Raw genomic sequence first — 133,264 nt, 5'->3', positions numbered from 1 at the left:
TGCATTCTAGGAGTTTCAGAAGCAGCAGAAGAGGAAGAGAGCAGAGCTTTATATCCTCTGATTTGGCCACTCAGCTCAGGACACCCCCTCTTCTTGGGAGGTTCAGCAGAGTGGCATTGCAGCAGTGATGGAAAGAAAGGCATATAAAACACTTTCTACATCATTCTGTTACTGTGCTGCCCTGTGTTCCTGCCCTTCTCCTGTTTTGGAGTTTACTTTTCCTACTCCTATGAATTTTAGCTTTTACATTGTGGCCATCCCAGTTTGCTCCAGGGGGTGAAGCCATATTTATTTATCAATATAAATTTATTCTGTTCTCATCTGCCCAGCATTGCTATCTGTGGAGTATTCCCTAATGCCTGGATAAACTATCTCCATACACTATCTCCTCTCTAGAGGAGAGTGGAACAGGTTATCAGGGATCAGACAGCAACCCTGTGGGAAAATCCTTTTGCTCTCTGCTTTTGTTTTGTGGTGGAAAGAAAAATGGTAAATATTAATCCAACCCATCCTAACCCCTAATTCCTGGGAGAGCTGGGCACATACAGCCCCTTCTGAGGAATAATTTGGGAGTGCAGAAGGCAGCAGAGATGACCTGCTGACTCTTGTTTACTGGTGCTGCAGAGCTTAAAATAGCTCCAGCTCTCATTTCAGGAGAGAAGTTGATGCAAGTCTTCGGGCCTCATTCTCTGGAGGTATGAGCCAGGCTTTTGGGGTTGTTTGGGAGAACCTCAGGCAAGGTTTCCGTGGAGCTGTTAAATCTCTGCATAGTTTTGGGGGTTTTTTTAATGTCACTTACTCATCTTAATGTTAATTTTCAGCTCCCGGCCATTATTACAGCGTCTGAAGCACAGGAGAGACTTTTATATGAAGCTACAAAACAGCCACCTCCTAGAATTTGTAGAGTTTATTTTTTGGAATCCCAGTTAAACAGAGTGTGGGATTTTGTTTCTCCTGGATGGCTAGAGGAAAAGCCCAGATTAATTACCATTTAGTGTCACACAGGATGAAAGACAAGGACTTCATGTAATAAGGTAAATTTTGCTTTATCTCTATGTGCTAAAGGCAAGAGGTCCAAGGCAGATGATATCACAGCTCCCTGGGATTATGTAATTCTTGAAAATTGTATCCATATTGGCAACAGCGATCATGAAGCACTCTGCCTTTCAGCAGACAGGGTTTATAGCAATTCCAAATACAACTCAAACATTCTTACTGTGCTCTTTGATGAAGATATGATCATCCAATTTAGATGAAATTGTAGCAGTTAGTTTTTAAAGAAGGTGTTTGGGGTCCTGTTCGACACACACTAATTTTTCCCAGGCACTCGGTGGGATTCTTGGGATGTTCTGTGCAGGACTGTTGGACTTGATGATCCTTGTGAGTCCCTTCCGTATCAGGATGTCCCATTATTCTGTAATTCAAAGATCATGCTGCCTCTGCTGTAAAATTTCTAGAGAAAAAGCAACGGTGGATAACACAGTTGATAGAGATTGAGAGCTGACCATGGCCAGTACTTGCCTTGTCCCCTTGATGTGTCCCAGGCAGCCACAGGCACAACAATCCACATGGATGACTAATGCACACTTGCTTTTCCTTACTGATAGTTTTTACATCCCTGTGCATTGTCTGCTCCCATCTGTCAGGTGCTGGGAACTGCGGCTTCTTCCAGCAATGTGGTCCCTGTGCTCTGGAAGAGGCTGGTGAGAGATTCCCGGAGGTTTCATCAGGGCTCCGCTGTCTGTGGACGTGCAGTGGGATTTTCTCTGCCCCTCTTGGATCTCCATCCCTTTTGTCATGGCAGGCTGAGGGCTGCTGGGCATCCAGTGCTTTTCATTACTGCTCTTTGGGTGTTCTCCCAGTTCAGCATTTGGAAGAGTCTCTTCCCAAGCAATGTTTGCCAAGGTTCGAAGTTTTGGGGAAGGTTGATGTTTTTTTACTACAGTAGTGTCCCAGGTTCTACCCTGCCCTAGGATTTGACATGATTTCTAGGCTCACATTTTACAAGTGGCTGTGCCAAGGAGACTCCAGAGAACCTTTCCTTCTATTCCCCGAGGGTGGAGTGTTCCTCCCCGTTCTAAAAGGGAGGAAGGAATAGGGGAAACGCAGCTGCTGTCTTCAGCTTTTCAAAGAGCAACCCCTGGTGTGGACCTTGCATGGAGGAGGAGAGAGAAATTGTACCAGTCCCACCCGGACTGGAGAGTTATTTAGGTGGAGTGAGGATGTGCAGCTGTTCCCAGCGCTAGCGGGAGTTGTGAATCACGGGATCATGAAATAGTTTGGGTTGGGAGGGAACAGAAAGCTCATCTCATTCCACCCGCTGCCACGGGCAGGAACACCCCCCACTAGAGAAGGTTCTTCGGGGGGTTGTTTGTCCTTTGGGATGGGGTTGGAGGCTGGAAGGGGAATAGGGAAGGGACCACATCGGCCACCGTAGGCAGCGCCACCGACCCGAGCCCTCAGGCTCCCAGAGGCCTCTGCCCGGCACCAGCAGCCAATCGGAGCCCGCGCTGCCGGGTTATAAAAGGCGGCCGCGAGGCGGGTTCGGCCTCTTTCGGCGATGGCGGCGAGTCGGGGGCGCCGCGCGAGGGCCATGGGGGACCATCCACCGCCATCCGTCTTCGCTGAGGCTCTCCCGCTGCTCGGCTCCGCCGCATCGGCGCCCCGTGGGCATCGCGCCCGGCGGCGGCGCTTCAGTGCGCTCCGAAGGTTGTGAAGGGCAGCGCGGCCTTGTCCCCGCCCTCCTCCTCAGGCCAGGCCCGGCTCTGGGTGAGTGAGGGACTCTCGAGGCCGAACTAATCCTCTGTCTCGGGACAGGCGGCCGCGGGCGGAATAGCCCCCCGGACCCGCCCGGCCCTATCGAAGCTGCGTCTGTCGGTGCTGTGGTAGATGCAGTCAAAAAGGAGCCGAGAGCAGAGGTCTTTTCCTTGACGGTCGCCGCTCAGTTGAAGCCTTCGTAACTGTCCGGCAACATTTCGGGAAAGTACACGGCCCGCAGTGGGCTGGGGGGATTACTGGTGCTGGAAGCAGGCACCTGCTGCAAATCCCTGCCCCTGGAGCCCAAATTATGCACTGGGGGGGAGGAGGGGTGTATCCTGTCTCTATAGTTTTGTTTTAACTTACTTCTCTTGTAATTTACTGAAGCTCAAGATACTCTTCTTCCCCAGCAGCATCCTGGCATAGAAGGTGATCCCAGGGTTTGGGATGGCTGGTGACAGTCTCAGCTTCAGGAAGGCAGGTGAGATGGGTGATCCAGGTTCTGGAGTCCTCAGTTGGACTGAGGATTTGGTTGCTTTTGTGGCCTCCCTGGGTCAAGAGTAGCGACCAGCAGCATTTCTTGCCTCTCTGATACTGGGCAGTGCCAGCATGTGCTGTTCCAAGGCTGTACATCCTCCACAGGGCTTGGCCTTAGGATTGGGCCCTGCAAACTCCCTTCGTTCTTTCTGCACCCAGATCATGTATGGGTGAGATAAGTGCAATTCCTCTCTCTGAGACTCGCTAGAGGCAGAACTGGGAATCAACCCTGATCCAGAGCCAGTCAATCGCTCTGTCACAGACTTTACCAGATAAATTCCATATTTACCTGCATGTTAATCCAAGAGCTGTGGCTCCACGAAGTAGCTGCAGGTCTCCAACAACATGCCAGAGCAATGGGAAGGTCTTTGACTGCTGGGCCTCTTGTGCCCGTGGCTGTCACTCACCCCTCCAATACATCTTTGGGAATTGGGCTGTTCCTTGCTTGTGGTTTCAGGGGGAACGAGTCAAAGGTGTGTCCACAAGAGTCTTCAGCTCGTTGCTGATATTGGGGGTATGTTGTGATGTCTTCCAGGGGTCCTGGGTGTTCCAGAGCTCACCCATCTGATGGATAAACCCAGGTGAGAAGGTAGTACCTTTGTTTGATCTACACAGTCCATCCCTCCGAATCCCTTTCCCATCAGATCTGAATACCGATCTTGTGGTCGAAAAAGGAGGAAGAGTAAAATTCATGCTGGTCTTGGGCTCTCTGCAGGTGTGTCCTGTGCTGAGAGGGGCCACTAGGAAGACAGGCTGCACTGGCCACACTGTTTTGGGAAGCCTGGTTGGGAAGGAAACTCCTGGTCAGGAGAAGGGATAAACGTTGGGCACAGGGGCAGAGGTGCCATGAAAGTTGGAGGGCTGGGATTTGTTGGGAGTGTCTGAGCTATGGATTTACAGAGACCCTTTGGCATCAGGCACTAAACTCTGGCTCTGTTTTTTCAGCATTTACTCTGTGGAAAAGGATGAGAACATGTAAGCCCCGTCCTGAGGGGCTTGCTACCCATAGGTCCTGAGTTGTGGGGAAGCTGCAGTGTGGAGAATGTGAGTGTCCCCTGGGAACTCCAGGTGTTGGGATGAGCAGTAAGTTTAAACTAGATACTGGGAGGAAATACTTGGCTGTGAGGGAGAGGAGGCCGTGGCTGCCCCATCCCTCAAGAGTCCAGGGCCAGGTTATTCAAACCTGGGGCTCAGGTCATCCTGGTCTGGTGGAAAGTGTTCCTGCCCATGCAGGGTGTGGAACCAGGTGAGCTTTTAAGGTGCCTTCTAAGCCAGACCATTCTGGTATTGCATTGTCTGGAGGACAGGGGACAGTTCGAGCTGACTGTGCCTGTGCTGGAGGTGGCCAGTTTTTTGCCTGGACTATGTTAGGTGGGAATGATCAGCCTTGTTTCAGAGGGTTTTCATTGGCCACGGTTGTGATCTGTGGTGTGCAGGTTGTGTGCAAGATCACTGGCAGTGCAGTCTGGTCCATGATGATTCCCAAGTCTGGAGACTGTTGGATGAGTCCTGCGGATATGGGGCTGAGGCCAGGCGTGAGCTACCCCAAACCGCAGGGTGAGGAGGGAGCATCCAGGAGTTCTGGAATGTGGATGGAATCTCTCACAGTGCTGAGCCCAACTCCTCATCGCTCAGCCGGATTCTTTTTTATCCCTTTTTTCAGGTCTAAGCAGAAGGCGAGCCATCCCTGAGGGACTTGCTGCTGCAGTGCCAGACTGTTCTTTCCCAGCTCTCTCCTCTAGAAGTCCGAGCTCTGCAGGACCAAATCCTGGCTCCTTCCAGAGCTGTGAGCTCCACCAAATGTGATCAGCCGCTTAAAGGCTCTACTCACCTGCAGTGGTGGGAGATTAAACTGGTTTGGCTCCAGGTGTTGCTCAAGCTCCCATTCAGGTGCTCCACATGGAAGAACAATCTGTTCCATGGAGTTTTCTCAGGAGGGGGTCTGGATATCAAATACTTGGTCAGAGCAGGGAGCCAATAATTGCCAAGGTGATGGGTTTGATCTCTGTACAGGCCATTCACTGAAGAGCTGGACGCAATGATCTCTGTGGGTCCCTTCCAACTTGAAATATTCTGTGTGTGATACAAGTTTGAGTAAATGCAATTACTTCAAATCCTTGTGGTGGATCTTGTTTATATTGCAATGGGATGGGGTGAAGCTGGGCTGCCTCTGAGCCAGGGAGCCTGAGCATCCCCTCCCAGTGGAGCTCACCAGTGCTCAGTCAAGTTCCTGTGCTTGCTGCAGCACCTGCCATTGGGGTGTCCCCCACAGCCCTCAGCAGGGATCCCTGGAATGCAGAAACCCACCTGGGCCTTCATGGAGGTGCTAGAGCAGCTCCTGCAATCTTGGGGTGTTCCAGCACCCTCAACTGGAGCCCTAGGTGCCTGTTTTCTCACCGTGGAGAAAAATGGGTTTTGGGGAGCCACTGCCTCTGAGTTGAAACCACTCCCTTTTGTCCTTGGACAGCTGGGTTGTGGCGAAGTCCCTGCAGCTGAGGTAACCTGGCTGCCAAGAGTTCTTTGTCCTGGAATATGAGCTGGCGCCTCTGACTCTGGTCTCCTACCTGCAGGTCTTGTCAGCCCCCTTCCCTGGGGAGCATCTCCCAGCTCTCCCAAAACCTTGGCTTGTGATAGCCATGAGTATGTGCACTCACTGGCTGGCTCTCCCTGTTGTCACCAAAGCCAGGCAGTGGAGACAGCTGGCATGTGGCAACACTAAACAACATCCTGGTGATAACAAATGAAGACTTAAATGCTGGTATGTTGCAAGGAAGTGATTAGAGCTGAACCGGTGTTGCTGCTAAAGTTTGAAATGTTGGGCTGTTTGCTGGGGTTTGTGTTTTGGAGTTTGGTGCTTGGGAAGCAGGCAAATGGAAAAAAATAGTTTGAAAAACAGGGGAATTAAAAAGGCAAGTAACTTAATTCACTGATTTTTCCTAAGTGGTTAAAGTAACTATGTAGCAGCTTCGAACCTTTTTTCATATGTACACCTGGGAAAAACACTTAGTCGTCTTACTTTCCTCAGTGTCACTGGGGAGGATGAGGACGGAGCTCCCTCCCCGGGCCAGTTTGTTTGTCTGCCCGAGTGACTGTGGGGCCAGAGCCGTCCCTGTCCCCAGGTGGGGTGGGGGCAAGGGTGGAGACACGGCCTGTTGCCGCTGGCACAGCAGGAACGTGGTGGGTCAGGATCCGGCCAGCTCAGCCGTGGAGACAGTGACAGATTCCCCCCAGGATCCTGACCCCGAGGGACATTTCCAGTTCCGTGTCATCGTGCTAGGGGACGTGGCTGTGGGCAAGTGGCTTTGCTGATGGGCCGGGTGGAAGTCCTGGTGGGGCAGCCGCCCCCAGCCCCACCATCGGCATTGAGTTCTACAGCCAGACTATCCTGATGCCCCACCAGCAAGGCCAAGCTGCAGCTCTGGGACAGCTGGCCAGGAGCAGTTCAGGTGAGCTGGAAATGTGGACCCCACGGAGTCATTCTCCCATTACAAACACCATGGGGTGTTTGTAAATCCCCATCCGGGCAGGTGGGGACAGGCAGTGATAGCTCACTGGGGTGGTGATGTTTTAGGGGCCAGTGACACTGGAGCTGTTTAGGGGAGCAGCCAAGGGAGCAGGGCTGGGTGCTGGTTGTGGTGTGCTGGGGCTGGATGGTTTCTTCCCCCATTGCATCAGGCTGGAGCCAGGAGCACCTGGGAGTGGGAGAGAGGCTCACATGGGGCACAAAGGGCTGAAGAGCAAAGTGCTGTGGCTGGAGCTGGGCTCTCAGGAACTCCTCCTCCCTGGGAACCTTGTGGACCCCAGGCTTGATCCTGGTGGTCCCGTTTCTGTCCAGTGCTGCCCCATACCCACTGCAACCAGGGCTGTTGGGGAGATAATGGTACCACAAAGTCCCTGAAAAACCACAGGTCTTCTCTGGAGCCCCCCAGTCTGGGGAGATGGATGCTGAACAGAAAACAGGAGTGTAAATGCCAAGACAGGTCTCCTTTTCCCACTCCTGAGGTCCAATCTGTCACCCAAAAATCTCCCAAGACCCATCTTAGGGTTGGTGTGAGAGCTTCCCAGTATCCTTTGAAACCCTGCTGGGTATGCCCAGATCCATCACTAGGTCCTTCTACTGGAGCGTGGCGGGGGTGCTGCTGGTGTTCGACCTCACCAACTGGGCATCTTTTGAGCACATCCCTGAAGTGGTATCACGAGGCTGCAGGGGGCTGACCGCCTGCCTTTGTCCTGGTGGGACACAAATGTGACCTGGTAGCCAAGGAAGCCATGTCAGCAGAGGAAGCCAGACACTTCGCCACCAACCTGAGCACGGCCTTTGTGGAGACCTCAGCCTGCAACAACTTCAACATGGAGTTGGCCTTCCAGACACTGGCTGAGGGTATCCAGCAGGCCCTGGGCCAGGGGATCCTTGCCCAACACCAGGGATGTGATGGCATCAGGCTCATCCCCAACCAGAGTCACCGGCAGCCCCTAGTTTCATTTTAAACCTAAATTTAGGGAGTCTGAAAAAATGATACTCTGCTGTAGGAGTGTTTTTAATAAACCTAAGACTTTTCCACACTAAGTAAAGGCTGTGCCAAGCACTGCATCCCAGGCAGGGGCACAGCCCTCAACTTAAGGCATGGGGGATCCTCTGCTTTGGGGGACATTGCTAGTGGAGCAACAGCTCCCCTTGTCTCGAACATTTTTCAGGGTGTCCTGTCCATGGGACAATGGGAGCAGGCACCCCTGAGTGCTTCCAGCTGGATGGAGCCAAAATAAAGAGGATATGCAGCACCGATGGTGCTGGGAACGCCTCCTGGGTGGAGGAACTCCCTGCCTGCCTGAACACGCTCCTGGTGCGGGGGTGGCAGTTCCTGGCAGCCAGCAGAGGCATCGATGGAGCCACAGTGGCAGTACCAGTTCCGGGTGATCATGCTGGGGGACTCGACAGTGGGGAAATCCTCACTGCTGCGGCGCTACACTGAGGGTGTCTTCCTGGACGCTGTCAACCAGACGGTGGGGGTGGACTTCTACGTCCAATTCGTGGAGCTGGAGCCAGGGCTTCAAGTGAAGCTGCAGTTCTGGGACACAGCCGGGCAGGAGAGGTTCAGGTGGGTCCATGGTGTGGTGGAGATGGGTGTCCCCCTCCAGATTAGGGGTGGAGTGTTGTGATTCCAAGCCCAGGGAGGAGGTCCTTGATGTGGCTGTGTTCCCACTTGTCCCTTTGGGTGAGGAACCACCATGCCAAAAGCCAAAGCCAAGGGAAAGAAGCCCTTGGGACTGCCTTGTAAGCCCTAGCTCAAGCTCTAAAGGAGGGGGTACCATACTGCCACAGGAACCCCCCTGCCACACCAGCTGCAGAGGGGCTGGGGAACAGCTGGGACCCCACTGGGTGCTGGGCAAAACATCTTCCGCAGCTCAACTGCTAGGAGCCTTCACACCTCACTGTGGAGCTGTCTCCACCACCAGCCAGCTTGGGAGATGTGGCTGCAGGGGATGGGAGAGTGGCAGATCTTGGTTTGCAGGAATAGGAGCGTTCCAAGACTGTTGCAGCAGAGGTGGGAAAGTACTGAGGACATGGAAGTAGGGACAGAAGAGTTCCAGGACCGTGACAGTAGGATGGTGGAGCTGCGGGGACATGGCCGCAGACACACAGGCACTTGGGGGCTGTGGCTGCAGGAGACAGATGAGCTTTAGTGGCTGAGCAGGGACAGAGCTGCCTCTGGAGCTCTTATTGACACAGCAAAAGGCTGATTCTCGTTACTCTCATGGTGCTTTGAACACGAGGTACTGCTTGCAGGAGTAGGTCCTAGTCAGGGCCACTGCAGGCAGGGAACATGCTGCCTGAGGTACCACAGGGAATCCCATGGGCCACTCACCCCCCTGCTCTTGGCACCCTAGGTCTGTGACTCGCTCCTACTACCGCAACTCGGCTGGGGGGATGCTGCTCTTTGACCTCACCAACCGCGCATCTTTTGAGAGCATCCGGCGCTGGCACCAGGAGGTGACTGACACGATCCAGCCCTTCCGCATGGTCTTCCTGCTGGTGGGGCACAAGAGTGACCTGGCTGGGCAGCGCCGGGTGGGCCAGAGGGAGGCAGAGAAGTTGGCAGCCTCACTGGGTGTCCAGTACGTGGAGACCTCAGCCAAAGACACTTCCAATGTGGTCCAGGCCTTCCAGATGCTGACGGTGGCCATTTACCAAGCGCTGCAGACGGGGCGGTTGGTGGCCACTGAGGCATGGGACGGGGTGAAGAGCAGCGTCCCACTGCAGGTGCTGCCCAAGGCTCAGGCACTGGAGGAGGAGAAGCAGAAGAGATGCTCGTGCTAGAATTGGGGACACTGGCAAGGCAGGGACATGCTGGGCTCAGGAGGGGACGTGGATATGGAGCAGCCGGGCACAGGCACGAGTGGCATGGCTGCATTAAATACCTCTGGTCACCCCCTGCCTGCGTTTTCCTGGGAAAGAGGAAGTGCATTGGAAGGGTGAGGTCCCCCGGTGGGACTTCACAGGCCCACAGAAGTCAGTGTCCCCCCTTCCCCAATTGTGTCTTGTACTGACTGAGATGCCAATCATAAAGCCCTAAATTCTTTAAGTTTTCCCAAATAGAAATAAAAGTGAAAAATTTATCATGGAACTCAGATGATGTATCTGCCTCTCTGGCTGAGTACATGCCTAATTGAGTCCAAAGCAAAAATATCCACACACTATTCTGAGGAAATGCCCACTTTCCCTTTTAGATTAATCTCCATAGGATATAATTTGAAAAAAAAATCCTCTGTACAAGGCTGCAGACAGGAGCTCCCCAGGCTCCTCATCCCACAGTGATGAGGAGTGAGCCTGGGATGGTCCTGGAATCACTTCACCCAAAAACTGACCTGGCCACCCTGACTGGCAGGTGAGGGACTGGCCAAATCCTTGTGGCCAGAAAGGTCTGGAGGGGAAACCTCTGAAAGAGCAGCTGAAGGCACTTGGTTTGCTCACCGTGGAGGGAACAGACTCATCAGTATCTGCAGCTCCTCCCAAGGATTTCTGCTCCCTGTGACCAGGGACCATGACCCGAGGGAACAGCTGCATATTAGGAAAAAGTTCTTACCCCAGATGGTGCTCAGGCACTGACCAGGCTCCCCAGGGAATAGGCATGGCCCAAAGGCTGCCAGAGCTTGGACAATGCTCTCAGGCATAGGGTGGGACTGATGGGGTGTCCTGGGCAGGCCAGGAATTGGACACAATAATCCTTGGGGATCTTTTCCAGTTCAGAATAGTCCACAATTCTGTTCCCTGTAAACTCACAGGAGATCTCCCACAGAACAGCACCACACACAGAGCTGAGGTGACAAGGACCCTGCCCCTGCCACCCCTTGTGCAATGCTGCCTGAAGAGCACAAGCCTGTGCCGGCAGCTTAGAATAATTTCTTTATTCATGAAAAACAAATGTAAGTATTTATATAAACACTGACATTACAAAGTACTGGAGCAGGTAGGGGCAGGAAGGAGGAAACAAAAACCTCTACAGATGCTTCTAATACTGTCCCACACGATCAAATGCTCTGTCCCTTGGATAATCACTTGTACGATAAACCACTTTCAAGTCACAAATAAGTCTCTGTTTGAGATATGTCACACTCTGAGGAGGAACGAGGAACAGGGCATAGAATGTATTTGGCAGGTCTCCTCATCAAGTCAAGATATTGCTGCACCATTAATAAAAAATAGATGCTTCTCTGTAAAGCATTAAAAAAATATCCCACAGGTGACATTGTGGAGGCTTCAGTGGAGAGGCAGGTATCCCAAACTGCACTGGTGATGTCAATGGCTCTGCCCAGGAGCTATTTCTTGGTAGTTTTGCGGATCAGTGCCATTCTCTGCAACAAGAGAGGGAAAACCATCAGAAGCTGAGCGGCTCAGAGCAGGTGACTGCACAACCACCCACAGCAGGAACAAGGCATCCCAGGTACTCCCAGGATGCTGCCTGACTTGCTTCCACACAGGTCTTTCAGGTCTGTTTGAATCTTAATAGGGTCCAAGGCTGAAGTGAGAGAAGGAAGTGTCTGTGCTGCTCCACTTGGCACCCTGGGGCAGTGGAATCAAAGGCCATCTCAAGACCCTCCTCTCTGCTCATTGGGGGCTGCAGTATCACCTATGAACCCACTGCAGGGCAGCTCCTTCTAGGCTCTGACCATGGCTTCTTACCTGTTTGTGAGCTTCTGTAGTGCAGGCTTTTTTGTAGGGCCTGATTTCTTCAGAACCAAAGCCCGGGATCCACATGTTCCACTGGCGTTCTGGAATTCACAGAATGGTTTCAGTTGGAAGAGACATTAAAGCTCATCCAGTTCCAACCCCTTGCCATAGACAGGGATTCATTATCTACTCACAGGTACCACAGCACTGTAACTGGGCCCTGACTCCAGGAGGACCTGGGAGCCGGGGGTAGAAGGGAAAAAAACATAAAAGTCACTCACCAAGGTGCAACTGAACATCTTTCACTTCCAGGGTGTTGGACTTGCGGTGCCGTGCAAGCTGGCAGGCAGCTGTCACCACGCTCTCAATGAAGTCATCGGCGATCTGTAGCAGCATCTGTGGTGGAACAAGGGCAACAACCAGTCTGGTCAGTACTAAGCAGCTGAAATGATGTGGGAAGATGAAAACAAGCCCTCAGAAGCTGGTATTTAGAATTACAGAATGTCCTGACTTGGGAGGGACCCACAAGGATCATCCAGGCCAACTCCTGGCCCTGTACACCCCAGCAATCCCCATCCTGTGCCTGAGAGCATTATTCAAATGCTCCTTGAGTCTGGCCACCTGGAGAGCTGGCCTTGCCTGGGGAGCCTGTTCAATGCCCAACCACCCTCTGGGGGAAGAACCTTTCCCTGATCTCGAGCCTGACCCTGCTCCAGCAATTCCTTGGGTCCTGTCCCTGGTCACAGAGAGCAAAGATCGGAGCTGCCACTCGGGAGGAGCTGCAGCCTCGACTGAGCTCTGCCCTCAATCTCCTCTGCTCCAGCTGAACACATCCTAAACCGCCCCTCTTGTGGCTCCTTCTGATTCTTCCCCATCTTCAGAGTCTCCTTTGGGTGCCCTTTAATACTTTTAGATCTTTCTTAAATTGTGATGTCCAAAATTCCACTCAAAGGAGTGGATTTCATAGGTGTTTGCTGCAATTCCAATTGCTGTTTTAAAAGCCTTTTTGGGACTGGGATGCACAAAAACAGGGATGGCTGAAGGCTGCATGGGAGGAAAACAAGTGTTAAATGAACCAGTGCTCCCTCCTTGGACAAAGGGTTACTGATCTGTGACAAATCCCAAATGAACTCTTTCTGCAGTCCCTTCCACGGGTTGGAACCTACTTCTTCCACATCTTCATCCAGCTGCTCATTCGGATCCACCTCACGCACCAGGTCCTGCAATTTCTTCTTGGTTAAAACCTGAGCATGTGGGAGGAGAGGAAGGATTTACTGCCCTGCTCCAGCAAAGAAGTTGCCCATAGAGCATAGCCACAACCACCGCCTTCCCCATGCCCCCAGGGCTGAGTCACGCTGTTGACACAGTCTATCAGCTCAAGAATGACAGAGATAAGAAATATCAGGTGTTAAGGAATGATTTTCAAGCACCAGTGGTTGCTCTGGACAGCAAGCGAAGTGCAGCAGCCAGGATAAATGTTTCCAGCACTAAAATGCTGCTGGCAAGGAGTGGAAAGGCAAAACTACAAGTGTTAAGATGCAGACAGCAAGTACAATCAGCATATCAGTGACTAAAGTTGTGCTCAGGGAAGTTGTGCTCAGGCAGAAGGGAAGCTTTTCCATGGCTCTAACACTTAGTAGCTTTAGTGTTTCACATGGAAAACGGAGTTGTAGGAGTGCTGGGTTATTCCAGGGCAGTCAGACGTGGCAGGAGCAGAAACCACACTGGGTTGAAGAACAGGATGCCGAGTCTTAAAAGACACAGATGGAAGTTGTCAGCCTGGTCAGGTCAACCAGACACAGATGGGAAATACCTGCCCTTCCTCATTCCTTCACTGCTGTGGCTGTTTTGTGCTGGGGTCTAGTGCACTTCCTAAGAGTCTGAGTGCCAGCAAAGCCATCAGGGAACAATGCTGGGGCATTCCCTGGGCAGCAGTTTGTTTTATGCACCTCAAAGGCTCCATGCCAGGTTTGGTTGTAAGGGACCTTAAAGCTCATTCCATTCTACCTCCTGCCATAGGCAGAGACACCTTCCACTATCCCAGGCTGCTCCAAGCCTGTCCAACCTGGCCTTGGACACTCTCAGGGATGGGACACTCACAGCTTCTCTGGCCAACCTGCACCTCACCACCCATTTCTCCCCATATTTCTCCCATCTAAACCCCATATAAAAATAACTTCCCCTGTCACACCCCAATATACACTTTCTAAGGCTGGAAAAACCTCTACACCTACAACATCCAATCCCCATCCAGCCAGGAAGCACCTGAAGAGAGGAACTCTGTGAGGAAGTCTTGCTCACTCAGTAACTGATACTTTAATAAACATTATATTTCTGCTGGTGATTTAAAGAAGACAAAAGAAGCCACAGGCAAGTCTGTGATGCTTGTGACGCCTGAGCATCGTCCCTGTTGTCAGGGATGGAATTACCTGGTTGCTTTCAGGACTGAGCCGCCCTCCTCCACTGGGCGTTCCGGGCATCTTTGCCACAGTGGTGCTGTTGGCCATGGAGCTCTGTGGGGGGGTGCTGGCTGGTTCCGGCTTGATTGAGGAGTAGTTGGAGAGGTTGATTAAGGTAGAAGGGCCAAACTGGTTCATAATCTGTTGGGCTTTAGCTTTTAGATCATAAAGTTTGTCTAGGTCCTGCTTCTTCTTGGGGTTGTGGGGATCTAAACCAATCAACTGGAAAGGGAGAGGAAAGCCACAGTTAGCAAACAGAAGGAATTCAGCAGGGTGAACAGGTTTTTGTCCAGAGAAAACTGCAGTGTTCTGACAGGGCCTGGAGTTTATAGATCAGGAATCTCTGCTCACAGCATGAAGGGAGAAGTGATGCTTAGTAGCAAAGAAAACCTTCCCTGGCATACGGAAAAAAGTTTTCCAGCAGCACAGTGGCTGCACACTGGTGACAGCAGCACTGGCCCACCCACTCGTTCATCCCTTGAGCTGAACCCCCCACATCTACCTCCACACAGTCATCCTGAATCCATTTTCCACAAAGAACAGATCACTCAGAGCAGGCTGAACTGCAGGACATGGCTTGTTCCTGCGGCAGCAACACGGAATCCCTCATCCCCACAATCCAGAGCCCTGGAGAGAAGGCCAGACCCAGCCTCCCTGGGGTCTCCACGGGGGGGAGGTCTTGTTTTTGGCAGCATCACGCTCACGCCTGGCCTGCAGTGACCCCTCCACCTGGAATTGACAACATTGGTTCATTTTGGGTTCTGAGAGCACAATCTGGTGCTCAGAGTGGGAGGAACACGTGTGTGCCCACACCTGCCCCTTGTTCCTCCCACACTGGGCAACTGACAGCCACAGGAAATGAAGTGGGATTTATAGAGCTCCCAATGGTGAACCACAAGTGGATTGTGTGGTTACGCAGATCCTCCAGGTGCTGAACTTACTCAGGTTGTTGATCATGGGGTGAACATTGACTGGCACCTCCTCTGCTTCTGCTCTAAGCCCTAGGCTCAGTGAAGTTTTGCTCTGTCTTCACTGCTTTGTGACAGAAAATTCATCCAAACCCTGCACCTTCCACTACCACAACCACCATGGGCAGCAATGATGGGTCTATCACAGGGAAAGAGAGTTTAAGGAATGGTTTGATGGCAAAGCCTCTCATGGTGGGGCCAGAGATGGCTGAGAAGCTGAAGCTGAACTCACAAAAAAAGAAGAGTTTGCTTAACTAACTTTACGAGACATTCACATGCAGTGTCTGCTCCCTGATCTAGAAATGGATACTTTCCCTCATCAAAGCCAGTCTGGTTAGTTTGAATTAATTAATACCAAAACCCGCACGAGAAAGCACATGAGAGAATTTAGAAGTTTTAGTGCGTCACTCCAGTGCACGCTCATGCACTTGTAGATGTGGAGCCCTTTGAGGGGAATTTATATCCCTGACACCCTTCTGCAATGCCCTCAGCAAGTTTCCAGCTCCATTTTAATTGAATTAACAATGGAAAATCATCATGTTCACATCCTAAACCCCTCAGCCGGCACTTCTGGCTGAGGAGTCCAGCACAAGATTGAGAGGGACCTTCAGTCTTGGTTTTACCTGGGGTTGATCTCAGGCTGTTCACTCCACGCCTTACTTCACAGATCCACAAAGCAGGAATTCTGACCCACTATGCAGGGAAGGAAGCACTGAAATCCTCAGATTTCAGACAAAGCCCCAAAATCCTTGGGCAGAAGCACTTTAGCAGTATAAAGTCATTCTGTTGGTTTATTTGCAGTACACCCTTCACATGCCACTAAGATCCCTAAACACAAAACTCATGGGAGGAACAGATTTACAGGGAAAATCCCACATGTCAGCTCCATTTACTTACAGCTATCTGAGTGTCTAGATCTTTAATTACATCAGCAACTGCTGTGAGCCCAGTGAGTGCAGAAGCCATAGCCCACACCCTTCCCAGAACATCACCAGTCAGCATTACCTACTCTGGCAACCTCCTCTTCCACATAACTCTCATTCCTACAAAAACACCAGATGCTTTTTGTATCACACATTCTACATAAGATGGTTAGAGTTTCAAAGGTTGTCCTCACTACAATGCCACAAATTTCTTTGTCAGAAAAGATCGCACAGTTGTTGCTGCAGAGGACAAGCATCCTGCAGGATTCTGAAGAAAAATATGGCCGAAGTCCCCTTTTCTGCTAGGAAACAGAGCATCCTGGTACCTGCTGATGTCCAGGTAAGCCCAGACCCTCATAGCAGCAGCTACCTCCAGGAAGAGGTTTGGGTGCTGTGATCAGCACCATGACTTGTTCAGCTCTGGGACAGCACAGCATTAGAGCCATAACTAAAATCCATGTTAAGGACAAACAGTACATTCCCTGGAGTGCTCAGGGGACTCCCACTTCCATTAACCATAGCGATTTTCACCAAATATCTAAATACAATCATAGAATCTCAGAATGGTTTGGATGGGAAGAAACCTTAAGCTCATTTCATTCCATCCCTTCCCATGGGAAGGGACACCCTCCACTGTCCCAGGTGGCTACAAGCGCCGTCCAACCTGGCCTTTTGCACTTCCAGGGATGAAGCAACCACAGCTTCTCCAAGCAAGCTGAGCCAGGGCCCCACCACCCTCACAGGGAGGAATTCCTTCTCAGTATCCCATTCATCCCTGCCCTCTGGCAGTGGGGAGCCACTCCCTGTGTCCTGACCCTCCATCCTTGTCCCCACTCCCTCTTCAGCTCCCCCGGAGCCCTTTTAGGCACTAGAAGGGGCTCTGAGTCTCCCCGGAGCCTTCTCTCCAGGCTGAAGATCCCCAGCTTATAGAGCTCACCAGCCCCACGGAGACCGCCGGGATGGGAATGACTCCCCCTCCCAGTGTAGAACATCCCCGCCGAGAGTCGCGGGGCAGAACGAAGGTCACCGACCGCCACCGGGAGCGACTCGGCGCCCACTCTTGTGCTCCCTCCCGGATCTACAACACTGGTGTGGAATCCCCAGGTGCTTCGCGCAGCCCTTTTGAGACCCCCGTACCTCCCCATAACCCGCGGGGACACCGAAGCCCCGCTGGCACAGCCGCGCTCCCTCCGCCGCCCGCCGACACCCGGCAGCGCTTCCGCTTCCGGCCGTCGCCGCGGCCAATAGGGAGCGAGACCCCTGCGCGCGCGTGCGTGCCATGGCGCTCCCGCCAAAGGCGTTCCTCCTCCCGCGCCTCCTCAGGGAAGAGGTGTACCCAGCATGCCCCGCGCGATTTGCATACCCCTGGTCGGCTAAAAAGCGGGGGAAAAGGTACTTTTTTGAGGGAAAACCAAAGAGAAACGGCGTTAAGAAATGACCAAACGGATGAGGGAAGATAAAAGGATAAGACATCATATCTTGTGTCCGCGGCATCCCTCTCCCTGACCTAGCCGGTACACCGGTGCTTTCCGACTGTGGGTGGGTGAGTACTGCAACTTTAAAAAGGGCTTCTGCCGTGTGTGGCACGGGGGGGCTACGCGCCACCCCTGCGGAATCGACATCAAGAGATTTCGGAAGCACAATTTTTGTGAGAGAGGGTTGCCGGTAACCGCCTGTTCCGGCGCCCCAGCATTTGTGAATGGCAGACAGAGACTGAGCATCGGGGGGGATGTATAATACTGCAAGGGCGGTTTTAGCGCTTCAGTGTTTTTTGTCGTGTCTGGGCAAGGGTTCCGATGTGGGTGGGGACAGAGGTGCAGACACTGGAGACCACGAACGGCGACCATCCGGGGCCAACAGGCGGTGCAGGGCACTGAGCTCCACATCTGTGTTTCTATATATAATACATATATTTACATAGGATTACTTTAGGAAAGCCCCCTGCTAGCACAGGGAAGTTCCTCCTTTACACACCTTCCTCCACCCAGTATCGTACTGCTGTGCTCCCCTCCTCACAAAGCTTCATGGTACACATGTGCAAGGGGACAGTGCCCAGCCTGCCCGCAGGACCCCTCAGAATACGGGCTGCCAGTCTGCTTCGCCCCAGCGGGCAGCTCCCCAGGCCGCAGGGCAGGGGTCTGGTACTGCACCGGGGAGCACCCAGCAGCCCCTGTGATGCCGCAGGTGCTGCGGCACATCCCAGCAGGCTCCAGCTCACTGAACGGCATGGCGTACTCAGGCTCTGGCGGCAGGGGCTCTGCGTACTCATGGTGCTTTCCTGGGACGTCATAGTGGCTCAGAACCAGTGGCAGAGTGTAGCCCTCTTCCAGGAGTGGCTTGAAGGTGGAGGGACCTGTCTGGCTGCTAGGGCTCACCTGCACCAGGTCTGGCTCAGCGTACTCTGAAACAGGGAGACTGCCATGTCAGGGGGGTCATGGTGCTGTGGCAGAGGTGGGTGGAGTGGGTTGAAGAACTGAGGATGTTTGGACTTTCAGGGATAAGAGAACTGCAAAACCCACCCAGGGCAGGGCACCCACCCATGGAGACCCCACATTCCTCTGCCACATCACAGAGAGGGCCTCCTGCTGTCCCCAGCCACCTTCCAGTGCCAACAGCTGTAATTGAAGTGGACTACTAGTACTACTAAATAATGTGTGGTGTTACAATAATTATAATAATTAATCATAATAATTAAATGGGCATGTCTAATTTATCAGGGCCTCCCTGTTACACAGGACCATGATGCAGGAGGGGTCAGACAAGAACAGGGAGGGATGTGCAATCGGGAAGATTTGGCTCCTGTTCTGGGCTGAGAGACCAGTTCATACCCTGATGTCCCTGTTACCTGGTGAATGGGTCTGGCTGAAGTCCCCTGGCGTGGGGGCCATGGGGAAGGAGCCCAGGCTGGGGGCTGGCAGCCTCTGGAGGGAGCAGACCTGGGTCAACTCCAGTTTGGGGTACCCTGGGGAGGGAGAGGAAACCCTCAGTTGTCACAGGCTGTCACCTGGACATGCAGGTACTCCTGGAGGGTGGGACAAGTCCAAACTTGGAAGCAGCACCAGTTAAACCAGCTGCACCCCACATTACACAGACCCCAGATTTTGGGGAGTTGTGGACCCTTTTACCTTTTGTGATTCCACAGTCCAGTTCCACTGCTGACTTCCTGCCAAGAAGAAAGGCAAGATGGGGCAAGAGGTCCCAGCTGCCCTGTGCCCACCACCACGCATCTCCTCACACCCACTGCATGAGGGGCTGCACCCCCTGGGACCTGGTGAGCAGCTGGATAAAGCTGCCACAATTTGGGGAGATGATGCTGAGTCCCCCAGGGCAAAGCAGGGGAAAAGACAGGACCAACCTCTTCTTATGACAGAGGAAAGCCAGGAGCAGGAGACAGGAGCAGAAGAGCACAAAGCCACCAATGAGCAGCATCACCAGTAGCATGGAACCTGGGGAGGGAGGGCAGTGTCAGCCCCCTGGGCCCTCATCTCACCCCTTTGCACCCATGAGAGCCAGGAGCCCACCTGGGGCCACTGGAGGAGGAAAATCAACGTGTTCCCACAGGGGGATGAAGCCCCAGTGGCACCTGGAACACCAAAAGACAATGCTGCACCCCAAGGAGAGCCCCCTTTGGCACCCACCTGCCTTCTCCGGGTCCAGGGCAATGCCAGGGATGGGGGTGTGGCTGGTGGGTTCCAGGACCTCCCTGGGGACACTGGGCACTACAGGACAGAGCAGGGACTGTGACTGTGGGACCACCACTGCGTGCACAGGGAGGTGAAGGCCCCAGGACGACACTTTGGACATGGGGGTTTGTGGTCCCGTGGAGGGTCTCACCATAGGGACGGGGTGCGCGGACCCGTGCCAGCTGGCAGCCCACCACAGCCACCTTCATGGCCACGTGCTGGTGCCAGCTCTGTGGTGTGACACGGATGTAACGGGCGACCATGGGGGGGATAAAGGCGTTGGAGACCTCCCCCTGGCTGTCAGCATTTCCTTCAAACACCTACCGGAGAGGGTGAAGAGACACCAATAGCCAAATATTCATGGGCAGGGGGTCTCATCCCTATGATGTTCTCCCCATGCCCACCTTGTCCTCCTGACCACTGCTGCCTCTGTAGGGTCTCCAATTCTTCCCATCACGGCTAGAGGAGACATGGTAGGATGTCACGTAGTAGTTGTGCTGCTCGGAGGAGCCCTTTGTGATGATGCCTGTGAATGCAGGAAGGGGGTCCCTGCTGTCAGTCAAGCGTTGCAGGGCTGGGGAAGGGCCGCCCTTTACCATACTGCCCTCTGCTCCCAGCTGGAATAACCCTCATCTCTGGGATACTCAAGACCCAGCTGGGAAAGGACTAGGAGGGCAGAACATGTCACCTGGCAGAGGGGAATCCTTCTGACCCTGGGAGGGGTTTTGGGTGGCAGATTCCAGTGTGGGATGCTCCGGTCTGCCCCCAGGAACTGATAACCTCCAGCCCTGGCTGCCAGCCCTGCATTCCTCCCTCCTCCAGCCTCTGGCTGGACAATGTCCCCATTTTCCTCGCTGCGGTCACCAGCTGCTGGCACACAAAGCCCCTGCTTTTGGCAGGCTTGGGCTGCACAAAAGAAGCTCACTGGCACCAGATGCAAGAGCATAATATTAACTTGTTCATCCCAGAAATGGCTACAGATGAGGGGTGCAAAGGGACAAAAGGAGGACAGGAGCAGCGGGGGGTGGGGGGGGAGCTGGTGCACTCTGCATCCCAGTTTGCACCAGTAAAACCATGGCACAATGAACTCCAGTACATCCTGGGACTTATGGGGGTGCAACTGCCCTGGGCAGTTTTATGGGGATCACCGTAGCTGGCACAGTGGGAGGACAGTGGTCAGGGTGGCATGGGGACACAGGCAGCTCTTGTCCCCCTCTGATGGCCAACTCTCACCTGTGACATTCCTTCGGGTGCCAAGGTCCAGCTCCAGCCAGGCAGCCTCGGTGCCAGGTTCGGCCGCCCAGGAGTGGCCAGTGGTGCTGAGTGCTGCCCGTTCGGCCACCCAGGCTCGGTCCTGGCCCAGCGCATTCACCTCGTGCCACCAGGATGAGGCATTGAAGGCAACCACCTCCAGCACATTATCACAGGCTGGGGACAGGAGACAGCACACTGGTAACCCCGAAACTCCAATGGGACACATGGGGATGGCACCAGGTCTGACAACTACAATCATACCTTAATTTCAGGGGAAATGGGAAAAAAAATACCTTTGTGGAATACGAGTCGCTTCTCAGAGAGAGATCCCCTGTGTGGAAGAAAGCATCAGGGAAGCATCAGATGGGGTGAACAAACCTTGGGGTCTCTGAAACTGAGGGGTGGCAGTTTCCAAGTGTCACCATGGGTGGGTGCCACAGCTCCATGTGGAGTGCAGCCCCAGCCACTCCTCACTCACCTTTTGGAGCGGAGCCCGTTGGCAATGGCTGACTCATAGAGTGTGATCCCCTTCTCCCGGGACAGGGTGACCTGCCCGCCCAGCTCATCCGCAATCACCCCAGCATGCACAGCTGCCTTGCATAGCACCGATGTCTGCAGGGAGGAGAGAGTAAGGGCTGACCTTCACAGCAGGCCCAAGCACCCCAAGGCCACACTCATCACCTCTGAGTTGCTGGGGGTGACAAGCAATGGCCACATATGCTGTGGGGACCATCCCTGGCGGGTGCACCATGGTCCCCACACTTACGTCCCGGTAACCCTGGCTCGGGTTGCCCCAGATGTCCCCATGGATGTCCTTGCAGCCCGCAGGGCAGTACACACTGAAACACATGGTAAGGGGTGGGTCAGGGCTCCCTGCCATCCCAACCCCCTCTGCATACCTGCTCTGCTTCCCATCCCGCTGGAGTTGTACCTCAGGAGAGGGATGGGGATGATACCAGCACTGATAGGGACCCCTGCAGCAAGGGACAACAAAATGGGACCATTCCCCACCCCCGACCACTCACCTGACGTGCTCCTGAGTGTAATGGGTGCCTCGAACCAGGCAGGAGACCAAGTCTGCAAGGCAGGGACACCCCAGGGTGAGGAACCCCCACCTGCCTCACAGCATACACTCACTTCTGCCCCAGGGCACCCCATTCCCCTTCCTGACTGAATCTTGCTCCTCATTTGGGTTCTGCCCTTCATGCTCCCATGTCTAGAGGGGCAGGGAGGGATGGCCCCTTGGTCCCACCAGTTATTGGGCCCATGGCACAATCTATGGTGCCTGAGGCTCTGCCTGATATTGGGCTGCTACCTGACTTGGGGGGTTCAGGGATCCCAGCTGGCTGTATGGTCTGCAGGTCTCCCATGTTTGCCCCTCACCAGGGAGAACATGGATGTTCAGGAAGCTCAGGGCAATGGGAGCTCATCCTGGGGTCAGCAAGGAGCTCCCTTCCTGCCCCTGCATGGGCCAGGACACTTCCCAGGGGTGTCTCTGCATCCCAGGGGATGCTGCCCCCATACCTGGGTGCTGCGAAGTGGCATAAGACAGGAGGAGGCCTCGTCCCGAGCGGTGGCTGCTGCTGTTGAACAGGACAGTCACAGTGCTGGAGTTTGTCACCAGGAGTGGGGCAGAAGGGACGGAGTTCCTGCAGTAGGGCCCTGCCAGCAGGGATGGCACCATGGAGAGGATCTGGCATCCTTGGGGACATGCTTGGGCACCTGGACCCAGGACCTCACCTTCCCCAGCTTGGCCCTTGCCAGGGCCAAGGGGGGCTCAGGCATTTGGGCTGTGCTCAGTGTGGTCCCAGAGTTGTTCCACATCCAGGTGGCCCATCCCCAAGGTAGTCCCAGCACCAGGGTGCTGAAGGGTGGTCCCGTGCGGCGTGGCTGCATACCGGGCTGGTCCCATCCTGAGGATGGTCCCACACCAGGGCAACTTCATGACAGGGTGGTCCCATGCCCAGGCTGGTCCCAGCCACAGGGTGCCCCCATTGCCCTTATCAGGCATCTGACACCACATTCTCCGCTACAGAGACTGGTACATGTAACATCACCCCATGGTACCCCAAAATGGGAGCTGTCCCCTTGTCTCCTCCCCATGTCCCCTTTCACAAGTGCTGCTGAAGCTGCCTCTTAAACTGCCCCCTCCTCCCATTTAATCCACATTAAATTGCAATTCCATCCTCCTGATTAAAACTTCAGCTCAGCAGGCAGGCGGATTCCTTAGGGACATCTCTGGTCCCAGCTGGGGACAGAAGGTGGCCCCAGGCCCTGGACTGCCATCACCCCATCCCCTACATTGCCCCTGTATCATGCCCATCACCAAGGCCTCTGGACACCCAGAGATGTTTTGAGCAAATGCCATCGTTGTCCTGGGGACAGGGAACTGTGTCCTTGTGTTCCTCTGGAGATGCTGGTGACACCTCCCCCTTTGCCTCAGTTTCCCTACCCTGACCCACATCCTCATCCTGGCTGGGTCATATTGAACTGGGAGGTTGATCCCAGGGGATGTGGGACACATGTGCAGGCAGAGATGCCACACATATGACAGAACTGAGGTCTGCACAATCTGCAGATGAGATGCAGATGATCCACATGCAGATTCTCCTTCCACCAGTTGCCAGCGCTGCCCTGGGTCAGTGGTGCCACGGCTGTATGGATCTCAGTGATAGTCTGGGAGCTGGGAATCCCTCGGCTGCCACTCCCATGGGGACCCTGCCACGTCCCAACAGAATCAGGCCAGGGGCCAGACACTGGCTGAGTCAGCGAGAAGGAGCCCACAGCCTCCGCCTGCTCCAGCCACTTCCTGAAAAACATCTGGAGCTTGTGAAGGGTCAGTGTCAGCCGCAGGAGAGGGAGTGGAACCAAAGCTCCGTGTCATGCTAGCATGGCCCTGGTGGCACCCAAAGGGGCTGTGGGTGCCTGGCCACCTCCCCCAGCCCCCCAAGAGCATCATCTGGGGGTCCCCCTCTTTCCCACATTGCTGTGTCTCTGCCTGGGGCCAGGATGTCTCTTAGCTTTGGGGATAATTATGTCCCTGAGGCCATAGCAGACGGGATGGGGACCAGGGACCTTGTGTGAAAGGGACCAGGGTGAAAGCCCTGAAGAACAGGCAAAACTCCAAGTCTCGTAAATCCAAGCTGGCTCCTTTCCATCTCATCGCATCTCCTGCCCAGACCCTGGCCCTCACCAGGGCTGCTCCTCCATCCCACCCCATCACTTGATCCTTTCCCCCATTGCCAAGATATTTTCCTCAGCACACGTCATGTTCTCCTTGCTGTCAAATCCCTCCAAGACCATTAAATCTGTCTGGGAAAATCCTGGAAGCATTAGGGCAGTGGCTGGGATGACAAATTAATTATTCAGGCTGCATCTGGTCCCATTTCCCCCCACCATGCTTGGCAAGAATCATCTCCTTGGGCACCTGCCTCCCCAGATACCCCCCTTCACAAATACTACTCTCCTTTGTTATCCTCCTCCTTAGATATCATCCTTTCTATTTGGGTACCCACTCCTCAGGTATCCCCATCCTTGGATATTTCTCTTCTTTGTATAACCCACTCATCAGATACCGGGTACCCTTCATCCTCCAATATTCCCCTCCTTGGATACACCCTCCTCGAATATCCCCTTCCTTGGATACTGCTCTACTTGGTTACCCCCCTCCTTAAATATTCTCCCTCCCCATGATGAAACCAGCTAAACCCCCAGATTTTCCTGATATTCTCCCTATCCACAACATTGTATCACCCCTGCCTCAGTTCTCCCAGGATCCCCCTTACCGTAGGCAGTGCCAGTCTGGGGGTCAGCAAGCAGCAAGGAGCTGTGGGCACAGTGCTCCGAGGGCTCCAGATCCACATCCCCAAATGCCAGGAGCAGGGAGGTGCCCAGGGGGGCTTGGAGCCGCCAGCAGCACATGGTGTGGTTGGGATACGTGCCCGGGTAGTTCTTGGAGCTCAGGGTGCCACTGTGGGGTGTCAGCAATGTGTGGCCACAGCCATTTCCTGCAGAGACATCAGGAAGAGGACTCAGAGAGGCAGTTCCCTGCCTCAGTTTGCCCGCTTGGTGAGACCCTCAGAACAACCCCTGGGCACCTGCAGCCTCTTCAAAAGTTTTCCTCAACCAAAGCATCATTTTCTGGTGGCTTTTCTGGATGCTCCTGGCACTGGGAACTGTCCACAGGGGGATCCAGGGATGAAGCTGCTATTATTTCCCCCACAGCCACGCAGCACACCCCTCAACCTCCAGCTAGTCTACATCCCCCAGTCCAGGAGAACTGCAATTTGGGGGGATATAAAAGGATTCAGGGAGAGAATATGCCCACTCCATGGGGCTGTACAGCACTGGGCAGCCCCCGGGACCTCCTGACAGCAGCCTTGACCTTGAGGATAACCTTGGGCAGCTGCATCTCCATTACCTCCTTCCCAGGATGATGCCAAATGCATCACAAAAGGGGCTTTTCTCTGGGCTCTCTGCCTCTGGCCATGAGGGAATATCCTAGAAATAAGCTCAAAGCATTGAGACCTGGCTGGAATTTCTGGGCAGGATTGGGGTACAGGGAAAGGGGGGAAGCACCACTCAGCCCCACTGTGTGGGCCGGGCATTTGTAGAGGTCCAGTGCTCAACATCTCCTCCCCACATCCTCCAAAAGCTGTTGCTCCTGCCAAGCATCATCCTGGCACAGCCAGAAAGAAAAGGGACGGTGGGTATAGATTTGCCCAGCCTTGGCTCCCCTCGCTGTCGCTGGGAGACAACACAAAGCGCCAGCAAGGGAAAAATCCTGCAGGGATAAAAAAGGGGGGGATGGACGTGAAAGATGCCAGTCCCCCCACAGAACCCCCTCCTCCCTAGCCTGTGGGAGGGGCTGGCATCCAAACTGGGGCGAGGTTTATCCTGTGGGACTGGGAGAAATCACCAACTTTACCCCTTTCTGGGCAGCGTCTGCTGACACAGGAGAGTGGGAAAGGATCAGGGCCTCCAAGAGTGGGGGCTGGGAGGGAAGTGGGAACCCCAGGACTGCCAGGGCAATAGCTCCCAGAAGGGTGCTCTGCTGGGGGAGAGAAATTTGAGGTATTTGGGGGGAGTTTCTATCACAGAAAGTCAAAGCCATTGGGATCTGCATGGAAAACCCCGCATGGCTAGAACAGCTGGACATGTGAGACCAAGTGGAGGGTCTTGGATGGATCCCCCCAGCTCCATATCCATACTGGTGGTGCAGAGGAGCCGTGGCAACCCATTCTGGGAAAAAAACAATCCAAGGAAAGGAAATCTTTGTTAAAAACATCCTGAGTGTGACCAACGCGTGCCGGGAGGGAATGCCAGAGATAAACTGAGAGCTGCAGGCATTCCTGGGAATTTGGCTCCAAAGATCCTACTGAGGGGCCAGAAATAGCCAAGACAGAGCCACGGGGACTTGCCCCCAGCTACGGAAACTTTACTCCCCTCCCAAAAAATGTGAAAACTGGATTTCCGGTGAGTGAGGGTGAACTCACGGCCGAGCCCTGCTGGGGTCACTCCTGCCAGGGATTTGTTTGTTTTCTCACAGGATGCAAGAAAGACACAACAGGGCAATGCTCCGATAAAAGCCCAGCACACTCCTGCCTCTGTCACGCTGCCGGCCACAGGAAAGCCCCCCGCGTACACCAGTGGGTTTGGAATGCGGTGGAAACCCGTTGCATGATGAGCCCCAAATCATACTCGGGGAACGTAGCGGGATTCTGCCTCCAGTGATCCCAGCCTGTCCCTGTGCCTCAGTTTCCCCTCGAAGAGAATAATGCCTTGGATCACCCGTCGTTGTTTCCTCTCTCTTGGATGAATTGGAGCCGAGTGACACCGGGAAACACGAACGCTGGGATCACGTTTGGGTGAACATTCCCTCGGGGTCGTCCTGGAACCCGCGGCTACAAATCCCCCCGGGCGCTGCCGGGTCCCGCGGCATTCCTGGGATGGAGCCCACTGCCCGGCTCTCCCTGCTCGGCATGTGAACTCCAGCGATCCTCTTAACCCGTGGATTGGGGGTTCCCTGGAAAGCCCTGCAGGCGGGATGGAGCCGGACGCGGGGCTCTCGGAACACCCGGGGCAGTCGCCACCGGAGGCAGCTATAGAGAGAGCTGGGGCGGGGGGGCTGCGGGGAAAATGGGTGGGTGCAGGACCGGCGTGATGCGAGGGTGGTGGGAGCAGGGACAGAGCTCGTCCCGTCCGGTACCAGAACAGAGGGACATTGGGGACCCCGTCCCGGACCAGCACCAGGACAGGGGGACGGCGGGAACCCCGTCCATTCCGGTACCGGGACAGAGGGATGGCAGAGATCCCGTTCCGGAAAGGAACCGGGGCAGGCGCACCACGACGACCTTGTCCCGGTCTGGTCCGGTCTGGACACAGCGGGAAACCGTTCCCGGGAGCCCATCCTGGATCGATCCCGGTCCTAACACAGCGAAGAGCCCGTCCTCGACCGTCCCGCTTCCCAGTCCCCATCCCGCACCAAGTCCGCTCCCATCCCGGCGAGCGAAGCGGAAGCTCCGGGGGTGCCGGTGGGAGTGGGGCTCCCCGTGCCGGTGTGGGATGTCCCGCCGTAGGTGCTCCGCAATCAGCACTCACCGTCCTGTGCGCTGGCCGAGCGCAGCCCCAGAGGGACGAGCAGGAGGCAGCGGCGGACCAGCGCCAGCGCCAGCGCCCCCGGGGCCGCCCCGCCGCCCGCCCGCATCCTCCTCCCGCCGCCGCCGCCGCCCCGGCCCCGCCGCGGCTCCACCGCGCTGCCGCCCCGGGCCCGCCCCCCTCCGTCCTGCCGCGCCCATTAGCCGCGGCTGCTCGACCCCGCGCCGCCATTGGTCTGCCTCGTTGTCAGTCGAGTGGCCCGCGCGGCGGGGGCAGTGGGGGATTCGGAGGGCCAGCCGTGGGAGGTCCCGGTGGTCTCTCCGGGGCTGACTTGGTGCAGGGCGGGAGATACTCGGTAGCGAGTTCCACGACTCGCTGATGGGGCCGGGGGGAGTGAACCTCGCCGTGACACCCCCGCCGGCAACTCGCGTCCTGGGCTGGCGGGCGGCGGTGCAAAGACGATACTGCCGGCGGCCACCAGGGAGCAGCACAGCGCCGCACGCTTCACCGTTCGGCCCCTTTAAAGCAGGCGGTGGCCGGAAGTGCTGGCGGCCGAGGCCGCGGCGGGCACTGCGCATGCGTTGCAGCTGCCCGGCCCGCCTCCCCCCCCCCCATCCCCCCGTTACCCCGTCCCACAGCCCCCGGTCTCGGCCGCTCGCCGACGGTAAGACCCAGTCGGCGCCGCGCTACAGGGGCCGGGAGGGGTCATGGGCCGCGAAGGGGCGGGGCGAGGCGGGAGGAGGCCTGGCCCCGCCGAGAGGGGAGGGAGGGGTCGCCGCCGTACGTGCCGCCGCCGCTGCCGCGAGGGCGGGCGTCGCGCGCGCGCCGCTCGGGGGGTGGGGGGGAGGGGGGCAGCGGGGGGGCAGCCACCGTCGTGGGGAGGGGGGGCGAGGCCACGCCCCTTCCCCGGGCAGGCCACGCCCCTTCGCTGCCGCGCGCGCCGCGGGGCGGCCCCGCGGGTCCTGTCACGTGACCTCCCGACCCCAGCGTGGGGGCGGCGGCGACCCCCGGACCCCCCCCCGGACCCCCCCCCGAGACACCGCGGGACCGGGGGGTTCCCCTGTGTGGCCCCCGCCCCTTCACTTGAGGCCTGGGCGCGATCGCCGCCGCGATTTGGCCGTGTCCTATTGACCACCCGCGCCAGATATCCTGGGGAAGCCCCGCCGTCTCGAGGGGTCGCGGGTGGGCCTGTCTGTCCCCCGGAGCGGGATGAGGTGTGGGGACCTACGGGAGTCCCACACCTGGAGCCGAGGGGCGCATGGCTCTTGTGCAGGCGGCTCCCCAGATTTGTCCTGGTGTATCCCAGCCGGGGGATACCGAGCCCCCCGTCACCCACCAGGAAATCCTGACCTGAAATCTCTGAGATTTAGATGGGATATTAAGAAGAAAATCTTCCCTGTGAGGGTGGGGAGACCCTGGCATCAGTTGCCCAGAGAAGCTGTGGCTGCCCCTGGATCCCTGCAAGTGTCCAAGGCCAGGCTCGGTGGGGCTTGGAGCAACTTAGTCGAGTGGAAGGTGTCCCTGCCCACGGCACGGGGTGGACAAGATGAGCTTTCAGGTTCCTTCCCACCCGAACCATTGACGATTCTCAGATTGGCTTTCCCAGCAGCTTGTAGACATCAGGCTTGCAGGGATGATCTCCAGCCCCACAGTGTAACAAAACCACCTCTGTGCCTCATGCACAACCATAGGCACATCCCCTGGGAATGCAGCTTCTCCGGGACCCCCTGTCAGGTCCTCCTGAGGTAGCACCACACCTTGACACCAGCTTCTGCTGGGAAGAATCATCCACATGCATGTTCCTGGTAGTGAGGGATCAGAACATGCCAGGGGTGGACCAGAGCATCCCAGTGGTGGCTGGAAGCACTGCTGGTCAGGGCCAGTGGGAGAAAGTTCTGTGTTAGAAATAAATTCTTGCCAAAACCTACCCAATGTGGGTTTGTTCCTTGGTGCCAGGTTGGGGGGTTCAGAGCTGGAGAGAGCTGCTGGCTTGGGAAGTTATGAGTGGGATGACACTGCGGGGATCTGCCTCTGGGATCTGTTCCCAGCTTTCGTGATCCACAGGGAGGAGAAAACCTCACTGGGTTCATGTGAGAGATGGCGAATGCCGAGGTGAGCGTCCCTGTGGGTGATGTGGTGGTTGTACCAAGTGACGGGAATGAAGGGGAGAACCCGGAGGATACCAAAACCCAAGTGATCTTGCAGCTCCAGCCAGTGCAGCAAGGGTGAGTATGATGGTACTCTTGTGACTGGGAGGTGTGAGGTGGGATGGGGATAAACCATCACTGTGTTTTCCAGGTCTGCATCCGTTTTGTGCCATGCAGAGGAGAGAGAAAATACAACAGATTAAATCTTTTATGTGTGTGGCTGTCATGGGGCCTCCAAGGGCTCAAATTGTCCTGTGAGGCTGTGTTGGTGCAATGCTCCTGGATCGTGGAAGCACTGCTGTCCCAATCTTTCTCTTCCTTCTCTGGTCCCAGGGTTGGCTTTTGCCACACTGCAGCTGCTGGATGTGGTGGTCTGTGTGTTGAGATCTTCATGTGCCTCTGTGCCAGCTCTCCGCTAAAATAATCCTCTTCTAAATAAAGTGGGCCTGGGATGCAGAGGGAATTTTGGAGCTCCCCGGCAGCTGTTGCAGAGAGCAGCTTCATCTTCACTCTGGATCAATCAGGATAGAAAAAAAACTGGCTCTAGTTTGATAATATTTGCATGGCAAGGTGGCCGTGGGCCTGACAGTGACTCCCCTTCATGGTCATCTGTGCTGCAGTGTCACATAGGGCTGGAAGGAAAATCCTGGGACACTGGGCTCTGCTTCCTGGTGTTGAGGGTGACAGAAAGCAGAGGAAAAGGCCCAGGGAAGCCTGCAGAGCTGTCTCAGTGGTGCTGGCAGAGTGGAGGGTGGGATGACAGCACTGGGAATGCTCTGTGTGTCAGCCCTTGGGGTTACTAGTGTTTTGTTTTATCAGTGTTTGCCAAAATATTCCTGGTGATTGAAACTGTCACACAAAATTTATGTCCCCTGAGGACTGGCAAAGAAGAAATTTACTTAATTTTTTAACCCTGTGCTGTGACTCCTAATATCCCATGGTGTATTGTTTATGGATGGCCACTTTCATAACAGGATTTACCAAGAGGGCTCTGAGGCCAGTGCTGCTGTGGTGGCCGTGGAAACTCACACCATCCACAAGCTGGAAGAAGGGATTGGTAAGTTCCCACTTGGCGTGGATGAATCCCCTCCTGTGCAGGGCTGGTATCCCCAGTTCGCTGGGTTTCCTTCTGGCTCTGCCCCTGCAGATGCTGATTCCCAAGCATGGATGTGGGTACAGGGGCTGGGCATACTCTGGAATAAGAGTCTGCTGTTACTGCTTGGTCTCAAAGTTGTGGAAGTGAGATCCTGGCTTTCCTGCAATGAATGGTAAGGGCTCCCATGGGGTCCAGGGGAGCCGGGATGTCACTCACCTTAGTCCTGGTGTGCAGACACTGGCAGCAGGAATGATAGTGATGAGGACATGGTGGCTGAAGCATCAGGCACTGGTTGTGAAGTCTTTGCTGAACCAACTGTCTGATGGTTTGGATTGGGAGCAGAAAGCTCCAAGTGCTTTCTGCCATGCTGAGCAATGTGTGGGAAAAGGCTCCTGTCACCAGGTGCTGTCACTAGATCTTGACTAGAATTCTTCCTGTGTAGAGTTCTTCCTTTTGATGGGATTAACAGAAACTCTGCACATGAAGAGAATATATTATCAGTAAACACCTGATATCGTTGCTTGAGATACCAGAGCTGCAAGAATCAGAGAGATATCTGTGCTTCAAATTTTAAACCATTTTGTTGTCACTAAGATTGTTCTCCTTGGCACATCCTCCCTTATAGATGTGTTGGATTTCTGAGTTCATGTTCCTTATAGATGAGCTTCATTTGGAGTGTTGTTATACCAAAAATCAGATGCCAGTTGCTGTTAATCTGAACTAACTCTGAGAAGATGAAGAGAGGACTGATCCTAAACTGGGATCTGCCCTTTTTTTTTTTGGTTTCCCAAGTGCAGGTCTCACAACCTATGTGCTCCCAGCTCCCACCTTGTGGGATTGGAGCCTCTTGGGTGGAAAGTTTGATTTTGAACCATTCCTCCCTCAGACCCCAGCACCCTTGAAACGAGTGAGGAAATTGAGATTGCCTATCCCATCACCTGTGGGGAGAGCAAAGCCATCCTTCTCTGGAAAAAGTTTGTCTGTCCAGGAATTAATGTCAAGTGTGTGAAGGTAAGGGAGAAACTCCCAGTGGATTTATTCTCTGCTCTTTCGGTGTGCTGGTTGGTATTCACAGGCCAAGTTTCTGTGTTTCATCCTAACTGAGTCCTTGGATTGTTGATGCTAAAGTTGATTTTGATGGGGAGAAGCATGGAAAGAAGGGATTAAGGAGAAAAGGGTATCACCCACTTCATATTTCAATTGTATTGGCCCTTGAGGAAGGACTGAAGGCAGGCAGGAGATGTGTGTTTAGATTTGGCAGAGCTTTGCCCCCCTCCCTTTTCCTCGGTGTCCTGGTACTCCACTCCTGTCACTTCCTTGGTGAGCAGGTTGCATTGAGAAGGGAAATCTTGGTGTTATCTTTTCCCACCTGAGAGCATGGCAGTGTGACAGCCAAGCCCCTTGTGCTCCTGCCCCTCAGCAGGAACTACTCAGGTTACTGGAGCAGGGCAGAACAGATGCCCAAGGGAATACCCGTGTCAGCTGGATGCTGCTGGGCCATTGGATGTAACAGAAACCTCCTGTAATGATCTCCAAATTGACCATACATATTCATAGGAGATGATTTGGTTCATATAAAGCCTTCAGCGCTGTTCTTGGTTAGGGGTGTGAATACCTGTGGTTGGCAGGTCATCCCTACAGACATGCTTCCTGGAGCTGTGAGCATTGCTGTGCCCAGGGGATTAAAGCTGGGAGTGATCTGAGAAGCAGTTCCTCTCTCTGGGTGGAAGTGGGGGCTCAGATGAGCTGTGTTGGATGTCCCAGTCCTCCCAAGTGATATTACCCTATTTGCTGAGCTTTTGCTTGTCTCATTGCCAGTTCAATGACCAACTGATTAGCCCAAAACACTTTGTTCACCTTGCTGGGAAGTCTACCCTGAAGGATTGGAAGAGAGCCATTCGCCTTGGAGGAATCATGCTAAGGTATTTGACCCTGTCCAGCTGCAGGGCTCCACCCCTGCAGCTGCAGGTCCCCCAGCAGGCATTTTGTCTGCTTTGTAGTCCCCAGAAGGCCTCTTGGAGGCCCACAGTACCCAGCCAGCAGCCTGCAGAGAACCTGACCCCATGATGTGAGGGTCAGGATTCCTCACCCTGGACAGAAGTGGCATCACCTCGGGTGGAACAGGACTGAAACCCTGTGTGTGAAGCTGGGAGTCTCTTCTGTTTTCCATTTGAAAACCTTGCAGGAGGTTTTTTGGGTGCAGAGTGGCCCTGGGATCTCCCTTTCTCTTTCCTTCCCATGGCCGTAGCATTCCCAGGTGGAATACTCCCTTTGTCTCTAGGCTGAGATTTGAGCTGAACCTGATTTTATCCCCACTCCCTGCACAGGAAGATGATGGATTCGGGGCAGATTGATTTCTACCAACACGACAAAGTTTGCACCAACACCTGTCGAAGCACCAAGTTTGATCTCCTGATCAGCAGTGCCAGAGCACCGGTGCCAGGGCAGCAGAGCATAGTGCAGACTCCGACCTCAGCTGATGGTAGGAAACCAGTTACCAATGCCATGGGAACACTTCCCTCTGATGCTCCTCTCCCTCCTACACATGCTTTACACCTTCTCCCCGGGCACATCAGGGCAGTCCCACCAGGAGATTGTTCTGGTTTCTGGGAAGGAAAATGCTTCTCGTGTCTGTTTGGAGAAGTCTTGGCAGCATCTGTCAGGGAGCTCTGCTCTGCAGGATTGGGTAGGCTGGAAAACAGCTGGCATCAAGCAGCTGCTTTCCAGAGAGGCAGCCTTCATAGCCAGCAGGAGGATTAAGAGCTTTGCAGGGGTCTTTGTTCTGAGATCATCACATAAGCAAACACCTGTGAGAGCTCGCACGGCATTTTCCAATGTATTTCCCATTTGGGAATCTGTTATAAAGGCATGAGTTGGTCCCAGGAGTGAATTTAGAAATGCTATCCTCCTTCATAACATCCATGAACAGGGTGGGGTGGCTGGACAAGATTTGATTGTTATTCCAACTGCAAGTTCTCAATGATCCTGTGCTCCAGAGCAGAAATTGATATCTTTGCTGAGGTTAAGGGAGAAAACTATTCCAAATTGTACCACATTGTTAAGCTGTGTGGATTACATTTCTTTGAGCCCCTTGGTGGGTGACATGCCAGAGTTGTCCATAGGCTAAGGAGAATCTCTTGGAAAGCACCATAGCACCATAGCCAGTTTGTGGTTGCACATTGGTTTAGTCCCAAATTTGATTAATAAACTTAGAATTGCATCAGATCCATTTCCCTTCTATAAACCAGCTGGGACCTCAGCTCCATTTCATGAAGGATTAGGGGTGCAGAGCTTCCTGTGGATGGTGCAAGGGGAGAAGGGTGGCTGGGCTGAGCCTTATTTGTTCTCTTCTTTATTCTGACCCCTTTCTGCTCCCTTGAGCTGGGACTCCAATGTGCAAGGTACATAGTTTTCCCTCCAGAGGCTCCAGAGCTTTTCACAATCACAGTTCCAATGAGAAGCAGCAATATTTGCTTTTTACTGGTTTGGTTGAAAGAAGCCAAGCACAAACCTGACCCAAAGAGTGAAAGAGAGCCTGGGGAGGGCTGAGGGGTTGCGAAGCAAAGCAGGGATTCAGGCTGTCAGAAGGAGCTGATGGGAGCTTCCTGGCAGGGAGCATCACCCAGATCGCGCTGTCAGAGGAGAGTATGGAGGAGGGGATCGAGTGGAACTCAGCTCTGACAGCTGCTGTCACCATGGCCACTGAGGAAGGCATGAAAAAGGACACGGATGAGATCTCAGGTAAGCTCAGGGTGCTTGTCGTGTGTTTTCTTCCCCTCTCCTCCCCTGTTACATTTTGGAAACCTAAATCTTGCAAATAAGTAAAGCGCGGGCAATGAAAAAGCTGTCCCCCAGCCTCTTGGATCTGCAGCATTATCCAGGCATCCAGGCTTTCTGTCACTGGAGCTCCTCACCACGGTAGAACTTTAGTCCTGGCCTCCTGGCTGATGGATGTTACTGGTTACAGTGAGGGGCTTTTCTGTTTTATTCCAAGGATGTGAAACACATCTGCCAGCCTGGAGCCAGGCTGGAACCAACCAAGAGGAGAGTCATGTTTGTTCCCTGTTGACTCTACGTTCTGTGTCTCTCTGCCTTACTTTCCATTGTTGTATCAGTATAGAAGCTTAGCTAGAATTTCCTCAAATGATGATTTTAAGCTCTGCACCTTGCAAAAATAGGAAATGTTGCCTTGGTAGTCATGGACTTGCTTAAAAACTTGTTCCTGATTTGCTGCCTGAGTCAGTTTTGCTTGGTTTGGGGTTGTTTTTTTTTTTTTTTTCACGTCCTGTCCACACCCAATAGCCAAACTACCTTGCAACGGTAGTCACCTTAAAAAGATACACTTGCCTGAGAGGTTTAAGGTGGTCCTGTGCAAAAAACGCCAAATGCTTGTACATGTTGACTTCTTTTCCTCCTCTTTTGCGCCAGAGGACACACTGATGTTCTGGAAAGGAATAGCTGATGTGGGGCTGATGGAAGAGGTGGTGTGCAACATCCAGAAGGAGATAGAAGAAGTCCTAAGAGGTGTGCAGCAGCGGTTGGGTCAGTCTCCCTTCCAGATGACAGGTAGGTTGTGAGGAAGAAGCCTCAAAAGGGCAATTCCAGGCAAAAACCCCCAGTGCTAAGGGTCCATTCCACCATGTGAAGCTGGTGAGTCAGGATGGGGAGTGAGTTCCCACTCATTGGCTGAGTTGTGGGAGCATGGCCTATGTTCTCACCCTGCCCAGCTGTGAAGTGCCTTTGCTTCAGAGCACAAGCACACACCATTCCATCCTGTTCCCTGAGCAAAGTGACCCTGGCAGCTTGCTGGGACCATCAGATGACTGTCCACAGCTCCCAGCCTTCATGGATGCTTTCCTAGAGTCACTTGGCCTGGAGTTACTCAAACACTTCTCTGTGACACTGCAGGCTTAAACAGGTCCTGCCCCCTCACTTCTCGTTTCACTGGTGCCAGAAAACCTGTTTTGAGGGCTCCCTAATCTGGTTCAGCACATTCCCCTGTGAACACCTCTTGTTCGTCCTCTTCCTGAGAGAACATCCTTGTAGCCACTTCATTCTACCCAGGAAATTTTTTTTCTAATTTTCCAATTTCACTTTGGGCTGGCGCATCTTTGTGTCTGGTACTGTCAGTTTTTGGGAACCGTGAGTGATTGAAGTCAGTGGATTATAATAGACATTTTGCACAGCTTTCAGTGGAGCTTGGCATGTTAATGGCACTGTCAGCAGCATGGGGTGATAATTTGTAGGTGGAGAGCTCCTTTGTATCTCTGTGATTGCAAATTACACTTTCATTTGCAGCAATTAGAAGCTGCTTGAGTGACATGGCTCTGTCCAATTTGCTGTATTGTGTGAATGGGATTATTTAATCCTGGGATGTCAGGAGGATGAGGGAGTTGGGTTTCCTTTTTTCAGCTGACCCTTGTGAAAGAACAGTAGAGAATTTTTGGTGTAACAGGAGCATCTTTTGAGGGCCCAAGTCTTAACATCCCTGTGCCCTTTCTTTGGAGATGCTGCAGTCCTGAACAACGTTGCCCATACATTTGGCTTAATGGACACAGTTAAGAAGGTACTGGACAACAGGAAAAACCAGACAGAGCAAGGAGAAGAGCAGTTTCTTTACACACTGGCAGGTAAAGTGCCTAATAAGGGTTCACATCCTGCTGCTATTCTTGGGAATGGACATGACTTTCCTTCCACACAACCCCAATAAATTCGGGCCAGTGTTCAGTACAGGCTGTCCCAAAACAATTGCATCCCAATCCCTTTCTGTCCTAGGGCTTGAGGGGAATTTCCTCTCTCCCCTGCCTCACAGAGAGCAGTTGCTTGGGACATTGGACAGCCCAAAGTCTGTGCCCTTTGCTGCAGAAGGGGTGCTGTGGGCATGAGTCCAATTCCCTAAGGATTAGGGATAGGACCTGCCAGTGCAGTGCTGTGCCACGGTCACCTGAGCTATGGACAGTGTTGTGCTATACCCAAGCTACTAAGCCTCTCTCTGAGTATGGGGTGCTGAGCTTCTGCTTATCTTGGCTGTCAGGGCTATCTGCTTGTCTTGTGGTGCTCTTGGGTATCTCCTGAGCTGAAGCCACTGATTGACTTGGGATCCCCAGAGCTGCTCACTGGATGTGAGCAGCTCCCTCCTCACCATGTCCTGTAGGATCTGCTGTTATCTGAGATGTCCTAGTCCCCTACTGCCCTGGATAAATGAGGTCACTGTGCTACTTCTGGCTCCCAGTGTTCTCACTGACAAGGGTTGAGGGGGATGTTTCATTGACTCAGGCATCCTGCTGGCTGTCCCCAGTGCAGGTGTTTGGCTCCTGAGGAGGTGACTCAGCCAAGCTCAGGGAGCAATTCCAGCTGCTGAGGGGGGGAAGGGGGGGGGCACTATCTACTCTTCCAGGTGGGTTTCGCTTGTGGGGAGCAGAAATGTCCATCTTCTTGTCAGTAGGAGTAGCCACAAGTATGGAATGTTACCTGTATCTTACCCAGGCACTGGCAGCCAGAACATTAACCAGCTGTTATGTGAGTGGCAGGAAAACCTACCCTTTTCCTTCAGTGCCATTTGATCTAGAGGGAGAAGCCAAGATCAGGCTCAGTGGGCAGTTGTGTGACCTCCTGTCACAAACCTGGTAGTGATGGCTGGTTCTGGAGCCCCAGGAGCTCCTACTTAGCCTGGCATGACGTGTTGCTCAACCATTCCCTTTGCAGACCTGGAGCGGCAGCTGGAAGAACAGAAGAAACTTGCCAGGGACCAGAAGACCAAGTCCCAAACCATTCAGAATGTGGTGCTGATGCCCATGAGCGCTCCAAAGCCCCCCAAGAGACCCCGTCTGCAGCGCCCAGCCTCCGCCACCATCCTCAGCCCCTCCACCCCCATCCAGCAGCCTCAGTTCACTGTCATCTCCCCCATCGCCATCGCGCCTGTTGGACAGCAGTTCTCTGTGGGCAACATCCCAGTGGCAACCCTCAGCCAAGGCTCCAGCCCGGTGACTGTTCATACCTTGCCATCTGGCTCCCAGCTCTTCCGATACGCCACTGTAGTTTCATCCTCCAAGACCAGCTCCTCGGACACCGTCACCCTGCACCCATCCTCCAGCCTGGCACTGCTGAGCTCAGCAGCCATGCAGGACAGCGGGGCCTTGGCCAACGTGGCGGCCATGGTCAACCCCGTGGAACTGGTGGCCATGGAGTCTGGCATCACTTCCACCATCCAAGCTGTGGAAGGCACCTCAGACGATGGGCAGACCATCATAGAGATCGACCCGGCACCCGATCCTGAGGCAGACACAGATGAATCAGAGGGCAAAGCTGTGATCCTGGAGACAGAGCTGAGGACTGAAGAGAAAGTGGTGGGAGATGTGGAAGACCATCAGCACCAGGTCCATAATGTGGAGATTGTGGTCTTGGAAGACTAGTGGGGAAGGCAAGCATCAGTTAGGGGAAGAGTTGGGAATTTTTTTTATTTCAGGCTTTTTTGTTAAGCATCTTTTCCAGCCAACCCATTTATTGCCATGGATATTTTCATTGTACTGTATATTTTATATATATATATATATATATATATGTAAAATTTTGGTTTTTAAAACAAAGCTGGAGAAATGTGAGACATGGATAAGGCTCCATGTCCGTGGAGCACTGAACAATACCACCTGTGGCAGGGTCAAGGAGAGACTGGATCTCTGCTGGACAGCCCAACCAGGAGGAACTAGCCATGCCTCGGTGCTTCTGCTTCAGGGCTGCCCTGGCCCGGAGACTTTATTTGAGAGACAATAACCCTTGAGTGTGGATGTGGTTGTGAGAAGGGGTGATGGATTTGGGGTGGAACAGGTACCTCATTTGTATTTTTTATTTTCCTGAGGGAAGGGAATTCTGTCGGCTTCTTCACTGTCACCTCAAATGGAATTTTTTAAATTTTTCTTGCTTTGGGGAGGCCAACAGTACAATTAATTTACTGTCCATGTTCTCTTCCTCCACACATGTTGTTTTTATAGCTCTATTTTTTTGTATTTGTTTGCTCTCTCCCTTGTCCAGATTTCCCAGCTGCAAAGCCCTGAGACCATCTCTCAGGGTCTCTGGATCCCAATCTCTCCTCTTCCCATGGCACTTTTCCCCCATCCCTTTCCCTGCCTGGCAAGGCTCGGTGCTGCAAATGCCGCTTGAAGACTCCGAGATCACTTCAGCCTTATGTATAAGGCAAAAAATATCAATCCAAGCTCAAACCCAGATCCTCCCCCTTGGCTGCTCAGCACCACAGGGACCTTTCAGGGTGTACAAAGCATGTTGTGCTGTTGCTTTCCAGGAGAGCCGGATTTCGGATTGGGTTTCTGTTTACACTGTGTGCTGAGGCTGCTCCGTGCTTGTCACTACTTGTTTGGTGATTTTATTTTTGTATTATTTTTTCTTCTTTCTTCCTATAATCTCTTGGCAGGGTTAGAACTGGCACATTGCTGAAATACTGTGCACCCTGCTGTTTTCTCTCTTACCCTCTTTTTTTTCAATGGCTGGAGATCCATTTGGGCTTTGCCATACTGGAAAAATGGAAGGGGGAAAGCACCGGGTGGCTTTAGAGCTACAGAGGTTTGGGAGGGCTGGGAGGGTGGGAGCTGCTTGGCTGGAAATATTAAGCAAAACAATAGCAAAGGAAACACACCTGGGGAGGGTGGGGGGAGGGCAGGAAGATGTGTTTGGCTATTTTTTTGCATTAAAAGGAAAAATGGAATTAAGCTCCAATAGATTTTTTCATTGGAGAGGTGAAAGGCAGTACCTCCATTGCCTTGGGGACAGCAGGGGATGGGCAGGGATTCCTGAACCTAAATTTGTGAGGGGTGGTCGCTGCTGCTCTGATCTTGGCCTCTGAGAAGTGTGTCCTGGCTTGGGGTGGAGGTGGGAACAGCTGTGGGAGTTAGATACCATGCTCAGCCTGGAGAAGAGGAGGCTCCAGGGAGAGCCTCAGATGCCTTTCCAATGCCTAAAGGGGGGGTCCAAGAGAGCTGGACAGGAACTTTGGACGAGGGCCTGGAGGGACATGACAAGGAGGAATGGCTTCCCACTACCAGAAGGCAGGGCTAGATGGAGTTATGGGAAAGAATTCTTCCCTGTGAGGATGGGGAGGTCCTGGCATAGGTTTCCCAGGGAAGCTGTGTCTACCCCATCCCTGGAAGCGTCCAAAGCCGGGTTGGACAGGATTCGGAGCAACCTGGGATAGTGAATGGGGTCCCTGCCTATGGCAGGGAGTAGAACAAGACGAGCTTTTAGGTCTCTTCCAACCCAAACCAGTCTGGGATTTTGTAGTTTTGGATCAGGGATTCACCTCCTTCCATATTCAGCCACCTTCCCTCCATTCTTTGGCTTGCTCCGTGCAGGTAGCACCCTGATTGAAGGGGAATGGGGACCTTTTCGGGATCCCCTTCGCCAATCCAGGCACGCAGTAGATCCTGTCAGGTCCCTGCTGGAGCTGTTCTCGTCTCTTGGCCGGGAAGCGGGGGGTGAATCTGGGCTCTCTGTACGCCCGCCCAACACCCAGGCAGCCCCCTTGACCTGGGTGGGGGTCCTGTAGGACTTTGATGTCCCCTGGGTCCTCCGCACCCTGGATTGCTAGACTGGGGACGGGGGGAGCTAAAATGTCGCGAAGCGACCAGATGAGGTTGGGCTGAGCCCACAGCCAGGCCCCTAATTTGCCATTTTTTGCCTTAGAACCTCAGCGGGACCGCTTGGCCTTTTAAGAGGTTTCCCACTTCCAGCCGAATGGGGGCGCTGCTACTCCCAGCTCCGGTCCTCCGCCGTCCCGGCATGCACTGCACCCCCACCATTTCCCGCCATTGTGCCTGGGCGCGCGCGGTGCCGCGTGACCGGGCGGGGGGAGCGCGAGGCGGCGGGCCCGGGCCATAGAGACGCGCGGCCGGGGGGGGGGGGGCGGGGGTGGGGATGGTGGGATAGAGCGCGCCCCCGCCCCGCTCCGCCGGGGGCCGCCCCGAGTCCGCCAGGGCCACCCCGAGCCCGCCGGGCCCGGACAAAGCGCCGCCGCCTCCCGCCCGGCCCCGCCCCGCCTGCAGCCCCGCCGCGGAGCCATGTCGGCTAGCAGCCTCCTGGAGCAGGTAGGAGTCTCCCGGCCGATACTGCGACGGCCCTGCCGGGCGAGGCCGCAGCTCTGGGCCTAACGGGGGTTGCGCCCCGGACCGGGCCGGCGGCCGACTGCGGCCTCACTCCTCTCCCGTTGCAGGGCCGCGCTCCATTGTGATGCGGCCGGGCCGGGCCTGTCCCCGCAAGGCTCGACCCCGCCGGTCCGGATCTCTCCCCTCCCGGGGCCGGGTCTGCCCCTGCCGGGCCTTGGCTTTCCCCGCCGCGACGGGTCTGTTTTACCCACGCCGGCTCTCTATCCTCCCCTCACACCGGGCCGGGTCTGTCCCTCTGACTCACCGCTCTCCTTCTTTCTCTCCCCATGTCGCCGCTGTCGTGCCAGAGACCCAAGGGCCAAGGCAACAAAGGTGAGATCGCGGGGGGCCGGGCGGGAGGATCCCGCCGCCGGGAGAGGGAGGGTCTCCCTAAAACTTACCAGGAGGGAAATAAACCCTGCGACCGGGCCTGGCATCTGGACTGGGGATCGTTTGCAGGGGATGTCTGCGGTGGGGAAGTGTCTGTGTGCCGCGGGCTGAGTGTGGTGTGTTAGAATTGGCAGACGTTCATTATATTCCAGGGTTTGGCTCGAAATACTTTAAGCTGATAATAATGTCATTGCATAGGTTTTTCTAACGCTACACATCTCTTCTCAGTGCAAAACGGCTCTGTGCACCAGAAGGATGGGTTGAATGATGATGACTTTGAGCCCTACCTGAGTCCCCAGGCCCGTCCGGTGAGTGCCTGCTGCAGGCAGGAGCAACAAGGTTTCCTGCTGCTCCAAGGGAGGGGAGTTTGACCTCCTTGTCTGTTCCCCATCTCCACTGATTTAATTTTGATGTTTGCCAGCTGCCTTAACTTATATCTTCTCCTACACCTGCATTTCTGCTGGTAGAAAGGATCAACTGCCCTTAGATTGTGGTGGGTGAGGTAAGAAGGTTTTTAGCAACTTTTTGAGGCTGTGAGAACTTCCTAGAGTTGGTCCAGCTCTCTCTTTTTTTTTTTTTTTTTTTTAGTATGTGACTGTCTCAAAGTCACCGTTTCTGCTCTTTTAGTTTTAGTGTTGTGCCTGTGTTGGTCTCTGGTTCTTTACACCATAGAGGTGTGCTGAGTTTGGTTGTGAAGTTCCTTCACATGAGGCTGCTGCACTTTTGGAGGATCAAGTCAACCTTCTTACCTCTACACCAAGTCAACTGATGATGCCTGTCAGGGGGATTTCTCTGTTGTTTTAAAAAAACAACAAACAAAACCGAAAACCAACCAAACCAACCCCCCCCGCCCCCAAACCCGGAGCCCACATGTGATACAAGTGTTGAGACTTTCTGAGAACTTTGGTTACAAGTTGAGCCAGAGAGTTTTGCAGTTTTGTAACCAGATCCTGGAAATCAAACTTGCAGTTACTTTTCCTCTTCACTTTCTCTTAGAATAACACCACTGTTAACTGGTGTTTGTTTTCCTTAATGAGCTGCAGGGGAGTGACACAGGACAGATGGAGTTCAGCTGATTAGATGTACAAGTGAGTACCATAGATAAACATCTGTAATAGCACTGGAGCAGTCAGTTTATTGTCTTGGCTTCTCTTTCCAGTTGTGATCAGTAAAAATAAGCTTTTCTGGTTTCCCCTTGCTGTATTTTTGCATATTTTTACTAGTCAGTACATTATGTTTTTTTCATGTAAACGTGATGCGTGTTTTATTGGAGCACAGGAACAGGTTTCTGTCTCAGTTGAGTTTTCAACAAGTATTTTCCTAGTTTGTGCTAAAGATCTGAGGATAAGTATTCTTTGTCTGTCAGCTGTTCATAATCTTTAGAATTCAGCCTCTCCTTCCAGACAACTCACTACATTCAGCCCCCTGAAAGGTTACAAGCCTAAATTCAGCCTTCATAGAGTGAGAGAACACTATTGTTTTCTCAAGTCTTGAATAAAAGCACTACTTTTCTTAGTAATTGTCATTTAGTGCTGTTTTTTTCTGTCTCAACTATCCTAATTCCCAGCTTTCTGAATATGGATATATTTTCTACAAATGCAGTTTTATTTAAGTTTCTTAAAGACAATGAGGGTTACTATAATTTTGCAGCAACATGATATTTTATTCTATTTTGCGTGTTTTGGTGAAGTATTTCTGGATCTTTAATTTCTTTTGGTGTGTCTCAGGCTAGTAAAAATTTATTTTAAAAATAAGGAAATGATTTGATACGCCCCAGGAGGCAGAAACCGAGCTGGGGCAAGGTGAAACTATCAAGTTAACTTGGAGTGGAACCTTTGAGTAACTCTTAGTTCCTTGTGCTGTGTTGCGGATCTATATTCTATAAAATAGAGTCCAAAATCTCTAGAGCTGGGTCTGAAGGGAGGCAAAAATACTCAGATATCCAAAGGTGCACCACTTTGCTGCAGAGGGGAAAGGGAGTTAGAAAAACTGCTCTGAATAATTGAATTAAATGAGTTTTAGAGTTGCTTCCTGAGATCTCCACAGCTTCTAAGGTAACCATGTTGTAAAGTTTCACTGCTCCTTGTTCCCCACCTGCTCTTTCAGGTATGATTGTTACTTGTTAGATCCCACAAGGTTACTGTGTATTTTAAAGCCCAGATACACAGTAAATGATTTTTCAACCCTTTAAAAACCAAAAGCTTAACAGCAAGGCTCACTCAGAACCCTGGTTCTGGTCTGAGGTGAAGAGGAAGAGTGATTTTTGGGAAATAACTGTGTGAAGAGTCTTAGTCATGGAGAGAATGAGAAGCTGGTGAAGTTTTATTTGCATGGTAATCAGCAAGTGTGTCAGTCTTGCCAGGGCGGGGGAGCAGGGTGAGGTGCTGTGTTTGATAACAAAGCAGTGTTGGAGATGTTCAGATGGAGAACAGCAGTGACTGTGTCCCAGATCTGCTCTGAGTTGCCTGTGCTCAACACTTGTTCTGCTCCCTCCTTACTACCTGTATGTGGCTGCTTAGTACTCCACAGGTCATAGCTTAATGCACCCTGTGTTAGTTATCTCAAAGTTGAACATAATTGACAAGTGAAAAGATAATGTGAGGAGACAAGAAGAAAGATTTTTATCTGATAGTGATGTGTTTCGAGTGGGCCTGTGGAGAGAAAATGTCTCTGCCTTGGGTTTAGGGACGAGCCAGCATGTTCCTATGTCTTTAAAACTGAGTTCAGGAGAAAAAAATGTTACTCTTATTGAGGCAATTAACTTAGGAAGTGACTTTGCTGGCTCAAAATAGTAATAGGAAGTTTTAAGTTTCATCTGTCTTACAAGTTAGTGTCAGTGTTGATGCATTTGGACATATTGAGTTCTGGGCAGGATTGAGTTCCTCAGTTAGTAAAACCCTGGATGAGAGTGGGGTTTTTTACTGATTTGCTTTTGGGAGACGTTTGTGAAAACAAAGGTTGAAGAGAGCATCTCTTGAGTTTTCAAGCAGTGCCCCAGAAATCTTCTCTGAACACATGGTGTTAAATAATCCTATTAATTTCTGTAAAGCTGGGGCTTGGTTAGCCCTAAACCTGTTGCTCTGCTGTAAGTAGAAGGTAAAGTGGCAAACCAGCTATTTCTGGAGGGTGCTAGACACTCCGAGACTCCCTGGATTTCATTGTGGCATAAAGTCCTCTGGGAGCTGTGCTTGGCACGTGAATACGTGATTCAGTGGAAAATGGACCAGGTCCTGCTGCAGGCCAAGCTTTTAGCTGGGAACTGAACATGCCTTTGATCTTGTCTTCTCCGGGCTGGTGTGTTAGGGGCTGGGCAGCATGAGGCTGCTGCTCAGAGGTTCAAATTACTCAGGATAATGTCCATTAGCAGGACTGAAACCACTCCCTGGAGGGGACCAGTGTTTGAATGGGAAATGACGGATATTTTTCATGTAAGCAAATGTTGGGGATGCCTGAGACTTCTCTAATTGTCAAATTAGGCATTTGTTTTTCGTAACCTAAAGGCTGCTTGGATGTTAAAAGGGAGATCAAGGCATGGAGCTGGGTTTTTTTTCCCCTCTCTGGATTTGAAACCTGCTTGTGCTGATGCTGTCACTGTGCTGGAAAAGGCTTCTATTGATTACTTCCCCCTTTCAGGTAATTTTCAGTGTGTGCCCACAGCACTGGAGAAGTTTGTGTTTTGAGGAAGAGGCCTTAAATCCCTGTTTGTTTGCAATTTCTTGGAATATTGTGAAGTAGGGAACTTTAAATTGTAGGAATAAAGCTGTTTTCATGGCTAGTAAGTTTAAGAAAAGCAATCAGGGACACCTGTGATTTTTCACAGTGTGTTTCCACTGGATCCTTTTCTTTCTTATTCCCCTTCTCTCTGCATTCTTTCCCCAAATCCTCCCTGGAACACCCTAATAAGGGTTAATTATGTTATATAGGCAGGAAAAACCCTTGTTGGACATAGCTACTAGCAGAAGATAATACTTGGATGCAAGATACTGGATTTTAAAGCCTGAGCAGGAGCTCTGAGGCTTCCCAGTGTCCAGTCCCACACCGTATGTCAGAAACACCAAACACTCCTCTCTTGGCATGGGAAGCTTTGTCTTTAACCCTTCTTAGCCTTTGTCTTTAACCTTTCTGGCAAAGGAAAAGATTTTAGAGCACTCGTAACAAAGGAAGTGTTCTAGGCTGGGCCTATTTATCTGCCCAGCCCTAAGGCAGGGAGGAGTGGGGCATGGGAAGTCTAAGCTGCCTTTATTCCTGGTCCCTTAAAATTGGTTCAACTCCTTCTAACAATTCAGTGCTTATGTTTTTGTGGTTTTCTTTCAGAATAATGCATACACTGCAATGTCTGATTCCTACTTACCAAGCTACTTCAGTCCCTCCATTGGATTCTCCTACTCCTTAGGCGAAGCTGCCTGGTCCACAGGGGGAGACCCCCCCATGCCCTACCTGACCTCGTATGGACAGCTGAGCAACGGGGAGCCTCACTTCCTCCCTGACGCCATGTTCGGGCAGCCAGGGGCCCTTGGCAGCACTCCATTCCTCGGGCAGCATGGCTTTAACTTCTTTCCAAGCGGGATTGACTTTTCAGCTTGGGGGAATAACAGTTCTCAGGGACAATCCACTCAAAGCTCTGGCTACAGCAGCAACTACGCTTATGCTCCCAGCTCACTGGGAGGGGCCATGATCGATGGACAGTCGGCCTTTGCCAGTGAGACTCTGAACAAGGCTCCTGGCATGAACACCATCGACCAGGGCATGGCAGCCCTCAAGCTGGGCAGCACGGACATGGCGAGCAGTGTCCCAAAAGTCGTCGGCTCTGCCGTGGGAAGTGGGTCTATCACCAGTAATATTGTGACATCGAACAGTTTGCCTCCGCCAACGCTTGCACCACCAAAGCCGACCTCGTGGGCTGACATTGCCAGTAAACCCGCCAAGCAGCAGCCCAAGCTGAAGACCAAGAATGGCATTGCAGGGTCAAGTCTTCCACCACCTCCCATAAAACATAACATGGACATTGGAACTTGGGATAACAAAGGGCCAGTGGCAAAAGCCTCATCACAGGCCTTGGTCCAGAATCTTGCTCAGCAGCCAGCGCAGGTGTCTCCACAGCCCATGGGCCAGCAGATCAGTAGTAGCCCACCGGTGACCCAGGCTCTGGGTGGGCAGCAACCACAGGCGCTGCCACCGCCAGCCCCGCTGCCTGTGCCACCAGCCCAGCCCACCCGCTGGGTCCCCCCTCGGAATCGTGGCAACGGCTTCAGCCAGAATGGAGTGGACGGTAATGGAGTGGGACAGGCTCAGGCCGGTTCTGGTTCTCCTTCAGAGCCACACCCAGTCTTGGAGAAGTTGAGATCTGTCAACAACTACAACCCCAAGGATTTTGACTGGAACCCAAAGCATGGGCGGGTTTTCATCATTAAGAGTTACTCTGAGGACGATATCCACCGTTCCATTAAATACAACATCTGGTGCAGTACGGAGCATGGCAACAAGAGACTGGATGCAGCCTACCGCTCCCTGAATGGGAAGGGCCCCGTATACTTACTGTTCAGTGTCAACGGTAGTGGTCACTTCTGCGGTGTAGCAGAAATGAAATCTGCTGTGGACTATAACACCTGTGCAGGTGTGTGGTCCCAGGACAAATGGAAGGGACGTTTTGATGTCAGGTGGATTTTTGTGAAGGACGTTCCCAACAGCCAGCTGCGACACATCCGCCTAGAGAACAATGAGAATAAACCAGTCACCAACTCCAGGGACACTCAGGAGGTGCCTCTGGAAAAGGCTAAGCAGGTGTTGAAAATCATTGCCACCTACAAGCACACCACTTCCATCTTTGATGACTTCTCACACTATGAGAAACGCCAAGAGGAGGAGGAAAATGTTAAAAAGGTAGCATGTTTGTGTGTATTGTCTGAGTTCTGCAGGGCAGGAGGTGGTGAGGGCTGCCTTGCACCGGACAAACTCTGGGGTGCAAAGGGGTGGACTTGCGGGCATTAGCCTGCTTTTTGGCAATCTGCCTCCTCGTACCTGGAACCCACACCAAAATAGTAGCCTCTCTTTGTGGGAGAATATGTCCAGAGAAGCCACCAAGGTGATTAGAGGGATAGAGCACCTCTCCTGTGTGGAAAGGCTGAGAGAATTGGGATTGTTCAGCCAGGAGAAGAGAAGGCTTTGGGGTGACCTGATTGTGGCCTTCTAGTGCCTGACGAGAGCCAACAAAAAGATGGAGAGAGACTATTTACAAGGGCCTGGAGAGGCAGGACAAGACGGAATGGCTTTAAATTGAGAGAATAGGTTTTGATTGGATATTAGGAGAAAAATGTTCCCTGTGAGGGTGGTGAGGCCCTGGCACAGGTTGCCTAGAAGAGCTGTGGCTGCCCCATCCCTGAATGTGTCCAAGGCCAGGTTGGATGGGGCTTGGAGCTGCCAGGTCTAGCAGAAGGTGTCCCTGCCCATGGCAGGGAGTTAGAATTAGAGGATCTTTTAACATCCTTTCCAACCCAAACCATTCCATGATTCTATGAAATGGGTGCCAGCACTTGGCAGAGCAGGGTGAGGAGCTTTGCCCAGGCTCTGCCCGTGATTGACTGTGTGTTGGTTATGCTGAATCTCAGCCTTTGCCAAGTGCTGTGATGTAAACCAAATGTATTTCTGTGCCCTTATCAGCTCCCAGATCACAGCAGTTTGAAGTTGGAGACCATCAGGGCATTTCAGAAGTTGTTAGAAACCAGAGCTGGGTCTTAGAACGGCTGCTAATCCACCCCCTGGCCACAGTGGGGTCAGCATGACAGATGTCTCCCTCCACTTGTAAAACCTCCAGGAGCAGCAGTTCCTGTCCCTCTCCAGGCAATCTGTCCCTCTCCTTAATTATCCTTCCTGTAAGGAGGCTTTGTCTAATTCCCAACCTAAATCTCCCTCACTGCGATTGAAGTCTGTGACTGCTTGTCCTATGGACACAGTTTTTGTGTTCCTCGTTGCTCTGGGGCCATGGTGGGCTGTCACCTGCACGGCACTGCCAGTAGTGTGGCATGTGAGCTGAGCTCACAACTTGCCTTACAGCTGCTCTCAAATCCTCCTGTCATCATCTACTCTTTAATGATGCATTCATTGAAAATCCTGCCCCAAATTCAGGAACCAGTGGGCTTTGAATCTTACTTGGGTTCAGCTGTAGTAAAGTCACCTGGGGCTGCTCTTCCCCTCAATATGGGTCTGGCTTACGTTTGATCAAAATGATAATTAAAAAATTAGCATTAGCACAGATGGCTGGGAGTTTGCCAAGTTTCCTGATGATCTCTTTAGTTTGAGCAATGGGGAATTTTTCACCCAAGACTTGAAGAACAGAACCAGGAGCTGCAGCTGCTCACTGTGACAGTGAATGCAGTTTTTAATTTTTTATATCTATTTTACATGGAGCATCATATAAATAAAAACTCTTAAGCGCAAAGGTGGTCACTTGTAGTAATTGGAGAAAGTCTATAAGGGAGGAATAATAAATGGCAAGGTGTGAAGTTATAAACTGGTATTTTGTGAGGACCTGATTGTTTCATGTAATTTCACCTCCTAGAACTGTTTCGCTTGTTACCTGGCTTTTATCTTCCCTGTGGGTGTGGTGAGACTCTGGCCCAGGTTGGCCCAGGGAGGCTGTTGCTGCCCCATCTGTGGAAGTGTTCAAGGCCAGACTGGATCGAGCTTGGAGCACCCTTGTCTAGTGGAAGGTGTGCTTGCCCATGGCAGGGGGTGGAGCAGGATGATCTGTAAAGTTCTTTCTAGCCTAAATCATTATGGGATTCTGCGATCCTCTCCAGACCTGACTTCAGGGAACAACAGTTAGCATTGTTAGGGAGCCAGACCTTGGCATAGTGGGAGAATGCAGGCAAAGGGGGAGAATGCTTCTTAAGGACAGGGGGATGGATGGATGAATGGATGGATCAAAAGAGTTAATACTAAGTACAGGTAAGTAGGAGGAGGAGAAGAGAGGAGAAGGCTTTGGGAAAACCACACAGAATAATGGGCTCTTCTTCAGGGAAGTTGCTGTGTTTGCTGTGTAAAGTCTGAAAATCAGGAATATACTAGAAATGAGACTTAATAGTTTTCTTAAAACTGTAAACCATCTTTATTCATCTTCCCAGTTGCATTTTGAAGTCTCCTCCCCTTGCTTGCTTCTTGAGACATGCTGGTGTGGAGAGTTGAAAGCAGCAGCAATAGTCTGAGCACCAGCACTGCCTTTCTGAAGCATATTCTAGTGGATGCAGCAGCAATTGATTAGGAAAGCACTCTCTCTCTGCGAAGGAACTTAGTCATAGGTCTTTGGAATTCACAGAGGAGAAGGGACTTGTGTAAACACAATTGGTGTTTTGCTATTTACTCACCCGGGCCCCTGTAACATCCAGCACGGAGGATGTGACTCTCTGAGCCTTGGTCATTCTTACAGCAACAGTTTGACCTCCTCAGTCACTCACTGACTCAGCCTGGAATGTGGTTAAGATTTCTGTAGCTTCTCTTTCACGGCTTCATTGAGGATCAGTTATTTTTGCTGACGGAGGTAATTGCTGGAGTGATTCCTGCCATGGGACTAGAGGTGCCAAAAAGCCCAAACCATGCTCTGTCTGCTTGAAGCATCTCAAGTGATCACCTGAATTAGAAAATATGTATGAGGAACCAGAGTTGAAGCAGTGGAAAGTTAAAACACTGCTCTGGCAGCAGCTCCCTTGCCTACTTTTTATGCTGCTTTGTGCTGGGGAAGTCCCATTGTTCCCAGCTCTTTTGTCTCTCCCACGGTGTGAGATGTTGATGTTCTGCAGTTATGTTCCTTGAAGCTTAATGTTTGAAGATTTGGCTTGTTTTGAACTTCTCCCAAGCTGAAATTGTTTCACTCAGCTTCAACTTGCCCAAATCTTAGTTTCATTTGCAGTTTGATTCCTGCTTGCTGCCTGAGCAGGTGGATGATCTCTTGTGAAAGTCTGGGAACTCTTGAATATTCTTTTATACTTCTCAATGGTAGTAATTTCTTCATAATCCCCTAAAGCAGGTCCAAGAAATTATATGAAAAATGGACAGTGTTTATGCTGTTTCCATTGTCCAGTGAAGGAGAGGAGTGGGTAGTTAGTTCAATCTTGAAAACACTGAAATAATCCTCTTTTTTTTCCTTTCCTGTTGCCTGTACCCATCCTGTTCCTCATGAGCTAATTCCCATTCCTTTTGTGTTGCTTTGCTCTACTGATTCAGTTTTTAAAAAGATTTGAATATTCTCCTGACCCAAAATGGTGGAGCTGACTTGTAATGCAATCCTGCCCAGAGCAGTCTTGAAACCCAGAACAGCTGTTTTTATTGGAGAGCTTGTCATTGACTTCTTCCATGTAAGAATTATTTTTTCTTTGCTTTAAACAACCAAAACAACAACACAAATCTCTGCCCCATGGTCACACACCTGGATTTCTAGGAATGCTGCAGTGGCCTTGGTGTAAAGATCTCCCATAATGATCTGCTTGGTGTGAAAGGTTGACAGCTTGTGTTTTGTGAAAACACCGTCAGTGGAAACTCTAAGGAAGTTTATTTTGGTTCTTTCTGCCTGCCCAGGCTTGAGATATTTGGCTACTCACACTTTCCAGGAATTTTAGGAAGGCTATCTCATGAAAACCAGTCCCATATAGAGTGCTTAGTGGTCAGGTTTGTGGCTGAGAACAGACATTTTTTTGCTGGGACTTTAAGTGTTGAGTCAGGCTGAGCTGTGCAGGATAGGGAGGGCTTTGGTGGGGTTTGCCATGCTGAGGATCAGCCTCAAAACACAAAGGTGGGATTGGCCAGATTGGATCTGTTATTTCTGGAATTGTGCTGCTTTGTGCCTCATCTGATGCTGTCTGCTGGTTGAAGGAGTATTAATAGTGTGCTGCAAGTGTCACTGCCTCCTTGGAACATGTGATTTAAGGGAAAACTGAGGGGTGTTGTATGAGCCTATTTGAAATGGACAGGCTATTTCACAGTCAGTGGAATACATTAATGCTTTCTGATGGATTTTACAAAGCTCTCTTTTTCTTCCCAATTTGTAATCTCAGAGAGGAGGAGAGAGAATATTCCCTATAGGGTGGACCAGCACTCTTTCCTCCTGCTGATAAGAGTTGTCCTGGAGAGGGCTGCATTTGCTTTGGCTTTACCATATTCCACAGGACAGTATTTCTGACTAGAAGATGCAATTCCTGGATATTCAATATCCAGACAAAGCCAACTGTTCTCTGTGGCAGCAAAGGAACACTCCTTCCACTCACACAGTTCCTTTCATTCAGTGATCCCAGGGCTATTTGCTGTTTTCTGCTCCAAATCCTGGCCATAGTGAAATTAATTGATTGATGCACCAGGACAGAATTTCCGCTGTGCTGTTCAGCAATGCACATGGTTTCAGTTTATTTCCAGGCTGTTTAAATCCTGTAGGTCCGTGTCCATGCTTGTATATTGGCCCAGGAATGGAGGAAACAAACCATCCTGCTTATATCAGTGGCTTGGCACTGGCTGTTTGTAAGGAGTACTTTGTGCTTATGATATTTTTAAGCCAGCCCTTAACGCTCACAGATTTTTGCTTGAGTTCTAGCTGTGTCTAAAGACAGGAGAAAACTGGAGGGAAGACTTAGATCTGTCTGATGCTCTAATCCGCATTTTCTGCTGTGAGACGGGGACTGTGTTTCCTCATCCCTAAAACAGGAGCAGCTGGGAGCCTTTTCACTGCAACTGAAGTGGAATCAGAGCAGCGGAAGAGCAAACCACTTGCACTTGCCTTGTAGTCCTGTCTCTCACTATTAGTATTGTGTTAGAAGTCTTTAAAATAATATTTTAATGTAATGTTTGTTAATATTAGAGAATAATATTTAAAGTTGACTTGTTGATGTTGGTTTAAGGGCCTGTTGAGGTGCACTGTTTAAATTTTTTAAATTGTTTTATCCCTGGCAATGGCAGAGGGTTGGAACTAGAAGATTTATAAGGTTCTTTCCAACTCAGACCATTCTAGGATTCAAGGACAGGGATTGGTGTTGGGCCAGCCAGAGAGTGCAGGCCATCTGCAATGGGGTTTCTCACGTCTTAGAGGTATGGCCTCGAGCAGAGGGAGTTTATTCCTTCTCGTGAACTTGTTCCTAATGTACTTCTTGCTCTCGCAGTGTGGACAAAGCTTTGTATCCCCTCGCTCCAGGTTATCTCAGTTGGATGATTTCAGCTCTGAGCTGCAGAACACCCTGAACCAATTGTTCTTATAAATATGTTAATTGAATTGATTATGAACATATTAATGACTTCAAACGAATGTCTTAAAATTAAAAATACAGATTTTTTTTTCCCTTTAGCAGATGAATTAAAATGGGAGAATGACCCTAAACTGAAGCAGGATAGATTTAGATTAGATATTAGGGAGAAATTATTTTCTGTAAGGGTGTTGAGGTCCTGGCAGGGGTTGCCCAGAGAAGCTGTGGCTGCCCCTGGATCCCTGCAAGTGTCCCAAGGCCAGGCTGGATGGGGCTTGGAGCTGCCTGGTCTAGTGGAAGGTGTCTCTGTCCATGGCAAGGAGTGGAATGGGGTGGGCTTTCACGTCCCTTCCAACCCAAACCAGTCTGTGGTTCTGTGATAAAATGTATGTTTATGGCTGGCAAATTCCCTAGAAACACTGTGGAGGGCTTGGAATGCAGAAGGGAGTGCCTGAGGTGTAAGAAGCAGTGATTGCTTTGGTTTTTTTCCTCTTATTTTTTCCTCCAAGAGTTCTGGATAACTTGCTGCCACCAAGGTTAAGAGCTGCTGACACAGGTATGTGTTTTGGGTTATTTTATTAACATCTGCTTCCCCAGAAAATGTACTTGTCTTTCAAGCAAATCTCTTTGCCGGCTGTTTCATTCAGTGAAACTCCCAGGGCATGGTCTAGTTCAGTTCCCTGGATTTTTCCCTAGTGCAGAAGTACAGTGGGTCATAAGACATTGCTGAAAACCAATTAGGATCCCAGAAAAACATTTGAAGCTCATTGATCTGTGGGCAGTCCATCAAGAACAGCTCCATGCACAGTGTTCTTTCCTTGTTCTTACTGAAACTGTAATTCTGCACCAGCTTTTTGCCTGAAGGAAGCTGCTTTCTTCTTTAATGTCTCAGGTTCATGAAGCTCCTTGTTTTGTGCTGTGTAGTCATTCTCACTGCAATTAGTCCTCTCATTTTCCTGCATGTTCTGGTTTGTACCTGGTAATAATTGTGCTGTCTTATGGCTTTGTGAGTTAATAACTAATTCCTTAGTGGTGCAAACCGCTGGAGGCTTGGCAGCCAGAACAGTGCCAGTGCCCTGCTTTACCACAGCACTTCCGAGGGAAGTCCCTGTTTAAACAAGGATGGTCATTAGCCAAACTGATGGCCAGGGTAGAGAGTTGTTTGTAGCTCATTCCAGTGACTAGTGCCCAGTATGAGCCTTTTTAATAGTCATATAAGTCATATAACAATGTGTTTGAGCAGTTAATAATGAACCATTTGGGGTTTGTGCAAAAACTTGGAAATTTATGGTTCTTTATAATTAGCTTTTTTTTTTTTTTTTTTTTTTTTTTTTTTTTTTTTTTCTCAAAAGCAGACTGCAGAGCTGCTTTTTTGTGCGGTTAACTACAGAGCTATTGTAATGTAATCCCAGTTTGGAAGACTTAGATAGAATCAACCTAAAACTCTTGCCTTTTGTTTCTAATCTTGGATCTTGGGGGGGAAAGGAAACCACACTCTTTAGTTTCTTTCTCTGTATCTGTGCACAGTGGGGGAAAGCTCTGCTCTCTCCATCTGAGCTCTGTTATTTATGGTACCATCTGTAAAATACCTTCAGAGAATTTCCCATCATCATCTCAAAATTAAGAAAATCAAGAAGCCCTGATCATCAGCCTTTTGGCTGCTGTAGCCTGATTTGGAGTTCAGCTGATTCCAGAGCCATGTTCTTGGTACACTTAGAGGAAAAAAGATGAAATACAAAACTCTGTTCCAGTGAATGTGGCTTTGTGTTCCCTTTCAAGTGGCTGTAAAATGATGGGACTCCCATGCTATAGGGAATGTTGGCTCTTTTACTTGAGCTTGTGAATTCAGCTCTTCATGGCTGTCAGAAACAGGCAAATAGATCTCTTGTCCTCTCATAATGCAGAATATTGTAGTGTGTTTTTCTTGTAGCATGAAGTGTCTTTTCTGTCTTATTTGGAGGTGGTGTTTAAACCTCAAATACCGGGACAGCTGCAGTGGGTCAGATCAAAGTCTGTGATCAGTGTGTCTCATGTGGCTGCAGGAGCTGCACATCAGCTGGCCAGAGAGAGAGACATTGCTTGGGTATCCCTGCTCTCCGTTTCCAGTTAGAAAATCCTATGTGCAGCTGGCAATAACACGGTTGAGGGCAAACACCTGTGAGGACAGTACAGGCTCGTATCCATCTCTGAAGTTTTCCTTCCCTTGAACAATATGTGGCTTTGGAATTTACATAACCCTGAGGATGTATCTTTGCCTTTATCAGTTCATTATTTTTCTGTCCAAGATCTCAGTGCACTCCTTGAGCATCCACAGAATCTCCAGTTCTTCAGCTAAATTATGTATTGTGTGGGGAAATGTGTCCTTTTGGTTTGCTTTGAGTCTTCCTCATGATTCCCTCTTGTTCTTGTATGAGAAAATTATTTCACTGTCTCTCTGTGCTTACTCTTCCTTTCCGGTCATCTGTCTTCCAGGTAGAGAGTTAGAACACAGTGGCTGTGCAGATAGAAATGCTTCTGTCCCTTGCTCATCCCTGTTTTTATTTGACCCTTTTCCAGTTCTGCTCCATGCCTGTGGAGGTGGAGAGGAGCCTGCCCCTGGCAAGATGAGATTTCAGCTCTCTTCCAACCCAAACTAGTTGATTCTGTGGTTTCGGATCAGGGATCCACCTCATTCCATATCCAGCCACCTTCCCTCCATTCTTCTCTGGCTTGCTCCTTGCAGGTAGCCCCTTTCTTGAAGGGGAATGTGGACCTTTTGGGGACCCCCTTCTCCAGTCCCAGTTTACAGCACGTTTGGAGTGAAGATACTTGCTTTGCTGCCCTCCCTAGCTTGACGACATGGGGGACACCTGCTCTAGCCTCTGTTGCGACACACTGGTATTTAAGGGGAGATTTTTCCTGGGGTTGGCTCCTTATTAGCTACATGCCAGCCTTGGGAGCAGCATTACCTTCTCCACAGGAAGAGGTGCTTGATTGGGGTCCAGCTGCTCAGCTAACTGGGTGATCTGTGCAGCAGGTCCCTTGGCCACTGGCCCAGAACAGGACACTGGCCCTGGAGATGCATAGGAGATGATTGAACATGGCAGCCAGCTTATCCCATGTCTGCATTTGAGAAGTGGTGGCATTAGCTCAGGCAGTTGCAGCGGCTTCCCAAAGGGATGCGCAATGCTGCCATCTGTCCCTGTGTAAAGTAACATGCTGGCTGCTGAGCCAGGAATAGGGCTTGGCACCTTTCTTTGGATTTGTGGCTCTCCCTGCAGTGCTTGTTGTGCTTCACATTCAGACCTGGCTCTGATTCCCACCTGGGCATTTGGATTTTGCTGTGGTGCAGTGGGTTTTTTTGGCGATGAAAGCACCTGCAACAGACTTGGGCAGAGTTACAGGAAAAGAGGGGAATTAAATTTACTTATATTGGGTAACTATTCTTGTTGAGAATGTATGCCTTGGTCTGATCCTGTCCCCAGAAGGCAGCAGAGGATCATGCTGGCCTTGCCTCACATCCTGCAGAGGAATTGGAGGTGAAGCCTCCTTGGATGTGTGTCTGAGGCCAAAGCCAGTGGTGTTGTTCTGAGCTAGAGGCCAGGCCTCCCTTTTTGGGAAGGTTTCTGAGGATAGATGGCTGCACCTGTTGTCCCAGGATTGAAGCTGTTTGGGGATGGGCTCTCTCTGGATTTAGCAGTGGCAAAGGATGGTGTTTCCTGTAGCAGCCTGTGTGCTTGTGGCAGAGGTTGTGTGAGATGCCAAGATGGGAAGGTGCCTCTCATCACCAGGTTAGCATGGGGGACTCTGTTGCTGTCCTTATTTCAGGGAATACAACTCCAGGTACAGCAGCTGACATGCAGGGAAACATCCTGAGCTGAACCAAAGCAGCAGGTTCAGAGCCCTGACAGCATCTCCTCTCTGAGTGGAGAGGGAAAACCTGCTGTACCTGTGGGTACCTGCTGCAGTTATGGCTTTGCTGTGGGATGGACTTGGCACCTCTCGGACTGGCTGGGTGGTGATGGACTCACTCCACAGGAGCCAGGGCCCCACAGTGCATGTCATGCCCAGACTGCAGGGACCTGCCTGTCATCATGGAAGAGGCAAAGCCAGGAAGGAGCATCAGCTCAGGGCCCTCTGGCTGCTGACAGGTTTCATTTCTGAGGTTGTGTCTTACAGTCTGGGAATGACACTTTGAACACCTCATAACACCTTCGAACCTTTGAACACCTTTAGGGAAGTCTGGACCTGCTTCTGTGATAGCTTCTCTATTGAACCCAAACAGAACCCGGAAGAGATGGGCACAGGGTGCTGAGAACACCAGCCTTTGGTATCTGGGGGTATTTGATGCTGCACTGCCTTTTAGTTCTGGTGCAAGGGTTTGGACAGAGTGTTTCTGCAGAGCTGGGGGAACACCCAGGGCGATAGCAGCAGTTAGTGGGAAATTCCTATGAGGTTCTTGTTTTTCAAGTGAGATGCCATCAGGTAGTGTCAGGAGTATCAAGGGTGGTTTTCTGCTGGGTGCTGGGAGTGTTCCAGTCCTTGCAGACCCAGGCTGATGCCAGTGCTCCCTGTCAGTTGAGCTCCATCCAGCCTGCTTTGGTGCATACATGGGACTTCAGGTGGAGTTTTTTCATACACTCATGGAATGATTTGGGTTGGAAGGGACCTTAAAGACCATCTCATTCCAATGCAGACACACCATTCACTAGACCAGGTCCAGCCTGAACCTGGACACTTACAAGGATAAGGCAGCCACAGCTTCTCTGGGCAACTTGTGCCAGAGCCTCCTCACCCTCACAGGGAAGAATTTCTTCTCAAGATCCCACCTAGCCCTGCCCTCTGGCAGTGGGAAAGCCGTTCCCTTGTCCTGTCCCTCCAGGCCCTTGTCCAAAGTCCCTCTCCAGTTCTCTTGGAGCCCCTTTAGGTGCCAGAATGGGCCTCAGAGGTCTTCCCGGATGAACAACCCCAGCTCTTCCAGCCTGTCTCCAGAGCAGCAGGGCTCCAACCCTCAGAGCATTTCCGTGGCCCCCTCTGGACTTGCTCCAATATCTCCACATCCTTCTGATGTTGGAATCCCTGGAGCTGGATGAAGCTCTGCAAGTGATCAATCACCTGAAATGAGGAAAAAAAGGAGAACGAGGAGCCGTTTGACCTCAGCAATGTCGCATCTCTGCAATGACTAGATGCAGTAGCAGCACTTCTTTTGACAAGAACAGTGCTCTTTTCCTGGCTATGGGACAGGCTCAGTGGGAGAGCCATGTCTTGGATTGCTGATGTATAACAGTGGTGAGTAAAACTGCTCTCAGCTAATAGGATCTCTGTTATTTCTTTTGCAGGAACGTCAAGGCCGTGTCAAGTAAAGGGCCATTCCTCCACCACAGATTGCAGCAGAGATTGCATCCCAGCTGTCCTTCAGAAAGAGAAAGGAGCAAGAGTATCCCAGAGAGAATTAGGACTTTTTTTTTCTTAATTCCTTTGACTTCAAAAAGACTTTTGCAAACTTGCAGTTAAAAAAAAAAAATTGGAATATCAAAAGACATAGGACTAAAAAAACAAAAACTACAAAAAAAAATCCCTTCTAGGTAGAGTAGAGGTAAAACCTGTCCCCTTTCTTTTGGCTTTGGTTGTGATTTCAGAGCATACATTTTGTTTTTTGTCTTTTTACTATGGTTTTTGGATTTCAAGTCCATAAGTGGCGTATGCCTTTTATTTTTTCTCTAATTTTTAAATCCCACCATTTCCCCTCCTTCCACCCTGTTGCGCCTCCTTCCCTGGTTTTGACATTTGCACTTGGAACACTGAATTGTAACATCCACCATGCAAAGTGGAGTAACTTTATTTTTTTTCTTTCCCTGGGCTAGAAGAGAAGCTCTATGAGGAAGTCAGGGTTTTGGCCTAAGAAGAATTGAACAGAAAATTGTCCATAACTAAGAAGTTATGTCTTTAAAGTGGTTCATTTTTCTCTGACTCTTTGTTACACAAAAGTCAAATACTAGGAGTCCTAAGAAATGTTCTGTTCTTGTGCATTATATGGATTTAAAGATTAGGTCTGGATGAATTTGATTTTTTGAAAGCTGAGAACAGTGGTAAAAAAACTTTCTTGTTTACAGGAAAATTAATTTTGGACAATAAAAAGTCCAAACCAAACAAACCAAGGAAGAAATACTGTAAAATGTGTAGTGACTATGTTTCAGTTTCTTGTTAAGCCAATGAGGAATGGGCGTTGCCTTTTTTTTTTTCACCATTAATCACTTCTCAATAATAAATGTGAGATCCTGTTGAGCATCACTGTTGTCTCCTGCTCCCTTCCCCATGCTGTCAGCTCCTTGGATTCCAACTATTGGAAAAATACCTGAAAATAAGGAATGGAGATGTGACTTCTCCTTGGGTTTGAAGTAGATTGCTCTTACCTTGGCATCCCCAGCTCCCTCCTGGGGCTTGGCTTTTCCAAGCCCTTTGGGATTGTTGTGGCTCACTAGTGTGGCCTCATTCCAGGTGAGAGGCAGTGCCCACTTGGCCTTGCTCCCAGGGTTCCTTCCCATGTCATGGCTAAGTTAGGGATGATCCAGCTCCTTCCAGATGTGAGAAATGCAGACACATCATAGCCCGAATAACCTTCCCTGGGAAAACCACTCATTGTCAAGAAAATAATAAAAACCCCTCCCCCTTTCTCTCATCATGGACCCTGCTGCTCATTTTTGGTGCCCTCCACTTCTGTCCAGCAGTCCATTGCTCCAAGAGCTGACCAACTGCCCAGTGTGACAAGCGCTGCTCCGGAAATGTCGGGTGTCCTGGGGGCATGGCCAGGGTCAGGGCCCCCAAGTGCCCATGGACTAGCTGAAGGAACTTGTGTGTGATGGAATAAACCCTTATTGGCCATCTTTCCCCTCCTTTTGCAGTGGGGAAGGGGCTATGAGAGAGCTCTGAGTGCTGCAGAGATGGTGTAATTTAGGGCAGCCCAATGTCACTGGGAGAGTGAAGATGCAGTGAAGGGGAAGGTTAGTAGGTTATAAGAGGGGTTAGGTGGGGTCCTCCCAAAAAAGGGAGGATACAGCCCAAAAATACAAATAATTCTTGGATAGGAGTAACCAGACCTGTTGAATTCCCACTTGCCTTTAAAATCAGCACAGGCAGCAGATATGAAATCATTCCATGAACTTCCACCAATTTCATGACTGTTCCAAAAGTTTTCAATGTTAGAAATACCTGAGCTTGTTTTCCAGGCAAGCTGGGATTTAATGCTTTTCCTTTGTTTTATTTGATGCTTTTCCTCTCTCTGATTTTAGTAAGGAAATATTTTTCCAATTTTCCATCCTAATTGGAAATTTAGTATATTGTACAAACCGGGAATTGTCTAGAAAACCTTATTTTCTGGGAGGTATTGGGTTTGTTTTCCCTATCACTGCATAATCGAGGAAACTTCTGGGGCTGTGTTAGGCAGTGGCATGAGGGGAGAGCTGTGTTTATTTAATTTCATATTTTATTTTGTATTCCTTAAAAGATTTTATATTTTTTCTTCTATTTTCAAATTTTTTATTTTTAAATTTTTATTTTAAATTACTTTTAGATTTTTATTTTAATTTTTAATATTATTATTTAATGTTTTTATTTAGTATTTTTAATCTGTATTTATTTAATTTTTTATTATTTTTTATTCAATTTTATTTATCTTTATTTTATTTTTTCATGTTTTCTTTGTTCCTTTTTTTTCATACTCTTTCTTACCCAGAGTATGTGGAAGTTTGGATCTAGGGAAGAAAGAAGTTGAAAAATTACCTCAATGTCTGCTGGACGTCTGGATATAATTGAGAGCACAGTTAGCAAAAACCCTCTGTATTTTCTGCTAAATTAAAAAACCTGAACAGAGAAAGCTGTGAACACCGTGGTGCCATTTTTTTCCTTTTGGGTCTCATTCTACCCGTGTACATTATAACCAGCAGTAACTTGATGTCGAGATGTTTTTCAGAGGTAGCAGTAAAACTAAGTAGACATTTTATTTTGTTACTCTCTGAACCTCCTTTTTTATTAGCCAAGAAATCCAAAATTAAGCAAACAAACAAACAAACAAACAAAAAAACCCAAAAGAAACCCCCCCACAAACACCCTCCCCCCAAAAGCATGCAGAAAGAGAAAATATGCCCATATTATTTTAATAAAGATTAAATATTTACCTCTTAGAAAACCAGGGTCATTCAATTCTAATTGCCTGTGGTTCTGATGTGTTAGGTTAATAAGTTCATATAGTTTAAAATATCAAGAAGTAAATACGAATTTAAAAAAAATACAAATGCAAAAAAATAAGAAAAATATAAGTAACAAAAGGAGAACTATGAAATATGAAAAATAATATCAATCGATATACTATATATTATTACATGTTCCATATAATATGTAAAATATACCTAATATAATGTACGTGATATAATAGATAAATTGTAATGATTAATAGAAATATCAAAATAAGAAATAGAAGAAATATTGAAATATAGCCTAAAATGAAAGCTTTTTTGGTTTTGGCTTGGTTGGTGGCAGGGTTCTCGTAGTTGTTGTGGTTGGGGGTCTTTTGGGGCTTTTATTTTCGGGGATGTTTGGAAGGGGAATTTTGGCCACGTGCTTTTCTGCCTCCGCTCCCTGCCGCAGTGCTGCCACCGTGTGGACACAGACCGGTACTGCAGCCTCCCCCACCGAGGCGATCTGTAAGGCAATGCTGCCATCCTGTGGATAAAGATCGGTACTGCAGCCCCCCCCGAGCCGATCTGTAAGGCAATGCTGCCATCCTGTGGATAAAGATCGGTACTGCAGCTCCCCCCGAGCCGATCTGTAAGGCAATGCTGCCATCCTGTGGATAAGGATAGGTACTGCAGCTCTCCCCCCCCGTGCCCGTCCCGAGATCTGTGCGGCAGTGCTGCCATCGTGTGGACATACAGCGGTACTGCAATTCTCCGCCGTGCCGGTTCCCGAGGTGCGCAGCTGCCCCGGTCTCTAAGCTCACGGGCAGTGCTGGCGCCCGAGCGCCGAAAGATCACGGCCAAAAAGGCGGGACAAATGTGCAAGGACCCCGGACACGTGGCAGCTGGCTGCCTGCGCGCGACCTGGACCACTGAACCGCCCGGGAGCGATATTTTCCGCGGCGTACGCAAGTACGCGGACACGGGATGGGGGCTGAGCGGCCCCACGGCAGTGTTCGGGCAGTGGATGTAGTCAGGCGCCTGTGCGAGCAGCCGAGGGGGACATTTGGGGGGAGTGCCACAACCAAGATGGCGGCGCGGCACGCGGCGCGCGACCTTCTAAAAATGGCGGCGAAAAGGGCGGGTAATAGAGAGGACCCATATATGTCTATCTAACTGCCTGCACAAAACCCGGACCACGGCGCCTCCCGGAGACAATTTTTTGTAGCGTTTCGAGGTGTAGGAAAACGGGCTGTGGGTTGACCCGCGCTGCAGCTGGGTTCAGGTTAGTGGATTTAGTCAGGCGCCTGTGTTAGACAACGATGGGGGCCTTAAGTGTGCCACAAAAAAGATGGCGGCTCGACCGGAATTGGCTTCAGCCACAACTAAGATGGCGGCGGGGGAGGGGCGAAAGTGACGTAATGCTACTCGCATCCGAAAATAGCCGGGGGGTGACGTAAATGACCGAGAGTTGCCGAACAGCCGAGAATAGCCGACGGCTGACGGAAATCGCCGAGTGTTGCCGAATAGCCGAAAAGAGCCGACTGCTGACGGAAATCGCCGAGTGTTGCCGAACAGCCGAGAATAGCCGACGGCTGACGGAAATCGCCGAGTTTCCCCGAACAGCCGAGCCCAGCCGAGTTTCCCCGAACGTCGCCCCCCTCAGCCGAAGCGAACGAGCCGCGCCCGCCCGAGCCGGGCGCAGTTCCGGGCCGGCCCCGGCCGGTGTCCGCCGTCACTGCCGCTTCCTCGGCGGGCCATTCGAAGGCGGTGTCGGGGCCGCTGCCGATCCCCCGGCGGGCGGGCGGGACACGCTGGCGCTGTGCCCGGAGCTGGAGCACTCGCTGTCGGCGCTGGAGCCGAGCCGGGGGCTCCCGGGGAAGGCGTTGAGGATAAGCCGGTAAAGGGCCCGTGTGGCCCCGAGAGCCCCCGGAACATTGATCTGGGAGGGGTCTGTGCGAGCGCTTTTGGCCTAATGGAGAGGGATTTCTCACGAGGACACGCAGTGATGGACAAGGGGAACGGCTTCATCAGGATGAAGGGAGGCTGAAACGACGCGGAAAGAACTCCACAACTAATCCGAGTTGTTAGAGCGGTTTGTATTTATTGACGTGGGGAATAATTTTATCAAAGACACGCATACCCCCCAGGGGATTTGCCCCCTTTCTTATTTTCTGAGGTTTTACATATGCATGATATCTTACAGACTTTCTTCATACATATTTATTTTTTGATCTTGCTTATTTTCGTTTGATATGGTAATTATTTTATGCTTTTCTGGGCACGCTCAGTTTTTAGTGGTGGTGGTCTCCAGGCCGTGGTGGGGGTCGTTTTTTATTCATTTTTTCACCTTTATCGTTCTCATGTGTGCTTTGGCTTTTTTGGCACAATTTTAAGAGAACATATTATTTTAGAGTCTGTGTTCTTTTCTTTATTTGTGCTCTTAATGATGTTATTCTGTTGTTTGGGTTAGTTCTTCTAGTTCATTGTCTGATTATGCTGAAGGTTTCATATTTGTAATGTTTAAATATATGCAAAAAAGTAATAAGCACAGTGTTACTAAATGCTATCTTATATATTTTAAAATACTACTTGGAATATATTCCAATATACTGTAGATGCTCTTTAATTTACTATAAAGGATTAGTTGTGATTTTTCAATTTATGCCTCAGAGGCCGGTTTAGATTAAATATCAGGAAGGAATTGTTCCCTGGGAGGGCGGCGGGGCCCTGGCACAGGTTCCCCAGAGAAGCTGTGGCTGCCCCTGGATCCCTGGCATGCTTCCTTTTATTTTCTTCTGATTAAATTGTATTTCTCACAGCACTGTAGAAACCCTGTTCTGCTCTGGCTGCTGAAGGACACTGCAGCATCTCCAGGTGCACCTGAAAGGATCTCGACACCGAGAGAGATTTGTTCTGTTTCCACATTGACTCTGTTGAAAGGTGAACGCAGAATGTCCATGGGTCACCCTGCCAGCTCCACTTGGCTCAGCAGGCATCGCAGGGAGGGCGCTCCTGTCATCTCTCTGGTGAGTCTGGAGGTGGGTTTTTCTGCTGCTCTGGGGCTGTGCCGGGACCCCTCAAATTCCAGTCAGAGGTGCTGGGCACTGCTGGGCCTTGGGGACACCACTGAGGGGCGGCTGCTTTGGTTCTTAATACCTGGAAATCCATGGATTGCTGGGCGATTTCCATAAGTTCTCCTATTTTGTAGGAGCTGCAGGGTGAGGTCAGCATTCTGAGGGAGGCCCTGGCAAAGCTGCTGAGGGCAAGGAACACAGAGCATCCGGGGGCTTCTCCCACCTGAGTTTCTCCTGGAGCGTGCTGCGTGTCATGCTGGATGTTTAACCTGGCTTTGGGGTGTTCTCCTGCAGTCCCAGCTCCAACTGCTGCCCCTGAGCCGAGGCCTTGCTGTGTCCCAGCACTAAACCCGGCAGGTGGGTCCTGCTTTTCCAGCCCTTTAATCCCTCAGGCAATCCCAGATTCCCAGAGCTCCCCTGGGCACAGCCTGGACTTGCTCCCTGGGAGCTGCATTTCAGTCTGCCTGAATCAAGGACCTCCTGTTTGAAACTTTATTCCTGCTGTTTTTCCTCTTGCAGGTATTTGGCAAAAAAGGAGAGAGCCAGTGGGAAGTGGAGCCACTGGAAGGCCTTATCCCAGTCCAAGGTTCCCACTTTTCCCTCTGACTCCTGGAGAAATGTGTGACCATAACCAGAGACTGTCCATTTGATTTCCTGCCCTTTACAGTAGATCGTGGCTTTCAGCTGGTTTGTGTTCCTGGTGTCATCTTCCTCCTCCTCCATGGATTTGTCAATAGAATTGCTGTCTTTTGCTGAGTTGAATTTTGTTATTCCAGGAGTTGTGGCTCTTTGGTTCCATTGAAACTTCCCAAGTCTGCTGAGAGTTTCAGCTGTCAAATACAAGTAAGATTGGAGTTTCTTTGGGTTGTTACTCCCACAAACTAGAGATCATTCTGGAATAGGAGTAAATTGGCATGTTTAACTCCCTCTTCCCTTGACAATCAGAGCAGAGGAAGCAGATTTGAAATCATCATTCCATGGACTTCCACAGACTTCCTGGCTGTTCCAAAAGTTTTCCATGTTAGAAATTCTTGAGCTTGTTTTCCAGGCAAGCTGGGAGTTAGATATTATTCCTTCCTTTTTTTTTTGATGTTTTTCCTCTCTCTGAGTTTAGTAAGGCTATATATTTTTTTTCTATTTTCTATCCTAATTGGAATTTTGGTAATTCTTAGGGGACATTTCCAAGGAAATTTACCCAATTAAGGTTGGTAAATCAGGAGTTGGTCAGCACCATGTCCACAGAATTCTGGGAATTGCCAGGAAAACTTGCTAAGTTTTAATTGCCTTGATTCACCTCGTTTTCAAGTTCAATTGAGTGTGTTTTTAATTACATAAGTTCCAATAAAACTTAAATCCCGGCCTAGTTGCTGTTCCTTGGACACAATGAGGTGGTTCTTTCCTGCCTTGGCACATGTGGCTGTTCATCCCAAGTGAGCTTCCCCATAAAACAGAATTTGTTTTCAAGCAAAACTGGGAATTGTCTATAAAACCCTTTTTTCTGGGAGGCACTGGGTTTGTTTTCCCTATCGCTGCATAATCGAGGAAAATCCTGGGGCTGTGTTAGGCAGTGGCATCAGGGGAGAGCTGTGTTTATTTAATTTTGTATTTTATTTTACTTATTGTTTATTTTATTTTTTACTTTTTGATTTTTATTTTATGTTAAATATTGTATTGTGGTTAATGTTTTAATTTTTTTTTGTTGTTTTGTCTTTTTAAAATGCTTTTGGTTTATTTCTTTAATTTTTATAGTTTTAGTCTACTATTTAGTTTTAAAATTTTTTAATTTTTCTTTATTACTATTTAAAATCCTAATGACTTATTTTTTTTAAATTTATGGATATTATTTCGGTTTTTACATTCATGTTATTTATTTTGTATTTTTCAGTTTTTAAATTATATTTTAAATTTGTTTTAGGTTTTATTTCTTTAATTTCTTTTCTCTTTTTACTTTTTTATTAACTTTTGAGTTTTCTTTTAATTTTTATTTTGTTTTGTTTTGTTTTGTTTTATTTTATATTATTTTTTTTTTTTCATGTTTTCTTTGTTCCTTTTTTTTTTCCTTACTCTTTTTTCCCCCGAGTATGTGGAAGTTTGGCTGTTGGGAAGAAAGAAGTTGAGAAATGACCTCCCTGTCTACTGGACATCTGGATATAATTGAGAGTGCAGTTAGCAAAAATCTTCTGTATTTTCTGCTAAATTAAAAAACCTGAACGGAGAAAGCTGTGAACACTGTGGTGCCTTTTTTTCCTTTCAACCCCTAAACAGGTCTCATTCTCCCCATGTACAGTATTACCAGGAATAAATTGATGTCAAAATGTTTTTCAGAGGTAGCAATAAAACTAAGTAGACATTTTATTTTGTAACTCTCCGAAACTCTTTGTTTATTAGCCAAGAAATCTAAAACTAAGCAAACAAACAAAACAAAAAAAAAACCCAAAACAAAACCCCCCACAAACAACCCCTCCAAAAGCACACAGAAAGAGAAAACTATTTTATATTTTTATTATTATTTATTATTATTTTAATAAAGATTAAATATTTACCCCTTAGACAACCAGGATCATTCAATTCTAATTAAGTGTGGTTCTGATCTGTTAGGTTAATGAAGTCATATTGTTTAAAATATCAAGAAGTAAACGCTAACTGAAAATAAATAAATATACAAAAAAAATAAATATATAAGTAACAAAAAGAGAACTATAAAATACGAACAATAATATCAATAGACATACTGTATATTATTACATGTTCCATATATTATAATATGTAAAATATATCTACTATAATGTACATGATATAATAGATAAATTGTAATGATTAACAGAAATATCAAAATAAGAAATAGAAGAAATATTGAAATATAGCCTAAAATTACGGCTTTTTTTTTTTTTTTGTTTTGCCTTGGTTGATGGCAGGGTTCTCGTGGTTGGGGGTCTTTTGGGGCATTTACTTTAGGGGATGTTTGGAAGGGGATTTTTGGCCACGTTCTTTTTTGCCTCCGCTCCCTGTGGCAGTGCTGCCGCCGTGTGGACACAGAGCGGTACTGCAGCTCTCCCCCGTGCCGGCGTCCGAGAACTGTGCGGCAATGCTGCCATCGTGTGGATCTAGTGCGGTACTGCAGCTCTCCGCTGTGCCCTCCTGGAGCCGCGCAGCAGCCCCGGGCTGTGAGCTCACGGGCAGTGTTGCCACCCGAGCGCCAAAAGATCACGGCCAAAAAGGCGAGAAAAAATGCAAGCACCCAGAACACGTAGCAGCCGGCTGCCTGCGCGCGACCTGGACCACGGAGCCGCACGGGAGGGAATTTCCGCGGCGTGCGCGTACACGGGATGGGGGCTCCGCGGTGCCACGGAAGTGTTGGGACACGTCTCGGTGTATCCTGGAGTCCCTTGCGCCGCGGTTCGGTGTATACCAGTGGCCTTTGCGGTACGCATGCCTCGGTATATCCCGGCAGTCTTTGCGCTACGCATGCCCCGGTATATCCCGGCAGTCTTTGCCGTACGGCGCCTCGGTATATCCCGGCAGCCTTTGCGGCACAGCGCCTCGGAATATCCCAGCAGCCTTTGCGGCATGAATGCCTCGGTGTATCCCAGCATGCCCCGCGCGTCATTTCCCGGCCCACGCGGCGGGAAAGAGAGAAAAACCCGGGTTTGTCTCTCCGTGCACAAAACCCCGACCACGGCGCCGCCCGGGGGAATTTTCTGTGGCGTCTCCAGGTTTAGGGGGACACGGGCTAGTGGGTTCAGCCGCGCCGCAGCCGGGTTCAGGTTAGTGGATTTAGTCAGGCGCCTGTGTTAGAAGCCGAACCAAGCCGAGTTTCCCCGAACGAGCCGCGCCCGCCCGAGCCGGGCGCAGTTCCGGGCCGGCCCCGGGCCGGTGTCCGCCGTCACTGCCGCTTCCTCGGCGGGCCATTCGAAGGCAGTGTCGGGGCCGCTGCCGATCCCCCGGCGGGCGGGCGGGACTCGCTGCCGCTGTGCCCGGAGCTGGAGCACTCGCTGTCGGCGGTGGAGCCGTGCCGGGAGTTCCCGGGGAAGGCGGCAGGAGAAGCCGGTAAAACGCCCGGATTGCTCCTGTGGCCCCGAGAGCCCCCAGAACAATGATTGGGGGGGGTCTGTGCGAGCCGCTTATGCCCTAATGGAGAGGGATTTCTCACAAGGACACGCAGTGAGATGGACAAGGGGAACGGCTTCATCAGGATGAAGGGAGGCCGTTTTAGATTAAATATCAGGAAGGAATTGTTCCCTGTGAGGGCAGTGGGGCCCTGGCACAGGTTCCCCAGAGAAGCTGTGGCTGCCCCTGGATCTGGTGGAAGGTGTCCGTGCCCTGGCCGGGGCTGGAATGGGATGAGCTTTCCCTTCCACAATTCAGTGATTCTGGTGGTCTTGCTGAGCTCAGTCAGCCTGAGGGGCTGTTGCAAATTCAGGCTGGAAGTTGGGTGCTTGTAATTTACACAGTGTAAAGCAAGAATGAACGGTTAAAAAAATTCTGATGCATGACTTTTTAATATAAAAAGCATGGAGAGAGGTGCTTTCTTTTATTTTCTTCTGATTCAATTGCATTTCAGCACAGTAGAAACCCTGTTCTGCTCTGGCTGCTGAAGGACACTCCAGAGCATCTTCAGGTGCACCTGAAGGGATCTCAACACCGAGAGAGATTTGTTCTGTTTCCTCATTGACTCTGTTGAAAGGTGAACACAGAATGTCAATGGGTCACCCTGCCAGCTCCACTTGGCTCAGCAGGCACTGCACTGAGGGCCCTCCTGTCATCTCTCTGGTAAGTCTGGAGGTGGGTTTTTCTGCTGCTCTGTCCCAGAGGGGTTTTCTGTATTGCTGCTGTTGGCATCGTAGTGCTGAGTTGTGAGGAACATCACCTGTGTAAGGCAAATCCTAGGAAAAAAACCCCAAACAAAACAACCGTGTTTGCCTTTTGTATGAGAAATTGCATTTTGTCCAGGAAAATCTCACCGGGCCCCGGGCACAGGAGGGTTCCCTCCCATCTGATCAGGAGGGTGCACAAAGCCAGCTCTGAACGGGCCTGGCTGGAGCCTGTTGGGGTCAGCCTTAGCAGGGGGAAGGGTGGCCAGAGGGGCTCAGGCAGGACTTGGGGTGGGTCTGACCTGCACTGGCCACGTCTGCTCTGTCCTTGCTCAGGTGGGCAAAGGCAAATCTGACAACTGAGTGTGTGCTTGAGACTCTCACTCAGCTGTCTGAGAATCCGTCTAGAAAATAGAAGCGTGCTTGGGTTTAGTTTTGTGTACAGCACCTAAAAGTGGTCTTCAGATATTCTTCAGTAACTGTATCCTGAATTAAGGCTCCACACCAGAGTTCTTTTGTGCAAGCATTTTTCTAATAGACGGTGGCTTTTCAATTTTAATGTCTCTGTTTTTTTTCTGAAGTTTCCATTTATTTTGCTGTGTTGTTGTGGATGTTCACCCTCATACTCTGGACAGCGGTTTGGGGATTTTTTCCTTCATTCCCCAGCTATAATACTTTTATTTCCCCCCCCCGCCATGGCAGTAAAATTCTCTAGAGCACTAAACCGGCTGCAGAATGGCATTTTCTCAGACAGAGTAATGCTGCTTCTCCCAGCCAGCACTGCACTGTTCTTGGTGCAATTTTTCACTGTTTCCTGTAGCCCCAGAATCCGTGGCTGTCCCTTAGGGTTCTCAAGGAGTGCTGTATTTGGATTTTTGGCTTCAGGATCTAAACTGTGGCATCTGGGCTCTGTTCTAGGAACCCTGGAAAAGCAAGTTCTTATTCATGAGGAGCTGCTAACCCTTGAAAGTCGAGCTCTCTTGCAAGAGGTGCTGCGAAGGGTGAGATTTAACCTGATATCATTTTTTTTTAATCATCTCTGTGAAACCTTAATATGCATCAACAGTTTCTGTAGAACAGATGATTTCACCCAGAGCATTTCAGTGCATTGTAACACACACTGGACTGCTTCATGTAATTGGTATCTTGTGTTATGGAAGATCTTCAGCAACTTTTCCTTCAAATTTCATGGTAATGAGCATTTTGTGTTTATCCAGCACAGCATCAGATTCCTATTTGTCTCTCAGTAATTTGATGGGTTGTTCCTAGTTCTGATTCACTTCTCCAGATCTTAACTTTGAGTCTCTTCTGCCTTTTGTGCAAATGGGCTTCATGTTTTTGCTGTCACTTTGTATTGAAATATCGAGCAGCTTTTACTTCTGGGGTTTCCATAGTGTGCCCTTGGCAGGTGCAGCCTGTGCTTCAACCTGGAGCCCTCAGTCCACAGGGAAAGGGACCTTTGGGGAAATTCTTACAGCTCTTGATTTTCTGGAGGTAGGCTGTCCATTCTGACCCATTTTCTTCTCTCTCCTTGCAGACTGAACCTGCTGAAAGGATGAGGCGAGACCAGGATCTGCAAAATCTCTGAGTCTGTCTTGCTGAGGCTGAAGCCACGTTTGCTGTCAATGGTGACATTGTGGAAGATGCTAAAGACTGAAAACTTTGGGGTTTTTCCCCTGAATCACCAGACTCTGTCTGCAGCTGTGCCCTGTATATCTCTTCAAAGAGTTTCTGGGTTTAGAAAGGTTTTTACATTCTGCAATATTTATCTGTAACTCAATTATAAAGGATCATGCTGTATCAATGTGGTGCTAATTACTCCATTTGAGTTGGTTAATTAAAGCAAATTATTGGTTTGAGGGTTTTGAGCAACCCTTGGATGGCCCCTGGAGCTGGCAGCTCTTATTTAATTTCTCTTCATTCCTTTAATCTCTTTCAATTTCTTCTTAAGCAATTACTGCAATTAGGATATACAATAAGGACAGCAGCATTTCTGCCTTGTTGGATTGGGAAATTCAAGCCGAGGTCCTTGGAGAGACTGAGGGGATGGGGAGCTGAGCCTCAGGCTGAGTTTTGGCAGTGGGAGTTTGGTGAGGAAGAAAAGAGAGATCCCCCAAAAATTATTAAGGCCAGTTCTGCTGGCTTTGGGTTGTCCTACTCCCAAAACCTCATTCTGGTTAAACGGGACGTAAAGAAGCAGGGGGATGTGCCAGGGGGGCTGTGCTGGGAGCCCCAAACCCTGGTCAGGGCTGCTGGGAAGTGTCAGCTCCAGAGGGGGAACACTGCAGAGGGGCTGTGCTGGGACCCCTCAAATTGCAGTCAGAGATGCTGGGCACTGCTGGGCCTTTGGGACACCACTGAGGGGCTCCACTGCCTGATCCAGGGAGTTCTCCCATTATTTTCTGTTGTGCTCAGACTCTGGCAGGTCATTGCAGCCCCACAGGCTGAAAATCCCATCGGAGCAGTTGGAGTCACAGGCGATCACACAGAAGCCAATCTGGGAGAGGAAATGAGCTGTTCTATAGATTTATTTTTCCCAATACGTTTTGAAATTATACCAGAATCTCTTCTCTCCCCTCGGACCCGGCTCGGCTGAGCTGTGAGGGGCGGGGCCGGCCCAGGGAGAAGGGCGGGGGCCGCGGGCGATGGTCCCGCCCCCATTCCGGGCTGGGGCAGGGCCGGGGCGGAGCCGGGGGCGGGCCGGGGGCGGAGCCGGCAGTGACAGGGGCGGGGCCGTGCCGGGGGCGGGGCCAGGCAGCACCGGGGGCGGGGCGGGGCAGGGCAGGACCTGGGGCGGGGCCGGGCAGGGCCGGGGTTCTCGGTGTTTGGGTTTTGTCTGGGCTTGTCAGCTAAGTCATAAACAAGCCAACTCGGCTCCTGAGCTCTCCAATGAACGTTTGAAACGCTTCCACAGAAGGACAAGTTAGGAGTGATTCCAAAGGAAAAATTTCAAATGAAGAGTAACGATTGCTGGGGAATTTCCTTGGGAATTATGTACTTCACAGGTACAGAATTTCGGAGGTGGAATCCCAGTTCCAGCCTCGGGCACCTGCAGGAGAAGAGGGGTCCTTATCCACAGCAAGGGAAGCCCGGTGCCCCATCGTGTCAGGTGCAGACAATGAACCGTCCCGGGAATGAACAGCAAGTCCCCTCTGCCCTCACCCTCCGACTGGCAGCAGCTGCAGGTGAGAGATGCCACAGGATGGGGAGGGGAGAGAGCAGCCCCAGGTGTGAGCTGGGAACAGTGAGGGGGGACAGAGCAGCACAGGTGGAGCTGTGATGGATAATGATGGGGCGGTTCCAGCCGGGGGCGGTTCCAGTTTAAAAGAGGAGCCCCAGCTCATTTTGGTATCCAGCCGTGGTGAGTGAGGAGCTCACGCTGAGGTCCTGGCTGTGGTTCATGGGGAGCACGTGGGTTTGGAACATCTTCGGGAGGCGATGGGGATCAAACCTTTATACCCAGCAGCAGCAGCAGATAAACCAGTGTGGGTTTATAGGGGGGACTTTTTTTTCCTTTTCAGCTTTGTATTACCAATCCCTCCCCGGTGCTCCCAGAAGAAAAAGGAGTTCTGGAGACAAAAGGAGTTCAAATTGATTGAAGAAACTTCTCTTCTGTTGTTGTCTGTGTTTAAATTGGAGGGAACTTCTCTTCAGCTGGAATTTTAATGAATAGTGGTAGTTCTGTGTGGTTTTTATTCAATTATATGTTCTTAGGCAGTGTGTAGTGTTCTGTGTGACTTTTTTGGTATTATTTGTTATATATAATTTGGTTTTTGAGTGAAGATAATTTTATGGGTGGGTTTGTTTGTATTTGAGGGAGAACTAATTTAAGTAGCTTTTTTTGAGAGACTTCTGAAATGTGTTATTGGGGTTTTGTGTGTTGTGTGGAGGAATTCAGGTTGGGTCAAGCTGTTTTTTTCTGTTTGGTGGTTTTTAATGATGTGGTGTATTTATTTCATGTTAGATTTCACAGTTTACCTGTTGGTCACAGTAGTTTTGGACTGACTTTTGTTGTACAATTGTTTTTGGGGGATACTGTGTTTTTCCAGGGTTTGTTTTCTAAGGTTTACAGTGGTGTAATTGGCTGTGGTGTGAGTTATAGGGGAGGTTTTTATTTATTTAGTGGTGGCTTTTATCATGGCAAACGTGTTGTGTTTGTTTTACTGGGTTTGAGACGGTGTGATGTAGTTAATTTTTTAGGGTTTCTTAATATTTATAATTAGATAATTGTTTATTATATTATTGGGGGTTTTATTTAGCATGCTTGACTATGGTATATGTTTTATAGTTTTGGATAATTTAGGAGTTATTGTTTGTAGCCAAACGGATCTTTTGGTTTTGTGTGTATTTATAGGTGGTCAGTTTGTTTTGATGGTTTTGAGATATTAAGAGCTCATTGAGTTTGGAATAATTGTTTTTGGTGCTGTTAATTTGAGTATATTTGTGCTATTTTTATTTTTGTGGGTTGATTTGATTGTTGTTGTGGTTTAGGGTAAACCTGGGAGGAAACTTTTGAATGGAATTTTTTTACAGAGTAAACTAAAATTGGTCTCTCTTTTAAATTGGTTTGGGAAAGCACTTCTTTAGGGAAAAATGGGAAAAACTATTTATTTAACAAAGAAAGTGCTCCCAAGCATAAAGAATAAATAACATAAAATAATAAAACACTTTGGTTTTCTGAAGGGAGATGGTAAATTCAGAAAGTCCTGGCTGTGGGCTGTAGCTCAGCTCCTTTGGTCTCTTATCAGCTGTTCTGTGTTGATAAAATGCTGAGGTCCAGGCCCCGTGGGCTGCAGGTGCAGCTCTCGGTGCTTCTCTGGGTTTTTCAGTCTGCAGCAGGTTTAATGAGCCCGAAGAAAAAGGGAAAAAAATCAGTGCAGGGAACTTCTCTGCCCTAAAACTAACAACTAACAAAGAGCCATCAGATCTGTGTGCGGCAGTCTGTCTGTGCTTCAGCTGAATACAGTGGACAGGGAATACACAGGAGTAAACACTGTTTTCTTAAAACAAGCTGCTTTCTTTCTTTCCTTGCTTTGCTCTCCAAATCAGAGTGAAAGGTACAGAAGGCATTTTGGAAGTAGGTATTTTAAATGTTTGAGGGCTTTTGGCATTTAAAATATTTGTTTTGGAGGACATTGGTTTGGAGTGCTTGGGGTTTTGGGTTAGTTATAATTTGGGATTATTTTACTGCTAATTAGGTTCTTTTATTGCAGCTAAAAGTTGTGACTTTTTTGTTATCTTAGTAATAGAAAATAGGCTTTGATTTTGTATGTAGTGATGGGATTGGTGTGTGTGGTGTACTGGTGTGGACTAAGGATTTAAAATTCTGTGGTTTGATGTGTAAGGCTAATGAATTTATATAGGTCAAAAGACATGGGTTTTCTGGTTCTCCTTTGGTTAGAGGCAGGTCTTTAAGTTGGGAGTTCTGGGTGTATATTTTGGAGGTTGTTTGAGGAGAATGGAGATGGGGTTATTTTTATTATATTTGGAGTATGGACTAGGAGTAATAAGAGTTGGCTTTTTTTGCTGGACTTTTGTTTGTGTTTTGTTTTCTAAAATTGATATATTTGTATGGTCAGGGGAGTGGTGTTTCTGGTGCAGCTCTGACCATCCCTTATTGTTTGTGTGTTTCAGGTGGTCACTTGTCTCACACTGAGATCCTCTCACCCAACAGCCCTGCTGAGATCATCTGTGGATGTTTGGTTTTCTTTATGGCACCTGACTGAGACAGCAGGAATTTCCCAGAGGCAGAGACAGCCTTCCTTGGCACCTGATGTGGATTCTCATCCCTGGACATCCCAGAGATAAGTGAAGGGCTAAAAGCCACAGAGGGGGTGAAAGTGGGGTGTGGGTTGGGAGTCACCGGGAGGGATTTTTGGGTCAGGTTTGGAGATGGGGATGTCCAAGCTGTGACCCCTTTAGGGCACGTAAAGGGAAGGTCTCACAGTGCTGAGGTGTGCAGGACAGAGCAGTCCCAGGGCACGTTGTGTCACTTGTCTGTTGTGCACTCTGTGTCTTTTGTGTGTCCTGTGTGGTGTGTCTTTTTCCTCAACCCTTCAAGGGGTTATTTGGAGACCCCAGGCATCGTTCTTAACATCTCCCTGTTCCTTGAACAGGAACTGATACCATTGAACTTTGACTCAGGTGCTCAGACACACATCAGAATCCATCTCTCTTCACAAGCATCCAGGCTGGTGCCTTTCCAGGTCTTGTTCTGAGCTGTATCCACAGCTGTGCACTGCTGTGATCCATTTAGGCAGATTAGGTCTTCTAAAAGTGCACAGCCAAGTGGAGGATTCTTACCATAGGATTCTCAGGCATCCATCCCTGTGTTTCTTGGGATCAGTGATCCCGTTGGCATCTTCTTCCTGCACGGTTCTCTGAGCCTGGTCAGCTCCCCATGGGTCTTACCTCGGTCATCTCATTGCGAGTTCTCTCTGTCCTCAGGGTCATTCTTCTTGCTGAGATATTTCTGTCCCTGTTGTGTCCCCCCTTTTGTCCTGTCCTGTGTCACGGGTGTTGGTGTGTTTGGCTGGAGCTGCTCTGCCTTGTTGCTTAGTCTGGGTGTAGGGGTCATGGGACAAGTCCTGGAGAGTTGAAATGTGTCATGTGGGGTGTAGTTGGACTGTAGAGGGTATTCCTGGATTGACACAAAGTGTCTGGAGCTGTCGAGTTCTCCTGCAGCACTTTGACTTTTGTCCTGACTTTGTTTCAGGTGCAGATGGATTAAATCCCTGGCAGAGTGCCCCATCCTGGGTGAGGGGGCTCCCCTGAGAAGGTCAGTCACTGTTTGTGTTTGCAGGGGAGTGTAAATGGTGGCCATGTTACAGCACTGCTCTTTGTCTTTGTTTTTAGGAGGCAAAGCTGGGTCTCTGCAGTCAAGGTGAAGTGGACGAGGTGAGCAGTGATGGGTGGACAGAGGCTGTTGCTCAAGTCTCACTTGCTGGTTCTACTCTAAGCATTCACTGTTCTGTTTTATTTTATTTTAGGTGATCCCCTTGGCAGATGTGCTGGCCCAGGACGCCAGAGGAGGGTAGATGGGTGGAACATTAAGGTTCACTTGTGCTGTGCTTCAGTCAGAGCGGGGAGGTTGCTGTTTCACAGGAACTCAGCATGATTTTTCCTTTTTTGTTTCTTTGCAGGTGCTGCTGCTGCCCCAGGTGTGCCAAGGAATAGAGGAGGGGATGAGTTGGCCCTTGGGCAGGTGGCCCACAGGTGAGTGCTGTGCTCAGTGTGTCCCTTTTCCTTTTGCTGGGTTCACTCTGGGCAGCCTCTGGAGTGGGAGAAGATCTGAGGGGGAGCCGGGACAGGGGTGCAGAGGAGCCCTGGGGGTGACTCTTCTGGAGGGGAATAGTCACATTTTGTGTTCTGTGGTCCCAGGTAGTGTGAGGAGATGCACAGCTGGAGTTTGGATATGGCAGCACCGAGGTGGGAGCAGAGAACATCTCCAAATCCACGGAGCCAACACGATCATTTCTGTCCAGGATGGATTTTGTCTGCTCGTATTCCAAAAGCTGAGTGTTGGGGCTGGTGGTTGGGAGAAGGGGAAAAACCTTTTCAGTCCCAGGAGGCAATTTAAAGTTACCTTAGAGAGGAGAGGGCCCTTGTGGGATGGACTCCTCAGGAGTAAAAAGAGTGAGGGTGACACAAAGTGTCTGGAGCTGTCGAGTTCTCCTGCAGCACTTTGACTTTTGTCCTGACTTTGTTTCAGGTGCAGATGGATTAAATCCATGGCAGAGTGCCCCATTCTGGGTGAGGGGGCTCCCCTGAGAAGGTCAGTCACTGTTTGTGTTTGCAGGGGAGTGTAAATGGTGGCCATGTTACAGCACTGCTCTTTGTCTTTATTTTTAGGAGGTAAGGCTGGATATCAGCAGTCAGGGTGAAGTGGACGAGGTGAGCAGTGATGGGTGGACAGAGGCAGTTGCTTCTGCTGGAGTTTCACTTGCTGGTGCAACCCTAAACATCCTTTATTGTGTGTTTTAGGCAATCCACTTGCACTGCACTGAACTCCCCTCTCACCAACTGGACTACTGTCCCAGTCTGCCTCACTCATGAGCCCTTGGCAACATTACAGGACTCTGTGGTGAAGCCTTGATCTTCTCCATTTGAAGGGGCCATCCAGGTGGGCTTTGGTAACAGCCGAGGAGTTGAGGTGTGTCAGGGAGGAGGAGCGAGGGGCTGCTCAAGTTTCAGCAGTGCCACATCACCTTGTCTGCTCTTAACCCAGGCACACCCCGCAGTGTTGGTGTCTGAGCAGAGCTGGAGCACAGGGCCCGAGGACCTGGGTGTGCTCAGGAGGTGTTGAGTAGCAGAATTGCTGGTTTTTGGCCCATGTGCTGCTGAGATCACACGGTCACATTTGCTTTTCTTTATTGTAGCTGACTGAGAGACACCAGCCCAGTGGCAGCAGGAATTTCCCCAAGGGAGAGTCACCTTCTTTGGCTTTTGACATGGATAGGCATCCCCAGATGTCCCAGAGATAAGTGGAGTGCTGGGAGCCACAGAGGGGATGACAGTGGGGTGTGGGGTCAGGAGTCACCAGGAGGGGTTTTTGAGTCAGGTTTGGAGATGGGGATGTCCAAGATGTGACCCCTTTAGGGCACATAGAGGGAAAGTCTCACAGTGCTGAGGTGTGCAGGGCAGAGCAGTCCGAGGGCACGTCGTGTCACTTGTCTGTTGTTCACTCCGTGTCTGTTGTGTGTTTTGTTTTGTGTGTCTTTTGCCTTAATCCTTCAAGGGGTCTTTTGGAGACCCCAGGCATTGTTCTTAACATCTCCCTATTCCTGGTGCTGATACCAGGCCAGGCATCAAACCTTTGACTCGGGAGCTCAGAGGCTCCTCAGAATCCATCTCTCTTCACAACCATCCAGGCTGATGCCTTTCCAGGTCTTGTTCTGAGCTATATCCACAGCTGTGCACTGCCACCATCCATTCTGGCGGATTAGGTCTTGTCAGAATGCAGAGACAGGTACAGGATTCTGACCGTAGGATTCTCAGGCATCCATCTCTGCTTTTCTTGGGATCAGTGATCTCGTTGGCATCTTCTTCCTGCAGGGTTCTCTGAGCCTGGTCAGCTCCCCATGGGTCTTACCTCGGTCATCTCATTGCGAGTTCTCTCTGTCCTCAGGGTCATTCTTCTTGCTGAGATATTTCTGTCCCTGTTGTGTCCCCCCTTTTGTCCTGTCCTGTGTCACGGGTGTTGGTGTGTTTGGCCTGGAGCTGCTCTGCCTTGTTGCTCAGTCTGGGTGTGGGGGGAATGGGACAAGTCCTGGGGAGTTGAAATGTGTCATGTGGGGTGTAGTTGGGCTGTAGAGGGTATCCCTAGATGGACACAAAGTGTCTGGAGCTGTCGAGTTCTCCTGCAGCACTTTGACTCTTGTCCTGACTTTCTTTCAGATGCAGGGGGATAAAATCCACCCTCTTTTTTTCCCCCGAGTATGTGGGAGGTTGGCTCTCAGCAAGGAAGAAGTTGAGAAATGACCTCCCTGTCTGCTGGACGTCTGGATATAATTGAGAGTGCAGTTACTAAAAATCCTCTGTATTTTCTACTAAATTAATAAACCTGAACCGAGAAAGCTGTGAACACCGTGGTGCCTTTTTTTTTCCTTTCAGGTCTCATTCTACCCATGCACAGTGTTACCAGCAATAACTTGATGTCAACGTGTATTTCAGAGGCAGAGATAAAATAATATAGACATTTTATTTTGTCGCTCTTTGAACCTCCTTGTTTATTAGCCAAGAAATCCAAAACAAACCCCCTCTCCCCAAAAGCACACAGAAAGAGAAAATATGCCCATATTATTTTAATAAAGATTAAATATTTATCTCTTAGAAAACCAGGCTCATTCAATTCTACTTAACTGTGGTTCTGATGTGGTAGGTCAATGAGTTCCTATAGTTTAAAATATCGGTAAAAATGGAAAGAAGTGAATACAAATTGAAAAAAATTACAAATGCAAAAAAATAAGAATATAAGTAACAAAATGAGAACTATAAAATATGAAAGATAATAGGAATAGATACACTATTGCTACACTATATTATTACTTGTTCCATTTATTATAATATGTAAAATATACTTAATATAATGTACATGATATAATAGATAAATTTGTAATGGTTATTAGATATATCAAAGTAAGAAATAGAAGTAATTTTGAAATGCAGCCTAAACTGAAGGCTTTTTTAGATTCGGTTTGGTTGATGGCAGGCGATCTGTAAGGCAATGCTGCCATCCTGTGGATAAAGATCGGTACTGCAGCTCCCCCCGAGCCGATCTGTAAGGCAATGCTGCCATCCTGTGGATAAAGATCGGTACTGCAACTGTCCCCCGCGCCCGTCCCGAGAGCTGTGCGGCAGTGCTGCCATCGTGTGGACAGACCGCGGTACTGCAATTCTCCCCCGTGCCGGTACCCGAGGTGAGCAGCAGCCTCGGTCTCTGAGCTCACGGGCAGTGCTGCCGCCCGAGGACCGAAAGATCACGGCCAGAAAGGCGGGAAAAAAAAAGAGGGGACCCAGGGAACGTGGCAGCCGGCTGCCTGCGCGCGACCTGGACCAGGGAGCAGCCCGGGAGCGGTTTTTCCGCGGCATACGCAGGTGCGTGGACACGGGATGGGGGCTGAGCGGCGCCACGGCAGTGTTTGGGCAGGCGATGTTGTCAGGCGCTTGTGCGAGCAGCCGAGGGGGACATTTGGGGGGAGTGCCACAACCAAGATGGCGGCACGACTCGCGGCGCTTGACCTTCTAAAGATGGCGGCGAAAAGGGCGGGAAAAATGAGGACCCCCCCATGTATGTCTATCAGACTGCCTGCACAAAAATCCCGACCACGGCGCCGCCCAAGGGCAATTTTCTGTGGCGTCTCCAGGTGTAGGGACACGGGCTGTGGGTTCAGCCGCGCCGCAGGCGGGTTCGAGTTACTCATTTTAGTCAGGCTTCTGTGTTAGACACCTATAGGGGGCCTTAAGGGGCGCCACAACCAACATGGCGGCTCGGCTCACTGCTGTTGACCTTTTAAAGATGGCGGCGGGGAGGGGCGAAAGTGACGTAATGCTCTCTGCCACCAAAAAAGGCGAGGTGTGACGAAAATGACCGAGAGTTGCCGAACAGCCGAAAAGAGCCGACGGCTGACGGAAATCGCCGAGTATAGCCGAAGAGCCGAGAATAGCCGACTGCTGACGGAAATGACCGAGTTTCTCCGAACAGCCGAGAATTGCCGACTACTGACGGAAATCGCCGGGTTTCCCCGAACAGCCGAGACCAGCCGAGTTTCCCTGAACGAGCCGCGCCCGCCCGAGCCGGGGGTAGTTCCGGGCGGCCCCGGCCGGTGTTCGCCCTCACTGCCGCTTCCTCGGCGGGCCATTCAAGGCGGTGTCGGGGCCGCTGCCGATCCCCCGGCGGGCGGGCGGGACACGCTGGCGCTGTGCCCGGAGCTGGAGCCGAGCCGGGGCTCCCGGGGAAGGCGGCAGCAGAAGCCGGTAAAACGCCCGGAGTACTCGTGTGGCCCCGGGAGCCCCCGGAACATTGATTTGGGGGGTCTGTGCCAGCCGCTTATGCCCTAATGCAGAGGGATTTCTCACAAGGACACGCAGTGATGGACAAGGGGAACGGCTTCATCAGGATGAAGGGAGGCCGGTTTAGATTAAATATCAGGAAGGAATTGTTCCCTGGGAGGGCGGCGGGGCCCTGGCACAGGTTCCCCAGAGAAGCTGCGGCTGCCCCTGGATCTGGTGGAAAGTGTCCGTGCCCTGGGTGGGGCTGGAATGGGATGAGCTTTCCCTTCCACAATTCAGTGATTCTGGTGGTCTGGCTGAGCTCAGTCAGCCTGAGGAGCTGTTGCAAATTCAGGCTGGAAGTTGAGTGCTCGTAATTTACACAGTGTAAAGCAAGAATGAACGGTTAAAAAAATTCTGATGCATGACTTTTTTAATATAAAAAGCAAGGGGAGAGGTGCTTCCTTTTATTTTCTTCTGATTCAATTGTATTTCTCACTTACAGCACAGTAGAAACCCTGTTCTGCTCTGGCTGCTGAAGGACATTGCAGCATCTCCAGGTGCACCTGAAGGGATCTCGACACCGAGAGAGATTTGTTCTGTTTCTGCATTGACTCAGTTGAAAGGTGAACGCAGAATGTCCATGGGTCACCCTGCCAGCTCCACTTGGCTCAGCAGGCATCGCAGGGAGGGCCCTCCTGTCATCTCTCTGGGGAGTCTGGAGGTGGGTTTTTCTGCTGCTCTGGGGCTGTGCTGGGAGCCCTCAAATTCCAGTCAGAGGTGCTGGGCACTGCTGGGCCTTGGGGACACCACTGAGGGGCGGCTGCTTTGGTTCTTAATACCTGGAAATCCATGGATTGCTGGGCGATTTCCATAAGTTCTCCTATTTTGTAGGAGCTGCAGGGTGAGGTCAGCATTCTGAGGGAGGCCCTGGCAAAGCTGCTGAGGGCAAGGAACACGGAGCATCCAGGGGCTTCTCCCACCTGAGTTTCTCCTGGAGCGTGCTGCGTGTCATGCTGGATGTTTAACCCGGCTTTGGGGTGTTCTCCTGCAGTCCCAGCTCCAACTGCTGCCCCTGAGCCGAGGCCTTGCTGTGTCCCAGCACTAAACCCGGCAGGTGGGTCCTGCTTTTCCAGCCCTTGAATCCCACGGGCAATCCCAGATTCCCAGAGCTCCCCTGGGCCCAGCCTGGACTCGCTCCCTGGGAGCTGCACTTCAGTCTGCCTGAACCAAGGACCTCCTGTTTGAAACTTTATTCCTGCTGTTTTTCCTCTTGCAGGTGGTTGGCAAAAAAGGAGAGAGACAGTGGGAAGTGGAGGCACAGGAAGGCCTTATCCCAGTCCAAGGTTCCCACTTTTCCCTCTGACTCCTGGAGATATGCCTGACCATAACCAGAGACTGTCCGTTTGATTTCTTGCCCTTTCCAGTAAATCGTTGCTTTCCGCTGAATTGTGTTCCTGGTGTCATCCTCCTCCTGCTCCTCCATGGATTTGTCAATAGAATTGCTGTATTTTGCTGAGTGGAATTTTGTTATTCCAGCAATTGTGGCTCTTTGGTTCCATTGAAACTTCCCATCTCTGCTGGGAGTTTCATCTGTCAAATACAAGTAAGATTGGAGTTTATTTGGGTTGTTACTCCCACAAACTAGAGATCATTCTGGAATAGGAGTAAATTGGCATGTTTAACTCCCTCTTCCCTTGACAATCAGAGCAGAGGAAGCAGATTTGAAATCATCATTCCATGGACTTCCACAGACTTCCTGGCTCTTCCAAAAGTTTTCCATGTTAGAAATTCCTGAGCTTGTTTTCCAGGCAAGCTGGGAGTTGGATATTATTCCTTCCTTTTATTTGATGTTTTTCCTGTCTCTGATTTTAGTAAGGCTATATTTTTTTTTCCAATTTTTATCCTAATTTGAATTTTGCTAATTCTTAGGGGACATTTCCAAGGAAATTTCCCCAATTAAGGTTGGTAAATCAGGAATGTGTCAGCACCATATCCACAGAATTCTGGGAATTCCCAGGAAAACTTGTAAGGTGTTTAATTGCCTTGATTCATCTCGTTTTCAAGTTCAACTGAGTGTGTTTTTAATTACATAAGTTCCATTAAAACTTAAATCCCGGCCTAGTTGCTGTTCCTTGGACACAATGGGGTGGTTCTTTCCTGCCTTGGCACATGTGGGTGTTGATCCCAAGTGAGCTTCCTGCTAAAACAGAATTTGTTTCCAAGAATTTTCTAGAAAACCTTATTTTCTGGGAGGCACTGGGTTTGTTTTCCCTATCCCTGCCTAATCAAGAGAACTCCTGGGGCCTGTGTTAGGCAGTGGCATCAGGGGAGGGGTGTGTTTATTTAATTTCGTATTTTATTTTACTTATTGTTTATTTTTTTTTTAATTTTTGATTTTTGTATTTTATGTTAAATATTGTATTGTGGTTAATGTTTTAATATATTTTTTGTTTTGTCTTTTTAAAATGCTTTTGGTTTCTTTAGTTTTTATATTTTTAGTCTATTATTTATTTTTAAAATTTAAAAATTTTTCTTTATTACTATTTAAAATCTTAATGACTTTTTTTTTAAATTTATGGATATTATTTCAGTTTTTACATTCATGTTATTTATTTTGTATTTTAAATTTTTAAATTATATTTTAAATTTCTTTTAGATTTTATTTATATTTTTTTTCTTTTTTAATAACTTTTGAGGTTTTTTAAAAAATTTTATTTTGTTTTATTTTATTTTATAATATTTTTTTTCATCTTTTCATTGTTCCTTTTTTTTTTTTTCCTTACTCTTTTTTTTTCCCCCGAGTATGTGGAAGTTTGGTCCCGCCCCCATCTCGGGCCGGGCGGAGCGTGGGGCGGAGCGTGGGGCGGAGCGTGGGGCGGAGCGTGGGGCGGAGCGTGGGGCGGAGCGTGGGGCGGAGCGTGGGGCGGAGCGTGGGGCGGAGCGTGGGGCGGAGCGTGGGGCGGAGCCGGGGGCGGAGCGTGGGGCGGAGCCGGGGGCGGAGCGTGGGGCGGAGCCGGGGGCGGAGCCGGGGGCGGAGCCGGGGGCGGAGCCGGGGGCGGAGCCGGGGGCGGAGCCGGGGGCGGAGCCGGGGGCGGAGCCGGGGGCGGAGCCGGGGGCGGAGCCGGGGGCGGAGCCGGGGGCGGAGCCGGGGGCGGAGCCGGGGGCGGAGCCGGGGGCGGAGCCGGCGTTCTCGGTGTTTGGGTTTTGTCTGGGCTTGTCCAGCCAAGTCATAAACCAGCCAACTCGGCTCCTGAGCTCTCCAATGAATGTTTGAAACGCTTCCACAGAAGGACAAGTCAGGAGTGATTCCAAAGGAATTTTTGTAAATGAAGGGTAACGATTTCTGGGGAATTTCCTTAGGAATTATGAACCTCAGGCATATGGATTTTCGGGGGTGGAATCCCCGTTCCAGCCTCGGGCACCTGCAGGAGAAGAGGGGTCCTTATCCACAGCAAGGGAAGCCCGGTGCCCCATCGTGTCAGCTGCAGACCATGAACCGTCCCGGGAATGAACAGCAAGTCCCCTCTGCCCTCACCCTCGGATTGGCCGCAGCTGCAGGTGAGAGATGCCACAGGATGGGGAGGGGAGAGAGCAGCCCCAGGTGCAGCTGTGATGGATAATGATGGGGCGGTTCCAGGTTAAGAGGGCAGCCCCAGCTCATTTTGGTATGGAGCCGTGGGGAGTGAGGAGGTCACGCTGAGGTCCTGGCTGTGGGTCGTGGGGAGCACGTGGGTTTGGAGCGTTGCCTGGGAGGCGATGGGGATCAAACCTTTACATTGAGCAGCAGCAGAAGGTAAACCAGTGTGGGTTTATAGAGGGGACTTTTTTTTCCTTTTCAGCTTCATCTTAATAAACCCTCCCCGGTGCTCCCAGACGAAAAAGGAGTTATGGAGACAAAAGGAGTTCAAATTGATCGAAGAAACTCCTTTTTTCTGTTGTCGTCTGTGTTTAAAGTGGAGGGATTTTCTTTTCACCTGGAATTTTAATGAATAGTGGCACTTCTGTGTGGCTTTTATTCAATATGATGTTCTGAGGTGGTGCGTAGTGTTTTGTGTGACTTTTTTTGGTGTTATTTGTTATATATAATTTGGTTTTTGAGCAAAGGTAACTTTATGTGTGGGTTTGTTTGTATTTGAGGTAGAACTGATTTAAGTAGCTTTTTTGAGAGACTTCTGAAATGTGTTATTGGGGTTTTGTGTGTTGTATGGAGGGATCCAGGTTGGGTAGAGCTGTTTTTTTCTGTTTGGTGGTTTTTAGTGATTTATTGTGTAGCTTTATTCTGTTTGTAGGCGGTGTATGGTGAGGGATATGTGGTGTATTTAATTCATGTTTGGTTTCATAGTTCACATGGTCAGAGTATTTTTGAACTGAGTTTTGTTGTTGAATTATTTTTGGGGGATATTGTGTTTTTCCAGGGTTTATTGTCTAAGGTTTACAGTGGTGTAATTGGCTGTGGTGTGAGGTATAGGGGAGGGTTTTATTTATTTAGTGGTGGCTTTTATCATAGGGAGCATCTAGTGTTTGTTTTAGTGGGTTTGGGACAGTGTGATGTAGTTCATTTTTTAGGGTTTCTTAATATTTACAATTAAATGTTTTTTTTATTGTGTTATAGGGGTTTGTTTATTTAGCCTGCTTGACTACAGTATATATTTAATAGTTTTGGATAATTTAGGAGATATTGTTTGTAGTCTAATGGATCTTTTGGTTTTGTGTGTATTTATAGGTGGTTTGTTTGTTTTGATGGTTTTGAGGAATTAAGAGTTCATTGAGTTAGGAATAATTGTTTTTGGTGCAGTTAATTTATGTATATTTGTGCTACTTTTATTTCTATGGATTGAATTGTTTGTTGTTGTGGTTTAGGGTAAACCTGAGAGGAAACTTTTGGATGGGTTTTTTTTTTAGAGAGTAAACTAAAATGGTCTTTCTTTTAAATTGGTTTGGGAAAGAACTTCTTTGGAGAAAAATGGGAAAAACTATTTATTTAACAAAGTGCTGACAAGCATAAAGAGTGAATGACATAAAATAATAAAACTTTCTGTTATTTTGTGGCGAGATGGTAATTTCAGAATGTCCTTGCTGTGGGTTGTAGCTCCTTTGGTCTCTTGTCAGCTTTTCCAGCATTGATAAAATGCTGAGGTCCAGGCCCTGTGGCTGCAGGTGCAGCTCTTGGTGCTTCTCTGGGTTTCTCAGTCTGCAGCAGGTTTAATGAGCCCGAAGAAAAAAGGGGAAAAAAATCAGTGCAGGGAACTTCTCTGCCCTAAAACTAACAACTAACAAAGAGCCATCAGATCTGTGTGCTGCAGTCTGTCTGTGCTTCAGCTGAATACACTGGAGAGGGAATGCACAGGAGTGAACACTGTTTTCTTAAAACAAGCTGCTTTCTTTCTTTCCTTGCTTTGCTCTCCAAATCAGAGTGAAAGGTACTGAAGGCATTTTGGAAGTAGTTATTTTAAATGTTTGAGGGCTTTTGGCATTTAAAATATTTGTTTTGGAGGAAGTTGGTTTGGAGTGCTTGGGGTTTTGGGTTAGTTAAAATTTGGGATTATTTTACTGCTAATTAGGTTCTTTTATTGCAGCTAAAAGTTGTGACTTTTTTGTTATCTTAGTAATAGAAAATAGGCTTTGATTTTGTATACAGTGATGGGATTGGTGTGTATGGTGTGGACTAAGGATTTAAAATTCTGTGGTTTGATGTGTAAGGTTAATGAATTTATATAGGTCAAAGACATGGGTTTTCTGGTTCTCCTTTGGTTAGAGGCAGGTCTTTAAGTTGGGAGTTCTGGTTGTATATTTTGGAGGTTGTTTGAGGAGAATGGAGATGGGGTTATTTTTATTATATTTGGAGTATGGACTAGGAGTAATAAGAGTTGGCTTTTTTTGCTGGACTTTTGTTTGTGTTTTGTTTTCTAAAATTGATATATTTGTATGGTCAGGGGAGTGGTGTTTCTGGTGCAGCTCTGACCATCCCTTATTGTTTGTGTGTTTCAGGTGGTCACTTGTCTCACACTGAGATCCTCTCACCCAACAGCCCTGCTGAGATCATCTGTGGATGTTTGGTTTTCTTTATGGCACCTGACTGAGACAGCAGGAATTTCCCAGAGGCAGAGACAGCCTTCCTTGGCACCTGATGTGGATTCTCATCCCTGGACATCCCAGAGATAAGTGAAGGGCTAAAAGCCACAGAGGGGGTGAAAGTGGGGTGTGGGTTGGGAGTCACCGGGAGGGATTTTTGGGTCAGGTTTGGAGATGGGGATGTCCAAGCTGTGACCCCTTTAGGGCACGTAAAGGGAAGGTCTCACAGTGCTGAGGTGTGCAGGACAGAGCAGTCCCAGGGCACGTTGTGTCACTTGTCTGTTGTGCACTCTGTGTCTTTTGTGTGTCCTGTGTGGTGTGTCTTTTTCCTCAACCCTTCAAGGGGTTATTTGGAGACCCCAGGCATCGTTCTTAACATCTCCCTGTTCCTTGAACAGGAACTGATACCATTGAACTTTGACTCAGGTGCTCAGACACACATCAGAATCCATCTCTCTTCACAAGCATCCAGGCTGGTGCCTTTCCAGGTCTTGTTCTGAGCTGTATCCACAGCTGTGCACTGCTGTGATCCATTTAGGCAGATTAGGTCTTCTAAAAGTGCACAGCCAAGTGGAGGATTCTTACCATAGGATTCTCAGGCATCCATCCCTGTGTTTCTTGGGATCAGTGATCCCGTTGGCATCTTCTTCCTGCACGGTTCTCTGAGCCTGGTCAGCTCCCCATGGGTCTTACCTCGGTCATCTCATTGCGAGTTCTCTCTGTCCTCAGGGTCATTCTTCTTGCTGAGATATTTCTGTCCCTGTTGTGTCCCCCCTTTTGTCCTGTCCTGTGTCACGGGTGTTGGTGTGTTTGGCTGGAGCTGCTCTGCCTTGTTGCTTAGTCTGGGTGTAGGGGTCATGGGACAAGTCCTGGAGAGTTGAAATGTGTCATGTGGGGTGTAGTTGGACTGTAGAGGGTATTCCTGGATTGACACAAAGTGTCTGGAGCTGTCGAGTTCTCCTGCAGCACTTTGACTTTTGTCCTGACTTTGTTTCAGGTGCAGATGGATTAAATCCCTGGCAGAGTGCCCCATCCTGGGTGAGGGGGCTCCCCTGAGAAGGTCAGTCACTGTTTGTGTTTGCAGGGGAGTGTAAATGGTGGCCATGTTACAGCACTGCTCTTTGTCTTTGTTTTTAGGAGGCAAAGCTGGGTCTCTGCAGTCAAGGTGAAGTGGACGAGGTGAGCAGTGATGGGTGGACAGAGGCTGTTGCTCAAGTCTCACTTGCTGGTTCTACTCTAAGCATTCACTGTTCTGTTTTATTTTATTTTAGGTGATCCCCTTGGCAGATGTGCTGGCCCAGGACGCCAGAGGAGGGTAGATGGGTGGAACATTAAGGTTCACTTGTGCTGTGCTTCAGTCAGAGCGGGGAGGTTGCTGTTTCACAGGAACTCAGCATGATTTTTCCTTTTTTGTTTCTTTGCAGGTGCTGCTGCTGCCCCAGGTGTGCCAAGGAATAGAGGAGGGGATGAGTTGGCCCTTGGGCAGGTGGCCCACAGGTGAGTGCTGTGCTCAGTGTGTCCCTTTTCCTTTTGCTGGGTTCACTCTGGGCAGCCTCTGGAGTGGGAGAAGATCTGAGGGGGAGCCGGGACAGGGGTGCAGAGGAGCCCTGGGGGTGACTCTTCTGGAGGGGAATAGTCACATTTTGTGTTCTGTGGTCCCAGGTAGTGTGAGGAGATGCACAGCTGGAGTTTGGATATGGCAGCACCGAGGTGGGAGCAGAGAACATCTCCAAATCCACGGAGCCAACACGATCATTTCTGTCCAGGATGGATTTTGTCTGCTCGTATTCCAAAAGCTGAGTGTTGGGGCTGGTGGTTGGGAGAAGGGGAAAAACCTTTTCAGTCCCAGGAGGCAATTTAAAGTTACCTTAGAGAGGAGAGGGCCCTTGTGGGATGGACCCCTCAGGAGTAAAAAGAGTGAGGGTGACACAAAGTGTCTGGAGCTGTCGAGTTCTCCTGCAGCACTTTGACTTTTGTCCTGACTTTGTTTCAGGTGCAGATGGATTAAATCCATGGCAGAGTGCCCCATTCTGGGTGAGGGGGCTCCCCTGAGAAGGTCAGTCACTGTTTGTGTTTGCAGGGGAGTGTAAATGGTGGCCATGTTACAGCACTGCTCTTTGTCTTTATTTTTAGGAGGTAAGGCTGGATATCAGCAGTCAGGGTGAAGTGGACGAGGTGAGCAGTGATGGGTGGACAGAGGCAGTTGCTTCTGCTGGAGTTTCACTTGCTGGTGCAACCCTAAACATCCTTTATTGTGTGTTTTAGGCAATCCACTTGCACTGCACTGAACTCCCCTCTCACCAACTGGACTACTGTCCCAGTCTGCCTCACTCATGAGCCCTTGGCAACATTACAGGACTCTGTGGTGAAGCCTTGACCTTCTCCATTTGAAGGGGCCATCCAGGTGGGCTTTGGTAACAGCCGAGGAGTTGAGGTGTGTCAGGGAGGAGGAGCGAGGGGCTGCTCAAGTTTCAGCAGTGCCACATCACCTTGTCTGCTCTTAACCCAGGCACACCCCGCAGTGTTGGTGTCTGAGCAGAGCTGGAGCACAGGGCCCGAGGACCTGGGTGTGCTCAGGAGGTGTTGAGTAGCAGAATTGCTGGTTTTTGGCCCATGTGCTGCTGAGATCACACGGTCACATTTGCTTTTCTTTATTGTAGCTGACTGAGAGACACCAGCCCAGTGGCAGCAGGAATTTCCCCAAGGGAGAGTCACCTTCTTTGGCTTTTGACATGGATAGGCATCCCCAGATGTCCCAGAGATAAGTGGAGTGCTGGGAGCCACAGAGGGGATGACAGTGGGGTGTGGGGTCAGGAGTCACCAGGAGGGGTTTTTGAGTCAGGTTTGGAGATGGGGATGTCCAAGATGTGACCCCTTTAGGGCACATAGAGGGAAAGTCTCACAGTGCTGAGGTGTGCAGGGCAGAGCAGTCCGAGGGCACGTCGTGTCACTTGTCTGTTGTTCACTCCGTGTCTGTTGTGTGTTTTGTTTTGTGTGTCTTTTGCCTTAATCCTTCAAGGGGTCTTTTGGAGACCCCAGGCATTGTTCTTAACATCTCCCTATTCCTGGTGCTGATACCAGGCCAGGCATCAAACCTTTGACTCGGGAGCTCAGAGGCTCCTCAGAATCCATCTCTCTTCACAACCATCCAGGCTGATGCCTTTCCAGGTCTTGTTCTGAGCTATATCCACAGCTGTGCACTGCCACCATCCATTCTGGCGGATTAGGTCTTGTCAGAATGCAGAGACAGGTACAGGATTCTGACCGTAGGATTCTCAGGCATCCATCTCTGCTTTTCTTGGGATCAGTGATCTCGTTGGCATCTTCTTCCTGCAGGGTTCTCTGAGCCTGGTCAGCTCCCCATGGGTCTTACCTCGGTCATCTCATTGCGAGTTCTCTCTGTCCTCAGGGTCATTCTTCTTGCTGAGATATTTCTGTCCCTGTTGTGTCCCCCCTTTTGTCCTGTCCTGTGTCACGGGTGTTGGTGTGTTTGGCCTGGAGCTGCTCTGCCTTGTTGCTCAGTCTGGGTGTGGGGGGAATGGGACAAGTCCTGGGGAGTTGAAATGTGTCATGTGGGGTGTAGTTGGGCTGTAGAGGGTATCCCTAGATGGACACAAAGTGTCTGGAGCTGTCAAGTTCTCCTGCAGCACTTTGACTTTTGTCCTGACTTTCTTTCAGATGCAGGGGGATAAAATCCACCCTCTTTTTTTCCCCCGAGTATGTGGGAGGTTGGCTCTCAGCAAGGAAGAAGTTGAGAAATGACCTCCCTGTCTGCTGGACATCTGGATATAATTGAGAGTGCAGTTACTAAAAATCCTCTGTATTTTCTACTAAATTAATAAACCTGAACCGAGAAAGCTGTGAACACCGTGGTGCCTTTTTTTTTCCTTTCAGGTCTCATTCTCCCCAGGCACAGTATTACCAGCAGTAACTTGATGTCGAAGTGTATTTCAGAGGCAGAGATAAAATAATATAGACATTTTATTTTGTCGCTCTTTGAACCTCCTTGTTTATTAGCCAAGAAATCCAAAACAAACCCCCTCTCCCCAAAAGCACACAGAAAGAGAAAATATGCCCATATTATTTTAATAAAGATTAAATATTTATCTCTTAGAAAACCAGGCTCATTCAATTCTACTTAACTGTGGTTCTGATGTGGTAGGTCAATGAATTCCTATAGTTTAAAATATCGGTAAAAATGGAAAGAAGTGAATACAAATTGAAAAAAAATACAAATGCAAAAAAATAAAAATATGAGTAACAGAATGAGAACTATAAAATATGAAAGATAATAGGAATAGATACACTATTGCTACACTATATTATTACTTGTTCCATTTATTATAATATGTAAAATATACTTAATATAATGTACATGATATAATAGATAAATTTGTAATGGTTATTAGATATATCAAAGTAAGAAATAGAAGTTATTTTGAAATGCAGCCTAAACTGAAGGCTTTTTTGGATTAGGTTTGGTTGATGGCAGGCGATTTGTAAGGCACTGCTGCCATCCTGTGGATAAAGATCGGTACTGCAGCTCCCCCCGAGCCGATCTGTAAGGCAATGCTGCCATCCTGTGGATAAAGATCGGTACTGCAACTGTCCCCCGCGCCCGTCCCGAGAGCTGTGCGGCAGTGCTGCCATCCTGTGGCCATACAGCGGTACTGCAATTCTCCCCCGTGCCGGTACCCGAGGTGCGCAGCAGCCCCGGTCTCTGAGCTCACGGGCAGTGCTGCCGCCCGAGGACCGACAGATCACGGCCAAGAAGACGGGAAAAAAAAAGAGGGGATCCAGGGCACGTTGCAGCCGGCTGCCTGCGCGCGACCTGGACCAGGGAGCGGCCCGGGAGCGGTTTTTCCGCGGCATACGCAGGTGCGTGGACACGGGATGGGGGCTGAGCGGCGCCACGGCAGTGTTTGGGCAGGCGATGTTGTCAGGCGCTTGTGCAAACAGCCGGGGGGGACATTTGGGGGGAGTGCCACAACCAAGATGGTGGCACGGCTCGGGGCGCTTGACCTTCTAAAGATGGCGGCGAAAAGGGCGGGAAAAATGAGGACCCCCCCCATGTATGTCTATCAGACTGCCTGCACAAAAATCCCGACCACGGTGCAGCCCAAGGACTATTTTCTGCGGCGTTTCCCGGTGTAGGAACACGGGCTGTGGGTTCAGCCACGCCGCAGGCGGGTTCGGGTTACTCATTTTAGTCAGGCGCTTGTGTTAGACACCTATAGGGGGCCTTAAGGGGCGCCACAACCAACATGGCGGCTCGGTTCGCTGCTGTTGACCTTCTAAAGATGGCGGCAAAAAGGGCGGGAAAAATAAGGACCCCCCCCCATGTGTGTCTATCAGACTGCCTGCACAAAAATCCCGACCACGGCGCCGCTCGGGGATAATTTTCTGTGGCGTTTCCAGGTGTAGGGACACGGGCTGTGGGTTCAGCCGCGCCGCAGGCGGGTTCGAGTTACTCATTTTAGTCAGGCTTCTGTGTTAGACACCTATGGGGAGCCTTAAGGGGCGCCACAACCAACATGGCGGCTCGGCTCGCTGCTGTTGACCTTCTAAAGATGGCGTCAGGGAGGGGCGAAAGTGACGTAATGCTCTCTGCCACCAAAAAAGGCGAGGTGTGACGAAAATGACCGAGAGTTGCCGAACAGCCGAAAAGAGCCGACTGCTGACGGAAATAGCCGAGTTTCTCCGAACAGCCGAGAATAGCCGACTACTGACGGAAATCGCCGGGTTTCCCCGAACAGCCGAGACCAGCCGAGTTTCTCCGAACAGCCGAGCCCGCCCGAGCCGGGGGCAGTTCCGGGCGGCCCTGGCCGGTGTCCGCCGTCACTGCCGCTTCCTCGGCGGGCCATTCAAGGCGGTGTCGGGGCCGCTGCCGATCCCCCGGCGGGCGGGCGGGACACGCTGGCGCTGTGCCCGGAGCTGGAGCCGAGCCGGGGTTCCCGGGGAAGGCGGCAGGAGAAGCCGGTAAAACGCCGGGAGTACTCGTGTGGCCCCGGGAGACCCCGGAACATTATTTGGGGAGGTCTGTGCGAGCCGCTTATGCCCTAATGGAGAGGGATTTCTCACAAGGACACGCAGTGATGGACAAGGGGAACGGCTTCATCAGGATGAAGGGAGGCCGGTTTAGATTAAATATCAGGAAGGAATTGTTCCCTGGGAGGGCGGTGGGGCCCTGGCACAGGTTCCCCAGAGAAGCTGCGGCTGCCCCTGGATCTGGTGGAAGGTGTCCGTGCCCTGGGTGGGGCTGGAATGGGATGAGCTTTCCCTTCCACAATTCAGTGATTCTGGTGGTCTTGCTGAGCTCAGTCAGCCTGAGGGGCTGTTGCAAATTCAGGCTGGAAGTTGAGTGCTTGTAATTTACACAGTGTAAAGCAAGAATGAACGGTTAAAAAAATTCTGATGCATGATTTTTTTAATATAAAAAGCAAGGGGAGAGGTGCTTCCTTTTATTTTCTTCTGATTCAATTGTATTTCTCACTTACAGCACAGTAGAAACCCTGTTCTGCTCTGGCTGCTGAAGGACACTGCAGCATCTCCAGGTGCACCTGAAGGGATCTCGACACCAAGAGAGATTTGTTCTGTTTCCGCATTGACTCAGTTGAAAGGTGAACGCAGAATGTCCATGGGTCACCCTGCCAGCTCCACTTGGCTCAGCAGGCATCGCACGGAGGGCGCTCCTGTCATCTCTCTGGGGAGTCTGGAGGTGGGTTTTTCTGCTGCTCTGGGGCTGTGCTGGGAGCCCTCAAATTCCAGTCAGAGGTGCTGGGCACTGCTGGGCCTTGGGGACACCACTGAGAGGCGGCTGCTTTGGTTCTTAATACCTGGAAATCCATGGATTGCTGGGCGATTTCCATAAGTTCTCCTATTTTGTAGGAGCTGCAGGGTGAGGTCAGTATTCTGAGGGAGGCCCTGGCAAAGATGCTGAGGGCAAGGAACACGGAGCATCCGGGGGCTTCTCCCACCTGAGTTTCTCCTGGAGCGTGCTGCGTGTCATGCTGGATGTTTGACCCGGCTTTGGGGTGTTCTCCTGCAGTCCCAGCTCCAACTGCTGCCCCTGAGCCGAGGCCTTGCTGTGTCCCAGCACTAAACCCGGCAGGTGGGTCCTGCTTTTCCAGCCCTTGAATCCCACGGGCAATCCCAGATTCCCGGAGCTCCCCTGGGCCCAGCCTGGACTCGCTCCCTGGGAGCTGCACTTCAGTCTGCCTGAACCAAGGACCTCCTGTTTGAAACTTTATTCCTGCTGTTTTTCCTCTTGCAGGTATTTGGCAAAAAAGGAGAGAGCCAGTAGGAAGTGGAGGCACAGGAAGGCCTTATCCCAGTGCAGGGTTCCCACTTTTCTCTCTGACTCCTGGAGAAATGCCTGACCATAACCAGAGACTGTCCATTTGATTTCCTGCCCTTTCCAGTAAATCGTTGCTTTCAGCTGGTTTGTGTTCCTGGTGTCATCCTCCTCCTCCTCCTCCATGGATTTGTCAATAGAATTCCTGACTTTTGCTGAGTGGAATTTTGTTATTCCAGGAATTGTGGCTCTTTGGTTCCATTGAAACTTCCCATCTCTGCTGGGAGTTTCATCTGTCAAATCCAAGTAAGATTGGAGTTTCTTTGGATTGTTACTCCCACAAACTAGAGATCATTCTGGAATAGGAGTAAATTGGCATGTTTAACTCCCTCTTCCCTTGACAATCAGAGCAGAGGAAGCAGATTTGAAATCATCATTCCATGGACTTCCACAGACTTCCTGGCTCTTCCAAAAGTTTTCCATGTTAGAAATTCCTGAGCTTGTTTTCCAGGCAAGCTGGGAGTTGGATATTATTCCTTCCTTTTATTTGATGTTTTTCCTGTCTCTGATTTTAGTAAGGCTATATTTTTTTTTCCAATTTTTATCCTAATTTGAATTTTGCTAATTCTTAGGGGACATTTCCAAGGAAATTTCCCCAATTAAGGTTGGTAAATCAGGAATGTGTCAGCACCATATCCACAGAATTCTGGGAATTCCCAGGAAAACTTGTAAGGTGTTTAATTGCCTTGATTCATCTCGTTTTCAAGTTCAACTGAGTGTGTTTTTAATTACATAAGTTCCATTAAAACTTAAATCCCGGCCTAGTTGCTGTTCCTTGGACACAATGGGGTGGTTCTTTCCTGCCTTGGCACATGTGGGTGTTGATCCCAAGTGAGCTTCCTGCTAAAACAGAATTTGTTTCCAAGAATTTTCTAGAAAACCCTTTTTTCCTGGAGGCACTGGGTTTGTTTTGCCTATCCCTGCCTAATCAAGAAAACTCCAGGGGCCTGTGTTAGGCAGTGGCATCAGGGGAGGGGTGTGTTTATTTAATTTCGTATTTTATTTTACTTATTGTTTATTTTTTTTAAATTTTTGATTTTTGTATTTTATGTTAAATATTGTATTGTGGTTAATGTTTTAATATATTTTTTGTTTTGACTTTTTAAAATGCTTTTGGTTTCTTTAATTTTTATATTTTTAGTCTATTATTTATTTTTAAAATTTAAAAATTTTTCTTTATTACTATTTAAAATCTTAATGACTTTTATTTTTTTTAAATTTATGGATATTATTTCAGTTTTTACATTCATGTTATTTATTTTGTATTTTAAATTTTTAAATAATATTTTAAATTTCTTTTAGATTTTATTTATATTTTTTTCTTTTTTAATAACTTTTGAGGTTTTTTAAAAAATTTTATTTTGTTTTATTTTATTTTATAATTTTTTTTTCATCTTTTCATTGTTCCTTTTTTTTTTTCCTTACTCTTTTTTTTTCCCCCGAGTATGTGGACGTTTGCTCCCGCCCCCATCTCGGGGGGGGCGGAGCGTGGGGCGGAGCGTGGGGCGGAGCGTGGGGCGGAGCGTGGGGCGGAGCGTGGGGCGGAGCGTGGGGCGGAGCGTGGGGCGGAGCGTGGGGCGGAGCGTGGGGCGGAGCCAGGGGCGGAGCGTGGGGCGGAGCGTGGGGCGGAGCCAGGGGCGGAGCGTGGGGCGGAGCGTGGGGCGGAGCGTGGGGCGGAGCGTGGGGCGGAGCGTGGGGCGGAGCCAGGGGCGGAGCCAGGGGCGGAGCCGGGGGCGGAGCCGGGGGCGGAGCCGGGGGCGGAGCCGGGGGCGGAGCCAGGGGCGGAGCCAGGGGCGGAGCCAGGGGCGGAGCCAGGGGCGGAGCCAGGGGCGGAGCCAGGGGCGGAGCCAGGGGCGGAGCCAGGGGCGGAGCCAGGGGCGGAGCCAGGGGCGGAGCCAGGGGCGGAGCCAGGGGCGGAGCCAGGGGCGGAGCCAGGGGCGGAGCCAGGGGCGGAGCCAGGGGCGGAGCCAGGGGCGGAGCCAGGGGCGGAGCCAGGGGCGGAGCCAGGGGCGGAGCCAGGGGCGGAGCCAGGGGCGGAGCCAGGGGCGGAGCCAGGGGCGGAGCCAGGGGCGGAGCCAGGGGCGGAGCCAGGGGCGGAGCCAGGGGCGGAGCCAGGGGCGGAGCCAGGGGCGGAGCCGGCGTTCTCGGTGTTTGGGTTTTGTCTGGGCTTGTCAGCCAAGTCATAAACCAGCCAACTCGGCTCCTGAGCTCTCCAATGAATGTTTGAAACGCTTCCACAGAAGGACAAGTCAGGAGTGATTCCAAAGGAATATTTGTAAATGAAGGGTAACGATTTCTGGGGAATTTCCTTGGGAATTATGAACCTCAGGCATATGGACTTTCGGGGGTGGAATCCCAGTTCCAGCCTCGGGCACCTGCAGGAGAAGAGGGGTCCTTATCCACAGCAAGGGAAGCCCGGTGCCCCATCGTGTCAGCTGCAGACCATGAACCGTCCCGGGAATGAACAGCAAGTCCCCTCTGCCTCACCCTCGGAGTGGCAGCAGCTGCAGGTGAGAGATGCCACAGGATGGGGAGGGGAGAGAGCAGCCCCAGGTGCAGCTGTGATGGATAATGATGGGGCGGTTCCAGGTGAAGAGGGCAGCCCCAGCTCATTTTGGTATGGAGCCGTGGGGAGTGAGGAGCTCACGCTGAGGTTCCGGCTGTGGTTCATGGGGAGCACGTGGGTTTGGAGCGTTACTTGGGAGGTGATGGGGATCAAACCTTTACACTGAGCAGCAGCAGAAGGTAAACCAGTGTGGGTTTATAGAGGGGACTTTTTTTTCCTTTTCAGCTTCATCTTAATAAACCCTCCCCGGTGCTCCCAGACGAAAAAGGAGTTCTGGAGACAAAAGGAGTTCAAATTGATCGAAGAAACTCCTTTTTTCTGTTGCTGTCTGTGTTTAAAGTGGAGGGATTTTCTTTTCACCTGGAATTTTAATGAATAGTGGCACTTCTATGTGGCTTTTATTCAATATGATGTTCTGAGGTGGTGCGTAGTGTTTTGTGTGACTTTTTTTGGTGTTATTTGTTATATATAATTTGGTTTTTGAGCAAAGGTCACTTTATGTGTGGGTTTGTTTGTATTTGAGGTAGAACTGATTTAAGTAGCTTTTTTGAGAGACTTCTGAAATGTGTTGTTGGGGTTTTGTGTGTTGTATGGAGGGATCCAGGTTGGGTAGAGCTGGTTTTTTCTGTTTGGTGGTTTTTAGTGATTTATTGTGTAGCTTTGTTCTGTTTGTAGGCGGTGTATGGTGAGGGATATGTGGTGTATTTAATTCATGTTTGGTTTCATAGTTCACATTGGTCAGAGTGTTTTTGAACTGAGTTTTGTTGTTGAATTATTTTTGGGGGATATTGTGTTTTTCCGGGGTTTATTGTCTAAGGTTTACAGTGGTGTAATTGGCTGTGGTGTGAGGTATAGGGGAGGGTTTTATTTATTTAGTGGTGGCTTTTATCATAGGGAGCATCTAGTGTTTGTTTTAGTGGGTTTGGGACGGTGTGATGTAGTTCATTTTTTAGGGTTTCTTAATATTTACAATTAAATGATTTTTTTATTGTGTTATAGGGGTTTGTTTATTTAGCCTGCTTGACTACAGTATACATTTTATAGTTTTGGATAATTTAGGAGATATTGTTTGTAGTCTAATGGATCTTTTGGTTTTGTGTGTATTTATAGGTGGTTTGTTTGTTTTGATGGTTTTGAGGAATTAAGAGTTCATTGAGTTAGGAATAATTGGTTTTGGTGCTGTTAATTAAAGTATATTTGTGCTACTTTTATTTCTATGGATTGAATTGTTTGTTGTTGTGGTTTAGGGTAAACCTGAGAGGAAACTTTTGGATGGATTTTTTTTTTAGAGAGTAAACCAAAATGGTCTTTCTTTTAAATTGGTTTGGGAGAGAACTTCTTTGGAGAAAAATGGGAAAAACTATTTATTTAACAAAGTGCTCACAAGCATAAAGAGTGAATGACATAAAATAATAAAACTTTCTGTTATTCTGTGGTGAGATGGTAATTTCAGAATGTCCTCGCTGTGGGTTGTAGCTCCTTTGGTCTCTTGTCAGCTCTTCCAGCTTTGATAAAATGCTGAGGTCCAGGCCCTGTGGCTGCAGGTGCAGCTCTCGGTGCTTCTCTGGGATTTTCAGTCTGCAGCAGGTTTAATGAGCCCTGAGAAAAGGGGGGGAAAAAAAATCAGTGCAGGGAACTTCCCTGCCCTAAAACTAACAACTAACAAAGAGCCATCAGATCTGTGTGCTGCAGTCTGTCTGTGCTTCAGCTGAATACACTGGAGAGGGAATGCAGAGGAGTGACCACTGTTCTCTTAAAACAGGCTGTGTGCTTTTTCTTTCCTTGCTTTGCTCTCAAAATCAGTCTGAAAGGTACAGAAGGCATTTTTGAAGGAGTTATTTTAACTATTTGATGGTTTTTGGCACTTCAAGTACTTGTTTTGGAGTGTTTGGGGTTTTGAGTTAGTTATAATGGGATAATTTTACTTCTAATTAGGTGTTTTTAGGTTTTATTGCAGTTAAAAGTTGTGATTTTCTTGTTTTGTTAGTAGAAATAGAAAATAGGTTTTGATTTTGTATATAGTGATGGGATTGGTGTATTAGTGTGGACTAAGGATTTAAAAGTCTGTGGTTTTGATGTGTTACCTTAATGAATTTATAGTTTAAAAGACGTGGGGTTTATGCTTCTTATTTGGTTAGAGGCAGGTCTTTAAATTGGGGGGGTTCTGGGTGTGTATTTTGGAGGTTTTTTGAGGGGAATGGACATGGGGTTATTTTTATTATATTTGGAAAATGGACTACGAGTAATAAGAGTTGGCTTTTTTTTTTGCTGGACTTTTGTTTGCATTTCCTAAAATTGATATATTTGTGTGGTCAGGGGAGTGGTGTTTCTGGTGTAACTCTAAGCCTCCATTATTGTTTGTGTGTTTCAGGTGGTCCAGTTGTATCACACTGAGATGTCCTCACTGACCAGCCAACAGCCCTGCTGAGATCATCCCTGGATGTTTGGTTTTCTTTATGGTACCTGACTGAGAGACAACAGCCCGGTGACAGCAGGAATTTCCCAGAGGCAGAGACAGCCTTCTTTGGCACCTGATGTGGATTCTCATCCCTGGACATCCCAGACATAAGTAAAGGGCTAAAATCCACAGAGGGGATGAAAGTGGGGTGTGGGGTCAGGGGTCACCAGGAGGGGGTTTTAAATCAGGTTTGGAGATGGGGATGTCCAAGATGTGACCCCTTTAGGGCACATAGAGGGAAGGTCTCACAGTGCTGAGGTGTGCAGGGCAGAGCAGCCCCAGGGCACGTCGTGTCACTTGTCTGTTGTGCACTCTGTGTCTTTTGTGTGTCCTGTGTGGTGTGTCTTTTTCCTCAACCCTTCAAGGGGTCTTTTGGAGACCCCAGGCATTGTTCTTAACATCTTCCTATTCCTGGTGCTGATACCAGGCCGGGCATCAAACCCTTGACTCGGGAGCTCAGAGGCTCCTCAGAATCCATCTCTCTTCACAAGTGTCCAGGCTGGTGCCTTTCCAGGTCTTGTTCTGAGCTGTATCCACAGCTGTGCACTGCTGTGATCCATTCAGGTGGATTAGGTCTTGTCAGAATGCAGAGACAGGTACAGGATTCTGACCATAGGATTCTTGGGCATCCATCTCTGCTTTTCTTGGGATCAGTGATCCCGTTGGCATCTTCTTCCTGCAGGGTTCTCTGAGCCTGGTCAGCTCCCCATGGGTCTTACCTCGGTCATCTCATTGCGAGTTCTCTCTGTCCTCAGGGTCATTCTTCTTGCTGAGATATTTCTGTCCCTGTTGTGTCCCCCCTTTTGTCCTGTCCTGTGTCACGGGTGTTGGTGTGTTTGGCCTGGAGCTGCTCTGCCTTGTTGCTCAGTCTGGGTGTAGGGGGAATGGGACAAGTCCTGGGGAGTTGAAATGTGTCATGTGGGGTGTAGTTGGACTGTAGAGGGTATCCCTAGATGGACACAAAGTGTCTGGAGCTGTCGAGTTCTCCTGCAGCACTTTGACTTTTGTCCTGACTTTGTTTCAGGTGCAGATGGATTAAATCCATGGCAGAGTGCCCCATCCCAGGTGAGGGGGCTCCCCTGAGAAGGTCAGTCACTGTTTGTGTTTGCAGGGGAATGTAAATGGTGGCCATGTTACAGCACTGCTCTTTGTCTTTGTTTTTAGGAGGCAAAGCTGGGTCTCTGCAGTCAAGGTGAAGTGGACGAGGTGAGCAGTGATCAGTGGACAGAAGCTGTTGCTGTTGCTCAAGTCTCACTTGCTGGTTCTACTCTAAGCATTCACTAGTCTGTTTTATTTTATTTTAGGTGGTCCGCTTGGCAGATGTGCTGGCCCAGGATGCCAGAGGAGGGCAGATGGGTGCAACATTAAGGTTCACTTGTGCTGTGCTTCAGTCAGAGCGGGGAGGTTGCTGTTTCACAGGAACTCAGCATGATTTTTCCTTTTTTGTTTCTTTGCAGGTGCTGTTGCTGCCCCAGGTGTTCCAAGGAATAGAGGGAGGGGGTGAGTTGGCCCTTGGGCAGGTGGCCCACAGGTGAGTGCCGTGCTCAGTGTGTCCCTTTTCCTTTTGCTGGGTTCACTCTGGGCAGCCTCTGGAGTGGGGGGAGATCTGAGGGGGAGCCGGGACAGGGGTGCAGAGGAGCCCTGGGGGTGACTCTTCTGGAGGGGAATAGTCACATTTTGTGTTCTGTGGTCCCAGGTAGTGTGAGGAGGTGCACAGCTGGAGTTTGGATATGGCAGCACCGAGGTGAAAGCAGAGAACGTCTCCAAATCCACGGAGCCAACACGTTCATTTCTGTCGAGGATGGATTTTGTCTGCTCGTATTCCAAAAGCTGAGTGTTGGGGCTGGTGGTTGGGAGAAGGGGAAAAACTTTTCAGTCCCAGGAGGCAATTTAAAGTTACCTTAGGGAGGAGAGGGCCCTTGTGGGATGGACCCCTCAGGAGTAAAGGGAGAGGGTTTCTCCTTAGCATCACCGGAGCCTTGGCCAGGCAGGGCAGTCCCAACCCATCTCTGCATTCTAGCAAGATTTGCACCGTTGGTCTTCTTAGAGTCTTTGAGAGTCCACGGGGTTAGGGTGCAGTGGGGGGAGATTCTTGGCCTTGTCCGCCTGGGCATCCTGGGATCCGTGTCCCAGGAGCATCCTGGGTTGCAAGGTGTAGGGTAGTAGGGTTCAGCAGGAGGACGCAGAGCAGTTCAGCAGTGAGCTACAGAGGCTGAAAGCTGAGGGAGGGCTTGAGAGGTAAAGGACTCAAGGGCTAGAGAGTACACAGTGAAAATCAGGGGTACAGGCTGGGATACAAGTCAGAGTACAGGTGTACCAGCCCTCACAGCACTGCTACCAACACTGTGTTTCCCTGAGAGCAGGTGCAGGCAGGAACCCTAATGCAGGACAATGCCAGAAGCCCTGAGAGGTGCAGGCAGTAAGCCCAAGGCAAGGGCCAGGCAGGAAGTGATAGTGGGGGGCAGAGTCCACAGGGTTTGGGTTCACTGGGGATGTCCACTCTGCATTCCTTTCCTGCTCTAACTGGGGTTGCTCACACCCCTCATGGAGGCCGTATGGGTGGGCTCAGTGCCAATAATGTCTCTAAGACCTTGGCACTGCAGGAGTCAGCCTCTGAGCACAGCTGGAGTATGCTGCCTGATCACCCAGGCACACTTAGGAGAGGGGGAGCAGCAGAATTGCCAGGTTTTGGGGGATGTGCTGGTGAGATTATGCTTTGATATTTGGTTTTCTTTATTGTAGCTGACTGAGAGACACCAGCCCAGTGACAGCAGGAATTTCCCCGAGGGAGAGGCACCTTCTTTGGCTTTTGACATGGATTGGCATCCCCAGATGTCTGAGAGATAAGTGGAGGGCTGGGAGCCACAGAGGGGATGAAAGTGGGGTGTGGAGTCAGGGGTCACCAGGGAGGGTTTTTGAGTCAGGTTTGGAGATGGGGATGCTCAAGATGTGACCCCTTAGGCTGTGTAAAGGGAAAGTCTCATTTTTGATCCCAGTGCTGAGGTGTGCAGGGCAGAGCAGTCCCAGGGCATGTCGTGTCACTTGTCTGTTGTTCACTCCGTGTCTGTTGTGTGTTTTGTTTTGTGTGTCTTTTGCCTTAATCCTTCAAGGGGTCTTTTGGAGACCCCAGGCATTGTTCTTAACATCTCCCTATTCCTGGTGCTGATACCAGGCCAGGCATCAAACCTTTGACTCGGGAGCTCAGAGGCTCCTCAGAATCCATCTCTCTTCACAACCATCCAGGCTGATGCCTTTCCAGGTCTTGTTCTGAGCTATATCCACAGCTGTGCACTGCCACCATCCATTCTGGCGGATTAGGTCTTGTCAGAATGCAGAGACAGGTACAGGATTCTGACCGTAGGATTCTCAGGCATCCATCTCTGCTTTTCTTGGGATCAGTGATCTCGTTGGCATCTTCTTCCTGCAGGGTTCTCTGAGCCTGGTCAGCTCCCCATGGGTCTTACCTCGGTCATCTCATTGCGAGTTCTCTCGGTCCTCAGGGTCATTCTTCTTGCTGAGATATTTCTGTCCCTGTTGTGTCCCCCCTTTTGTCCTGTCCTGTGTCACGGGTGTTGGTGTGTTTGGCCTGGAGCTGCTCTGCCTTGTTGCTCAGTCTGGGTGTGGGGGGAATGGGACAAGTCCTGGGGAGTTGAAATGTGTCATGTGGGGTGTAGTTGGGCTGTAGAGGGTATTCCTGGATTGACACAAAGTGTCTGCAGCTGTCAAGTTCTCCTGCAGCACTTTGACTTTTGTCCTGACTTTCTTTCAGATGCAGGGGGATAAAATCCACCCTCTTTTTTCCCCCGAGTATGTGGGAGGTTGGCTCTCAGCAAGGAAGAAGTTGAGAAATGACCTCCCTGTCTGCTGGACGTCTGGATATAATTGAGAGTGCAGTTACTAAAAATCCTCTGTATTTTCTACTAAATTAATAAACCTGAACCGAGAAAGCTGTGGACACCGTGGTGTCTGTTTTTTCCTTTCAGGTCTCATTCTACCCATGCACAGTGTTACCAGCAATAACTTGATGTCAACGTGTATTTCACAGGCAGAGATAAAATAATATAGACATTTTATTTTGTCGCTCTTTGAACCTCCTTGTTTATTAGCCAAGACATCCAAAACAAACCCCCTCTCCCCAAAAGCACACAGAAAGAGAAAATATGCCCATATTATTTTAATTAAGATTAAATATTTATCTCTTAGAAAACCAGGCTCATTCAATTCTAATTAACTGTGGTTCTGATGTGTTAGGTCAATTAATTCCTATAGTTTAAAATATCGGTAAAAATGGAAAGAAGTGAATACAAATTGAAAAAAATTACAAATCCAAAAAAAATAAAAATATAAGTAACAGAATGAGAACTATAAAATATGAAAGATAATAGGAATAGATACACTATTGATACACTATATTATTACTTGTTCCATTTATTATAATATGTAAAATATACTTAATATAATGTACATGATATAATAGATAAATTTGTAATGGTTATTAGATATATCAAAGTAAGAAATAGAAGTTATTTTGAAATGCAGCCTAAACTGAAGGCTTTTTTGGATTAGGTTTGGTTGATGGCAGGCGATTTGTAAGGCAATGCTGCCATCCTGTGGATAAAGATCGGTACTGCAGCTCCCCCCGAGCCGATCTGTAAGGCAATGCTGCCATCCTGTGGATAAAGATCGGTACTGCAACTGTCCCCCGCGCCCGTCCCGAGAGCTGTGCGGCAGTGCTGCCATCGTGTGGACATACCGCGGTACTGCAATTCTCCCCCGTGCCGGTACCCGAGGTGAGCAGCAGCCCCGGTCTCTGAGCTCACGGGCAGTGCTGCCGCCCGAGGACCGACAGATCACGGCCAAGAAGACGGGGAAAAAAAAGAGGGGATCCAGGGGACGTGGCAGCCGGCTGCCTGCGCGCGACCTGGACCAGGGAGCGGCCCGGGAGCGGTTTTTCCGCGGCATACGCAGGTTCGTGGACACGGGATGGGGGCTGAGTGGCGCCACGGCAGTGTTTGGGCAGGCGATGTTGTCAGGCGCTTGTGCGAGCAGCCGAGGGGGACATTTGGGAGGAGTGCCACAACCAAGATGGCGGCGCGACTCGGGGCGCTTGACCTTCTAAAGATGGCGGCGAAAAGGGCGGGAAAAATAAGGACCCCCCATGTGTGTTTATCAGACTGCCTGCACAAAAATCCCGACCACGGCGCCGCCCAAGAACAATTTTCTGTGCCGTCTCCAGGTGTAGGGACACGGGCTGTGGGTTCAGCCGCGCCACAGGCGAGTTCGGGTTACTCATTTTAGTCAGGCTTCTGTGTTAGACACCTATAGGGGGCCTTAAGGGGCGCCACAACCAACATGGCGGCTCGGTTCGCTGCTGTTGACCTTCTAAAGATGGCGGCGGGGAGGGGCGAAAGTGACGTAATGCTCTCTGCCACCAAAAAAGGCGAGGTGTGACGAAAATGACCGAGAGTTGCCGAACAGCCGAAAAGAGCCGACTGCTGACGGAAATAGCCGAGTTTCTCCGAACAGCCGAGAATAGCCGACTACTGACGGAAATCGCCGGGTTTCCCCGAACAGCCGAGCCCAGCCGAGTTTCTCCGAACAGCCTAGCCCAGCCGAGTTTCCCCGAACGTCGCCCCCCCTCAGCCGAACCGAACGAGCCGGGGGCAGTTCCGGGGCGCTCCCGGCCGGTGTCCGCCGTCACTGCCGCTTCCTCGGCGGGCCATTCAAGGCGGTGTCGGGGCCGCTGCCGATCCCCCGGCGGGCGGGCGGGCGGGACACGCTGCCGCTGTGCCCGGAGCTGGAGCCGAGCCGGGCTCCCGGGGAAGGCGGCAGGAGAAGCCGGTAAAACGCCCGGAGTGCTCGTGTGGCCCCGAGATTGATTTGGGGGGGTCTGTGCCAGCCGCTTATGGCCTCATGGAGAGGGATTTCTCACAAGGACACGCAGTGATGGACAAGGGGAACGGCTTCATCAGGATGAAGGGAGGCCGGTTTGGATTAAATATCAGGAAGGAATTGTTCCCTGGGAGGGCGGCGGGGCCCTGGCACAGGTTCCCCAGAGAAGCTGTGGCTGCCCCTGGATCTGGTGGAAGGTGTCCGTGCCCTGGGTGGGGCTGGAATGGGATGAGCTTTCCCTTCCACAATTCAGTGATTCTGGTGGTCTGGCTGAGCTCAGTCAGCCTGAGGAGCTGTTGCAAATTCAGGCTGGAAGTTGAGTGCTTGTAATTTACACAGTGTAAAGCAAGAATGAACGGTTAAAAAAATTCTGATGCATGATTTTTTTAATATAAAAAGCATGGAGGGAGAGGTGCTTCCTTTTATTTTCTTCTGATTCAATTGTATTTCTCACTTACAGCACCGTAGAAACCCTGTTCTGCTCTGGCTGCTGAAGGACATTGCAGCATCTCCAGGTGCACCTGAAGGCATCTCGACACCAAGAGAGATTTGTTCTGTTTCCGCATTGACTCTGTTGAAAGGTGAACGCAGAATGTCCATGGGTCACCCTGCCAGCTCCACTTGGCTTAGCAGGCATCGCACGGAGGGCGCTCCTGTCATCTCTCTGGGGAGTCTGGAGGTGGGTTTTTCTGCTGCTCTGGGGCTGTGCTGGGAGCCCTCAAATTCCAGTCAGAGGTGCTGGGCACTGCTGGGCCTTGGGGACACCACTGAGAGGCGGCTGCTTTGGTTCTTAATACCTGGAAATCCATGGATTGCTGGGCGATTTCCATAAGTTCTCCTATTTTGTAGGAGCTGCAGGGTGAGGTCAGTATTCTGAGGGAGGCCCTGGCAAAGATGCTGAGGGCAAGGAACACGGAGCATCCAGGGGCTTCTCCCACCTGAGTTTCTCCTGGAGCGTGCTGCGTGTCATGCTGGATGTTTGACCCGGCTTTGGGGTGTTCTCCTGCAGTCCCAGCTCTAACTGCTGCCCCTGAGCCGAGGCCTTGCTGTGTCCCAGCACTAAACCCGGCAGGTGGGTCCTGCTTTTCCAGCCCTTTAATCCCACGGGCAATCCCAGATTCCCAGAGCTCCCCTGGGCCCAGCCTGGACTCGCTCCCTGGGAGCTGCACTTCAGTCTGCCTGAACCAAGGACCTCCTGTTTGAAACTTTATTCCTGCTGTTTTTCCTCTTGCAGGTGGTTGGCAAAAAAGGAGAGAGCCAGTAGGAAGTGGAGCCACTGGAAGGCCTTATCCCAGTGCAGGGTTCCCACTTTTCTCTCTGACTCCTGGAGAAATGCCTGAGCATAACCAGAAACTGTCCATTTGATTTCCTGCCCTTTCCAGTAAATCGTTGCTTTCAGCTGGTTTGTGTTCCTGGTGTCATCCTCCTCCTCCTCCTCCATGGATTTGTCAATAGAATTCCTGACTTTTGCTGAGTGGAATTTTGTTATTCCAGGAATTGTGGCTCTTTGGTTCCACTGAAACTTCCCATCTCTGCTGGGAGTTTCATCTGTCAAATCCAAGTAAGATTGGAGTTTCTTTGGATTGTTACTCCCACAAACTAGAGATCCTTCTGGAATAGGAGTAAATTGGCATGTTTAACTCCCTCTTCCCTTGACAATCAGAGCAGAGGAAGCAGATTTGAAATCATCATTCCATGGACTTCCACCGACTTCCTGGCTCTTCCAAAAGTTTTCCATGTTAGAAATTCCTGAGCTTGTTTTCCAGGCAAGCTGGGAGTTGGATATTATTCCTTCCTTTTATTTGATGTTTTTCCTGTCTCTGATTTTAGTAAGGCTATATTTATTTTTTCCTATTTTCTATCCTAATTTGAATTTTGCTAATTCTTAGGGGACATTTCCAAGGAAATTTCCCCAATTAAGGTTGGTAAATCAGGAATGTGTCAGCATCATATCCACAGAATTCTGGGAATTCCCAGGAAAACTTGTAAAGTGTTTAATTGCCTTGATTCATCTCGTTTTCAAGTTCAACTGAGTGTGTTTTTAATTACATAAGTCCCATTAAAACTTAAATCTTGGCCTAGTTGCTGTTCCTTGGACACAATGAGGTTGTTCTTTCCTGCCTTGGCACATGTGGGTGTTCATCCCAAGTGAGCTTCCTGCTAAAACAGAATTTGTTTCCAAGAATTGTCTATAAAACCTTATTTTCTGGGAGGCACTGGGTTTGTTTTGCCTATCCCTGCCTAATCAAGAAAACTCCAGGGGCCTGTGTTAGGCAGTGGCATGAGGGGAGGGCTGTGTTTATTTAATTTCGTATTTTATTTTACTTATTGTTTATTTTTTTTTTAATTTTTGATTTTTGTATTTTATGTTAAATATTGTATTGTGGTTAATGTTTTAATATATTTTTTGTTTTGTCTTTTTAAAATGCTTTTGGTTTATTTCTTTAATTTTTATATTTTAGTCTATTATTTATTTTTAAAATTTTCAAAATTTTCTTTATTACTATTTAAAATCTTAATGACTTTTATTTTTTAAAAAATTTATGGATAATATTTCAGTTTTTACATTCATGTTATTTATTTTGTATTTTAAATTTTTAAATTATATTTTAAATTTATTTTAGATTTTATTTTTTTTTTGTTTTTAATAACTTTTGAGGTTTTTTAAAGTTTTTATTTTGTTTTATTTTATTTTATAATATTTTTTTTCATTGTTCCTTTTTTTTTTTTTCTTATTCTTTTTTTTTCCCCGAGTATGTGGAAGTTTGGTCCCGCCCCCATCCCAGGCCGGGCACGGCGCTCGGCGGGGGAGTCGGGGGGCGGAGCCAGGGGGGCGGAGCCAGGGGGGCGGAGCCAGGGGGGCGGAGCCAGGGGGGCGGAGCCAGGGGGGCGGAGCCAGGGGGGCGGAGCCAGGGGGGCGGAGCCAGGGGGGCGGAGCCAGGGGGGCGGAGCCAGGGGGGCGGAGCCAGGGGGGCGGAGCCAGGGGGGCGGAGCCAGGGGGGCGGAGCCAGGGGGGCGGAGCCAGGGGGGCGGAGCCAGGGGGGCGGAGCCAGGGGGGCGGAGCCAGGGGGGCGGAGCCAGGGGGGCGGAGCCAGGGGGGCGGAGCCAGGGGGGCGGAGCCAGGGGGGCGGAGCCAGGGGGGCGGAGCCAGGGGGGCGGAGCCAGGGGGGCGGAGCCAGGGGGGCGGAGCCAGGGGGGCGGAGCCAGGGGGGCGGAGCCAGGGGGGCGGAGCCAGGGGGGCGGAGCCAGGGGGGCGGAGCCAGGGGGGCGGAGCCAGGGGGGCGGAGCCAGGGGGGCGGAGCCAGGGGGGCGGAGCCAGGGGGGCGGAGCCAGGGGGGCGGAGCCAGGGGGGCGGAGCCAGGGGGGCGGAGCCAGGGGGGCGGAGCCAGGGGGGCGGAGCCAGGGGGGCGGAGCCAGGGGGGCGGAGCCAGGGGGGCGGAGCCAGGGGGGCGGAGCCAGGGGGGCGGAGCCAGGGGGGCGGAGCCAGGGGGGCGGAGCCAGGGGGGCGGAGCCAGGGGGGCGGAGCCAGGGGGGCGGAGCCAGGGGGGCGGAGCCAGGGGGGCGGAGCCAGGGGGGCGGAGCCAGGGGGGCGGAGCCAGGGGCGGAGCCAGGGGCGGAGCCAGGGGCGGAGCCAGGGGCGGAGCCAGGGGCGGAGCCAGGGGCGGAGCCAGGGGCGGAGCCAGGGGCGGAGCCAGGGGCGGAGCCAGGGGCGGAGCCAGGGGCGGAGCCAGGGGCGGAGCCAGGGGCGGAGCCGGCGTTCTCGGTTTTTGGGTTTTGTCTGGGCTTGTCAGCCAAGTCATAAACAAGCCAACTCGGCTCCTGAGCTCTCCAATGAATGTTTAAAACGCTTCCACAGAAGGACAAGTCAGGAGTGATTCCAAAGGAATATTTGTAAATGAAGGGTAACGATTTCTGGGGAATTTCCTAAGGAATTATGAACCTCAGGCATATGGATTTTCGGGGGTGGAATCCCCGTTCCAGCCTCGGGCACCTGCAGGAGAAGAGGGGTCCTTATCCACAGCAAGGGAAGCCCGGTGCCCCATCGTGTCAGCTGCAGACCATGAACCGTCCCGGGAATGAACAGCAAGTCCCCTCTGCCTCACGCTCGGACTGGCCGCAGCTGCAGGTGAGAGATGCCACAGGATGGGGAGGGGAGAGAGCAGCCCCGGGTGTGAGCTGTGAACAGTGAGGGGGGACAGAGCAGGCACGGGTGGAGCTGTGATGGATAATGATGGGGCGGTTCCAGGTTAAGAGGGCAGCCCCAGCTCATTTTGGTATGGAGCCGTGGGGAGTGAGGAGCTCACGCTGAGGTTCCGGCTGTGGTTCATGGGGAGCACGTGGGTTTGGAGCGTTGCCTGGGAGGCGATGGGGATCAAACCTTTACACTGAGCAACAGCACAAGGTAAACCAGTGTGGGTTTATAGAGGGGACTTTTTTTTCCTTTTCAGTTTCATCTTAATAAACCCTCCCCGGTGCTCCCAGACGAAAAAGGAGTTATGGAGACAAAAGGAGTTTAAATTGATTGAAGAAACTTCTTTTTTTGCTGTTGCTGTCTGTGTTTGAAGTGGAGGGATTTTCTTTTCACCTGGAATTTTAATGAATAGTGGCACTTCTATGTGGCTTTTATTCAATATGATGTTCTGAGGTGGTGCGTAGTGTTTTGTGTGACTTTTTTTGGTGTTATTTGTTATATATAATTTGGTTTTTGAGCAAAGGTCACTTTATGTGTGGGTTTGTTTGTATTTGAGGTAGAACTGATTTAAGTAGCTTTTTTGAGAGACTTCTGAAATGTGTTGTTGGGGTTTTGTGTGTTGTATGGAGGGATCCAGGTTGGGTAGAGCTGGTTTTTCTGTTTGGTGGTTTTTAGTGATTTATTGTGTAGTTTTATTCTGTTTGTAGGTGGTGTGACGAGGGATATGTAGTGTATTTAATTCATGTTTGGTTTCATAGTTCACATTGGTCAGAGTATTTTTGAACTGATTTTTGTTGGTGAATTATTTTTGGGGGATATTGTGTTTTTCCAGGGTTTATTGTCTAAGGTTTACAGTGGTGTAATTGGCTGTGGTGTGAGGTATAGGGGAGGCTTTTATTTATTTAGTGGTGGCTTTTATCATAGGGAGCATCTAGTGTTTGTTTTAGTGGGTTTGGGACGGTGTGATGTAGTTCATTTTTTAGGGTTTCTTAATATTTACAATTAAATGATTTTTTTATTGTGTTATAGGGGTTTGTTTATTTAGCATGCTTGACTACAGTATATATTTAATAGTTTTGGGTAATTTAGGAGATATTGTTTGTACTCAAATGGATCTTTTGGTTTTGTGTGTATTTATAGGTGGTTTGTTTGTTTTGATGGTTTTGAGGAATTAAGAGTTCATTGAGTTAGGAATAATTGGTTTTGGTGCTGCTAATTTAAGTATATTTGTGCTACTTTTATTTCTATGGATTGAATTGTTTGTTGTTGTGGTTTAGGATAAACCTGAGAGGAAACTTTTGAATGGGTTTTTTTTTTAGAGAGTAAACTAAAATTGTCTCTCTTAAATTGGTTTGGGAAAGAACTTCTTTGGAGAAAAATCGGAAAAACTATTTATTTAACAAAGTGCTCACAAGCATAAAGAGTGAATGACATAAAATAATAAAACTTTCTGTTATTCTGTGGTGAGATGGTAATTTCAGAATGTCCTCGCTGTGGGTTGTAGCTCCTTTGGTCTCTTGTCAGCTCTTCCAGCATTGATAAAATGCTGAGGTCCAGGCCCTGTGGCTGCAGGTGCAGCTCTCGGTGCTTCTCTGGGATTTTCAGTCTGCAGCAGGTTTAATGAGCCCTGAGAAAAGGGGGGAAAAAATCAGTGCAGGGAACTTCTCTGCCCTAAAACTAACAACTAACAAAGAGCCATCAGATCTGTGTGCTGCAGTCTGTCTGTGCTTCAGCTGAATACACTGGAGAGGGAATGCAGAGGAGTGACCACTGTTCTCTTAAAACAGGCTGTGTGCTTTTTCTTTCCTTGCTTTGCTCTCAAAATCAGTCTGAAAGGTACAGAAGGCATTTTTGAAGGAGTTATTTTAACTATTTGATGGTTTTTGGCACTTCAAGTACTTGTTTTGGAGTGTTTGGGGTTTTGAGTTAGTTATAATGGGATAATTTTACTTCTAATTAGGTGTTTTTAGGTTTTATTGCAGTTAAAAGTTGTGATTTTCTTGTTTTGTTAGTAGAAATAGAAAATAGGTTTTGATTTTGTATATAGTGATGGGATTGGTGTATTAGTGTGGACTAAGAATTTAAAAGTCTGTAGTTTTGATGTGTTAGCTTAATGAATTTATAGTTTAAAAGACATGGGGTTTATGGTTCTTATTTGGTTAGAGGCAGGTCTTTAAATTGGGGGGGTTCTGGGTGTGTATTTTGGAGGTTTTTTTGAGGGGAATGGACATGGGGTTATCTTTATTATATTTGGAAAATGGACTACGAGTAATAAGAGTTGGCTTTTTTTTTGCTGGACTTTTGTTTGCATTTACTAAAATTGATATATTTGTGTGGTCAGGGGAGTGGTGTTTCTGGTGCAACTCTAAGCCTCCATTATTGTTTGTGTGTTTCAGGTGGTCACTTGTCTCACACTGAGATCTCCTCACTGACCAGCCAACAGCCCTGCTGAGATCATCCCTGGATGTTTGGTTTTCTTTATGGCACCTGACTGAGAGACAACAGCCCGGTGACAGCAGGAATTTCCCAGAGGCAGAGACAGCCTTCCTTGGCACCTGATGTGGATTCTCATCCCTGGACATCCCAGAGATAAGTGAAGGACTCAAAGCCACAGAGGGGGTGAAAGTGGGGTGTGGGTTGGGAGTCACCGGGAGGGATTTTTGGGTCAGGTTTGGAGATGGGGATGTCCAAGCTGTGACCCCTTTAGGGCACGTAAAGGGAAGGTCTCACAGTGCTGAGGTGTGCAGGGCAGAGCAGTCCCAGGGCACGTTGTGTCACTTGTCTGTTGTGCACTCTGTGTCTTTTGTGTGTCCTGTGTGGTGTGTCTTTTTCCTCAACCCTTCAAGGGGTTTTTTGGAGACCCCAGGCATCGTTCTTAACATCTCCCTGTTCCTTGAACAGGCACTGATACCATTGAACTTTGACTCAGGTGCTCAGACACACATCAGAATCCATCTCTCTTCACAAGCATCCAGGCTGGTGCCTTTCCAGGTCTTGTTCTGAGCTGTATCCACAGCTGTGCACTGCTGTGATCCATTCTGGTAGATTAGGTCTTCTAAAAGTGCACAGCCAAGTGGAGGATTCTGACCGTAGGATTCTCAGGCATCCATCTCTGCATTTCTTGGGATCAGTGATCCCGTTGGCATCTTCTTCCTGCAGGGTTCTCTGAGCCTGGTCAGCTCCCCATGGGTCTCACCTCGGTCATCTCATTGCGAGTTCTCTCGGTCCTCAGGGTCATTCTTCTTGCTGAGATATTTCTGTCCCTGTTGTGTCCCCCCTTTTGTCCTGTCCTGTGTCACGGGTGTTGGTGTGTTTGGCTTGGAGCTGCTCTGCCTTGTTGCTCAGTCTGGGTGTAGGGGGAATGGGACAATTCTTGGGTGTTGAAATTTGTCATGTAGGGTGTAGTTGGACTGTAGAGGGTATTCCTGGATTGACACAAAGTGTCTGGAGCTGTCGAGTTCTCCTGCAGCACTTTGACTTTTGTCCTGACTTTCTTTCAGGTGCAGATGGATTAAATCCATGGCAGAGTGCCCCATCCCGGGTGAGGGGGCTCTCCTGAGAAGCTCAGTCACTGTTTGTGTTTGCAGGGGAATGTAAATGGTGGCCATGTTACAGCACTGCTCTTTGTCTTTATTTTTAGGAGGCCAAGCTGGGTCTCTGCAGTCAAGGTGAAGTGGACGAGGTGAGCAGTGATGAGTGGACAGAAGCAGTTGCTACTGCTGGAGTCTCACTTGCTGGTGCAACTCTAAGCATTCACTGTTTTTTTTTTTTTTTTAATTTATTTTAGGTGGTCCCCTTGGAAGATGTGCTGGCCCAGGACGCCAGAGGAGGGTGGATGGGTGGAACATTAAGGTTCACTTGTGCTGTGCTTCAGTCAGAGCAGGGAGGTTGCTGTTTCACAGGAACTCACCATGATTTTTTCCTTTTTTGTTTCTTTGCAGGTGCTGCTGCTGCCCCAGGTGTGCCAAGGAATAGAGGGAGGGGGTGAGTTGGCCCTTGGGCAGGTGGCCCAGAGGTGAGTGCCGTGCTCAGTGTGTCCCTTTTCCTTTTGCTGGGTTCAGTCTGGGCAGCCTCTGGAGTGGGTGGAGGTCTGAGGGGGAGCCAGGACAGGGGTGCAGAGGAGCCCTGGGGGTGACTCTTCTGGAGGGGAATAGTCACATTTTGTGTTCTGTGGTCCCAGGTAGTGTGAGGAGGTGCACAGCTGGAGTTTGGATATGGCAGCACCGAGGGAACGTCTCCAAATCCACGGAGCCAACACGTTCATTTCTGTCGAGGAGGGATTTTGTCTGCTCGTATTCCAAATGCTGAGTGTTGGGGCTGGTGGATGGGAGAAGGGGAAAAACCTTTTCAGTCCCAGGAGGGAATTTAAAGTTACCTTAGAGAGGAGAGGGCCCTAGTGGGATGGACCCCTCAGGAGTAAAAAGAGAGAGGATGACACAAAGTGTCTGGAGCTGTCGAGTTCTCCTGCAGCACTTTGACTCTTGTCCTGACTTTGTTTCAGGTGCAGATGGATTCAATCCATGGCAGAGTGCCCCATCCCGGGTGAGGGGGCTCCCCTGAGAAGGTCAGTCACTGTTTGTGTTTGCAGGGGCGTGTAAATGGTGGCCATGTTACAGCACTGCTCTTTGTCTTTATTTTTAGGAGGCAAAGCTGGATATCAGCAGTCAAGGTGAAGTGGACGAGGTGAGCAGTGATGGGTGGACAGAAGCAGTTACTATTGCTCCAGCCTCACTTGCTGGTGGAACTCTGAGCATCCAGTGCTGTGTGTTTTAGGTGTTCCACTCACACGATGCCGAGCTCCCCTCACCAGCTGGACCCTGGGAACATTACAGGACTGTGTGGTGAAGCCTTGACCTTCTCCATTTGAAGGGGCCATCCAGGTGGGCTTTGGTAACAGCCGAGGAGTTGAGGTGTGTCAGGGAGGAGGAGGGAGGCTCTGCTCAAGTTTCAGCAGTGCCACATCACCTTGTCTGCTCTTAACCCAGGCACACCCCGCAATGTTGGTGTCTGAGCAGAGCTGGAGCACAGGGCCCGAGGACCTGGGTGTGCTCAGGAGGTGTTGAGTAGCAGAATTGCTGGTTTTTAGCCCATGTGCTGCTGAGATCACACGGTCACATTTGTTTTTCTTTAGTGTAGCTGACTGAGAGACACCAGCCCAGTGGCAGCAGGAATTTCCCCGAGGGAGAGGCACCTTCTTTGGCTTTTGACATGGATTGGCATCCCCAGATGTCCCAGAGATAAGTGGAGTGCTGGGAGCCACAGAGGGGATGAAAGTGGGGTGTGGGGTCAGGGGTCACCAGGAGGGGGTTTTAAATCAGGTTTGGAGATGGGGATGTCCAAGTTGTGACCCCTTTAGGGCACATAGAGGGTAGGCCTCACAGTGCTGAGGTGTGCAGGGCAGAGCAGTCCCAGGGCATGTCCTGTCACTTGTCTGTTGTTCACTCCGTGTCTGTTGTGTGTTTTGTTTTGTGTGTCTTTTGCCTTAACCCTTCAAGGGGTCTTTTGGAGACCTCAGGCATCGTTCTTAACATCTCCCTATTCCTGGTGCTGATACCAGGCCAGGCATCAAACCTTTGACTCGGGAGCTCAGAGGCTCCTCAGAATCCATCTCTCTTCACAACCATCCAGGCTGATGCCTTTCCAGGTCTTGTTCTGAGCTATATCCACAGCTGTGCACTGCCACCATCCATTCTGGCGGATTAGGTCTTGTCAGAATGCAGAGACAGGTACAGGATTCTGACCATAGGATTCTCAGGCATCCATCCCTGCGTTTCTTGGGATCAGTGATCCCGTTGGCATCTTCTTCCTGCAGGGTTCTCTGAGCCTGGTCAGCTCCCCATGGGTCTTACCTCGGTCATCTCATTGCGAGTTCTCTCGGTCCTCAGGGTCATTCTTCTTGCTGAGATGTTTCTGTCCCTGTTGTGTCCCCCCTTTTGTCCTGTCCTGTGTCACGGGGGTTGGTGTGTTTGGCCTGGAGCTGCTCTGCCTTGTTGCTCAGTCTGGGTGTAGGGGGAATGGGACAAGTCCTGGGGAGTTGAAATTTGTCATGTGGGGTGTAGTTGGACTGTAGAGGGTATCCCTAGATGGACACAAAGTGTCTGGAGCTGTCAAGTTCTCCTGCAGCACTTTGACTTTTGTCCTGACTTTCTTTCAGATGCAGGGGGATAAAATCCACCCTTTTGTTTCCCCCGAGTATGTGGGAGGTTGGCTCTCAGCAAGGAAGAAGTTGAGAAATGACCTCCCTGTCTGCTGGACGTCTGGATATAATTGAGAGTGCAGTTACTAAAAATTTTCTGTATTTTCTACTAAATTAATAAACCTGAACTGAGAAAGCTGTGAACACCGTGGTGCCTGTTTTTTCCTTTCAGGTCTCATTCTACCCATGCACAGTGTTACCAGCAGGAGCTTGATGTCGAAGTGTATTTCAGAGGCAGAGATAAAATAATATGGACATTTTATTTTGTAGCTCTTTGAACCTCCTTGTTTATTAGCCAAGAAATCCAAAACAAACCCCCTCTCCCCAAAAGCACACAGAAAGAGAAAATATGCCCATATTATTTTAATTAAGATTAAATATTTATCTCTTAGAAAACCAGGCTCATTCAATTCTAATTAACTGTGGTTCTGATGTGTTAGGTCAATTAATTCCTATAGTTTAAAATATCGGTAAAAATGGAAAGAAGTAAATACGAATTGAAAATAATACAAAAAAATAAAAATATAAGTAACAGAATGAGAACTATAAAATATGAAAGATAATAGGAATAGATACACTATTGATACACTATATTATTACTTGTTCTATTTATTATAATATGTAAAATATACTTAATATAATGTACATGATATAATAGATAAATTTGTAATGGTTATTAGATATATCAAAGTAAGAAATAGAAGTTATTTTGAAATGCAGCCTAAACTGAAGGCTTTTTTGGATTCGGTATGGTTGATGGCAGGCGATTTGTAAGGCAATGCTGCCATCCTGTGGATAAAGATCGGTACTGCAACTCTCCCCCGCGCCCGCCCCGAGAGCTGTGCGGCAGTGCTGCCATCCTGTGGGCATACAGCGGTACTGCAATTCTCCCCCGTGCCGGTACCCGAGGTGAGCAGCAGCCCCGGTCTCTGAGCTCACGGGCAGTTTTGCCGCCCGATGACCGAAAAATCACGGCCAAAAAGGCGAGAAAAAAAAAGAGGGGACCCAGGGCACGTGGCAGCCGGCTGCCTGCGCGCGACCTGGACCAGGGAGCGGCCCGGGAGCGGTTTTTCCGCGGCACACGCAGGTGACGGACACGGGATGGGGGCTGAGCGGCGCCACGGCAGTGTTTGGGCAGGCGATGTTGTCAGGGGCTTGTGCGAGCAGCCGAGGGGGACATTTAGGGAGGGTGCCACAACCAAGATGGCGGCGCGACTCGGGGCGCTTGACCTTCTAAAGATGGCGGCGAAAAGGGCGGGAAAAATGAGGACCCCCCTTCATGTGTGTTTATCAGACTGCCTGCACAAAAATCCCGACCACGGCGCCGCCCAAGAACAATTTTCTGTGCCGTCTCCAGGTGTAGGGACACGGGCTGTGGGTTCAGCCACGCCGCAGGCGGGTTCGAGTTACTCATTTTAGTCAGGCTTCTGTGTTAGACACCTATGGGGGGCCTTAAGGGGCGCCACAACCAACATGGCGGCTCGGTTCGCTGCTCTTGACCTTCTAAAGATGGCGGCGGGGCGGGGCGAAAGTGACGTAATGCTCTCTGCCACCAAAAAAGGCGAGGTGTGACGAAAATGACCGAGAGTTGCCGAACAGCCGAAAAGAGCCGACGGCTGACGGAAATGACCGAGTTTCTCCGAACAGCCGAGCCCAGCCGGGTTTCCCCGAACAGCCGAGCCCAGCCGAGTTTCTCCGAACGAGCCGCGCCCGCCCGAGCCGGGGGCAGTTCCCGGGCGGCCCCGGGCTGGTGTCCGCCGTCACTGCCGCTTCCTCGGCGGGCCATTCAAGGCGGTGTCGGGGCCGCTGCCGATCCCCCGGCGGGCGGGCGGGACACGCTGGCGCTGTGCCCGGAGCTCGAGCCGAGCCGGGGTTCTCGGGGAAGGCGGCAGGAGAAGCCGGTAAAACGCCCGGAGTGCTCGTGTGGCCCCGAGAGCCCCCGGAACATTTATTTGGGGGGGTCTGTGCCAGCCGCTTATGCCCTAATGGAGAGGGATTTCTCACAAGGACACGCAGTGATGGACAAGCGGAAGGGCTTCATCAGGATGAAGGGAGGCCGGTTTAGATTAAATATCAGGAAGGAATTGTTCCCTGTGAGGGCGGCGGGGCCCTGGCACGGGTTCCCCAGAGAAGCTGTGGCTGCCCCTGGATCTGGTGGAAGGTGTCCGTGCCCTGGGTGGGGCTGGAATGGGATGAGCTTTCCCTTCCACAATTCAGTGATTCTGGTGTTCTGGCTGAGCTCAGTCAGCCTGAGGGGCTGTTGCAATTTCAGGCTGGAAGTTGAGTCCTCATAACTTACACTTGCATAAAAGCAAGAATGAACACTTAAAAAAATTCTAGTGCATGATTTTTTTTTAATATAAAAATACAAGGAGAGGTGCTTCCTTTTATTTTCTTCTGATTAAATTGTATTTCTCACTTACAGCACGGTAGAAACCCTGTTCTGCTCTGGCTGCTGAAGGACACCCCAGAGCATCTCCAGGTGCACCTGAAGGCATCTCGACACCGAGAGAGATTTGTTCTGTTTCCGCATTGACTCTGTTGAAAGGTGAACACAGAATGTCCATGGGTCACCCTGCCAGCTCCACTTGGCTCAGCAGGCATCGCACGGAGGGCGCTCCTGTCATCTCTCTGGTGAGTCTGGAGGTGGGTTTTTCTGCTGCTCTGTCCCAGAGGGGTTTTCTGTATTGCTGCTGTTGGCATCGTAGTGCTGAGTTGTGAGGAACATCACCTGTGTAGGGCAAATCCTACAAAAAAACCAAACAAAACTGCCTTTTGTATGAGAAATTGCATTTTGTCCTGGAAAATCTCACCGGGCTCAGGGCACAGGAGGGTTCCTTCCCATCTGATCAGGAGAATACACAAAGCAAACTCATAAAGGGCCTGGCTGGAGCCTGTTGGGGCCAGTATTAGCAGGGGGAAGGGTGGCCAGAGGGGCTCAGGCAGGGCTCGGGGTGGGTCTGACCTGCACTGGCCACGTCTGCTCTGTCCTTGCTGAGGTGGGCAAAGGCAAATCTGACAACTGAGTGTGTGCTTGAGACTCTCACTCAGCAGTCTGAGGATCTGTCTAGAAAATGGAAGTGGAGTTGGGTTTAGTTTGGCGTACAGCACTTAAAAGTGGTCTTCAGATATTCTTCAGTAACTTTATCCTGAATTAAGGCTCCACGCCAGAGTTCTTTGGTGCAAGCATTGTTCTAATAGACGGCTTTTCATTTGGGCTGGTTTTAATGTCTCTATTTTTTTTCTGAAGTCTCTATTTATTTTGATGTCTTATTGTGGATGTTCACCCTCAGACTCTGGACAGTGGTTTGGGGATTTTTTCCCTTCATTCCCCAGCTATAATACCTTTTTTTTTTTTTTTTCCCTCCCCCATGGCAATAAAATTCTCTAGAGCACTAAACCGGCTGCAGAATGGCATTTTCTCAGACAGAGTAATGCTGCTTCTCCCAGCCAGCACTGCACTGTTCTTGGTGCCATTTTTCACTGTTTCCTGTAGCCCCAGAATCCGTGGCGGTCCCTCAGGGTTCTGAAGGAGCGCTGTATTTGGATTTTTGGCTTCAGGATCTCAACGGTGGCATCTGGGCTCTATTCTAGGAACCCTGGAAAAGCAAGTTCTTATTCATGAGGAACCATTAACTCTTGAAAGTCGAGCTGTCTTGCAAGAGGTGCTGCAAAGGGTGAGATTTAACCTGATATCATTTTGTTTAATCATCTCTGTGAAACCTTAATAACCTTCAGCAGTTTCTATGGAACAGATGATTTCACCCCGACCATTTCAGTGCATTGTAACACGTACTGCACTGCTTCATTCATTGCTATCTTGTGTTATGGAAGATCTTCAGCAACTTTTCCTCCAATTTTCAGGGTAATTAGCATTTTGTGTTTATCCAGCACAGCATCAGGTTCCTATTTGTGTCTCAAAAATTTGACAGGTTGTTTCTAGTTAGTTCTGATTCACTTCTCCAGATCTTGACTTAACTCTGAGTCACGTCTCCTCTGCCTTTTGTGCAAATGGACTTAATGTTGTTGCTGTCACTTTGTATTGAAATATCGAGCAGCTTTTACTTCTGGGGTTCCCAAAGTCTGCCCTTGGCAGGTGCAGCCTGTGCTTCAACCTGGAGCCCTCAGTCCGCAGGGAAATGGACCTTTGGGAAGTTCTTACAGCTCTATTTAATGCTTTGTGGATGATGCTGATTTTCTGGAGGTAGGCTGTCCATTCTGACCCATTTTCTTCTCTCTCCTTGCAGGCTGGACCTGCTGAAAGGCTGAGGCGAGACCAGGATCTGCAAAATCTCTGAGTCTGTCTTGCTGAGGCTGAAGCCTTGTCTGCTGTCAACGGTGACATTGTGGAAGATGCTAAAGACTGAAAACTTTGGGGTTTTTCCCCTGAGTCACCAGACTCTGTCTGCAGCTGTGCCCTGTCTATCTCTTAAAAGAGTTTCTGGGTTTAGAAAGGTTTTTACATTCTGCAATATTAATCTATAACTCAATTGAAAAGAATCATACTCTCTCAGTGTGGTGTTAATTGCTCTGAGTTGGTTAATTAAAATAAATGGTAAGGGGTTTTTGCAACCCTTGGGATGGCCCCTGGAGCTGGCAGCTCTTGTTCAAATTCCCTTCATTCCTTTAATGTCTTTTAGTTATTTCTTAAGCAATTACTGCAATTAGGATATACACTAAGGAGAGCAGCATTTCTGCCTTGTTGGATTGGGAAATCCAAGCCGAGGTCCTTGGAGGGGCTGAGGGGATGGGGAGCTGAGCCTCAGGCTGGGTTTGACAGTGGGAGTTTGGTGAGGAAGAAAAGAGAGATCCCCCAAAAGTGATTAAGGTCAGTTCTGCTGGCTTTGGGTGCTCCTATCCCCAAAAATTCATTCTGGTTAAATGGGACTTGAAGAAGGCGGGGCGCTGGGCGGACTCGGGGCGGAGCCGGGGCGCTGTGGGGCGGGGCCGGGCAGTGCCGGGGGCGGGGCCCAGAGGCGGCCGGGGGCGGGGCCCAGAGGCGGCCGGGGGCGGGGCCGGGCAGTGCCGGGGGCGGGGCCCAGAGGCGGCCGGGGGCGGGGCCGAGCAGTGCCGGGGGCGGGGCCCAGAGGCGGCCGGGGGTGGGGCCGGGCAGTGCCGGGGGCGGGGCCCAGAGGCGGCCGGGGGCGGGGCCCAGAGGCGGCCGGGGGCGGGGCTCCACGGGCGCGGGGCAGGTCCCAGGTGCCAGGACCCCGGACCCCACCGGAGAGTTCCACACCGAGCTCATAGAGCATCGGCTTTTTCCGGCACCGATTTGAATCCCCGCCCGGCTCCCAATTGGCGGGCTCGTTGAGGAATCGGCAGCGCTGATTGGACAGCTGGTCCCGGGAACCGCCCCCGGCTCCGCCCCGCGCTCAGCACCGACCCCGATTCCTCCCGGCCCCGATCCCCCGGCACTGTGGAGGTGTAATGGATAACGAGGGGACAGACCAGGCACAGGTGGGAGTGGTAATGGATAACGAGGGGGCGGTTTAAGAGGGGGAGCCTCAGCTCAGTTCGGTATGGAGCTGAGAGCAGTGAGTGCTCAGGTCCTGGCTGTGGCTCTTGGAGTGAAGGCAGGAGCACGTGGGTTTGGAGCGTCACTTCTGGAGGCCACGAGGGACAAACCTTTATACCCAGCAGCAGCAGAAGGTAAGCCAGTGTGGGTTTATAGGGGGGACTTATTTTTCTTTTTCAGCTTCGACTCACCAATCCCTCCCCGGTGCTCCCTGAAGAAAAAGGAGTTATGGAGACAAAAGGAGTTCAAGTTGATTGGAGAAACTCCTCTTCTGTTGTTTTCTGTGTTTAAACTGGAGAGATTTTTCTTTTCACCTGGAATTTTAATGAATAGTGGTACTTTTATGTAGTTTTTATTCAATATTGTGTTCTCAGGTGGTGTGTAGTGTTTTGTGTGACTTTTTTGGTTTTATTTATTATATATAATTCGGTTTTTGAGTGAAGGTGACTTTATGGGTGGGTTTGTTTGTATTTGAGGTAGAATTAATTTAAGTAGCTCTTTTTGAGAGACTTCTGAAATGTGTTATTGGGGTTTTGTGTGTTGTATGGAGGGATTCAGGTTGGGTAGAGCTGGTTTTTCTGTTTGGTGGTTTTTAGTGATTTATTGTGTAGCTTTATTCTATTTGTAGGTGGTGTATGGTGAGGGATATGTGGTGTATTTAATTCATGTTTGGTTTCATAGTTCACGTGGTTAGAGTATTTTTGAACTGAGTTTTGTTGTTGAATTATTTTTTGGGGGATATTCTGTTTTTCCGGGGTTTATTTTCTAAGGTTTACAGTGGTGTAATAGGCTGTGGTGTGAGGTATAAGGGAAGGTTTATTTATTTAAGAAATAAATAAAATAATAAATAAATAAATAAATAAGTCAGGTGGCTTTTATCATAGGGAGCATCTAGTGTTTGTTTTAGTGGGTTTGAGACAGTATGATGTAGTTAATTTTTTCAGGTTTCTTAATATTTACAATTAAATGATTTTTTTTTTTTTTTTTTGTTATTGGGGTTTGTTTATTTAGCCTGCTTGACTATGGTATAGGTTTTATAGTTTTGGATAATTTAGGGGGTACTGTTTGTACTCAAATGGATATTTTGGTTTTGTGTGTATTTATAGGTGTCTGTTTGTTTTGATGGTTTTGAGGCATTATGGGTTTATTGAGTCAGGAATAATTGTTTTTGGTGCTGTTAATTGAAGTATATCAGTACTATTTTTACTTTTGTGGATTGATTTGTTTATTGTTGTGCTTCTCTGGGTTTTTCAGTCTGCAGCAGGTTTAAACAGTCTGAAGAAAAAGGAAAAAAAAAGTCTTTGCTTTAGCTGGCTAAAACTAACAAAGAGCAAAGGAGATCTGTGTGCTGCAGTCTGTCTGTGCTTGGGCTGAATACACTGGACAGGGAATGCACAGGAGTGAACACTGTTTTCTTAAAACAGGCTGTGTGCTTTTTCTTTCCTTGCTTTGCTCCCAAAATCAGTCTGAAAGGTACAGAAGGCATTTTTGAAGGAGTTATTTTAAGTATTTGATGTTTTTGGCACTTCAGGTATTTGTTTTGGAGTGTTTGGGGTTTTGACTTAGTTATAATGGGATAATTTTACTTCTATTTAGGTGTTTTTAGGTTTTATTGCAGTTAAAAGTTGTGACTTTTTTGTTATGTTAGTAATAGAAAATGGGTTTTGATTTTGTATACAGTGATGGGATTGGTGTATATGGTGTGCTGGTGTGGACTAAGGATTTAAAATTCTGTGGTTTTGATGTGTTAGGTTAATGAATTTATATAGTTTAAAAGATGTGGATTTTATGCTTCATTAGTTAGAGGCAGGTCTTTAAGTTGGGGGGGTTCTGGGTGTATATTTCAGAGGTTTTTTGAGGGGAATGAAGATGGGGGTATTTTTATTATATTTGGTGGTTTGACTATCAGTAATAAGAGTTGGCTTTTTTTTTGCTGCACATTTGTTTGTGTTTCCTACAATTGATATATTTGTGTGCTCAGGGCAGTGGTGTTTCTGGTGCAACTCTGAGCATCCCTTATTGTTTGTGTGTTTCAGGTGGTCACTTGTCTCACACTGAGATCCTCTCACCCAACAGCCCTGCTGAGATCATCCGTGGATGTTTGGTTTTCTTTATGGCACCTGACTGAGACAGCAGGAATTTCCCTGAGGCAGAGACAGCCTTCCTTGGCACCTGATGTGGATTCTCATCCCTGAACATCCCAGAGATAAGTGAAGGGCTCAAAGCCACAGAGGGGGTGAAAGTGGGGTGTGGGTTGGGAGTCACCGGGAGGGATTTTTGGGTCAGGTTTGGAGATGGGGATGTCCAAGCTGTGACCCCTTTAGGGCACGTGAAGGGAAGGTCTCACAGTGCTGAGGTGTGCAGGGCAGAGCAGTCCCAGGGCACGTCGTGTCACTTGTCTGTTGTGCCCTCAGTGTCTGTTGTGTGTTTTGTTTTGTGTGTCTTTTGCCTTAACCCTTCAAGGGGTCTTTTGGAGACCCCAGGCATTGTTCTTAACATCTCCCTGTTCCTTGGACAGGCACTGATATCATTGAACTTTGATTCAGGTGTTCAGACACACATCAGAATCCATCTCTCTTCACAACCATCCAGGCTGGTGCCTTTCCAGGTCTTGTTCTGAGCTGTATCCACAGCTGTGCACTGCTGTGATCCATTCTGGCAGGTCAGGTCTTCTAAAAGTGCACAGCTGAGTGGAGGATTCTGACCTTGGGATTCTCAGGCATCCATCCCTGCATTTCTTGGGATCAGTGATCCCGTTGGCATCTTCTTCCTGCAGGGTTCTCTGAGCCTGGTCAGCTCCCCATGGGTCTTACCTCGGTCATCTCATTGCGAGTTCTCTCGGTCCTCAGGGTCATTCTTCTTGCCGAGATATTTCTGTCCCTGTTGTGTCCCCCCTTTTGTCCTGTCCTGTGTCACGGGTGTTGGTGTGTTTGGCTCAGAGCTGCTCTGCCTTGTTGCTCAGTCTGGGTGTGGGGGAATGGGACAAGTCCTGGGGAGTTGAAATTTATAATGAAGAGTGTTATAAGTCTGTAGAGGGTATTTCCAGATTGAGAAAAAGTGTCTGGAGTTTTCAAGTTCTCCTGCAGCACTTTGACTTTTGTCCTGACTTTGTTTCAGATGCAGATGGATTCAATCCATGGCAGAGTGCCCCATCCCGGGTGAGGGGGCACCCCTGAGAAGGTCAGTCACTGTTTGTGTTTGCAGGGGAGTGTAAATGGTGGCCATGTCACAGCACTGCTCTTTGTCTTTATTTTTAGGAGGCCAAGCTGGGTCTCTGCAGTCAAGGTGAAGTGGACGAGGTGAGCAGTGATGGGTGGACAGAAGGAGTTACTATTGCTCCAGTCTCACTTCTGGTGCAACTCTAAGCATTCACTGTTTTTTTTTTTTTTTTTTTTAATTTATTTTAGGTGGTCCCCTTTGCAGATGTGCTGGCCCAGGATGCCAGAGGAGGGTAGATGGGTGCAACATTAAGGTTCACTTGTGCTGTGCTTCAGTCAGAGCAGGGAGGTTGCTGTTTCACAGTAACTCAACATGATTTTTCCTTTTTTGGTTCTTTGCAGGTGCTGCTGCCGCCCCAGGTGTGCCAAGGAATAGAGGGAGGGGGTGAGTTGGCACTTGGGCAGGTGGCCCAGAGGTGAGTGCTGTGCTCAGTGTGTCCCTTTTCCTTTTGCTGGGTTCAGTCTGGGCAGCCTCTGGAGTGGGGTGAAGATCTGAGGGGGCGCCGGGACAGGAGTGCAGAGGAGCCCTGGGGGTGACTCTTCTGGAGGGGAATAGTCACATTTTCTGTTCTGTGGTCCCAGGTAGTGTGAGGAGGTGCACAGCTGGAGTTTGGATACGGCAGCACTGAGAGAACGTCTCCAAATCCACGGAGCCAACACGTTCATTTCTGTCCAGGATGGATTTTTGTCCACTCGTATTCAAAAGTTAAGTTGTTGGGGTTGGTAGTTGAGAAAAAGAGAAAAAAGGAGAAAAAACCTTTTCAGTCCCAGGAGGCAATTTAAAGTTACCTTAGAGAGGAGAGGGCCCAGTGGGATGGACCCCTCAGGAGTAAAAAGAGTGAGGTTGACACAAAATGTCTGGAGCTGTCGAGTTCTCCTGCAGCACTTTGACTCTTGTCCTGACTTTGTTTCAGGTGCAGATGGATTCAATCCATGGCAGAGTGCCCCATCCCGGGTGAGGGGGCTCCCCTGAGAAGGTCAGTCACTGTTTGTGTTTGCAGGGGAGTGTAAATGGTGGCCATGTCACAGCACTGTTCTTTGTCTTTATTTTTAGTAGGCAAAGCTGGATCTCTGCAGTCAAGGTGAAGTGGACGAGGTGAGCAGTGATGGGTGGACAGAAGCAGTTACTATTGCTCCAGCCTCACTTGCTGGTGGAACTCTGAGCATCCAGTGCTGTGTGTTTTAGGTGTTCCACTCACACGATGCCGAGCTCCCCTCACCAGCCAGACAGTGGGAGCATTACAGGACTCTGTGGTGAAGCCTTGACCTTCTCCATTTGAAGGGGCCATCCAGGTGGGCTTTGGTAACAGCCGAGGAGTTGAGGTGTGTCAGGGAGGAGGAGGGAGGCTCTGCTCAGGTTTCAGCAGTGCCACATCACCTTGTCTGCTCTTAACCCAGGCACACCCCGCAGTGTTGGTGTCTGAGCAGAGCTGGAGCACAGGGCCCGAGGCCCTGGGTGTGCTCAGGAGGTGTTGAGTAGCAGAATTGCTGGTTTCTGGCCAATGTGCTGCTGAGATCACACGGTCACGTTTGCTTTTCTTTATTGTAGCTGACTGAGAGACACCAGCCCAGTGACAGCAGGAATTTCCCCGAGGGAGAGGCGGCCTGTTTTTGTACCTGACATGGATTTGCATCTCCAGATGTCCCAGAGATAAGTGGAGGGCTGGGAGCCACAGAGGGGATGAAAGTGGGGTGTGGGGTCAGGGGTGACCAGGAGGGATTTTTGGGTCAGGTTTGGAGATGGGGATGTCCAAGCTGTGACCCCTTAGGGCACGTAAAGGGAAAAGTCTCATTTTTGATCCCAGTGCTGAGGTGTGCAGGGCAGAGCAGTCCCAGGGCACGTTGTGTCACTCGTCTGTTGTGCACTCTGTGTCTTGTGTGTTTTGTTTTGTGTGTCTTTTGCCTTAACCCTTCAAGGGGTCTTTTGGAGACCCCAGGCATCGTTCTTAACATCTCCCTGTTCCTTGGACAGGTACTGATATCATTGAACTTTGATTTAGGAGCTCAGACACACATCAGAATCCATCTCTCTTCACAACCATCCAGGCTGGTGCCTTTCCAGGTCTTGTTCTGAGCTGTATCCACAGCTGTGCACTGCTGTGATCCATTCTGGCAGGTCAGGTCTTCTAAAAGTGCACAGCTGAGTGGAGGATTCTGACCGTAGGATTCTCAGGCATCCATCTCTGCGCTTCTTGGGATCAGTGATCCCGTTGGCATCTTCTTCCTGCAGGGTTCTCTGAGCCTGGTCAGCTCCCCATGGGTCTTACCTCGGTCATCTCATTGCGAGTTCTCTCGGTCCTCAGGGTCATTCTTCTTGCCGAGATATTTCTGTCCCTGTTGTGTCCCCCCTTTTGTCCTGTCCTGTGTCACGGGTGTTGGTGTGTTTGGCTCAGAGCTGCTCTGCCTTGTTGCTCAGTCTGGGTGTGGGGGGAATGGGACAAGTCCTGGGGACTTGAAATGTGTCATGTGGGGTGTAGTTGGGCTGTAGAGGGTATTTCCAGATTGAGAAAAAGTGTCTGGAGTTTTCAAGTTCTCCTGCAGCACTTTGACTTTTGTCCTGACTTTGTTTCAGGTGCAGATGGATTAAATCCATGGCAGAGTGCCCCATCCCGGGTGAGGAGGCTTCCCTGAGAAGGTCAGTCACTGTCGATGATGAGAGTCACATATTTCACATTTATTGGCACTCCAGTGCAGGGCACCTGCATTTACAGCTCCAAACAAGTGAGTCCCTTGGTAACCCGCCCTGGGGAGCAGCTGGAGCCTGCTCTGGGCTGGGGGACCAAACACTTGGGGCTGACACAGCTCCACACTGAGGGGGCTTGGTAAAATGCCTTCCTATGTCCTGTGGTCGTTTATTTATTTATTCATTTATTTATTTATTTATTTTTATTTTTTAAGCTTTCTACAAGGCTTTAACCATCAACCTGGTAAAAATAAACTGTAATGACTGAAGACATGAGGGGCTGGCAGGTTATACACACCAGAGACAGCTTTTTTTTTTGTTTGTTTTTGTTTTTGTTTAATAGCTGTGAGACTTACATCTTGATTGTCAGACTCTTTTATGGCCAACATTTGTTAAAAACCTTATTTTGAGATATGCTGCTTCAATAACCAATTTATTGTAAAAATACCTTTAATGTCAGAAGATTAAGGCACTAACACCAACGTGCCACCGCCTTAATGTTTAGCAGCAAAACTTGATCTTTACTGAAGTTAAAACTTCATTTTTTTTTTCTGCTAATAGAAGTTAATGAAGGTGTTTATCAGCTTTTGCTGCCCTTTGGTCATACTCAAGGTCATTAAAAAATTGCTCTACTGCTCTAAAATAATTACAGATTTTAGACCTCCCTCATTTTCTCCAGACTAGAAACATGTGAATTGATTTTTGATCTCCTTCCTTTTGGTTTGTGTGGGTTTTAAGCTGCATGGAGAAGGTGTCAGTGGACACGGCACCCAGGGCATGGTGCTGGGGAGGGCAGGAGGGGAAGGAACTGCTCAGAAATCCAGGAGCAGCAGTGGATTGGGAGCTGGTGATCCTGCCTCAGTCACACTCTCCTGGACAGTCTGTGCAATGATAATATTCCTATTTCCCCTCCTGAACATGGAGTTGGAGGAGAACAGAAGTCTTCGCATTGGTGGGAAGGGGAACACCAGGGAACAACTGCTGTTTGTGTCCAACTGCTGTTTGTGTCCTCAGAGAGCAGTGGGGAGAGCCTGAGAGAAACACTGGCTGGCTGAGGGATAGTTGTGTCCCCTCTGGAATAAATCCCTGTGTCTCCTCAGAGCTGCTGGTTTGCAGTAGAGTTTGGGCACATTTTGCTGCAGCTTTGGTTTCTTAATAACTGGAGATCCATGGATTGCTGGGTGATTCCCATAAGTTCTCCTATTTTGTAGGAGCTGCAGGGTGAGGTCAGTATTCTGAGGGAGGCCCTGGCAAAGCTGCCGAGGGCAAGGAACACGGAGCATCCGGGGGCTTCTCCCACCTGAGTTTCTCCTGGAGCGTGCTGCGTGTCATGCTGGATGTTTAACCTGGCTTTGGGGTGTTCTCCTGCGGTCCCAGCTCCAACTGCTGCCCCTGAGCCGAGGCCTTGCTGTGTCCCAGCACTAACCCCGGCAGGTGGGTCCTGCTTTTCCAGCCCTTGAATCCCACGGGCAATCCCAGATTCCCGGAGCTCCCCTGGGCACAGCCTGGACTCGCTCCCTGGGAGCTGCACTTCAGTCTGCCTGAACCAAGGACCTCCTGTTTGAAACTTTATTCCTGTTGTTTTTCCTCTTGCAGGTATTTGGCAAAAAAGGAGAGAGCCAGTGGAAAGTGGAGCTACTGGAAGGACTTTTCTCTCTGACTCCTGCATAATTCTTTGACCATAACCAGAGCCTCGGTTTCATTTCCTGTCTTTTCCAATAAATCATTGCTTTCAGCTGGAATGTGTTCCTGGTGTCCTCCTCCTCCATGGATTTGTAAATAGGAAAAATCAGGAATTCTAAGTGGAATTTTGTTATTCCAGCAGTTGTGGCTCTTTTCTTCCACTGAAACTTCCCAACTCTGCTGAGAGTTTCTGCTGCCAAATAAAAATAAGATTGGAGGTTTTTTTGATTGTTACTCCCACAAATGCAGATAATTCTTGGATAGGAGTAACTAGACCTGTTGAATTCCCACTTCCCTTTAAAATCAGAGCAGAGGCAGCAGATTTGAAATCATCGTTCCATGACCTTCCACCAAAAGTTTTCCATGTTAGAAATTCCTGAGCTTCTTTTCCAGGCAAGCTGGGATTTAGATATTATTCCTTCCTTTTATTTGATGCTTTTCCTCTCTCTGATTTTAGTGAGGGAATATTTATTTTTTTTCCAATTTTCCATTCTAATTGGAATTTTGGTACTTCTTAGGGGACATTTCCAAGGAAATTTACCAAAATAAGGATGGTCAATCAGGAATTGTTCAGCACCATATCCACAGAATTCTGGGAATTCCCAGGAGAACTTGCTAAGTTTTAATTGCCATGATTCATACCTTTGTAAAGTTAAATTTACTGCATTGTTAATTACATAAATCCCATTAAAACTTAAATACTGGCCTAGTTGTTGTTCCTTGGACACAATGGGGTGGTTCTTTCCTGCCTTGGCACATGTGACTGCTCATCCCAAGTGAGCTTCCCCATAAAACAGAATTTGTTTCCAAGCAAAACTGGGAATTGTCTACTAAACCTTATTTTCTGGGAGGCACTGGGTTTGTTTTTCCAATCACTGCATAATCAAGGAAACTCCTGGAGCTGTGTTAGGCAGTGGCATGAGGGGAGATCTGCATTTATTTATTTTCTTCTTTTTATTATTTTTTTTTTTATTTTTGTATTTTTTATGCTCTTTTATTTTATTGTGGTTTTTATGGGGTTTTTTGTTTGTTTTGTATTCTTTCAAAAAATTATTTTTTTTCTTCTATTTTTTAATTTTTAAATTTTAAATTACTTTTAGATTTTTATTTCATTATTTATATTTTTATTTTCATGTTTTATTTAGCATTTTTAATTTGTATTTATTTTAATTTTTTATTAACTTTTATTCAATTTTATTTATTTTTATTTTATTTTTTCTTGTTTTCTTTTTTTCCCATACTCTTTCTTACCCAGAGTATGTGGAAGTTTGGCTGTAAGGAAGAAAGAAGTTGAAAAATAACCTCAATGTCCACTGGATGTCTGGATACAATTGAGAGTGCAGTTAGCAAAAACCCTCTATTTTCTGCTAAATTATAAAACCTGAACGGAGAAAGGTGTCAACACTGTGCTGCCTTTTTTTTTCCTTTCAGGTCTCATTCTCCCCACGTACAGTATTACCAGGAATAACTTGATGTCAAAATGTTTTTCAGAGGTAGCAATAAAACTAAGTAGACATTTTATTTTGTTACTCTCTGAATGTCCTTATGTATTTACAAAGAAATTCAAAACAAAGCAAACAAACCCCACCAAAAGCCCCCATGAACAACCCCCCCCCCAGAAAACACAGAAAGAGAAAATATGCCAATATTATTCTAATGAAAATTAAACCTTTTCCCCTTAGAAAACCAGGCTAATTTAATTCCACTTAATTGTGGTTGTGATGTGTTAAGTTAATGAATTTATATAGTTTAAAATATAATTTAAACAAACAGGAATTAAAAAATAAATACAAACAAAAATACAAGTAATAAGGACAAAAATATATGAAAAATATCAATAAAATAAATTATTCCGTGTTATGTATAATATATAAAAGAGATATTAATATAAAAGATAATTTGTAATGATAACTATAGATATCAAAATTATAAATATTAAAAAAAATGAAATATAGCCTAAAATAAAGGCTTTTTTGGTTTCAGTTTGGTTGATGGCAGGGTTCTTGGCGTTGTGGCTGGGCGTCTTTTGGGACATTTATTTTAGAGGATGTTTGGAAGGGCATTTTTGGCCACCTTTTTTGCCTCCGCTCTGCCTGTCCCCTTGGCCCGAGGTGAGCGGCAGTGCTGCCACCCTGTGGGCACAGAGCGGTACTGCAGCTCAGCCCCAGGCAGAGGAGAGCGGCAGTGCTGCCACCCTGTGGGCACAGAGCGGTACTGCAGCTCTCCCCCGTGCCTGTCCCTAATGTGCGCAGCAGCCCTGGGCTGAGGTGAGCGGCAGTGCTGCCACCCTGTGGGCAAAGAGCGGTACTGCAGCTGTTCCCAGCAGCCAGAGCAACCAGGACGTGGCTGCTCTCTTTGCCAGGAGGTGAGGGGTGCGGAGCAGGGTGCCTGGTTTGCCCCGCTGCATTATGTTGCGGTGCTGCTGCATCACAGGAGGAAAGAGCTTGAGGTGCAAAGGTGGCATGGTGGGAAATGGGAGGTGAGGAAGGGTCGTGCTAAGGATGGAGTTAGTCAAGGAAGAGACATTTCTCGTCCAAACGAAAGATCTGTAAAATCCTAGCACTGCCTCGTGTTTAATGTGTTTTTACTTCATATTTATGTCATCACAAAAAGCAAGGAATGTAGATGTGACTGGTTCCCACTCTTGCAATGTGAAGATGTAAAGCCTGTTGTGGTTTGAAAGCAAAGTGAGTGAGAGCCTCCAAGTCAAAAATACAATTTAACAGGTAGAAAGGTAAAAAAGTAAAATAAAATAAATGCAATAATACCAAAGACCACTGACAGAGTCAGAATACAACCTGAGCAGGATGGTGGAACAGTCCAGATGAGGTGGTCTGTGATCCTGTAGAAAGGTCTGGTATCTCTGCTCCTCTGGGAATCCAGTGGGTCGGGGCTGCTTGTACTGTCCCAAATCCCAGATTATATCCAGGTGAGAAGGCTTAGCTCCTCCCCCTGGGTGGAGCATCTCACCAAGGGATGATGAGTCATGAAGTGGGTCCTTGATGGCCCATTAAACAGAGAGAGCTCCTGGAGGGAGTTCCCTGTGAGTCCTGGGCAAGGCATTGATGGGCCATGAGCAGAAGAGCGCAAAGGAGGGGCCTGGGAAAACACTGCCCCACCTGGTTCCAACAGCTCATGAAGATGGTGATGGAATAAATACTTGTGTACATCCTACACTACAACCCGGGACAGAGCCTGAATGAGAGAGAGGGGACTCCAGGCGGCTCTTTAAAGGTGCTGTTTATTTCATAGATTGAAGTCACAGCAGTCATGGGTCATGGGTAAGAGAGCCAAGCCTATAGCTGTCAGCATCAGCTTATAGGCAAACCTGAAGCCACTTTAGCTCCGGTTACAACGCATTATGTAGTTTTCTTTATTGAGCATCTTAATACATAAAATCCAATCAGCATTGTACACAATACCTTTAAATTTATAGCCTATCACAACTACTATTATTACCGTATTATGGTTAGTACTATCCAATCACATTGAGTTAGCATGTTACATTTTAAGCTTAAAGTTGTTTTTTCTCTTTTCTTGCAGTGGAAAATTCTTTGACTTTTTTTTACTTGGTAAAAACATGGTTTTGTTCGGCTGGGTTTCTCTCTTTACTTGGTAAAAGCATGTTATTTTTTGTAGATGCCTTACCCTTTGATCTCAACCATAAATGTTTTCTTCCAACTCATCCTAACCTTTGTTCAGAAACAACTAACTCAGCAATCCCTAACTTAAACATTTTTTTTATTCTCCTGTATCCAAACTTGCTTTTATTTCTATTCTGCTTTCAGGTTCTACATTCAGAGAGCTTCTGCTAAGCATTCATATCTGTAAAACTCTACCTGCAAACCTTCATTGTTCCCAACATGAAGGTTTTTTACAGGCTCATGTATTACTCTGTCTTTTACTGCTTCAAGCTTGGCTTTTCCCTGGTTTTTCGATATCTGTGGCATCGGGTGTCACAAGGGGTTCCTCAGCAGGGGTTTTAGGAGTCGGTGCTCATTCTGCTTTTTCTGAAGGTGTGTGAAGGTGTGCTACCCCAATGGCTATTTTTTCCAGTGAAAAGTTTTCCACCTACGACCACCAAGGCATGCACGCGTTTTAATCTTGTAGCCAGATGTACTAAGGTTTTTACTTTCTAATCCAACACCCGTAGCAGATTTCTGTTTGGATTGTGTCTGCGAGAGTTGGGATTTGTGCTGGAGAGGTGCTATTGGGAAGAAAAGATGGAGCAAATCCTGAGTTACAGGGAAGAGGCCTATGTATGAACTCTATTAATATTTCTCTGTAATTCTGGGTATTAGGATTTGGCCTGGGCTGTCAGGACGAGTCTCAAATAATCAAACCGAGCCCCTGAACCCGAGCGTCTGCCGCTGTTTTTGGGAGGCTGCACCCACCATGGAAGCCAAAGCCTTTGAAGACCACAGGTAAGGGTAACAACTGTGCCTTTTTTTATCTTCTCCAGGTCTCTGGCAAGTGTCAGACAAGAAGGAACCAAAACTCCTCGGGGCCCTGAGAAAGAGACAAGCAGAAGATCCAGACGTCGGGAGAGTTTCTGCGAGTGCCTGTTGGTGAGTCTCGTTCGGTGCCATCCCTCAGTCAGCTCCAGAGGCGCTCCCGGAGCACATTCGAGCCGTGCCACGTCCGCACCCAGCCGGGTGTGGGCGTTTGCCCCTCACCAGCCCCGGCAGTTGAGAGCCGCAGGTGCCCCTCTGGTGGCAGAGGAGGCATCAGACCTGGCACGGTCTGAGACTCCTGGTCTGGGAAAAGAGAAACAAGAGAAGGAAGGATGAGAACCTAATGAACCTGGGAGGCAAAGAGATTAATAACCTACAGGATAGCAAAGAAGTAAGGACTCTGTAACTTGGGACCAAGGAGCACAGAACCAATGCTTTTCTCTGGGTAATTTTGACTGCACCAGTCTGTGAAAAAGCCAGTAAAAATCCTGCGTGATGGAATGACTTTCTCTGTACGAGCCAGGCAACGTAATGATAAAATGATTCCCGTTGCACGTCCTGGCTAGAAAGAAATCACGCCTTGATTCTCTAAGCCCCAAAAAATTGTTGTTTCAATTCCCGAGTTTTTGCTTTTCCTGCAGTTTCTGTGACACGAGCCAGAGATCATGTGCATTGACTCGAACGGTGCGGTGTAAATTTTCTTTCAGAATCTCTGTAAAAAAAATGAAATGCAGTCCCATGAAACTGGGTTAGGCCAGGCTTAGACACCAGGCCACAGCTCACGGGCCAGCGATAATGTCCAGGTTTTAAGGTAAGAGTTTAGGGCCAGAGGACAAGGCAAAGCTATAGCCTAAGTGACTGATGTTCTGCAGGGTGCTGGAAGAGACACTTTCCAGAGCCACACTTAAAGCCAATTTGCCTTCCAAGGTAGTTCAGCCACTGGATTTCCTCTTCCCACTCGGATGGCAAGGCTCGGCATACCCACAGTGGAGAGGAAACTGAGTTTAGCCTGGTGGGGTCTCCTCTTCAGCAGAGAACAGAGCGTGCTCAGGGCAGCCACGCTCACCTTCCTGACGGTGTACCAGGGACCCAAAAAGCTACAAAGCAA

The 133,264-nt window shown here is 49.6% G+C and overlaps 6 protein-coding genes across 38 annotated transcripts; 4 read left to right on the top strand and 2 right to left on the bottom strand.

Annotated features, from left to right (window-relative positions):
* The first annotated feature begins 825 nt into the window (after window positions 1-825).
* RAB42 (RAB42, member RAS oncogene family) lies at window positions 826-9,921 on the top strand. Of its 11 annotated transcripts, none has more exons than XM_083879504.1 (8): window positions 826-1,034; window positions 3,171-3,238; window positions 3,830-3,875; window positions 4,240-4,338; window positions 4,958-6,052; window positions 6,526-6,740; window positions 7,990-8,390; window positions 9,181-9,921. In XM_083879504.1, exons 7-8 carry the CDS (start codon window positions 8,176-8,178, stop codon window positions 9,608-9,610), a joined length of 645 nt encoding a protein of 214 aa, XP_083735630.1. In that variant the 5' UTR covers window positions 826-1,034; window positions 3,171-3,238; window positions 3,830-3,875; window positions 4,240-4,338; window positions 4,958-6,052; window positions 6,526-6,740; window positions 7,990-8,175; the 3' UTR covers window positions 9,611-9,921. The 11 variants fall into 11 exon arrangements, with proteins under 11 accessions (XP_083735630.1, XP_083735629.1, XP_083735627.1 ...); XM_083879503.1 differs by having other exon boundaries at window positions 3,168-3,238; XM_083879501.1 differs by lacking the exon at window positions 826-1,034 and adding an exon at window positions 2,573-2,769.
* Window positions 9,922-10,681: 760 nt separating this feature from the next.
* On the bottom strand, window positions 10,682-17,035 carry TAF12 (TATA-box binding protein associated factor 12). The gene is made up of 6 exons (XM_083879682.1): window positions 16,949-17,035; window positions 13,891-14,142; window positions 12,628-12,705; window positions 11,743-11,857; window positions 11,474-11,562; window positions 10,682-11,145 (listed from the first exon to the last, which is right to left on the bottom strand). Exons 2-6 carry the CDS (start codon window positions 14,056-14,058, stop codon window positions 11,110-11,112), a joined length of 486 nt encoding a protein of 161 aa, XP_083735808.1. The 5' UTR covers window positions 14,059-14,142; window positions 16,949-17,035; the 3' UTR covers window positions 10,682-11,109.
* A 108-nt stretch (window positions 17,036-17,143) lies between these two features.
* Window positions 17,144-39,157, top strand: GMEB1 (glucocorticoid modulatory element binding protein 1). Of its 4 annotated transcripts, none has more exons than XM_083879441.1 (10): window positions 17,144-17,354; window positions 29,410-29,570; window positions 30,467-30,549; window positions 31,475-31,599; window positions 32,407-32,510; window positions 32,916-33,070; window positions 34,201-34,329; window positions 35,017-35,154; window positions 36,096-36,218; window positions 37,294-39,157. In XM_083879441.1, the coding sequence occupies exons 2-10, from the start codon at window positions 29,443-29,445 to the stop codon at window positions 37,998-38,000; spliced, it is 1,692 nt and encodes a 563-aa protein (XP_083735567.1). In that variant the 5' UTR covers window positions 17,144-17,354; window positions 29,410-29,442; the 3' UTR covers window positions 38,001-39,157. The 4 variants fall into 4 exon arrangements, with proteins under 4 accessions (XP_083735567.1, XP_083735568.1, XP_083735566.1 ...); XM_083879442.1 differs by lacking the exon at window positions 17,144-17,354 and adding an exon at window positions 27,954-28,009 and having other exon boundaries at window positions 36,105-36,218; XM_083879440.1 differs by lacking the exon at window positions 17,144-17,354 and adding an exon at window positions 27,954-28,009.
* On the bottom strand, window positions 17,368-27,454 carry LOC310919865 (discoidin, CUB and LCCL domain-containing protein 1-like; the record flags this gene model as incomplete). Its single annotated transcript, XM_083879436.1, has 15 exons — window positions 17,368-18,212; window positions 18,657-18,773; window positions 18,937-18,974; window positions 19,167-19,257; window positions 19,450-19,530; window positions 19,646-19,814; window positions 19,899-20,020; window positions 20,728-20,922; window positions 21,042-21,079; window positions 21,227-21,360; window positions 21,515-21,587; window positions 21,774-21,825; window positions 22,273-22,410; window positions 24,534-24,755; window positions 27,349-27,454. 15 exons carry the CDS (start codon window positions 27,452-27,454, stop codon window positions 17,824-17,826), a joined length of 1,965 nt encoding a protein of 654 aa, XP_083735562.1. The 3' UTR covers window positions 17,368-17,823.
* Window positions 39,158-40,595: 1,438 nt separating the features above from the next.
* YTHDF2 (YTH N6-methyladenosine RNA binding protein F2) lies at window positions 40,596-58,609 on the top strand. 2 transcript variants are annotated; one of them, XM_083879438.1, is made up of 5 exons: window positions 40,596-40,679; window positions 41,045-41,069; window positions 41,355-41,434; window positions 45,441-47,006; window positions 57,661-58,609. In XM_083879438.1, the coding sequence occupies exons 1-5, from the start codon at window positions 40,653-40,655 to the stop codon at window positions 57,682-57,684; spliced, it is 1,722 nt and encodes a 573-aa protein (XP_083735564.1). In that variant the 5' UTR covers window positions 40,596-40,652; the 3' UTR covers window positions 57,685-58,609. The 2 variants fall into 2 exon arrangements, with proteins under 2 accessions (XP_083735564.1, XP_083735565.1); XM_083879439.1 differs by lacking the exons at window positions 40,596-40,679; window positions 41,045-41,069 and adding an exon at window positions 42,170-42,214 and having other exon boundaries at window positions 41,372-41,434.
* Window positions 58,610-61,949: 3,340 nt separating this feature from the next.
* Window positions 61,950-127,645, top strand: EZHIP (EZH inhibitory protein). Of its 19 annotated transcripts, none has more exons than XR_014591862.1 (6): window positions 61,950-62,587; window positions 63,315-63,521; window positions 63,704-63,926; window positions 64,089-64,256; window positions 64,346-64,412; window positions 65,650-67,166. XR_014591862.1 is itself a non-coding variant. In XM_083879289.1 (6 exons), exons 1-2 carry the CDS (start codon window positions 61,953-61,955, stop codon window positions 62,581-62,583), a joined length of 534 nt encoding a protein of 177 aa, XP_083735415.1. In that variant the 5' UTR covers window positions 61,950-61,952; the 3' UTR covers window positions 62,584-62,587; window positions 63,315-63,521; window positions 63,704-63,926; window positions 64,089-64,256; window positions 64,346-67,166. The 19 variants fall into 19 exon arrangements, 13 of the variants coding, with proteins under 13 accessions (XP_083735415.1, XP_083735421.1, XP_083735420.1 ...); XM_083879289.1 differs by having other exon boundaries at window positions 61,950-62,392; window positions 62,490-62,587; window positions 64,346-67,166; XR_014591859.1 differs by lacking the exon at window positions 64,089-64,256.
* The last annotated feature ends 5,619 nt before the right edge of the window (window positions 127,646-133,264 follow it).

The sequence above is a fragment of the Zosterops lateralis genome, assembly GCF_965231275.1.
Source record: "Zosterops lateralis genome assembly, chromosome: 28".
Taxonomy (NCBI): domain Eukaryota; kingdom Metazoa; phylum Chordata; class Aves; order Passeriformes; family Zosteropidae; genus Zosterops; species Zosterops lateralis.
Note: the sequence above shows the minus strand (reverse complement) of the source record. Positions and strands in the feature narration are given on the sequence as shown.

Bases quoted from the DNA above. Each gene is read 5' to 3' on its own strand.
- RAB42 (XM_083879504.1), top strand. From the start codon at position 8,176: ATGGAGCCACAGTGGCAGTACCAGTTCCGGGTGATCATGCTGGGGGAC. The intron at 8,391-9,180 runs GTGGGTCCATGG...TTGGCACCCTAG, and splicing joins GCCGGGCAGGAGAGGTTCAG to GTCTGTGACTCGCTCCTACT.
- TAF12 (XM_083879682.1), bottom strand. From the start codon at position 14,058: ATGAACCAGTTTGGCCCTTCTACCTTAATCAACCTCTCCAACTACTCC. The intron at 12,706-13,890 runs GTAATTCCATCC...CCACATGCTCAG, and splicing joins TCAGTCCTGAAAGCAACCAG to GTTTTAACCAAGAAGAAATT. The intron at 11,146-11,473 runs GTAAGAAGCCAT...CTCTTGTTGCAG, and splicing joins CTACAGAAGCTCACAAACAG to AGAATGGCACTGATCCGCAA.
- GMEB1 (XM_083879441.1), top strand. From the start codon at position 29,443: ATGGCGAATGCCGAGGTGAGCGTCCCTGTGGGTGATGTGGTGGTTGTA. The intron at 30,550-31,474 runs GTAAGTTCCCAC...TTCCTCCCTCAG, and splicing joins CAAGCTGGAAGAAGGGATTG to ACCCCAGCACCCTTGAAACG. The intron at 32,511-32,915 runs GTATTTGACCCT...CTCCCTGCACAG, and splicing joins CTTGGAGGAATCATGCTAAG to GAAGATGATGGATTCGGGGC.
- EZHIP (XM_083879297.1), top strand. From the start codon at position 61,953: ATGACCGAGAGTTGCCGAACAGCCGAGAATAGCCGACGGCTGACGGAA. The intron at 62,393-62,489 runs GTAAAGGGCCCG...ATTTCTCACGAG, and splicing joins AAGGCGTTGAGGATAAGCCG to GACACGCAGTGATGGACAAG.
- YTHDF2 (XM_083879438.1), top strand. From the start codon at position 40,653: ATGTCGGCTAGCAGCCTCCTGGAGCAG. The intron at 40,680-41,044 runs GTAGGAGTCTCC...CTGTCGTGCCAG, and splicing joins CTAGCAGCCTCCTGGAGCAG to AGACCCAAGGGCCAAGGCAA. The intron at 47,007-57,660 runs GTAGCATGTTTG...TTTCTTTTGCAG, and splicing joins AGGAGGAAAATGTTAAAAAG to GAACGTCAAGGCCGTGTCAA.